The 120158-nt window shown below is 44.7% G+C and overlaps 2 protein-coding genes across 2 annotated transcripts; one reads left to right on the plus strand and one right to left on the minus strand.

Moving 5' to 3' along the window:
• The first annotated feature begins 2776 nt into the window (after positions 1-2776).
• On the plus strand, positions 2777-6320 carry cd180 (CD180 molecule). Its single transcript, XM_042058653.1, has 3 exons — positions 2777-2928; positions 3119-3279; positions 3577-6320. Exons 1-3 carry the CDS (start codon positions 2842-2844, stop codon positions 5324-5326), a joined length of 1998 nt encoding a protein of 665 aa, XP_041914587.1. The 5' UTR covers positions 2777-2841; the 3' UTR covers positions 5327-6320.
• A 165-nt stretch (positions 6321-6485) lies between these two features.
• Positions 6486-118651, minus strand: mast4 (microtubule associated serine/threonine kinase family member 4). The gene is given in 31 exon segments (XM_042058652.1): positions 6486-13829; positions 14236-14420; positions 14891-15027; positions 15554-15676; positions 16095-16321; positions 18258-18476; positions 18926-19143; positions 19797-19960; positions 21155-21225; positions 21228-21263; positions 22497-22619; positions 24819-24920; positions 26648-26813; positions 27157-27289; positions 27978-28116; positions 28334-28542; positions 28876-28967; positions 29393-29454; positions 30577-30709; positions 31442-31543; positions 32306-32515; positions 32863-32938; positions 33382-33539; positions 34803-34881; positions 36316-36385; positions 39974-40062; positions 56704-56784; positions 64645-64676; positions 92224-92348; positions 98402-98555; positions 118127-118651. Coding segments are annotated over 31 exon segments (8133 nt in total). The 5' UTR covers positions 118418-118651; the 3' UTR covers positions 6486-9702.
• Between the last annotated feature and the right edge of the window lie 1507 nt (positions 118652-120158).

Here is a 120158-nt window from a genome sequence, read left to right on the forward strand (position 1 = left end):
TTTTTTTTGCTTAGTAATACCAGGGAGTGCCAGGCATGATCGCATCTGCACTATCACGACCGGACTGTAATTAGATGGAAGCTGCTGATGTGGGCGAGGATAAGCACAGGTAGCGGTAATCAGCGTGCTCCTTTTGTCACGACAGGCAACCAACACACAATGGCCCCTGTACATGCCGCCCACTGCTAAGCTCAAGCAAGGTGAATGCAGTTTGGGGTATTTATAATCAAGAGGCAAATAAATACAGGACATTATGAGTAAAACAGCAGTGAAGAGTTTTTCTCTAAAACGAGGTGACTAAATAAAAAGCCTATACATTTGCCTTGCTAAGCGCTGATAAAAAGCTAGCTAGCATGCTAACTGATGTGTTTTGGTGAAATATAGAAACCTTGTGCCTTTGTGAGTTCCCATTCTTATATTCTGGGTTGTTTGATTGGTGTATTTGTGACTAGTACCATTTGTCCTTCTTCACATGATCATATAAGTATATCATCCAAATAAATTTGAGGATGATGCAAAAAAACTAGTTGCCTAAAAAAAAACATGCATCAAAAGGCAGTAAATCTTCCACACAGTCAACCTTCATGAGGTCATATTTTATTGTGATCCAAAGTAGGGTTTTATGTAGTGTGAGAGGCAACCTCATAAAGGGACTTTGTATACATTAAGGATAGCTTATGAAGAGCCGTGTAATAAGGATAGCTAATGGACATTCTGTATTCTCTGATTACAAATGCCCGCGGGGGGGGGTTGGGGGGGTATTCCAAGTATGTGGTTTAGCGACAAACCTAGGTAACTCAGGGTAAGTGGTAAACCTCCTACAACAAGAGCCCTATAGCATTGTTTTGTTAGGAGAATGAAGCCATATAGCTCTTTTATTAGAAGGTTTACCCCTTACTCAGAGTTAACTTTCCCAGGTTTGTCACTAAACCACATACTTGGAATACCCCCCCTGGAAGTACACATGATGTGTACTTCACACGCTCACAGTGAGAGCATTTCTTTTCCTATCCTTACAATGTGCCTTCAGTATTATGTGGTTTTCAAGATATAAAAATGGTGTCATGAGAAGCTACAAATTCATATCTCATTTTCACTTTTCAAATCCTCTTTTTTTTTCAATAAAGTATCATGAAATAGTAATGAAGTCCAAATTAACAAAGTAATTAAGAAATTGAACTATTTTTAGTCAAGTTTATTGCGGTGAGCTAACAGTTTGCCAAAACTGTTACTGCTGTCTTGTACAACCGTCTTCTACTACTGTATGTATTGATGGAGTAATTTAGTATAGAGCTCCTTATCTTTACAACAGCTATACTCCTGTGGCCTTGAGTGCAAAAGCCTTTATTGTGCAATCTAGAACATATTGATGCAATAAATATGGAGGTCCTCAGAGACATGTTAGCTGCTTCCTCCCTGATCTTGCCCAGCAAACTGTATTAACATCCATTGAAGCGGAGTGAAGGGGAATATATTTCTAGCATTCTTTTCCCCTTTATTTGATGTTGCAAGAAGCACTGGGGATTGAAGTAGATGTTCATGAATTGCTTAGTTTGAAACATACTCAATAATGATTTTTAGAAAAGATCTTGTTGCCTAATCATGTCAGGGCATATGAAGAGTGTTCTGTTTACAAATGAGTAAACACAAATTGTTTACACAAATAACAAAACATAGAACACACACACACACACACACACATACACACACACAAAGCTGTTCTTTGTGGTGCAATTTATCTGAGAACAAAGGCAGAGGGAATGCTTTGTTTCTATTGAATCCTTGTTCAGCTGTTTCATGTGATGTCCAAGAGGACGTCTACACACACCGCTGCTTTCACTGTACACCACACCAGAGTAATGAATAAATAGATTACTAGGGAAAGGACATACATTTTATATGAAGAGCTTTGTCAGCGTGATGGATTTTTTTTACATAAAAAGCCACTAAATCCATTGGTGCTATGTACTGTTATACACAAAGACATTAAATCCCATCTTGTATCATGCTCTGTGTATTAACATTTGGATTTGAATATGTACTAATCTCCCAGTCGCACACTGACCACGCCAAAGGGGCCTGCTCAATAAGCTGTTCTGATCTCACAACCATTCATTTCTGTTCAATCTTTTTTTTTTCTAGAGCACAGACCAAGTCATTCTTTGTCTCCCAACTGGCTAAAGAGGTTGAGTCATGGCTAACCATCTGTAGCAAAAATGTTGCATTGACTGAAGATTTTATAGCATGATAAGGTGTAGGAGTGCCCCCTGTAGGCCAGAGAGGGCATAACAAGTCAATGCTGTGGTATTGACACATGCTGCGTTGTTTTAATGGAGAGAACCTTTTGGAGCATTAAGTCATTTTAAAGAATACATTTGAATTGTAAAAAAATTGTGGCTCAACTGTTATTTTTAGCTTTGGATAAAGTGTCTGCTACATGAATAAATGTAAATGTAAAATAGAAACTTCATATTATACCACATCACATTAGGTGTTCTTTGTGACAAAAGGGGCTTACAACGCTAAGTAGTTGACCGATTATGGACGATTTCTCCTAGGCCTAGTTGCATGTGTGTGTTGTCCAAGAGTGTAACTATGGAGAGTCCATGCTGTGGGCAGAGCTGGAACATAGTGTGGTCTCATTGAGGAACAGATACTGTCCCGTTCTTGCAAAAACAAAACCCATATTCAGGGATGCCATGCAGTGGCCTTTGTTTCACATTTCCTCTATTTGTATGTGAAATAAAATCTGAGTGGAAGTTTAAAGACATTTACCCTTTTGGTTTGGCCTTGTTTGTGTGATTTGGATGGTGCTTCATCTGGCTGTAGGCTAAACTCAGAATGGGGAGAAAACTAATTGTGTGTGTGCTGATGTCTCAGTTGGTGATCTGTGGACTAATTCCTCCTGCAAAGTACAAATGTCGTCAGGTAAGATAATGAAATAACAAAACAAAATAAAAAATCTTATTTAAAATTAGTCAGATTTATGAATCAGTTCTTTGGAAGGAATTTTGGAAGAATTTCTTTCTCATTGAAAGTATGGTTTGGCACTGAACAGTTAAGATAACTACATGTAATATCTTAAATGTATACATTTCCCCCTCACTATTATCCTTAGATTGTTAACGGTTATGACTGCAGTGGCCGAAACTTGGAGAGTGTACCAGATGTTGTTTCCAATACAACTCAGAACCTGGACTTTAGCTTCAACTACTTGCCAAACCTTTACAAAAGCACTTTCAGCAGGCTGAGTGAGCTTCTGTCACTGGACTTGACAAGGTGAGGGACTCAACATCAGCAGGTGTCAAATTATACTGATACAGCATTGATGGTATTATGAATTCAGTATCTTCTTTATTTCTTTATCTCCATTTTATTATAAGTTATTGATTGTGGCATTCAGTCTAAATTGAAGATCTTGAGGGGAATGGTAATGTATGTATTGTTCTTATTCAACATTAACCTGTGTGGTGGTGGTGTAGTGATTAGGGATCTGGGCTTCCAAACATTCTTCTGAATCCTCAGCTAAATGGCAAATAATGTAAATATAAAACAAACCTAATGTCATCCTTATAGGTGCCGTATTGATCTCATGTTTGAGGACGTCTTTGTGGCTCAGGCTAAGATGCAAACACTCATCCTGACAGGGAATCCTCTCATATTCATTTCTGTGGAAGCTTTCACTGGCCTAGAGTCTCTGGCGCACCTCATCATGCCCCAGACAGCCGTGAGGGACCTGGAGCATCTCCCCATCTCTAAGCTGCTGCTGGAGACACTGGACGTCTCGAGCTGTAGCCTCCACACACTGGAGGGTCTCGCTGCCATTTGCATGACAAAGATGAAGTCGCTCAATCTGGCCAGGAATCACATCCCGAGCATAAGTGCGTCTGACCTGACGGTATTCAAGGACGCCAGGGAGGACTTGGAGGTCAGCTTTCAGAGCAACGACATCTTGAGTATGGAGCCTGGAGCTTTCAGGTCTCTACGCTTCAGGAGCCTGGACTTCACCGACTGTTTTGCGAGAGTCGATGTCTCAGTGGTGCTGACGGGCCTCGAAGGTGTGACAACAGAGACGCTCAAATTAGGAGCCTTTGAGGGCGAACGTAGATGGGACATCACAACAGTGAGCCTCCGCTCCCTGTGCAATATGACCGTGACCCATTTGAACCTTCAGAAGCACCGCTGGGCGGACCTCTCAAATGCCACGTTCGAGTGCATGGGAGGGCTGAAGGTTCTCGAGATGACAGAGATGCACATTAACAGTTTACCAGACAAGATAACGACCATGAGCAAACTGTCAAAGCTGACTCTTGACCGGAATGCCTTTAATAATGTGTGCAACATCAATGCCCACAACTTCCCCTCGCTGAAGTCGCTGTTTATGCGTGGCATGGGGGTGTACGTGACACTACTCATCTTTCGCGACAACTGTCTGCAGAGTCTGTCCCACCTGGAATATCTAGACCTCAGCCACAGTGAAATGAAAGTGGAGGGGCCGTGTTGCGAGAAGCAGCTTCAAGGCCTGGGTCATCTTCGTCTCCTGAACCTGAGCTACAACTTTGAAATGCAGTGGGACACTTTGCCTTTCAACACCACACCAGAACTCAGGCACTTGGACTGCGCCCACGTTCATGTTAACCTGAGCACCAGCGCTCCGTTTTTGAACCTGGTGCAGCTCAAAACCCTGAATCTATCCAGGACGTCAGTCAGTGTAACGCATCCCCGTCTGCTAGAAGGCCTGAAAAGCCTTGTTCGTCTAGAGCTAAGCGGAAACCCTGTCCCAGGAGGAGTGGTGTCGGACCCAAAGACATTCAAGCACATTCCTCTCCTAGAAAGCCTAGTTTTGGCACAGTGTCACCTCACAGCTATTAAAGGGGACCTCTTCCGTACCCTAACGAAGCTTACCTATGTAGACTTCAGCGCTAACTACTTGACTAAGCTTAGTACTTTCTTCTCACCAGCAGCAGCTATTCATCTTAACTTTGCACATAATCGAATTGAGCTGGTGGACATTGATTCCATCAAGGGTCTAGGGCCCAGTTCAGTCGACCTCAGCTACAACCCTCTGGTCTGTAACTGCTCTAATATTGAATTTATCGACTGGGTGAAGGCCAATGCTGATAAACTGATGCATTTTGTCGAGACTCTTTGCAATGCCACAAATGGACGGGTGAAGCCATCAGAAGTGGCCTTGAACTGCAACAATTTTGCTGGATTGGAAGCATTTTGTATAGTTATTCTGATCATTGCAGTGGTGACTGCTGTTGCTGTAATAGTGAGAAAAAAGTATAAAAGCCAAAGGTATGAACGGTACACACAGTTATAAAAAGCCTACAAACACACAACACAGCTGATCTATAATCACTTAAAGAAACATGGCAACTTTTTTGGTAGATTAGCTTATTTGCCCTCTACCCCAGAGCTTGGTAACAGGATACAGACCCTACTCTTCTCTGTACACCCAGTCTGAAACCGGTAGCCTAGATTAGCATAATTCACTGGATTTCCTTTCCATGTGAAGTGCTTTGAGTGTTGAGAAAAGCACTATATAAATGTAACGTGTTGTTGTTGTTAGCTCATAGCTTCTTTTTAGTAATAGGCTAACAGTTATAGCAGGGGTCTCCAACCTTTTTTCCTCTGAGAGCTAGGCCTACTTTGACAAAATGGACATGGCCGAGAGCCTTTTTTTCTCCGAGAGCTACTTTGACAAAATGGACATGGCCGAGAGCCTTTTTTCCCTCCAAGAGTTGCTTTGACAAAATGGACATGGCCGAGAGCCTTTTTTCCTCCAAGAGTTGCTTTGACAAAATGGACATGGCCGAGAGCTTTTAGGTTATAGTAGCATGCCATGTACTCACATAGCTGCTCTACACCCAAAACTGCTGAATAAGATTTGTATGCTTTTTAAAAGGTTCCTTTCAACTCATTTACTTTCTCTTTGTAGACTGTGAATTTGATTTCATGATTGATTTGATCTTGAGCTACTTAGAAACAGGTGGGGAGCTACTGGTCGGGAGTTACCTGTTGGAGACCCTCGCGTTACAGGGATGGGCAACTTTGATGATGGAGAGGGCCACAAATATTTCACTGTCAGAGTGCCAGATGTGACCGTGCACTTCCACTAGGATATAGAATTAAAGCTATTTTAGAGAAGAACAAAATATGTGTAGGTGACAGTGTGTCTGAAATGTTTATTAAACCAACATGTATTCATTTAATATTGTCTATACTCAAATGGGTTTTTAATATTGCTTCTATTCATTAATGAACTGTATACATAAAATATTACACATTTAAACAATAAACATTTTTCCCCTTTTTGTTTAGCCGCTAATAGGTCTAACCCACTTCTAGTGAATTACTAAAACTGTGTGTGACAAATTTTAAATTCATGCTACACTGAGCAGGCTAGTTTTTTGTTTTTGTGTCAGGAATAGACACGGAGTAATCCTAGTACATGAAACATCAAAGAGCAAGAACAAGCATTCATTCATGCCATTTTATTTTTAGTATTGTACAACTTTAGAAGTATAAATATTTTTATAGTATACAACATCTATGACATCCATAGAGCTTTCATTGGGTGAAATACAAAACTCATAACACATTTTATTGCACAGATCCTAAAAGACCAATCATGAGAAGCAGTCATCTAACACTAAGTTTACACACATTGAGAAAATAAAGTAACCCCCCCCCCCCCCTTCAAAAAATAAACAAAAACAAAAAAAATGCAGGACCATTTAGAACCAGACAGATGTTTTGACATATAAGGTCTGCACTAACGCAGACTAACAAAGAGTCTTATACAGCTTGGTTTGACTGAGATAAGCAGTCACAGACACTACAATCACCACAAGTTTTTCTGTGACATTGCACACAGATTTTGGCAAATTAATAACACAATATACAAAATATACATCCATGAAGTATTGTAAACAAACATTTAATGTGCTTTTTAAAGAGATTTTAAACATCAAATGTCAGCGGAAAAAAGGCATAGGGACAAACAAGACTCCATTAATTTTAATGAGCTTTTATGTGATTCCTTTATGACGACAACTGTTATCATGTAAAAATCGCTCGAGTAGACATTCACATTTCAGCATGATCTATATACTTTTTTTTTTCTTTCTTCTCAAGATAGTCTTATTAAATCTGTTTGTTGCATATCCAACAATAAGGTGCATTTTTATCTCCCAGAAACAGCTTACTCTATGAACATTAAAAGTTCAGAATCTTACAACGTATTTTATTTTAAAAATCTCTAGGTCATTAATTATGCTTTATGTGTGGCATTCCCTAATGGCTCTCGAACATACAGTATGTGTCCTGCTATATATAGATAGATGCATTTACCATTAGCCCCTTTAAAATACCATTAAGTGTCTAGCATTGTAATATAGCCTACAGATATTGTAACATTGTAACTAAGTTGGTATGTGCTCGGCTGGTTCCATTAACATCTAAGTGGAAGGGTTGTAAAAGCATTGGCTTGATTCATTGCTGCACCACTTCTAACATTTGCGGTTAGTTTGAAGAGAGCAATGGACAATATATTTTTATTGAGAAAAACTATGCAGGATGTGATTGTTCTTTTAGATGTATTCATCACTATTGACTATTGAAATGTTATAAAAGCAACACAAAAATCAAAGGGTTTGAGGTTGCACAAACATCAGAGACAAAAGTCTATGAAACAAAATGCATCGCCATTTTTTAAAACCATTTCACAATCTTATGTTAGGTAATGGAAAAGTGTTTTTCACCTGCACTGTGCGGTGACTGTTATTGTCTACATGTAATCCCCCGTCAGCTGAAATACAGAGATGAAAGGGCACTCGGCCAAAGATCAGTTCTGCATAGTGTTCTGGAAAAGGACTACATTATGCCGGATATTATGCGAACAAATGGGGACAGGGTGAGTATGAGCTTATGAGAGGATGTTGGATGCTGTTGGATGCTGAACCTCTTCAACTCTGGCACCCGACTGTGTAAAGAGGTGGAAATCCAAACCTCTAGTCCTACATCCGCCTTTTCTATTGAGCCAAATTCTTTATTGTTTAAACAGCCACACAAATACAAGCCAGACAACAGCCTTCACACCTCGAAACTGCTATAAGAAATGTAACTGAGTATAAGGTATATTGTCTTCCAAATTGAGGCTATTGGTTTTCCATTTTAGTTTTAAAGTTACATCCATATTCTGAGCATTGGTGCAAATTTAAAGTGAGACACCCATGTGAGTCCATTGTGGGTCATTACGGCAAAAAACAAAAAAAAAACAAATCAAAGACATTCTTATTCTCAGATCTACTACAGGCACCTCAGTTTTACTTTCACAGAGACACATTACTGAAAAGTGTCCAGTCTCTCATTTTAAGCTTGTGTTGCTTCAAGTACAATTCATTACACAATCTGAGAGAGATTATGCCTTTTCCTATTGGTAGCTACTTCCAGAAGTCCAGAATTATCAAGATAACAATGACAGAACTAACACCAAACGTTGAGCATGGTATACAAATGTATGAGATAGCAAAATATATACATATAAAACATACAACACACATATTTGATTGAGCCCATGTAGCCCCCATTTTGTACAGTTCACTTAGTCCTATTTACAGTATATTGCATAAAAATCAATTTTCTTTTTAGAAATGTAGAGATGTTATGTGAAAGGAATGTGAATTTTATCATAACCTGCTAAGAACAGCAAGCCGAATTCCCCATGAACCCAAAAGGCCCCTTCCACTAGATATGATTCCAGAACCGTAAGATGATTCCATAGTAAATAGTTCTAGGTGAGAAGCACAGGACATAGTGCATTGGCTCTGTGCACCACTACCCAAAACAAAACTGCACACTTCATCTCTAAAAGGGTAAAACAACCAGAACAGAGTAACAAACAAAAAGAAAAACCCAAACAAAACTAATCAAACAAAAAATTGGTGAGATCACACGTTTTGCATGACAACTGCATGCTACTTCTTCAGCACCATTGCTACACTTTTGTTTTGTATTTATTTTTTTGATAAGTTGATGGTTTAAATCATGTGCAAAGACCATGGCGGGTTTCAGCAGAATTTTTCGATCGGGAGGAAAAGACCTGGCCATCATTTAGTCTCAGCACAGGCCCAGTACGATGTGTCTACGGACAGGGGCTTTGTGTTTAGTACGGAGTCTGGCATGCACGGCCGTGGCAGTTGGCACACCACTGAAGGGACTTCACCCTGCCTCTGCTAGTTTACAGGTTGCACAAACCTCTGCTTTACTAATTATTCCACAACACAAAACATATTTAGACACAGAATTACTTTTTTTCTCCTCGCTCCCTACTCACTGCAGATAATTAAAAAGGGACCACAAATCAGCAGCAAAAGAAATTATGTCTTACATTCAAATTCATTTTTCAACACATAGTAGTATTGTCTCACTCTCTCTCTCTCTCTCTCTCTCTCTCTCTCTCTCTCTCTCACACACACACACACCCTTCACCAAGCTAATCTGCTTACTCAAGTGTTTCTTACTTGGTACGCACACTGAAGTAACAGCTTCACCGGTCCTCAAAAAAGGAAGGCATAATGATAGGACATACAGAAAGAAAAAAGAAACAGCCTCTTAAAACATTCCTAAAAGATTGGATAGAAATGGTGGCTGCAAACAGAAGTCCATCCCCCGCCATCTGCCCCAGTCTGTGCATCACTTCTTGTTTGAGCCGCGAGGAGATTCCTTTGATTGTTTCGGACGGACGGACTCTTTCTCTGCCGCTGTTGCCTCTTTGGCGGGCGCAGATGTTCTAGACGCATCTTTGCCGGCGTGTTTTTGCGTGGATGACTGCTCCTGGCCAGCCTCTCGTTTCTTCTTCTCGGCCATCTCCTTTCGATTTGAAGAGGAAGAGGAGACTCCAGCCTTGGCCTCGGCAGAAGTTGATTTGAGATCACTGGTAGTCCCCACCACTTCCCCTGGTCCCTGGTTCCTCTGAGACTGCAGCTTGGGGCCCTCACCTTGCGCCCTGGCCGCTTCCTCCTTGGTGGACTTTGCTGTGGATTCAGCTGTGCTGGGCGTGCCCTTACCCACCACTGCCCCACTGGGTGTGTGGATCTCTACCCTGACAGCGGGCACGGGGAGCACGGGCACGGAGGCCAGACTGGCACTGCCACGGCTCACAGTCTCCCTCTGGGTTTGGGCAGCGAGGACTGTTGTCTCTCTCTGCTCTTTTGGCTTTGCTTGTTGGGTGTCTTTAGCTGCAGCCGAAGCTGCTGAATGGCTCTCTGTTTTCCCTTTGTTCTCCGTTGCTTTGACACCTGATTGGGACACCAGGGGGGACTCTACTCTCGGCTTATTTCTGGAGCTCACAGTGGCCTGTTTTCCACTAACGGACATTGAAGGTGAAGTTTGGGGTGGCTTTGTTGACCGTGAGGGACTGGTTTCTTTGACAGCTCTGTCAGCCGAGGCCTTGGCCGAGTGCAGGCTTTCGGACACTGGAGAGCCCTTCACTCGTGGCTTGTCTTCTGCCTTGGCTAAGCTGGTGTCTGTCTGTCCATCCGTGGCTTTGCCCTGATTGCTTAGCATCTTCTGCGGAGCTACGGCCACGTTCTTAATTGAGGTGCTACTTTCTGCTGCTGCTTTACCGGTGGCTACATCCTCTCTCTTCAGCTCACCCTTCTTTGTGATTTCAGCTTTCGAAGCAGCGGTGCTGGTGTTGCCTTTCGCCACGCAGCCTTTCAGCTCCCCTTCAGAGGAAGGTGTCTCCTGGGCCTCGGCCGTTTTGTTAGGGAAACACGTTGTGGTTTTGAGGGCCTTGCCAGTTTGCAAAGTGGACGTCGTCCCGCTGGCAGGCGCTGAAAGGGCCCTCTCTGTCTGGACCTTGTCGGCGGTGGCATGCGGGGTTCTGTCCGAGCGCTGCTGCTGCTGCTGCTGCTGAGACTGTGGAACCGAGCCACAAGACCTCTTTACATCCTCCGATGGAGCAACAGCTGAAGTCAGCAAGGATTTCGGCCCCGTGTTGACTTTCGGTGGGCTGCCTGATTTCTTCTGCTTGGCCTGCGGGGAAGCGGCTTCAGAAATGGCCGTACCTTTGGGGCCGGGGCTTTCTTGTGAAGCTGAGGCCAAGCTCAGTGTGCTGACCTGTTTGTCCTTGGCAGCAGCGGAGCTCGGAGGATGACTGGGATGTGGATCTGAAGGTCCGCTCTGTGTTTGTGTTTTCGCTGGCGCGTCTTTGACAGCGGTCTGCGAATGAGAACGTTCTGAAACCGGAGTTATGCTGCTGGATGGAATTTCTTTACCGGTACTTTTTGCCAGCACAGGACCAGAACTTACGGATGTAATTAAATTCTGTGTGGGGGCGGCTGGTTTTTCTTTGACAGCGCTTACTGGAGAAGTTGAGTTTTGTGTAGGAGCTGGTTTGTCTTTGACAGGGTTCTGTTGGAATTCAGGTGTCTTCGCATCAACAGCTTTATCCTTGGCTGCGCTCGTTTGAGCACTGTGCTCGGGGGGAGAAAGCAGCACACTCTGTGAAGGTGCTGAGCCATGTTGTGAGGCACCGTGCCCTGAAGCTTTGCCTGAAACTGGACTACTTGGTTTCTGCTCTTCGTCACTGTTCTGTGCACCAGCCAGCTCTGACGGGGAGTCTACTCTCTGCTTAGGAGACAGAGTAGTTTGGAGGCTGCGGATCACTTTTGCAGGCTCAGATTTGGATTTGTCAACCAAGTTTATTTCTACAAGTTTGGACTTAGATGCGTGAGGTACTGTTTTAGGGGATTCTGACTGAGAGGCATGTGATTCTGCCTTAGATTCTGATTTAGAGTTTTGTGATTCTTGTGTCATTACAGGCTTGGGATCGTCTTGTTTCTGATTGGTTGTGGCCATGGTGGCCTCTTCAGGTAGCTCTAAGTCATCATCCTGGTCCTCGTTGCTGACCTCTTTGATTGAAGGAGTCTTCCCGTATGAGAAATGAGAACTGTGACGAGTGACCCTCATCTCGTGGGCCAGGGACGAGGCGGCGGCTTTCACGCTTGATCTAATCTCCGGTTTTCCACTGGAGTCAGCAATGTCCAGTTTAACGACCGGTAAGTGGGTTGGCTCGACGTGACTGGGCTGAGTTCTATTGCTGCTGCAGCCTTTGATGAGAGCGGTGGCGATGGCCGCGGTGGCAGTGGTGGTAGTGTCGGGTTTCGCTGCAGGCCACTCTGCAAGCGAGTTCAAAGAGCTCAGGGACTCTACGGCTCCCTGAGCTGGCGCGGAGTCTGTTGATGTTGCCTTCGGCTTGTCAGAGGGCTTCGGCAGCTGAAACGACAGCTGCTTCTCGCTCTGGCTCTGACCTAGCGTGACTTCCCCTGGGCCGTCCACCATTTTGGACAGGCAGGTGTCGGTCTTGGAAACGCGCGGTCCCGAGAGCAAGCCGATGTCCAGTGTACCTTCCAGGGGTTTCAGCGAGGAAACAAGACGCCCCTCGAGCTTGTACTCGGAGGATGTCTTCCGGATGGATCCCTCCGAGGAGGAGATCATCTGGAGCTTCTCCACCGCGCTCTCCCCCCGGCCGGTAAACAGCTTCGGGGACAGAGAGTCTCCGGTGATCACTGGCGAGTTGTGGATGCCGCACAACCCGCCTTTCATGTGGTCCAGGACCATGGCGGAGTCCAGCTGGAGGCTCTTGGAGCGGGTCGTGCTAAAGTGATGGCTCTCGTGCATGCTGGGGGATAATCGGCACACGCAGTCATCTCGCTCGTCGAAAGACGGACGTTTCCTGACAAACTCCATGCTGGAGGCTTTAAAGTCTAGCCTGTCCGGCTTACCGCCCTCCTTCAAAGGTCGCGCGAGCTGTCGCTCGGCCTTCTGGGGGCTCCATTCTTGCAACCCGGGGCACGTGTGCGACCTGACACCCTCACACAGTGACACGGACACACAGTCCCCACCGCCACTCATTGACTCAGCGATGCTCTCACACACTCTGGTGTTCAGTTTCTTGTACAATACGTCTTTGAGCGTGGAGTTGGCGCTGGCGCCCTTGTTGTCCAGGGGACCAGACTCCGGATTGCCCTGAGGTCTGGAGCTGGGCCTACCCAGAACGCTCCTGTCCTTGTCGTCAGCGGTCAAGGAGCAGGTGGCCGCCTCACTGTCCTGCATGGCGTCCTGCTTCTGCAGAGACTCGCGCCTCTCCGTCCAGTCCTGCCGCTTCACCACAACTTTAGCCTTCAGCTTCTCCTTGTCCAGATCCTCCATGGACTCCTGTCGTCCGACTTTGCGCGTGACTGGCCGCTTGAGGCAGCCCTGCTCGGCCGGCCGCACCCGCGTGACCGCCAACGTCTCGCAAGAGGTCTCCTCCACGCTCTGCAGAGTGGCCTCGCACTGGGCGCCCTCCCCTTGCGCCCCCTCCTCCTGGGTCACCTCCAGGCTGTGCTTGCGGGTGCACAGGTGCTTCTTGTCCCCCGTGTAGGACGGCGAGAGCTTCTCCTCCGACTGCACCCGCTTGAGGAGCGGAGACCTGGGCGGCTCGGCGCTCTTGGGCCGCACCATGTGCCGCACGATCGTGGGGGGCGAGTGCATCTTGGGAGGGAACGCCTGAGTGGTCTTGGAGCTTCCCACCGTGTGGCCCAGCAAGGGGGAGGGCGAGCGTTGGGGGGAGGTAGGCTGCGGCGTCGGGGAGGGCGTCCGAGCCAGGGGCGAGAGTGGGATACTGCCGGCCGACTTGCGCCGGCCCTGGCGCAGCCGCTGGCCGGGGAGCTTGGGCCCCAAGCCGTGCAGGGTGCTGGGCCGGATGTGGCCCGAACCAGCGGGGGAGTTTGGGGCGCTGGAGCTCGGGGAACTGCTCTGAGAGGATGTGCCACCTAGGAACCAAAAGAAACAATAAAAAGAGGAAGAGGAACTTGAGTCAAAAGTGGCACAATGTTCACACAGGCAAAAAAGCTTTCACAGTTTTCAATGAGACTTGATTGCTTGCACTTTATTAATCCCCAAGGGGGAAATTCTTATATATATATATATATATATATATATATATATATATATATATATATATATATATATGAATAATATTAAATGCTGTTTTCTGTACACAGAATTTAATATTATTCATCATTAACACAGTATCCTTCATTACTATCATATTCATAGTGACACGCTGTAAACATACTGAACTGTGTGGAGCATGGGGGTTAAGTACTCATACTAACTTGACCATGTGAAATCCTACTGTAGACTGAGTGACATACTAGCTGGGTGCTTCATACTAACCTGACTGTGTGAAGTCTGGAGCGGGCCGGAAGGCAGTGGTGGGGGAGCGAGGGGACAGGCTGTGTGTGGGGGAGCCGGGGAGGCTCTCGCCTGAGGACAGCGAGCGGTTGAGGGAGCTGAAGCTGCGACTGGTGTGCAGCAGGGGCGAGGGCTGCATGGCAAAGCGCCTGAACACAGACCTGCGCCTGCCGTGGCAAGGAAGAGGGGGCCAGAAAATAGGAGGGAAAAAAAAAAACACACAAAACAAAGCAAAGCAAAGCAATTACTATTTAAGGTTTAGATATTTCACAAATGTTCTTCAAAGCAACATAAAATAAAATCATATAATAATTTGCCAAAACTGCATGCACATAATAGCCTTATTCTCCAGTCAACCAATCAGAGACAGAAATGTAATGAGATGGATTGCTGCCAGATTTCTAAATCCACCATCCAGAGCATTTAATATTTGGCCAAGGCTGTGCAGGGATAATGCCTTTGACATGGCCAGGAGTCAAGTTAAGAGCAACAGTTACACCTAGTGGTGATGTTAGAGTATGACAATCAGAAACATATGTGCACATGTATACCGGTATGCATTATGTGCTTCCACTGCCTTCAATACCAATACTATAATAAGACCATGACAAAAATATTGCTGAGAATGCAAGCCCACCTCTCTTGTGTCTTTTCTTTCTTGGGTTTCTTCGTTCTGCGGATCATTTTGCTTCTGTAACTGTTCCTTCTGGCGGGACCAGTCTTGATAGACGTGTTTTCAAAAGGGGTGGTAGATATAGCTACTTTACTGCCACTCTGTGAGAAGAGAAGAGAATAAAATCAATTTTTGGATACCATAATGCTACACACGGTCACAACAGATGCACATTGTTAAGGATTACACACAATATTCAGCTATGACCATCTAAACAGGTGTTAGGGCCATTCTGTAAGAGATTTAACACCTGTTCATGAAATTTGCCAAATGTGTGTTTTTCTCTCTGTACTGCTACTTGTGTGTGTGTGCATTGACTGTAGTGTATCGGAACAGACTCTGAACTAAGAGTGTAAGAGCATGTAAGCACCGTCAAGCTCCAAGAGTTCGCCTCTTCACTGCACTAATAACAGTGTACATGGATGCTACTTAATGTATTGTTTATGTGTGTGACTGATGTATACAGAATAAAGAGAGATCAAAAGGGAGCAACAGAGAGAATTCAGGTTGCTGTGGGAGCAAAGTCCTGTCCTATCCTATACTGGAAAAGGTGCTATCTAAGATGAAGTCCCACAGTGGCTATGACGGATACTACTGCTGGACAGGGGACAGGGGACAGAGACTCACTTTGAGTAGCAGCTCCACCACCTCAGTGTGGACCAGGCCATGGACTGGTTCTCCGTTGACGTGGGTGATGAGATCTCCAGCTTTCAGCCCAGCTTTATTGGCCGGTCCCCCATCCTCCACATTCTGCGTTAGGAACAGAAACGCAACATTGCTGGTTATTAGTCTAGAATTACAGGTATCCACCCTAAGCCGAGCTGAAAAAGCTACCACCTCTCTACAAAGAACAACAAGGGCTACAAATGCAATCCCTAGTGTTCCAAAATCTATTCAAGCATTTGCCATTGTATGGACATTCTATACACAGTAAGTGGTGTGTATACATAATGCATGGCTTATAGTCTGAGAGGTTATGATGGTTATAGTCTGAGAATGATCTTAACAGCCAGCTTTCGTAAGCACATACCAGGAATACTGCTAATTATTCATTTAAGACGCAAATCCAAAGAGGGTACAGGAACTGTTCACACATTACTTCCACGCTGTAAGCTTGCAGTACATGTAGATATCTGTGAGCAGGAGGGAAGGCTTCACGTGTGCTTACCCAGACCATATGATAGACGGTGTAGACGTCACCGTCGCAAGCGTACACGCGGATGGCGCGCAGTGTGAAGCCAAATTTCTTGCCGGAGCTGTGGATGATGATTGGCTGACGGGGGCTGACCGCACAGAGGGAGGAGTCTCGGCTGGGGGAGGAGTCTCGTGAGGACGGATCTGATGACAGTGAATACGGGGACATGGGACTCGCCAGCGGGGACACCCCAACAACATCTACAATAAGGAGGAAAACATTGACTATTCAGAAATGCAACAATTATATGCCAATAAATTAATTATTACTATTAGTGCATTAGAATGCACTGCATCTACTGCATCAACGCAGTATACTACTATTAGTGCATTAGAATGCACTGAATCTACTGCATCATACTATTATCGCTGCACTATACTATTATCGTTACTTCTATTGCTACTAGTACATTATAATTCACTGTATAATCCATATTAGTGCATTACAGCATATATCATCATGATGAATTTTAAAAGGAGTCATTCTCGACATCTGTTAAGGTGGCGCAATGACATTGGGTGGCATTGAGCTCTGGCAGAGCAGGGCTGTGCTCGAGGCTATGTTTGTCTGCCAGTCCAAGTGGAGCGGGCCTGAATGCGCGCTGGAATCCCAATAACAGGGGATGTAGGGGACTTAGCGTGTCAGAGCAGTTCCAGCTCTGGACTCCCCTGCTGGGAGTGAGGCCGATGAGATTTTCCCCCCTCACAGCGGCGGCCCTCCTCTCTCTTTTCCACCCTCTCATGAATTTGTGCACACACACACACATGCACACACAGAAAAACATACAGAGAAAATGTGTGTGTGTGTGTGTGTGTGTGTGTGTGTGTGTGTGTGTGTGTGTGTGTGTGTGGGAAATGCACCATTGGCAAACTTCTAGCACACAAAAAGTTTCACTCATCACTCACACACACACACACTATGTCAACCTGTATTTCCCTGTCATGCACACAGTCTCATACACAACCTTTCTCTCCCCTTCTCCATTACTCTCTCCCTTTTCATCACCCTTTCTATTCTTCACCCTGCCTCTCTCTGTCCGTCTTTCACACCCTCCTATCTCTGCCCTCTTTCCCTTCTTCCTGCCCCCCTTCTCTCTCTGTCTTTCTCTGTCGCTCTCTCTCTGTCGCTCTCTCTCTCTGTCTCTCTCTCTCTCTGTCTCTCTCTCTCTCTGTCTCTCTCTCTCTCTGTCTCTCTCTCTCTGTCTGACTCTCTCTCTCTCTCTGTCTCTCTCTGTCTCTCTCTCTCTCTCTCTCTCTCTCTCTCTCTCTCTCCTCTCTCTCTCTCTCTCTCTGTCTCTGTCTCTGTCTCTGTCTCTCTCTCTCTCTCTCTGTCTGTCTCTCTCTCTCTCTCTCTCTCTCTGTCTCTCTCTCTCTCTCTCTCTCTCTGTCTGTCTCTCTCTCTCTCTCTCTCTCTCTGTCTGTCTCTCTCTCTCTCTCTCTCTGTCTGTCTCTCTCTCTCTCTCTCTCTCTCTCTCTGTCTCTCTCTCTCTGCGGCAGAGAGAGGAGGGGAAGTGGGGCAGCAGCAGTGCCAGCTCTGTGCCTCTCCATCTCTCCGGAAAGTGGAGCAGCGCTCGCAGCATGGGCCTGCCGGCTACGATTTCACACGGCTCCCTGTGTCCCTTTCATCTCTTTCACACTCCTTCTCTTGATCCGTCCTTCTAATGCGCTCTCTAATCCTCTCTTCCTCTCTCTCTGGTGCTCCCTCTCTTCCCTCTCTCCCCTTCTATCTCTCTCTCTCTCTCTCTCCCCCCCAATGTTTCATTTAGCTTCTCCTCTCTTTCTCTGTTCATTTTTTTTATCTGCCTCATTCTTTCTCTTTTTCTTCCTCTTTCACTCGTTCCCTCCATCTCCTACCCCAATTCTCTCCTTCTCTGCCCTTCTGTGTCATACCGTGTAGCAAATGTAGCAGTGTCTGATCACCAGTTTGCACTCTTAAAAGTTGAAAAAGGGATTGCCCACCCAGGCACAACCTCATGCTGGGTGCTGGACAGAAAACGAGACTGCATAAATAGCACTTTGGTCAACTGCCGTTGTTTATAAAAGTGCTATGTAAATAAAATGACACTGACATATAAAACTTCTGCTCTCAAACTCATTTTACCACCACTGGACTGACTGACCGAACAAACCCACTCACCTCCAGGGATCATTAGAGAGAGGGCGCTGGCTGAGACAGACTTCGGCACTTTGCCACCGGTGGCGGTAGTGCCGGGTGTCTTGTCCGGGATGTCTGAGCGTGGCAGGCCGAGGGTGGCGCCCAGCTCGACGGAGGTCTTGGAGGCGGAGGTGGTGTCGGGGCTGACCACCCCCTCACCCCGGGAGGAGGGCAGCTGGTCCACGTGTTCAGAGAAGTCGCCTATTGGGCCGAGGAGAGAGCAGTGGATTAGGGGTGGGGGGCAACAGCCAAACAAGAGCAAATCAGACCAAAAGCAAACCAAACGCACTGGCATGCAGCACGGCACTGCAGCAACAGCAGCAGCATCAAACACTCCAAACAAAAACTCCAAACAAAACACAGTTACAGGACACATCACAGGGTATTGTCTTCTCCTATAAAGAATCAGTGGACCAATACAGAATCCTCTGCTACACTCCATCTGTACACCTCTCAAAGTAACACTGAGGCAAAAAAGTATCGTTCTAGTTATTATGAATGACAACGCCCACACATAATCTATAACAATAAAGACATGAGGTACAATATTGTCGGGTCACTTTGTCGGGTCACTTTCATCGTAATAGTTATTGTTCTTGGTAGAAACGTCCGTTAACGCAGAGGATCACTGCCTCCAATTCCTTCCTCACCAGACAGAGTGGAGCCGCTGAGGGTGCTGCCGGGCGTGGTGGCGTCAGGCTCGTCCTGGGGCAGCTCCCCGATGGTGAAGTTCACCTTGCTGGGGTCCTCCAGGGCCACGGAGCCGTCCCCGTCCTCCGACTCGGCTGAGATGGCAAACTTGGGGAGCAGGCCAGACCGGAGTCCTGCACTAGCGCTTTCGGCGTCAGAAGAGTGGGAGAGTGATGGCCTAGAAAAAACACAGAGACGCTACAATATCAACCCAGTTCTGATAACAAAGAGCTATCTAAATTCAATTCAGTAACTGTGCCAGCTTTTTTTTTTTCTATTAAAAGCAAAATTACTTCCTGAAAACTTCTCCACAATTAAATGACGGGGGTCCACCATTTCCCATCAAAATAGAATAATGTAACAATCTAATATGGAAATTTGTCTGTTGCCAAATTTGCCACTGTTAATATGCTTTTATGAATGCCCTTATTTTGAAGGAAGTAGATTTATCAGCAGTGGAGAAGTGGTAACCTGCCTTTGCGAGTCTGTGTCACTTTGGATAAAAGCTTCTGCTAAATATCAGTCAGGTGGAAATTTCTGTAGATAATTCAGCTCTGTTAGATGTGTTAGACGTCACTTCCTAACCACTGGAAACCCCACTAGTACCTTGAACCCTCTAAAAGCAGGAGTTCAAATTACACCCAATTAAGTTGCCGCTTAAGTTACGCTTAAGAGCCCGCTCAGCGGGGGTGGGAAGAGACGTCATTTGGTGACGAACAAGCCCGGTGAGTAATGCCTGACGGCTGTGGCGGCCGTGGCAGAGGTGGCACCGGTAACGGCAGCGGCGTTTTAATGTGACAGATGGACTGAGAGGCTCGGCTGATGACTCACATCTCGGTGAAGTCGGGCGTCCAGCTGAGGGAGTCCATGGTCAGCGGGCTGAAGTCGGGCGTCCAGCTGAGGGAGTCCATGGTCAGCGGGCTCTCGCTCTTCTTCTCTTCTTGCTCCCCTTTCTCCTCCAGCTGGCCGCGAGACAGGTCCAGACTGCTGTACACCTACACACACACACACACACACCACACACAGACAACAAGGTCAGACAACAGAAAGTAATGGTTAACAAAGTGAGGTATACAAACAAGTGAGGCTCATAACGGTGTTGAAGAACTTTTTTGATTAGCTTATAATATCCAGTACAAAAATAGACTCCTTCTAAAATCTGCTCAGCTTACCCAAGGTTGAGTGCAGTCTGCATTGCACCAAAACAGATGTGTGTTTTTCTATGTATGTATGTATGTATGTATGTATGTATGTATGTATGTATGTATGTATGTATGTGTGGTGTGTGTGTGGTGTGTGTGTGTGTGTGTGTGTGTATATGTATGTATGTGTGTGTGTATCTATATATGTGTGTGTGTTGTGTGTGTGTGTGGGTGTGTGTGTGTGTGTGTGTGTGTGTGTCTTTGTTCTACATGCAACTGAAATAGATCTTGCTCATGAGAGATAATGCATAATCTGAAGGCCTGCAAAACGGTGCCAAATGCCAAAGGGGGAAGTATGGAAAAATGCTTGTGTGTGTGTGTGTGTGTGTGTGTGTGTGTGTGGATGGGTATGAATGTATTTTTTATGACTGTGTACTTCTGTATATATCTGTATCTTTCAATAGTACAACATACACCATTTTTGGATGGTAGTTATATGTATGCATGTTACTGACATGACATCTAATGTGAGTGTGTGTGTGCGAAGTTGTGTGCCTGTCTGACTCAGTGCCTGTGTGGTATATAATCGCTTGTGAGGAAGTTGTGAGTGTTTTCCCTCCAGCAGCTTTCTCCTGCTTTGCTCCCAGTAAACGCTGCAGGGCCTGGGCCTGGGAGGAGAAGCCTGATCCCTAACACCTAATGAGTCTCAGCTGCAGATGAGGAGGAGGAAATCCACAGCTTTACGCACTCTCAGAGGATAGGCATGGGACGCTCATCACTTTAGCGGCTTCTTCTTCCCACTCATCCCTGTGTGTGTGTGTGTGTGTGTGTGTGTGTGTGCAAGATGATTGAGTGAGTGAGTGAGTGTGTTGATAAGAGAGTAAGCTGAGTTTATATTAGTGTCAGAGTGATGAGTGTAAGTGTGTGCAGTGTCTTTAGTATGATTGTGTAAGTGAGTGTGATTGTGTAAGTGCCGTGTGTGTGTGTACGCTCACAGGCTGGAGAAAAAAAGTGTAGGGAAGGAAGATGGAGGAGTAGGAATCTTACCTTTGAGAAGCGGTGTGAACAGGAAGAGAACTGCCTAAGCTCTGCATTAAAGTCTTCATCATTCGTGTCCTCTCCTCAGTCTCCAGGTGATGGTACCTTTCAGACCGAGCTGGAGACAAAAAGATCACAGGTTCTGTTGGTACTTGTGCTTGTGAAAGCAATATAATGTGCTCAACAGGCAAAGTCACCTTGATGAATCTTAAAATGTCTTCTAAATGAAATTCTGTGAAGTGAATAGAATACTACATGTGCATACTACATACTAAAATACTGCAGGAGCTTCTTTTTGCCTTCTGTAACTATGCAGTTCAGTGAACATCAGTGTGGAGTTTATGTTCATCATTTTCAGCTAACTACCATTCAACACTAACACCTAATAACAGGTTATGGTCAAAGAGAACAACTTGGACGCTTAAAGACCAAAACTAGACAGAGTAGCTCCAAGTCTTGTCTTTAGGCTGAGGCCCATCTGTTCTAAAAGGACCAAATGGTCATAAAATATTCCTATTCAACGCAGCTCCATGCTGAACAGGACTTTTTTTCAACAAAAAAAAAAAAAAAAGAGCTACATAGTAAATTGTTTTCTGGGTTTCTTTGTGGCAGTTTTATTTTAAGAGAGTGTCTGTCTTTAGCTCGCTTTATGCGACAATAAATTCATTTTCTCTTTCATTGTGTCTCCCAACTGCTTTTGTGTCACGCTGACGAGGCTGGCGCACAGGCGACATTAGCCACATAGCGCTAGGTCCTTTTCAGCGCCGAGTCTCTCCCCCTCCCCTCGTCCTTCCCGTCAACTAGCTTTTTGATTTGTGGACGTGTTTGGAGGACACCCCGGGCTGCCAAAGCCATTTCTGTAGAGTCTGGAGACAACTATGGTGGAATGTGGACAATAAGAGGGTGTAAGCAATCACAGCATAAACGACATTTGGAAACGACTACCTTTAGGATTGAATTTCTTTGGCTAAAATAAAGGAAAATGTTGAATTTAGGGGGTGTGGGAGGAAATGGTAGGGGGTAAGCTCGTAAGCATTTGTTTTTCGAATGGTCTTTTAGTCCACAATTGCAGGGAGTTGTTTTCAGACTGTGAGTCTTGTAAGCAATCAAGGCATAAATTACATTGGAAATAACTAAATTTAGGAATGAATTTCTTTGACTAAAATGAAGGGAGTGCAGAAGTTAGGGGTGTGGAAGTAAATAGTAGGGGGTAGGTTTGTTAGCATTTGTTTTTCCGAACGGTCTTCTGGTCTACAATTGCAGGGAGTCGTCTCCAGACTGTGAGGTCTTGCCACGTAGCACTAAAGTAAGAATGCCCCCACCCCCCCCTCCCGGTTGTTCAGACACTCACTGTCGAAGTAGCTGGTGTCGTCCTCTGACTCTAGCTGAGGGATGAACTCGGCCTTCTGCCGCAGCAAGCTGTTCCAGTCCAAGTTGTAAAAGAACTGGTGCTGCTTCACCTCGTGGGCCCCACCTGTAGACAGAGGACACAGCACGCACACAGACAGACAGACAGACAGACAGAGAGAGAGAGAGAGAGAGAGGAAGAGAGAGAGAGAGAGAGAGAGAGAGAGAGAGAGAGAGAGAGGTTAAGTCTGGCCATATCAGCAGGAGCAGCGGGGACTAAATCTAAAGTGCTTACTGTAAAGGTGAGAGTGTTTAGGAGGTGATTTTATGGTATTAGAATAACCACTGTCTACCTGCACACAACATTGATTGAATGTCTTGCTCTGTATGGGCAAGGTGTGTGTGTGTGTGTGTGTGTGTGTGTGTATGAACTGAGCCAGAGAGTGGAGGAGAAATGCCGAGTCAAAGCTTTTTTTTTTTAATTTCCCCCCACCTCTCTCTCTCTCTACCCTACCTCCCTTCTCTCTCCTCCAGTGGCTGGCTGGCACCCAACTATGATTTCATGGCCATAAATTATGCAGCGCAATATCCTGCGAGTGACCTTTGAGGAAGACAGGAGTTTCCGCTGAATGGGAGAGCGAAGCTGGAAGTGCTGGAGTGAGGGTGAGTAGGGAGGGGAGGGGAGGGCAGTTAGAGGGGGTGCTGATTCCGATGATTAAGCCCTGCTGGCCTGCTTTGACTAAATCTCCTCCGCGGGGTCGAAACAAGCCATGGTTTGGTTTTCGGCTCGAGGGGGGTCAGCAGTTGTGGCCCCTGGCGGCGCCTGATACACGCGGTCACCTTGCGCAGGGTGACATTCACGAGGTCTGGACTTATGTTATTGCAATAGATCAAGGTAGCAGGGAGGCCTGGGAGCATGTACAGTAGTTGGGGGGGAGGGGGGGGGGATAGGTGGCGTGACCCATGCTACACCTCCAGATGACCCCATTTCCTTCTCTACACTGGCCTTTCATCATCAGGGCTCAGCTGAGGTGGCACAATCTGCCAGGCCAGGAATCAGGGAGGGCATCAAAGCGACACGGCTGCCCAGTAGCACCGGCACCTAACAATTTAGAAAGCGCTGTTTAAACAATTTAGAAGCCACTGCTCCACAACCCTCAAGGTGACTCAACGGATTTCAATAGCAACTGTGCCTTTGACATCCAAGGGTAGAAATGAAGGAAATCATTTATATCCTTTCAGTGCCATTTCAACACTTATGCCTTTAAGAACAATGGTTAATACCGCATAATATTGATCGTCCGTCATGAGAATAGTCATTAGTTAAGAAGCAGAAAGAATGGACCTGCCAAACAATCTCTGCTAGCAAATTGACTCCAGAGGACAGCAGGAGAAGAGCAGTAAAGAAAGGAGAACAGAACAACCTTGGGCAGTCTGGACTCCAACCGCAGTGCCAGTGACTAGAATTTTCCATGTGTGCTGGTTGGCTAAAGGTCTGGTAAAAGGTCTGTTTGGCTAAAATCCTTAGACGAAGAGAAATAACATGCCTAATACAACTAGAGGTGTAGCCAAAAGCAAACACCTGACACCTGAACAACACCAACTTTATTACACAAAACAGGACACATGTTGAACAGAACACCTTGGGTTTTTTTTTACCTTTAAGCAAAATCCCATTTACAAAGCCAGGACTGTGAAGAATATGTGCATGTGTTTTTTTTGAGAGCCCTCACTGGTCAGACAGCTAAAAGAACATGAGCTCCAGACAGTTTTCTGTACATCGATTACGTCTACTCCCATTATTATAGACTAAAAGCTTTTTTAAAATAGAGGTTTTCATTTTATTGTACTGTTAACTATAGATAGGCTTAATCCATGTACGGGAAACCATCTAGAGGAGACTGAATTTAAAAAAAATAAGGGATTATAATCAAGGACCTCATGTTGAACGGAAAGAGGGCTTGGTGTATTTTTGGAGGCGCCAGTGCTAAGGCCAAGGCCCTCACCTGTTCCCATTACGTTCTAGAGGGTTCTGACAGAGAATTCTGGCAGGGAGGCTACGCAGGGCACACAACTGAAGCGTTCCTTTCACAGAGCATGTGCTGCAACAATTAGCTTTGACTGTAATCAATGAAGTGGCTATACAGCTGATGTGACAGTGGCACGTACGTTCCAAAAAAAAACAAAAACAAAAAATAGACCAGTAACTATTTTTACGCTCCGCAAATGGAGCACTTCACTTGTGGGCCTACGGTAAGGCTGAGGCCCTTATCTGTTCCCATGTGTTCTAGAGGGTTCTACCTGAGCAGTAGAGTGATGATCTCACCTGTTCCCATGCGTTCTAGAGGGTTCTGCCTGAGCAGCAGAGTGATGAGCTCCTGGGAGTCACCAGGTGGAGCATCTTCCCCCTCAGGCCAGTTGATCTCATCTGAGAGACAAAACAGATAAACAAACACATAAACAAACAGGGGGAAAAAAAAGGCTTTGACCTAATGAACTGCTAAATTTCAGACACAACAAAAACATATCTAGCAGTTCATCATCAAAACATGAGACCCTAGCAGTCTCCCACTCAAGCTTTGATTAGTTGGGAAACGAGAGAAGTAGAAAAAAAGACAGGCCCCCCCAGTTCTGTTAAATGATGAAAGTTAGGCCACCCTTAACCTCCTAAATTACATGGCAATGGCAAAACTCTGCTGTCCTTCCCAGCGACAACATCAGTGCCCTAAGCACCATTGTCTACTGAACATCCATAATTCACATGGCTGTTGGGGTGTACAGAGACCACAGAAGAGAAAGGAGGGGGGGAGAACGAGCGAGCGAGCGAGCAAGGGAAAGAGAGAGAGCAAGGGAAAGAGAGAGAGAGAGAGAGAGAGAGAGAAGAGAGAGAGAGAGAGGGAGAGAGAGAGAGAGAGAGAGAGAGAGAGAGAGAGGGCACAGTGATTGTGCAAATATGTGCACAATTAAAAGGGCCGCAGGATTAAACAATTGAAGTGCAAGAAAAATAAGATGAGTGCTCATTTGGTGACTGCCTTGGCGCCGACGGTGGCGGTAGTGGCAGCGCCAGCCTTGTGCTGCACATCTTAATGAAACCTGGGAGCCAGCATGAATATGCATCTGAGGACCCTGAGGCCATGGCGGCTTCCGGAAGACTCGCCTGGGCCCTTTAATTAACGCCGGGTCCCACCGGCTTTTCCCATGATTGAGAGCACACAAAATGGATGCTGTCGCGTCATTAATTTCCATGGCGTTAATAACTGATCTGAGCACAGTGGTGCCGACTGAGAGTCCACTCCCTCAAAGTCGACATTAGCATTTAGAGGAGAGGGCACGTTCAAGGCCATCTGTGGCACACACACACTCAGTCACGCTGAGGGTAGATAAGACAGACAGCTTAATGCTTAACCGGGAGTTGGAGCTTTTCTGGAAAACATCCCCCAAAAACAGGACTTTTAAAGGAACACAAATCGAATACCCTTCTATTCTCTGAGTGTGCAATAACCCAGTCTGACACCGTTAGCCTAATTCACTGGAAATGGGTAAGACCAGTTATACCTAGCGTATATTTAAAAGAGATCTACTGTATAGGCTAACTTGTGTAATGGCTTTCAATCATACGTCACCCTCAAAATTAATTTAGGCAGATCTATGTAAAGACCTGAATACAGGCTAGTATCAGAACTTTTATTCTTTTAGTTTCTTAGGTCTGTAATTTCAACCTAGGAGAGCTCACATTTTTGTGATTGCATTAGGGAACATTATCCTAATGAACTATAATTACATAATGTAGAACAATGGATTAGAAAAGGAAATTCAAAATTCTGCAGAGAAAATTCAAAGCATTTGATCAATGTACTATCTACATTACATTACATAAAAAAGGAACATCTAAAGGCACCATTTGAGAAATGGGTATCACTGGGTATTATTAGAACTCTGCAAACAGAAATTGAGCATTCTGATCTTTGATTATGATTGATGATTTTACGACGGCTATTGCAGTCTTGGGCACTCTGCTTTGCGTCATGCCTAAAAACGCCCCTTAGCAGTTCTAAAATCACTGTCAAGTGTCCGCTATGGCCTCAAGATGCTTATTGCTTAATTACAGGACATACAGTATAAGGTACATGACAACATAAGATGGAGATCACTGACCGCTGATGACCTGGCCGAAGAGCTCCTCAGGAGTGTCTCCAAAGAAGGGGACGCAGCCCACCAGGAACTCGTACAGGATGATCCCCATGGCCCACCAGTCCACAGGCTTCCCATAGCCCTGCCGCAGGATCACCTCAGGGGCAATATACTCAGGGGTCCCACACACCTGCAAGACATAACAGTAAGCTCACTAAAGATTACAGATTCAATTAGTTTCACTGTACCCTGTACAGGGATAATAGTCATATTCTGTACCGTAAAATATTAATTAAAGTAAACTTCAATAAAAATACAAATACATGAACATTCAATGCCTATACATGGCCTTAGTTCATATTATACTCTTTCACATTTCTATATTCATACTAAATGCAACCATTGTTGTTGCACAACATTGCTGTGGTAAGCAATAATATCCGATGGCATCTGAGTAAGTGTTAGTCAGATCCACTACTAGACGTAACAGTACGGGATACCAGGGTGAGAGGCATAAAAGAGGATGTTCAAACCTGTTTGTCTGAGAACTCTCTGGCATCCTTCTCAATGTGGTCCTCGTAAAGGTTCGTGGTCATGTTCATTAGTCCCACCTTGGACAAGCCAAAGTCAGTGAGCTTGATGTGCCCCATGGAGGTGACCAGCAAACTGTCAAAAGAGGGGAAACGATACATACACAAATCAAGAAATGCCTATATGCATCATACTGTACCTTACACACAAGTATTAAGTGTCTGAGAAATCTTTAACACTGCATATTTGATCTATAATCTATAGCACAACCATTTGTTCAGGATATCTACTGCCATTTGAAAAAGAGCCGTGTTTGTAGTATTTAGTATTTAGTTAATGTTCAAAAATGTTCAAACTCTCAGCACAGTGTGTATCTGATCTCTTCCCATCTCTGTGGAGATGAAGAAGCAAACCCTGAAGGGCCATTCACACCAGGAACGATAACTATAACAATAACTATAACCATAACAATAAAAGCGTCCATACTGACCAACGATAAACAAAGTCTCTTCTTGTGTTAATGAATGTGATGGCTAAAATAAAATGGGGTCTGATTGGCTGTTAGCTTTTTATCGTTCTCAAAATCGCTCTGAAAGTGATCCCCAATGATATCGTTCTGCATGTCGTTATCATTATAGTTAATGTGTGAACGTGCAAATGTGTAATGAGAACAATATTTTATTTTATAGTTATAGATAGATATTTTATAGATATTTAATTTATCGTTATAGTTATCATTCTTGGTGCGAACGCCCCTTTACCCTGGACACTGGGGCACTGGGCACTCCCTGCTCTACCAGTTAGTTCAGCATGACAGACTTACTTGTCTGGTTTGAGATCCCTGTGCACGATGCCATAGTTGTGGAGGTACTCCAGGGCCAGCACGGTCTCGGCGAAGTACATTCTGGCCATGTCAACAGGCAGGGGGCCCATGTTCTTCAGCAGGGTGGCACAGTCCCCTCCTAACACAGGAAGAGCAGATATGTGATGTCCAAGTTTTTGTGTTAGGACTGAACGACTACGTCAAAAGAACTGATGCACAATAATATCCCTGATCTGATCACAAAGTAAAAGGTTCCATTTTCACTGGTTAATACAGATACTGTTTCAGTGTTTCTTGGTTTCGAACGGGAACATACATTCTATGGTGAAACTGTTCCGCTTTCCTGCCAAACCTACCTTCGACATATTCCATGACCATGCAGAGGTGTCTCCGCGTCTCGAAGGAGCAGTACATGCTGACGACGAAGGGGTTTTCGGCGAACGTCAGGATGTCCCTCTCCACGAATGCCTGTTGGATTTGGTTCCTCAGGATGAGGTTCTGCTTGTTGATCTTCTTCATGGCAAAACGCTGCTTGGTCTCCCGGTGCCGCACCAAGTACACAGCCCTGTTTGAGCAAGCGAGCAGAGAGAGAGAGAGAGAGAGAGAGAGAGAGAGAGAGAGAGAGAGAGAGAGAGAGAGAGAGAGAGAGAGAGAGAGAGAGAGAGAGAGAGAGAGAGAGAGAGAGAGAGAGAGCATTCATTAAACTATTAAGAACTTACTTCCAGCATTGCACAGCACTTCAGGGTGACGAGAGGTATGGAGGTTGAGAGAGAAAGTGCACTTTCAGAGAGGCTAATTAAAAACAAAAACTACTTGAGCTGACATGAAAATAACCCACAGTGGGGGGGACTGGGTAAGTAATGAGTGCCCACTGAACACTCAAGTGGAAGTGCTTTACCCGTAGGCGCCGTTGCTGATCAGCTTGATCATCTCAAAGTCGTTTTCACAGGGTTTGCGGCGGGATCGGAGTGCAGCACTCAAGCTCTGGGACTAAAGAAAGAAAAACAGCTCATTCTCAATTCATTTTGAAATAAATCACATCTCATTACAGGATATAGTGTATAATTACAGTCTGTATGTCTGCATATATCAGTCTATTCATTTTACTCATTATGACAGGATATGCCCATGTGAATACATGCATGGGTCTCAAATCTCTATACACTGTCTGTCAAAGTAGGAATCCATTGCTGTGGAAAGTTCAATCTGAAACCTCAGCAACAGCTCTACATTTACCTCTCCTTGAACTTTGCGACCGCAATAAAAATGTCGAGCCTAAATTAGGTTGAACTAGCCCCACTCAGAAGTGGCACATCACGTCCCATAAGGCCACAGCACAAGGATAGGGGAAACGGGTGAATGGTCTGCTTTTAATGACACAGGCAGAGAAGCCTATAAAGCCTTCTAATACTTACAGAGTCATCCGTCTCTGGCGTCTCTGCTATGCCACTGTCGTAGCTGGTCAGCTGGGCTATTTCTATGGACCAAAAATACAGACAATGATGAGATGTATGAATAAGTAATAACCATCTGCGTGCCAGGCCCGTATGGCTGGAGTTGGCCACCTCGTACCGGTTCATCAAAAGTGAAATGGAGAACTACAGTGTGAGCTTTGAATATCTGTGTATGCGTGTGTGTGTGTGTGTGTGTGTGTGTGTGTGTGTGTGATGGACATATTCCTTGTTTAGCCAGCATTTCCTTCACCACCAGACGGTAGTGGGAATCAGATTTTCCACTTAATCACTTGCACCAAGCTGACTCTGGGAAACAGCAAAATGAGTGAAATGGGCCGGAAACCGAGACGAGGGCCTCGAACACATGTCAGGCATTTTCCCTCCAAAAAAAACTGCAACTCCAGAACAAATCCCATCCCAACATCCTACCACCCCCCCACCCTACCCATCCTGCACCCCTTTCTAAGCGAGCGTAAAGAACGATCATCGCTTTTCTTCATCCAGTTGAAACATGCGAGACATAAGAGAGGTAATGAGCCGCGGGTTCTGCTTTAATGTCCCGCCGGAGACCCAGGATGCTGCTGAAGCTGAGCCGAGCCCAAACAGCTGCCCTGCGTCCGTCTCCTGGCCCGCGGCGCTTTGGCAGACGGGAACGCGAATGTGTCCCCCCAGGAACTGGACCACCGGTACGAGGTGGCCAACTCCAGCCATACGGGCCTGGCACGCAGAGATGAAGACATCTTGGCCAGTCCCAGAGGCAGGGAGGACGCTCATTTCCTAATTAGCCATAATGAAAGCCAGATCCCCAAATTACGGTGGAGTGGGACTGATCGCTCTAATGTGACTGGGTGTTTGGTTCGCAGATGGAGAGTGTTATTTCAATTAGGTGTTTCATTACCAAAATGCAAAACAACTGAACCATCCTGCGAATTCTTTGAAGTATTGTAACTTCTTTTTCAGTTCATTTAAAACACGATGAAGCAATCTAATTTTCAAAGTTGGATTAAAACTTGTTTTTAAACAACAGAGTTTGGGCAACTTGTGCAAACCAGGAATAAAAAGAATCACTTGTTTGCAGTCGTAAATGGTTTTGCCTTTGAGACTGTAGTAACGGCAGTGCTGAATACCGCTAAAGACGTCTTTACCTTCGAGAGGGTCTCGGGTAAGGCCCAGCTGGCTGATGATGTAGCGGGGGATGTCCGTCTTGATGCCCTGGCCCTCTTTGGCGTGGCCCTCAGCAGCCTCGAGAAGGTGGTAGAACTCTTCCGGGTCAAACTCCTGCAGAAAAAAAAAAGAAAAAACACCCAGTCACCAACTAAGTCTGGTAGATAGTCTGAGACCTACAGTACACTCAAATGGTTATTTCCAAATTAAATTAATTTGAGTTAATTTTTTTTTAAACAGGACACTACTTCCTTAGCGACTGCCCTAAAAAGGAACTCGGTGAAAACAATATGGTGGCCATTAGGCCAGATCTTCATACCCCTGCCTGTCCTTGTTTCCTAGCCCAAAAAAAGAGAACAGAGGTTCTAGGCCTGCCAACCCAGAAAAGTTTTTGAGTACTACCGCAAGCCAGGAAAATGTATCTGCACACTTTGGCCTACATGCATCATCAAACAAAACATACAAGATACATTTTGGATGAAAGACTCACTTATTAATGTCAGACATCTACAGTAAATTTGAGCCAAATATGTTCCTTTTAAATATGAACTGAATCATTTACAGAGGCTCAATATAAACTCTGGCCATCTCAGAGCTGAATCCTGATCAATGAAAATACTGTAACTAATGCTGATATATTCTCCACTTTCTTATATTTGGTCTGACTACTAATTTACCTGCAAAATATAGACTGTTAAAGTCAAGCAGGTAAGTAGCATGACTGACAAGGTCATGGCCTAAATGCTTAGTGAGAAGAATATAAAATGTATTTGTAAACCACACGTCAAAAGGAATGAAAGTATTCTCTAAATGACAATAACACATGAGCTGTGAAAGAGAACCAACCAGGCATTCCAGGAGTCGAGCTGGCCTGGCAATGACGATGAGGATTTTCTTGACAAGCTCCTTGATGAAGGTCACCTCCCCACTCTCAGAGCGCTCTGTAGACTACATGCACACACACACGCACACAAACAAACAAAAAGATAAGCCTAGCGCACCATTAAACAAGGTCTCGTTTCCCATAACAAGTACAAAGAAAGGATTTCAGCCCAGCAACAAACCCAACATTATCCATGCCATGAGTCAGGGGGATTCTGATTAATTCTCCCAGCCATTTCCTGAATGCCTTTTCACAAACAATAGCCACTCCAGCGGGCTTCTCCGCAATGACATGTGCAGTCATGCAACCATTGTTTGGACACAAAGGCCATGCAAGCATGTGGAAATAATAAATAAATAAATAAATAAATAAATAAATAAATAAATAGCCTGATAATTTTCACCTTCTTTAAGCACAAGCTGTAGGGTATGCTTTTAGCACTGCTAAACTGATGGATTCATTTCCCCCATTACATGTACTGGAAAGTGCCTGGGGCATAAACAAGACTGATTGACCTTACTGGAGATAATCTTTGGCCCTGCCCTGCTTTTAGTAGCTCAATAAAGAAAAGTGCAGGAGCTGGCAATTCAACGGGTCACAACTTCAATTCTAGGAAGGTCAAATAGTCATTACCGCACAGCACTCCGAAAAGACTCTAACCTTTCAGAAAGAAAAAAAATTGTCCACCTTGGAGAACAATATCTGAGAATAAGCACACCTGCTGCAAGAGTTTCACCAGTTTGAAGGACAATATTCTAAGGATAAATGCACTTCCTGTTAGACTTTCTCCAGTTTGGAGGACAATCTCTGAGTGCAGAAATGCATACCTCTTGGAAGAGCTTCTCCAGTTTGTCAGTGAGCTCGCAGAAGTAGCGGGAGGTGATGAGACCGCAGCGGGACTTCTCCAGGCAGTCGCGCGCCAGCTCGATGATCTGGTGGTGGGCGAAGCTGAGGACGCCGTCGGCCAGTGGCAGCACGCTCTCCGGGGAGCTGGAGCGGATGATCTCCTGGATCCGCTCCTCCATCTGGGCCGTGGCCTGGGCGAGATAAAAGAGAGAAAGAGAGAGAGAGGGAGAAAGAGAGAGAGAGAGAGCGAGAGAGAGAGAGAGAGAGAGAGAGAGAGAGAGAAAAGAGGGAGGAGAAGTGTCAAAAAGATCCAAAGATCCTGGTGGGGGAGACAGCCCTGAGGATACAATCTAAACAGCTGCCTTTCAAATATCACTTCTAAAGATTGTTTTTTTCACATGCATTATGCAACAAGACACTACACAGTTATATCACTGATCAAAGATGAAGGGAAAATCTACAATCTGTTCGGAGTACTGTTGAACTGGTATGAAATAGACTTGGTATGAAGTGATTGATTTCATGGGAAGGTTCTCACCTTAGGAAATCGTTCCTTGTAGACATGATTCATCATAATGATCTCATGATCACAGCATGCTGGAGACCTTCCAGGACTGAAAATGTAAACATTACAGACATTACATACATCAACATATACCATCCATTACAACCCCCTTTACAGGTAAATGTAATGTTTACATTACAAAATGTTTACATTACTTTCCAGTCTCCCAATATGTCAGTGGCTAACATCAGACCTAGCTTTACAGAGAGTGAATTGTGTTGTCTCTATATTTCAAATTGGGAAGCTAAGCTAAGCTAAGGACAGCACTAATGGTTTGTGTAGTCCTACAATAGAGAACAAATGGCACTGCCTAGGCACCTGGGGGCCCAGAACTGCTAACCCTGTTCCTGTAGGCAAAGGGCCCTCAGAGGACAACCACATTCGGCCTGGACACTCAGGTGCTATTCCTATAACCCTGTGGGACAAACAGCAGCAAGCAAGGTGACCCCTCCCTATGCTCCTGACCCTTGACCATGGCGCACGGGTCCCTACCTGAGGCTGCGGGATCGGGGCCGCATAGGTGTGGCCCTGCGGCGTTGGTCGTCGGCGGAGATGCTTTCGGTGCAGAAGTGCTTGGAGAGGAAGTGCAGCTCATCGGGGGTGGGCTGAAAGGGGAGCTGGTGCAGCTTCTCCTGTGATGAACAGGACGACTGGAAATGAAATGAGAATACAGTGAAAGAAAAGAAAAGGAAAAGCAAAAAGAGCAAAACAAAAAAAGAAAATGATGCTTAGCAGGCTTCAACTGTTTGTTTATTTGTTTGTTTGTTTTTGAGCTTCTAAATTCATCATGGTAACATGCAGATGGGGGAAAAAAAGCTTGATGAGGAACTTATGCCTTTGAGTGTGTCAGGACTGCTAATCCACTGATGTTGACTCAAAATGGTTCCGATAAGATGACTGGGATGAATCTTTTTACAAATAAAGCAATTTAAAAAATATATTTAAATCATACAATGACACAAAAAAAGATTGCTATAAAAAATCAAACAAATTACTTTCTGAAAACAATAAGCTCTCAGCCACAAAACTGATGCACACATGGATAACTTTACAGTTAAGTCAGCAATAAGCTTAAAAGCAATGAATAACAATCACATTCATTTATGACAACAGTGAGTGTGTCTAATCACAACTTTGTCAAAACTAACTGTACTCAGCTTTAATCCAAAACTCCCTTGGGAGACAAAAGCAGCCATTTTGACATTTATAACTAAAAAGAATTGTTTCTCTTGCTTAAAACTGCATTATTCTTAAGTGGTTCTCACTGTACACTGTTTAACATTTGTTTATCAGTCCCTACTCTCTACTTCTCTCATTGCTATTCTTTGAATATTTTCAATATTTTTATTCTTTCAAAAACATGCACAGAACCACCAGCTGAGAACTGCTCTCACACCTCTAATTTTCTGTACACATGCATGTGTGTGTGTGTGTGTGTGTGTGTGTGTGTGTGTGTGTGTGTGTGTGTGTGTGTGTGTGTGTGTGTGTGTGTGTACACCCACTGGCAGTGAATCAGACGCATGTGTTTACCAGCAAACAAATCTGCTGCCCTTCATATTGGGCATTAGCCCGACAGACAGTCGCACATGAGCATCTGTTCGCCATGGCACACCAAGGCTGGCGCCAAGCACAATGCCAGGCCTGGCACCCACAGAGGCGTGCCCAAAATGAACACAGCTCTTCCTTAGGCTGTGTATGCTCACGTGCTATACATATTCGGAGGTGCTTTCATTCCCATGTATTTAACAGATTTTTTTGTCATCGGGAATAGCAGCAATGATTATCCTTTTGCCAATATTCACTTGAGAGGTACAAAAAGTTACACTTGTGATATCTGACAACATACAGTAGGATAGGTATGGTGCATCTATCATAGTGGTTATATACAGTATGTAGACGTGTTTAATTCGTACCGAGACTGTGGAACTGGGGGTGTTGGTTCCATAGCCAGATGAGGGGAGAGAGGCCAAAGACCACCTGCGTCCATCGGTCCTGCAGGCAAACAGGGACAGAGTTGTTAGCATGGACTCCACACACACACACACTCACACACACACAATTCATCTGAGCCACAGCAGTGCACAGATCTCAAAAGAAGGCCTCATCAATTCACAGGCGGGCTGGCAGGTGTCCAACCATAATGCAAACGTTCACAGATACATGTTTATCTTTATGCACAAAGTAGCGCTCTTCTTTTGAAATGGAGATAGGGGTTGGTACAGACGCGGCCTGTGAGGTAAAATGAATGAGATGAAATGAGATGAAAGCCTGAAACACTTACCAACGAACGACCAAACAAACACACATTCAAACGAACGAAACAAACACCAAAATGAACCAATGGCCAATGAACTGTGCAATCCCAGGCCCATGCCTTCTGCGGCTAGGATTTTCTGATGAATCTCCTGTGGGTATTTTTTGCCAGTAAATTAACTCTGCAGGCTTAATGGTGGGTTTTTTTTTTTGTGTTTTTTTTTCCAAAGAACACACAAATGTTCAGAGGACATTTCTGGTTGGGTGGGCAGCAGGAGGAATGATCCAAATCATTCATGGAAAGAAAAAAAAAAAACTGAGCACCGAAGACTCAAAAATTGTCCACAATAGCCTAGACCTGCAGATTCAGATTACTGTTCAACCAAGCCATGGATACTGGGGGAGAGGGATTGGTATCCAATCAACATTCAGTAACACACAGAGGGAGACAGACAGCAGGTGGGGGGTTTACCTGTCTACTCTGTGTCCATGACTGGGGAGATAGTGCGGAGATAATTGTTACATTTACATATTCAGTGGGGGGGGGGATAAACCCATGATCATAAACACTAAAAAAATAAAACATTTTCATCAAACTAGCACAGCGCTTTCACAGCCAATGTTGATTTCGACAGATATGGGACGCAGTGGTATGCTGTGACAGGCTCGACGCTGAACTGCTGAACCTCATTCGATGCTGTTGTGAATATCAAAACACAGTGGATCTGTCAGCAGGGGCAGGTATGTATTACACCTGAGCGTTTTTAAAAAGCCCCTGACAGCTCGTGCACCACGGCTTCCTCTGTGGCAGTGTGAATTGAGCGCTTCAAAGGGACTGCCTTTTTTCCACACATGCATTGTTCAGGCATTGTGATGACCGTTTATTTTGGAAGGGGGTGGTGCAGAGGGTGATGAGTAGAGCCATTCTGGATTGATTTTGGAGAATACATCTGTCAAGAGAGTGCTGTCAACTGTGACGACTTGAAAATGGAGAACTATGCCAGGAAAAGCATCGTTAAGGTGATTGAGTGCAGCTGCGACAATGTGTGCCTTATGTGTTTTAGCATTTAGTCATCTGGAGAGGAAATGTGTCTCATATCGCCCGTCTTGATGTCCGTACACTATAACTCTAAGTAACGACATATACACACGCACACACACACACACATTTACCTGCGAGCGAAGGAGAAGTGTGCAGAGGCACTGGGGGAGAAGTTTCTAGGGCTGTCTTGGGGGCTCGTTCCTGTTGAGAGAAAATGAGAAATAGCAGCATTGGTGAAAATACTTCATATCAAAAACCCTTCTAGCTACATTTTAATACGAGTGGCAACATAAAAAATGCTAATTTAGTCAATTGAGGGGTTCTGTTGACAGTAATTAGATGCTTAACTAAGTATATACGCCAGCCTCCTTCACAAATATAAATCAAATCAAGCCCATTTTCCAAAGGGAAGGTCTAATTTTGTATAAGCCTCTCTATTTAAACAAATCATTCAAAGAAATATATATTCACTGTCCTTTATACAAGCTAATGCATTTATACATATCTCAATGAACATTCTCTGCCCATAGCTCAAATAATTCAGAAAGTCGTGACCGAACAAGACATGGCGCCTGAACATTGACATATTTTAGCACGTACAGTATAAGGCACAGCTCCAAGAGATCTATGTGTGTATCGCAGAGTTTCTATCAAAGGTAATACCTCGTTCCAGAGAAATAATTAATTATTCAACTCTTTTTTTTCCCCCTTGGTGACCAGCTTTGACAGAGAACCCATCAGTTTTTCAGTCCCTTGGAAGAGGAGACGAAGAGCTCTCATGGGACAAAGCGGAGGAGGAGTATGTATTTTTTTCTTTAAAGATAGTTTATCATTTTTTCTTCCAACTGAAGTGAGACATGAAACTGGCTTCTCATTTACAGCTAAACAAGAATAAAATGAACATGAGATGGGGTGGAAATCCCTCCAGCATGTTGAAGCGACAGTACGACGCAAAATTGGTAGCACAAAGGCCAAGTCATGTCTCTCTGTCTCAAACTTATCACAGGTGGCCTGTGAAAAACTAGACCTGTAGGCTACAGTATGCCAGTTACAGCTCATTGTCTAAATATGCTGGCGTGCTGATTTTTCTTTTCAAAAATTCCCACTGTAATAAGAATACTCTCACAGAAAACACAGCAACAAACAGGCCGTCATAGACAAAGGAGCTGTTAGTGAAACCAGTAGACAACAAAGCGAACAGAGAGGAGAGAGCAATGTAGCCAAAAGCTATCAGAGACCCACTCTCATGTGGATACAACCCATGTGAGCCAAGACTGGAGCCTGGAGCACACACACTGACAAACACACACACACACACACACACACACACACACACACACACACACACAGACAAACACACACACAAACAACTATTCTCACACAGATGCATAGCATACACACAACCAGAACCTGCCCCGCCCCCCCGCCCCCAAATCTCCATTTCCACGGTCCATATGCGCACCAGAGCTGCTGCACTTCCAGCCGTGGCTCTGGGCCTCTGAGCACGTCCGACGCTGGGTATTTCCCAAACGGCAGCGATTAACACTGCTGCTCCCTGACTGATAACAGAGGTGATGGCAGCCAGTGGAGGGGAAGGGGAACGGAGGAAGGGAGTGGGGCAAAGAAAACATCTCAGAGTCCAACATTAATTATAGATAATTACCTTGATTGGAAAGCGTTGGGGGCAAATACTTAATTAAACAAAGGACACAGTGGCACCCCCTGAAGCGCTAAAGAGGCGGCTCTGGATTTGGATATAGAGGGCCCCGATGAGGACGAGGTGCTTATTAGATTTGATTAATTTCTGCAACCCCCTCTGCCCTCCCTTTTTGACACGGTGCAGTGGTTTAGAGAGAGAGAGAGAGAGAGAGAGAGAGAGAGAGAGAGAGAGAGAGAGAGAGAGAGAGAAGCAGAAGGAACTGGGGGGTTTTGGGGTGGTTCACGTCACAGAAATCAGAGAGCATGTGAAGTGCCGTTGGGCACCTGAGCAGCGAGCACCTGAGAAGGCAAACGTAATCCAATTTAGCTCAGGTGAGAGTGCCAAGACACGGGCCCGCTTATACATCCTACCATTGCGTTCCGTTAATCTCAGATTACATCCTTACGTAAAACAAATAAACTGTTATCCGACTGTGGGTTTCGAGGACTATTCTAGCACCTACAAAACAAAATAATTGGAAGCGACAGTTTCTTGATTCAGTCTACTTTAGGATTATATTCACCTCCTGTATGCTTTCTTGAAAGTTTCCTACCATGCTGTTGTTACAAGAAAGTTAGTTTTGGAATTAACTGTCACAATTTATCCATACTATATTAGAGTCCACTATGTTAGTTGTTGTATTCCTTATTCACAAGCATAAGCCTTGTTAGATCAAACAAAAAATCCTACTATACAAATTTACCAAATCATCAGGAAAAAAAACAAAAGCATTATCTCTTGAGACGTGAGCTGCAGCCTTCTTCAAAGAAAACTCATAAACATTAAGACTTCTGTGTTACGTGCAGCTGGAAATGTCAGGAGGAGAAGCATCCTCTTGAGAACTTCCTTCCTGTGGGCCTGTGCCCCGACTCACAGAATCTTCTGGTACAATAACAAACGACAGTCCGCAGCTGGTGCCCACGTGAAACTCGAGCACTTCTGTGATGAAGTTGATGAGTAGCAGGAGGACACTGAGCCACAACATTCATCACCAGGCACAGAGCCAAAATGGCTCCTTACAAGGATACGTTCTAACTAGTGGCAAATAAAGCACATGCACTGCTATGGTAATTCACTAGGCCTACATGTCTTTATCAAAGTGGTTACCAAATATATTTGTGTGAATATGTATAAATTCATACCTAGCATAAGTCATACATAATTCCTACAGATAATGAGGAAAATTTTGTCTGTAAATGTAAATATCTGTCAATGTTAATGTAGAGTTACTTGATCCCTCTCTGGAAGGATTGACACTAAGAACTCTTGGCCCACTGATGCATAGCAAGCTGACACGTGCTGAACTCCACACATTTCCCTGACAATCCAAGTGAGGAAAAAAGTGCTTCACAACTCCCCTCCGGGGCAGATCGTCTTTTCCATATTGACTTAACAGCAGTCCGAGTGGGGAGCGGCGCGGTGTACTAGCGCTCGCCATCCTCGTCCTCCTCCCACTCACCGTTTCCATCTGAAAAAACACGGGCACGCTTGCGATCGCGATGCCAGTCTGCCCGACCCTCCACTGAAGTGGCTCATTAGACAGCAACAGTGTGGTCGCACCCTAACCGCTCGTCTGGAGAAGCAGACACTAAAGGGGGAGAACGGACAGTAGTGTGTGTGTGTGTGTGTGTGTGTGTGTGGCTAATGATTCACTGGCAGATCCCACTTCAGATGCCAGGCTTTTCCAGGCGGCTTCTTCTTCACTCGTTAGACGGCAGACAATTGGCTCCATTCAGTGCGGACGGAGAAGGCTGTGGCTGTGGCTGTGGTGTGGGGGAGCTCCCGGCAGTGGCGTGCGGGAACAATGATCGCAAAAAAAAACCCTCACCCGCCTGTCTGCTCGCCCGCACCCGCTCATGAGCAATTTCACAGACATCAAAACAATGTCAGGGAGTGGGACACAACAAACACGCGCGCACACACACACACAGAATGCAAACACACTAAGAGAGACAAAACACAGTCAAACATGTACACGCACACTGTACATATGTAAATACACTCAGAGAAACAGGACACAGGACACAGACACACACACACACACACACACACACACACGCTCACTCACACAGACCCACACACACAATTACCTGTGTGAGATGAAAGGGGCGAGTGGGGTCGGGGAAGTGCTGAAGACTGACCACTTCCTATGAGGCTCTTTCTGTTGCTCGTCCTGCAGCTAGAAAAACAAAGAGACTAGTTAAAACCGGTGCAGCACAATGACACACCTTCAGGATCACTGGGACACATGAGCTGATCTGCTGCAGTCCAGTGTTCAGGACCACATACACACACACACAAACACACACACACACACACACACATATACACACACATTGTTCATCAGTACACTCTGTTAAAGGTCAAGGATAGATTCTCTGAACCATCACACTGCTTGATCAACTGTAAAAGACATGACTGCTTAATAACCACAGATGGTCTATGGAAATAACACAGGGTGGAAGACATGGTTGAGTTCAATCGTTTCTTCACAGTTCGTTTCACTTGCCGGTTGCACTAAAAGATTCACATAACTGTTGATGGGGCCTTTTAAAAGATAAAAAGAGAAGGCCTGAGTTTTTGCCTTGGTCTTGGACAATCATTGAACAGACAAGACTTTACTGCATCCGTTCCTTGCCCTCTTGTCAATTCCAACCTATCATCAAGCCGATGGATCCAAGAGATCACTGCAGCCTCTAGTGGAGGAGCGAGAGCGAGAGAGAGAGAAAGAGAGAGAGAGGAAGAGAGAGGGAGCGAGGGATACTCCATTCCCCTGACATTAGTCAGTTATTAATAATGATAATGGTCCTCATTAGAGCCTCTGTTGCCCAGGAGATTAAGCTTTTCTGTGGATTATTAAACAAGCCAGCATCCTCCCTCTCGCACTCATCCACTCACTCGCTCGCTCGCTCACTCACTCACAGGCTCACACGGCCGCTAACACACAGACAGTGGTGTCATGCAGGGTCAGGACTCTGGACTAATGGCAGACGTGGTGTGGACATGCCACTGAAAAGAACACAGGGTGGCTGCGTCTGATGCAGGCAGGAAGGAAAAGGCTGTTGATTACTCAGAGGTAAACACAAGCGTGGCTCACATGAAAAGGATGACGGGAACGAGGGGGGGGGGGGGGGGGGGGGGGGGGGGGGGGTGAGGCTTGAAGTAACTCAAGCCATTAAAGGCAAAGATTAGAAGTGAATCGGTCTCTGACGCGTATGACATAGATAGATTAATCAAGAATAATCAAGTACACTGTTTACCAGCATACTTCCCCACAATACGTCATATCAGCAAACCAGATAAGACTGCCTTCACCAGTTATTTTCATCAATCTTTATTATGATTAAGTTAAGTGAGACAACATCAGACATGATTGAAGAGAACACAGTCACATGTCCACAGTTTACCGATCATACACAACATTTTATGGTTATAAACGCGTCATAAAAATGTTCCCTGTGAGCCCTGTCCGAGACCGACTACAATCTCAAGTCAAACTTCTGCGTCCTACCACACCGACGCACTGAGGCATCAGGAAAAAGAAAAGACAAGGTCATCTTTAAAGCTGCGAGTGGTGCAGCCTCCCTGCCTCTGCAGAAAGCTCTAATGCTAACGTACCGTCTGGCTGTCCTCTTCCACGGCTTGTACCACTTATGGCTGCCCAGGTACTGCATCAAACTCACTACGTACACGTCCTCAAAGGATGGCCACATTCGCCCGGATGCTCACACGCTCTCTCCCATGCTCTGCGAAACGCTGCGGATGCCTCCAGAATGCTCTCCCCCACGAAATACGTAGAGAAGAAGAAGGAGGCGGGGGGGTTTGGGGATGACGGTGTACTCCAAAACGTGTCCCTGCACGCCTCTTCTCTCTCTCTCTCTCTCTCTCTCTCTCTCTCCCTCCCTCCCTCCCTCCCTCCCTCCCTCCCTCCCTCCCTCCCTGCAGGTACAACCTCAGCTGCGATTGAAGGACAGCTATTGCGTGGCTGTGTAATGATATGCTTACCGCTTACAAAACAGATCCTATTAGCCGGGAGGCTTAATAGGGACACCCGAGTATCCTCCACCAGAGTCCAAACAACACTAAGTAAGCGTGTGTGTGTGTGTGTGTGTGTGTGTGTGTGTGTGTGTGTGTGTGTGTGTGTGTGTGTGTGTGCACACATTTAAATGAGTGCATGAATGAGCTTTTTTCTAAAATCTGCTGTGGGCAAGTGCATTACACAGTGCACATAATTATGAGGAACGGACGCTAAGCCTGGAATAATAGTGGCACAAGAGCAAGACACAGAGAGGTTCATTTTTGTATTTGTATTTGTGTTTTTGTCCAAACTGCACAGAGCTCATGCAACCCGCCGTTTGTTTGTTTTTGGGTCCTCCAGCCGCAGAAAAGCACAAAAGCAAAACATGCGGAGACCCAGGCAAGGCAAGGTGCAGCAGTGGCGGCGACGGCTAACGTGATCAAACGACCCAGCAGCACCACTGGAGCGGCAGTTCATAGATCTACAGCACAACATTATCACATTAGCTGTGGTCAGGATGGGGAGAGGGAGAGAGAAATAGGGAGAGAGGCAGAGAGAAAGAGAGAAAGAGAGAGAGGCAGAGAGAAAGAGAGAAAGAGAGAGAGAGAGAGAGAGAGAGAGAGAGAGAGAGAGGAGAGAGAGAGAGAGAGAGAGAGAGAGAGAGAGAGAGAAAAAGTAAGGATAGAGAAAGTGAAAAGAGGGAAAAATGCAAAAGAACAGACAGAAATATAAACCCTAAAAAACTCGGCAAGAGTGGTAGAGAAGGAGAAAGCGCAATTCCTTTAGTTTCAGACAGGCAAGGAGAAGATGAAACGAGGAGACAGAAGGAGAGAGGTAGAGAGTAGGAAGGAAGAGGAGAGAGGGAGATGAGGGATAGAGAGAGGGAGAAAGATGGTCCTGAATGAAAATGGGCACTGCATCAGCTGAGGACAGGGACAGCCAACAGTCAGTGAACGAGGGAGAGAGAGAGAGAGAGAGGCAGTGGGAGAGCGAGAGAGAGCACAGTCAGAGCTCAGGCTACATCACCCAACCTCAACAGCGCTGCAGAATCAGGGCTTTTTCACAGCCATTGATCAGACAGCACTGAATGGCATCGAGTGTGTGCATGTGAGTGTGTGTGTGTGTGTGTGTGTGTCAGGGGAGACTACGGATGGCATTGCAGAGCCCTTGTGAGTCTCTTCTCCTCTTAATGCTGGCTTTGCTGGAGACCATCTCTCACAACTGTCCAGTGAGGACTTGTCAATTTTAATTAGACTCGTTATTATTACCATTACTGCTGTAATCATCATCATCTTCAAGGGAGAAAAATCTCTAAGCGTGACCTAATGATTACATCATTAATTAGTGTGAATGATGATATCATTTAGCAATACATGAAAAAAAGAAATCACTAAAATTCATATATGATGCCTGTTATGTAGAGATTTTTACATGACTACGTCAACAGGCCTTCTGCAGTACAGGAGCAGGATCGTCCTCCTGAACAAAAATATTACTGCACATAAAATGCCTGCCCCAAGACCTGTGCTCAATGCAGCACTCTCACATCCCTTACCGTACAACACAAACACTGGGATTGATCGATCTCTCTCTCTCTCTCTCTCTCTCGCTCTCTCTCTCTCTCTCTCTCTCGACTTGAAGGTCTTTCATTGCTTTTCACCCTGTCTGTCTCCATCTCCCTCTCCGTCCCTCTCTCTGTCGCTCCCCATATCGCTCCTGGTCGGTCTCTCTCTCCTTTCATTCCTAGTGCTAGTGTTGTCTCTCGTCTCTCAGGAGTGCCTACAACCTTTCATTGCTCTCCCGCTCTCTCATTAGTGCACCTACTGTCTGGCCCTCTCTGCCTCCATGTCTATCCATCTCTGTCTCCTCTTGCCCAGCTGGAGCTGAGTAAACATATTCATAATGGATGCCAAAGCCCCAGCTCAAACTGAAGCCGAAGCCCAGCACTCAGGCGTCCGTTCGGGGCCCTGTGCAGAAGCAGCGGCGGCAGCAGCAGTAGCAGCAACCCGGGCATCAGAGGTAGCGGCCACTGATCTGATAGAAAGATTAATCTCCCGCTCTCTCTCGGCTTTAAAGGTTACAGGGCTGCTTAACGAGAAGAGCGAGGCAGACCGTCCTGAGCAGGGCTTGGCTGTCTGCGCAATAATCACAGATGGAGACGGGAGATCGGTTGATTATGAAACACTTGATATATGAAAATGGGATGCAGCTCCATAGATCACTGACCACAGCAAGGGCAATTTATTTATTTTTTTAGCTATTTTTCCATTTTGTTCTGATCAGAGTGGGCCAGGATTACCGAGTCAAGTAAGGAAAGGCAAGCCATAACGATAGAGAGCTAACTTGCTATGGGGCAAAATCATTTAATGTTGTTAGCTGTCTGGATTCTATTAGCTAAAGTTTGGTCATTGCAGACTGAAACTAAAAGCAGAGACCAGTACGGTCAAACACAACAGACAGGGAGGGTACAGCAACAGGTGTGCTTGTGTGTTAATTGCTCCACTTTGAAGATAATCATGTGGCAAAGTTTCTGTCTGATAACTGTCTGTTTATCTGTTAATGTCTACACTTGGCCTACCTTAATTGTAATTTACAGGAAACTCAAACAGATAAAGTCTACACGCCGTTATAACTGATCCTGATGCCTGGGCGACATGCAAAATCCGAAACATGTCGCAGTCAATGTATGTGGATTGCATGTTTGTCTGAGAGAGTGACTAGTTTAATGGTCCACCTTGGACATACAGTACCTGCATCAGTTAATCTTGACATGGATTCCATCTCATGAGATTTTAATGGGGGTAAATGAATAAGTCATGTGAGTGCGCTGTTGATGCCAGGGCCATCAAACTGCATCCTATGCATTTTCACACCAACACCACAAAGCGATAGCTCATAACAACAGCAATGTTCAAGAACATCCAGCACATGTCTTCCATAAAGGCTGACAAACAGCCCCAGTAAACAAAAGCCACCATGAAAACAACAATAACCAATAACCTACTGCAAATTTCAGTGGAAAGTTGACAACAGTTCTGTTCAAGATGATAGTGACAAACAGAAACAAAAATGCATTACATGACAGAGTCAAATTTGTAAACTTCCCTGTTTGTAAAAAGAGTTGTCAGTGCTACTAAGAATTACAACCACACTTTCACATTTCTTCCACAGAAATTCCTTATGAATTACTTAACTGACCACCATCTAATTACTTTTACAATGACATTATAATATGCAGTACCTAATTCAGCTGAATACTACAGCCGCGGCCTACCTGAAAAAAAAAACTAATGCAGATTTTCTAGAAAAAATATCAGAAGGCTCTTTCCTTAATCCAGCCGAGGTCGATTTGTTAACTGATATTGTGATGAACTCATTACGCTCAACCCTTGATTCAGTAGCACCACTCAAAAAGAGAATAAGAAAACAAGTACAGTAAGGCACAGACAAAAACCCTCAAACAAACAGCGCGTAAACTTGAACAAAAATGGTGTACCACTAAATTGGAAGTTTTTCGCCAAGCATGGAAAGATAGCCTTATCACCTACAAAAAAGCACTCAACGAGGCTAAGTCATCCTACTATTCCTCGCTGATCGAAGAAAATGATTTCCCGCCTGACGAAGAGCCACACCGAAGTAACCGAGTCTATCCCGATATGCCTAAACAGTAATGACTTCATGAACTTTTTCAATGACAAAATTGAAACAATTAGAGATAAGATTAATAACCAATTAGTCTCACCAAATATTCATACTCCATAGCTGAACGGTAGCGAAAACACAGATAAAAAGAACAACGTTGAATTCATTTACACCTATCGACATATTAGACCTCACTTCCACAATTTCTTCATCAAAATCTGCAACTAGTCTACTAGATCCTATTCCTACCCATCTTCTAAAGACTGCTCTCCCTTTTTTGGATAATGCTTTGCTCCAGATTATAAATAACTCACTCCTATCAGGGCATGTACCACAGTCGTTTAAGTTATCTGTTATTAAGCCATCCCTCAAAAAACCTACCCTTGACCCTAACAACCTGGCCAACTATAGGCCTATATCTAATCTCCCTTTTTTGTCAAAAATACTAGAAAAAATAGTGTCCAAACAAATTGGTGCCTTCTTGCATATGAATAAAATCCAAGAATTATATCAGTCTGGTTTCAGAGCTCACCACAGTACTGAATCAGCCTTAGTTAAAGTTTTTAATGACCTCCTCATCGCTGCCGATAATGGACATATATCAATATTGGTCCTCCTGGACCTCAGTGCTGCCTTTGACACCATAGACCATGACATACTACTCCACAGGCTTAAAACATTTGATAGGCATTAAAGACTCAGCACTCGCTTGGTTTAGATCATACCTTTCTAACCGCAGACAATTTGTACAGGTTCACAATAAACCGTCTACCCAGACTATGGTAAAATATGGGGTGCCTCAAGGCTCAGTACTAGGGCCCCTGTTATTTTCTCTCTATATGCTTCCCCTAGGCTCTGAAATTAGGAAACATGGCATTAAATTTCATTCTTATGCAGACGATACACAACTATACCTTTCCATAAAACCTGACGAATTAACTCCGTTAGCCAAACTTGACACATGTACAGTATAAGAGACATAAAGACATGGATGACAAATAATTTCATGTCATGGTTTTAGGTCCTAAAAAGATGAGGGATATCCTATCCTCATCACAGGCTACATTTACTGATCTTCGACTATCTTCATCCACAAGTGTTAAAAATCTAGGAGTTACAATTGACCAAGACCCATCACTAAATAATCACATAAATCAGATTACCAAAACTTAATTTTATCATTTAAGGAACATTTCAAAGATAAGGAAGTCTTTATCTTTACCAGACGCTGAGAAATTAATCCATGCTTTTGTCACCTCAAGAATTGATTATTGCAATATACGCTGGCTGCAATAACACCTGTCTAAAGAGCTTACAGCTTATACAAAATGCAGCTGCTCGCACACTCACTAGAACTAAAAAATATGAACATATTTCCCCATCCCACTTAGACCGCTACGATCACAGAATACACAGAATACTGAATATCTCAAAAACTACAGTAGGAGGCAGAGCTTTCAGCTATCGCACACCCCTCCTCTGGAATAATCTCCCTTCCTCAATTCGACTAGCAGACACCCTCCCTATTTAAGTCTAGACTTAAAACATACCTCTTTACTGCCTCCCATAGTTAGGTATGGTACGGTGTGGAACTTCACCCACCTCAGGGATTTTTGGAATGGACCACCCTGTTGAGTCCTCGTGTGACTGGCACCTCAGTCACGTGTGCGATGGTGGTCACTGACCATACCTGCACTGGTGTCGAATACCCCTCACCATGCCTTAGTTATGCTGCTATAGCATAGTGCTGTCATGGACTTTTCATGTGCCACGCCTATTCTCACTATGGTATACTGTAACAATATATAGTACCACTGATTACTTATTGACATTAAACATTTTGATTTTCAGTAATACTAACCCACTCTACATCTCTTTCTCTTCCCCCTTACTGTGCCTCACTTGTGAGGTATATCACCAGTCATCAGCCATCCGTGTGCTTGGCCCTCCTCTCACCCATCTCACCTGAAGTCCCATCCTTGACTGCTTATTACTGTCCCCCTATCTGGATTCCTGGCCCGTACAGCCTAGCGACCAATCACCTGCCTATGACAACTCTGCCCAGATTCCTGGCCTGTCTGCCGACCCACCACATGCCCCTTGACAACTCCTTTCCCCTGGACAATTCCAACGCTGGACTATTTGAACTTTCTGTCACTAAATCAGGATTAATGCATTATCATACCGGATGCGTATTCATCCCACCTCTTGTAACTTTCACCTCAGGTGCTTTAAACACCATGTCCTATTCTCTACACCTGACTATCATTTGCATTTGTTATGTATACAGACCTTACTGTCCTGTATTAGACCCTAGGCAGATGGGTCAGGCCCTTGAGTCGTGGCTCTGCTTGAGGTTTCTTCCTATATGTAGCTCTAATTCTAGGGAGTTTTTCCTCGCCCCTGTTACCCATGGGCCTTCTTTTCTTTTTTTCCCTTTTTCTTTTTTTTTTTCTCTGATTGTCTACACTCTGTAAAGTGCCATGATACATGTGTAATGTTTTGGCGCTCTATAAGCACAATAAATTGAAATTGAATAATGAATTACTTAAACTGATCTCCAAGTCTAGCACCAAAACAGCTGCTATGTTAGGAACATCGACTCACTCACTATATAGTCTACTATTTAGTGAATCACTATGTATGTAGTGGTCATTCATTATATATAGTGGAGTCTATGGTGGGTGAGTGCATGGTCCAAATACAGCCAGTGACACCCAAGACACCCAGAGAGAACAGACACCTTGGGAACAGGTCCATGCCATATCTGGGTCACAACCGGGCCACCTCTGCCTCCCACTCTCAGCTGCTCTCTCTGAGATGGTCCAGCTTGAATAAATCAGCGCTTTGATGTCAGTCTGAGAACTGCCATCCTCTCAAGGCCGTTAAACACTGCAGCAAAGTGAATAATATCCAGTTCACAGGTGCCCAGTGACAAGAGAGAGAGATAGAGAAAGAGAAAGAGAGCAGGGATCAGGTTTAACTGTCTATTTATACACGTCCTCACCAATTACACACACGTAAACACAGTGTGCGCTTCGACTTAAGATGGCTTTGCTATTTGCTCTTTCATCACACCATAAAAATCTCAAATGTTCGAGATGACTTTCACACACACATTGTTCTGTTGTCATTTCCCCCCCTATGTTCTCATCTATTGAGGTCGCACTCCAGAAATAATAGTCCAATACTGCGGAGGAACACTTGAACTCAAGCCTTCCTCTGTCGGCTTAACTCTACACTGCAAGTGTGAATTTTTGATCAGGATAAAACCGCAATTGTGTTTAAATGGTGTAAAAATGGTGTTTAAAAGCAAGCCACGACAAAGGAAGGCGCCTTTGGCAATGGCGTTGGGGAGAAGTAGGCCAGCATTCTATCTATACAGCCGCTCGGCAGTGCAGACGCATGTGAGGATCCAAGACGTCCACGCTGGATCTGCACAAATCTACGATGCAGAGCGCGAGAGAGAGAGCAATAGAGGAAGAGGAAGAGATAAGGAGAGAGAGAGAAAAATTATTCTTTTGGCTCAGTGTTTGTCTCTATTTCCTGCACACAAAAACAAAACAAAAACAAAAAAATCACTGGCACAGCACTGACACAGCACTGACATCCAATAACTGAGCCATAATCATGTCATAATAAAAAGAGCAATGAATTCTAATGAAGACAAAGAAGCGGAAAACAAAAACATACACAGACACACACACAGGCACAGATACACACACACACACACACTATACCCCTATTCACACCGCTAACATCAGAAGCTGAGTAGGCACAACAATCTTTCCCTACTATTCATCCCACAGAAATGAAAGCACCGGGGCTGCTTAGAGAAGAAAAAGAGCTTGATTTGTTTTGGGGGCATATTTACATGAGGCTTTCAATAGCCGTCTCGCTTTGTAAACGCTTCCACTTTGGCAGAGAGACCTTACACAGGTCTTCTCTTATCTCCTCATGTGAAAAAGGAAGGAGGGAAAAAGAAAAAAATCAGGACGGCTGATTGTTGTTGTTTTTTTTTCTTCTGTGGACAAGACTTCAGAGCTCTGCAAAGTCAGGTGAACTGACGTCAGCAACTTTTACATACACCAGCAATAACCACACAAACACACACACACACGCATTCAAACTGACAGGCAGGGAGTTTGAGATGAAAGAGAGGAGACACACACACACACACACACACACACAGAGGAAGAGAAACAGGGCACTAAGATGAAGGCAGCCAGAGATTATTCCCAGTGCTACAGCTCTCATTATCCAGACCGCAGCTCTGCTTGCTGCATTGTGGGATACGCGTTTCCTTCTATTAAGGTCAAATCATAGCAAATCACAGTATTGGCAAACTTCTGCGATGATGCAAGGGATTACGCAACCAATATCAACTCATATTGTGCTGATTATCCACGGACGACTGGGCACACACAGTGGTTCGCGCAGAGTTCGTGGAGGTCAAGTCATTCACAAAAGCTTGACTCGGCGAACTGGTGAGAAAGCTTGCTGGAGGACACAGAATCTGTAGCGTACGTCTGAATCTGACAGGAAAAGAATCTAACGCCTACAGTACTTTAACATTCGCTGCAGATGAAATAATCCCTAATAATCTTCAAAAGATAATCTGGCTAATACAGGCTCACTGACAGGGAGTCATTCCACCCCTTTCAGTGAAAAAGTGTCCATTCGCAACCCCAACTCCACATCAGATCAGATCCGACGGCCAATACAGTGATGAGCACAGGCTGTACTGTACAGTAATGTATTGAACATGCTGTGGAAGAGATGAAGCAAATCCATGGGGGCTTTAAGCTTCTCCCTCGCTGCTATAAAATAGGTCATGGCAGGGATTTAAAAATATGAATATGGTCGAGGACAATAGGCAATGAAGTTAGCACATGCAACTCGCTGACTTGGTGAAGGAGCGAGAAGCCGCAAAACTGTTCGGTTGGCATCTTTGACCCGGCTCGCACACCGGTGTCATAAAGGCAGAGACAGGACCTTCCTTGGAAGGTCAGTGACCCCAATTTGAAGGGTTAAGTGAAGTTAAGTTAAAACATTCATCATTCTGACCATTTGGACACACAAACCAACAATTAGGACAAAGCTATCTCAGTAGTTAATGTTTAAAGCGCCTGGTCACTACGGACAACTGTCCTAGTTGAAGGATAGGGAAATAAAGAACTTCACAATGGCCTGCTGATCACACTGGCACGCCTTTTGTCCCTGGAAACGAGGCGAGGTAATTAAAAACCCTGTTTGTAAACATCCTCTCAACGCGGCGCATGGGCCAACCGATAATGCCACGATAAGGATCACCCATTCATTCCTCACGGAGACCTCACAATGGAGGAAAAGAAAATCACACACACAATGGGTCAAGCAACACCCAACGTATTGTTTGAGTAAGCGACCAACTTCTCACACAGCTTTGGTTCTCTTTAAAAACATTTAGCTTCCCATGTCACCTGAGACAAGAGGGCGAGGAGTTAGACAACACGGACACCCTGAACTTAAACGCCGTGGCAGAGTGATGAGGATGGAAGACTCTGGTTACCTCTTGGAGCGTCGAAGGCGAGCACCACTAAGGAAGTGTGGCATGGAAAAGTTGGAGAGCATCGTCCACAAGCTGGCGTCCGACATGGCGTCCAGGTCATGCCAGCACGGCGCGCTGGGGTGCCTCAGGAAGCCGGGGGAGGAGAAGCGCCTGGCGTCGCTGGGCAGGGACGCCGCGCGTCCGCCCGAGCAAAAAGTGTCCCGGTGGCTCGTCCTCGCCGCGGCACAACCGTCCAAGCCCAACTTGACGTGTGCCGACACATCTGCAAACAGCTGCGGCATGCAGAGGCAGGAGGGTGGAAGCGGGACAGCCTGTCCCCCCTCTTCTGCTGTCCTCCCGGGGGGTGTCCTCAATCACAAAAGCCTCCACGTCCAGTGGGCGCTGATTGTGGTCATAATCCCCTTTCCTCTTTCCTTACTTCCCTTTTCCTATCCTTCTCTCTCTCAGTCACAATAACATCCGTTTCTGGGCTGAGATGAAAAATATCCTTAGTCAAGAGACTTGTGTTTGTGCGCGTGAGTGTGTGTCTTCCTCTCTCTCTCTCTCTCTTTCTCTCTCTTCCTGGCTTGGTCTCTCTCACTCACTCCTTCCCTCTCTCTTGGTCTCTATCTATCCTATGCACGGCTCAGCCACTTCTCTCAGTCAGCTAAAACATGCTCCATATCATGTAACAGGCACCTACCACTTCCCACCCCGAGCAGGGGGGAGGAGGAGTCTAGTGAGTCAGATCAGGCACTGCATCATCAGGGTGCCACACGGAAGCACGACGCATTCAGCTCCACTCTGCGCACTTGCCCAACCTGGCAACTCTCCAGATGATCCCTGTAGGGGCTGGCTTTCCTATAGCTGGCCCGTTTGATGTGGAAATTCAGTGCTTTTCAGCGGCCCGTCCTCCCTCTCTCTCTCTCTCTGCTTTCTGAAACGGAGCAAGGGGGTGGTTTTTTTCTCTCTTCCCCTCCCTCCTCACTCTCTCTGCTCGGCTCATTGCAGACGGACGTGCATGCTGTCCGGCCCGGGTGCAGAGTGATGTGGTACGTTCCCGCACTTTTGATCTCTCGCACGCCTGTCCGCCAATCTGGCCTCTTGGCAGATCATACGAACAAAAGAAAGAACAGAGCATGGGCAGGCTAACCCTCCCCAATATCCCCCCTCCCCTTTCTGTACATCTCCCTCTGTCCAAAGTGCCCTCTATCTCTTTGTCTCTCAGTTTCTCTCTATTTTTGTGCTCTCTCTCTTTCTTTCTCCCTCTTTCCCTCCCTCTCTCTTCTCCTTGTCAGCTGACAGACGAGGCCAGGCGGTACACCACACCCCCCCACACATACACCTTAACTACCGCTGACCCCCCCCCCCCCCCCAAACAAACACTTCCCACCGACCTCTAGCACCACCACTGGTCTTGACAATTAGCTGTTGAATGTGCTCCCATCCCCCACCTCCCGAGCCCTCGGCTCGCGCATGAGTGGACGGAAGGGGCCGAGGAGAGAGGGGAAGAGGGCAGAACCTACAGTAGCCTGATATGGTGGCGTGTAGCTACAAGCCCAGGAGCATATGACTGAGCTGTGTGTGTGTTTGTACTGTATGTGTGTGTTAAGTATGTGTGTGGGGGTGTGTGCGTATGTGTATGTGTATGTATGGTGTTTTGTTTGGACATGATCCTATTGCATATCTATGAGGTTACCTGTAGTCTTGATTCAGAGAAACACTCAAACATTAACTGGGGCAATGAGGGAGGGGGTGGTGGTATTCAGAGTGTTTAGGAGATGAGACCAATTATAAAAAAAGCGCTGAGATAACAGGCTTGTTAACAACAAACAAACAAACAAACAAACAAACACCGCAAAGCACACATACACACACACAGTGTCTAAAGTTCCCTGATGTGGAGAGGAGTCTCATGACTCCATTGGTCTTATCTCTTATGCTGAGCCAATGACTTGTAAGCACTCTAGACCACAACCTGACACACACACACACACACACACACACACACACACACACACACACACACACAGGGTAACTCTGCGGAGTGGTGTGACGGCACCACATTCTAAATACGGGTATGCGGTGTGGCGCTCTGATTCCGTGCCCCAATTAAAGCGAGGGTGATTCAAAGGCACACGGCCGCTAGAACTGATTCACACGGGTGTGTACCTGACTAAAGGTGACTGACACCTCAGAGTGTGTTTCCCTGACCTCATCTGATGACCCGTTTCCTTAAACATGTTGCTGATCGAAAAGGAAAAACATGCTTGGCAATGACAGCCCAACACCATAGCACAACCATTCCACTATTCCTCAATGTCCTCAGCTTTCTTTTAACCAGAGCCAACAATGAAAAAGCCAGAAAATAAATATATAAAAATCACCACCATCAGAACACATGCCATTTTTGCTAGCAACCACTATGAAATGCAAACACTCTCGGTGACTCAGAAAATTAATCACCCCCCTGAAAATGAGGGAGAAGATACAACCACCCTATTATCCCGAGACACTAACGATATTTATGCATGAATGCTTTTATTAGTAACTTTGACACTTCGCCTGTGCTCCTCTAGATGAGATTATTAGCAGTGTAATTACATCTGGGGGGATTGAGGCAGTGTCTTACTTAAAGGGCACCCTCGGTATCAGCAATAGGCGTCAACACAGTGGAAGCTTGGGGTTAAGAGGCAAGAGGTTTCTTCAGCAGATTGTATCAGTATTAAAGAGACTCACGAGAGTCTTAGATATGCGTCATTCTCTGTACTATAAGATTATGATAAGTAGGAACGAAGATCACAAATTAATTTAGGAAAATGAAGAAGAGGACAACAGGCCATATGCATTTAGCAATAAGCTGTGGTGATACGGGGATAATTTTACCGTTCAGAGTAGATAATAATATTAAATAAATGTTAGTTAAATAGATGAAAATAAAGTTAAATAAGAAGAACTAAATTATTTGAGCAATTGGCATTAAAAACCATAAAATGAACAGTCTGCCTAGTTAGGCCTAGGGAAAGTGGATTCAGATGTGGATGTGGATTCAGATGTGGATATCTGTGAAGGATCCTACTGTGCATTCTGGGCCTGTGCCTGTGCTCAGCATCTCTACTCCCATCCCTTCAGAACCTTCCATCACTGCTGCTCCGTTTACGGTCATTCCAACACTGTGTTTGGGCCTTTCTGTCATCTGGTTGTTTGTGTTGTTTTTCTGCATGACGAGCTGGCAGCCGATGTTTTTATGAGAGACTTGGACTGGATTGGATTAGTTGCTCTAGTTGATTTTTATCCCTGTCTGTACACTCCCATTTAAAAGAGAGAGAAAACGTGAGAACCAGAGAACAGAGAGAGACAAACAGGCATATTTTGCTTTTCCCTATTCTCCATTTATCCCCATTTATTTTGCTGTTTTTTTCCACTGTCCCTGCCATTTACTGTTCTGTTGGGCTTCATTTTTACGATGCAAATATTGGTTGTGTTTATGACTGTCAGTTTCCTCTCCGGGAGCTGCTGTTGTTGTCTTGTTGTGGAACACTAGGCTCAGGCTGGAGAGGGGGGGCGGGAGGTGTGTGTGTGTGTGTGTGGGGGGGGGGGGGGGGGGGGGAGAATCACCGGCCATCTCTTCTTCAAGCTCTCTTTTTTCCAGTAAACGAACAGACAGGATGAGTAAAACAAACAGAGGAGAGTTTACACATGTCGCTGCTGGGTTGCTTCTCGGGGGCACTTAACGTGGATCTGCCCAGCACCACTTAGCCATTTAGCAACTACTAACTTCTGGGGGGCTGGGGGGGGGTGGAGGTAGCCAAGGCCTCTGAAAACACAGCAATGGAATAAATACAGCAATGGTGTAATGTTGCAACAGTGTTATCTGGCTTTAAACGCACCGTCAAACTACCAAGAAAACATTTCAAAACAATTACCTTCCAGCAGGCATTTACTGCTGCTGAAAACATTTTCAAGATGGCTACAGAGAGCGTTAGGGCATTTTTAAGTACCCGGGAGGCTCTATGTCGGTTCCGATTGCAAGTGACTATAATGAGGCTAATATGAGTACAGCTCAGGACTGTACTTGGCTCATTCTACAAAAATTGAATGGAGGAGGTTTGGGTCTCGCATAGGTGAAGAAAGTGGGTGTCAAATCAATGTTCCATGTTGGAAAAGTCTCCTGCCAAGATCTCGCATCGCAGTAAATAACAAATCACACAATTGCTCTTTTTTTTCCTGCTCTCTCCTGGTATATTTGCGAAACCATATCCAGGTTGAACCCATCAATTAAGTGAGCAGCACTAAAATTACCGGCAATTGCGATCCATTAGTTCCATGTACCCAATGAACCAGACAGCTATACACTCTGTTCAATATGAAACATGAGAGTTTGCACACTAGTGCAATGCTATAATACAATGCTACCATGCAGTCAGTGGTATCAGGTTGTCACATCTGGCAATCAATATCATTTCACAAATCATCTCATTAAAGATTCACTATTTACAATACAAAGCAAAGATGCTTTTTAATAGAGATGTATGCACACCACACAAAGAGACTCACTGCATTACGGTTTCATTGTCAAGTACAAGATGAAAAGGTCTACTGTGTGTTGGCTGTGGGCTCTCACCATCCATGAGACTTCAGAGAGGAGACACAGGGGGCATCAACTCTGTTGACCTTCTATTCCCACAACTTCAAAAAGCCCAGAGCCACGCAACAAGCTATTGCATAAACACCGGCCAATCAAAACCGCAAAACCACAAAAGAGTCCAGGCTCGATGACCCAGTTCATTTGCGAACCCAAAGATACGTATTTCTGGAACAAAAGGACGATTCACAGGCCTTCTCCAAAGCAAAAAGCTCCAGGCAAGCATCATTAGAGAGTGAGGAGAGGATTCTGGGATTGACAAGAAGAACGTCAGTGTCAAGACACACAGTCACAAACCCATTCAAGGTGTTTTTGAGCCATACAAAAAAAATTCACCATGTACTGTAAAAACCAAGCCATCACAGACACATAACAATCTTATTAAGCTTGCTGTTCACGGAGCCCGTGATTAATTCTCTCTCTCGTCCATCTTTCCGTCTCCATTTTTATGTTTATTAAAATATGCTCAAGTGTATCATGCAAATAATTGAGAAAACGGACACAGTTTTGCATTTTCGTGCATAAGAGTTTCATTTAGACCATCATAAATTTCCAGCTCAACCACCAGTTCTGGAAACAATGATCCTTGGCTGTTCTTTTCAGCTCAAGAGTTCAATTGTGAATTCTATAAATCCTACTTTGCACTTAAAAGAGTGGGCAAAAAAGCAGATCACACAGAAAGAGAGAGAAAGAGGGGGGGGGGGGTTCACTGAGAATATTACATAAGCCGTGACCCTGTTTCACTAAACCCCTACTCAAAAGCCGCAAAATCAAATGCACAACGAGTAAACAAAGGTAACAAGAGAGAGTTATTGTTTTTTTTTTTTGGTCTTGTCAAAAATATGTTTCATTTTATGACCCTTGCACAAACCTCAATCAACATGGCTCCTTTGCCCATCCATTCAATCCGCCAAAAGAAGGACAAAAACAAAAAAAAGACAAGAAAACGAATCAAGATGGCCATATTGAAACAGCTCGCTCTTACCTCCAAAAATGAAAGGCGTGCAGCGGGCTGCAAGGACTGCAGGGGCTCGTGGGAGTTGGGCTCAGACTTCTGGGAGTGAGGCTGGAAGAAGTTAAATTGAGTTTCGTAAATGGTCATTTCTTCAGCATGAACGCCTGGATGGCATGGTGGGGTACAGTGGTGGGGTGGTGGTGACTGAGGGTTCAGACAACGGCACGCTCATATGCAGAGACATACTCTACTTGGCAAACATTAACCACAATGCAGCATCACACAGCAGCAGAGCACGTTATTTATCAAAACACTGACTAACTGACTGTATGTATGACCACCTTGATGGTGTTTTGGGAACATGTAACCACAGCTATCCTCAGGTTCTTCTGAGAGGTTGGCGGGGCAGTGAGGGGCTAGTCATGCACATCCACATAGGTGGACCATTAAAACGAAGCCAGAGGGGGCGAAAGGCAGGGAGAGCTCCTTTAAGGGGAGCCAGAAACACTACGCAGTTTCTGCAACAGTGCCCCCCCCCACCCATTTTAAACAGCAGAAATCAACCCAAAACCTGAATAGAAATAACTCGATTAAACCTAAATCACACACTGATTGACTACAAAGAGTAAAAAGTAAAAACAAAAACACACTGTCAAGGGAAGTGGGGAGCGTTGTTTGAAAATTGAGATAAGGCAACAGCCATTGTGGGTAAACAATGACCTAGACGCTCCGTCTCTGCTCAGACGCATCCAACATGCGAGTTCCAGCTTGACAACGTCAGCATGTGATGGAGGCTGTACTCGGCTGAGCTGCCCAGTAAACGCATATCAGGCGAGGGTTGGGGAAAGGGAGGGGGGGGGCAGACGCCTGTGTCGTTATTGACGACCCACATCAATCCAATCAAGCAGACCTGAAAATGCTGAGCTAGCCCCCACTAACCTACCCCCAACCCCCACTTCTGCATCCACTGAGCAGAGTTCTCGGTCTCCATAGTGATCTGCGTACTGATGCAAGTGCAAGGTAAACATGTGTCTTTGTGACCTTAGAGATCCTGAAAAGGACACACGCTGCGACTAATCCCCTTTAGTTAGCAGCGATCCCTCACGGCTGCATATGGCTCACATGTGCAGCCCAGACTGGTTAAACTGTTTGGGTGTCGTTGCCCTGATGCTGCAGCGACTGTTGCCGTTGTTGTGTTGTGATGGTGGTGGCGGCTATGGCTGTGACTGCGGTTGCAGCTGTGTCACTGGGCAGTGGTCAGGCCCTTTCCACAAGGGCACTTCACTGCTGCCTAACAACGCTATTGATCACAGTGCTTGGGGGAGGGGGGGGGGGGGTCTGACCAGCTGATCAACACACGATCAGGGTGATAAGGCGAGGTGTGGTAAACAGTACGTGTGCATCAATGCTAAAGACTGTGCGTGTGCGATTGTGACTGTGTGAGTGTACGTGTGTGTGTGTGTGTGTGTGTGTGTGTGTGTGTGTGTGTGTGTGTGTGTGTGTGTGTGTGTGTGTGTGTGTGTGTGTGAGAGTGTGCCCATGTGTGTCACCATAACCAGGCAGCCAAGATAAACAGCTGCAGCAATCCCAGGGCTTGGGGTTGACAGACGAGCAACAGAGACACACAGAGACACAGACACACACAAACACACACACGAGCGCTGTTGCTAGCTAACTGCAGAGTATATTCTGATCGCACTTGCTGCTGTTGCTGCGGATGCTGCCAGTGTGTCAATGCTGCTGCTACCTTCACACACACACACACACGCATAGTGACACACGCAGAGAAGGCTAAACCCCAACATGCTGTCGCTAGCTGGCAGAAAGAAAACACACAGACTGCAGGCAGATGACCAGACGTCTGCCGCCAAGATAAACGCAACATAAGCGCATGAAGAGACAGCAACACGAGAGACACAGAGCGAGAGCAAGAGAGAGAGACAGAGGAGGGGGAATACGTGTATATACTCACTCCAGCGTCAGCCCCGGAATCCTCAACCTCTCCCGCTGGGCTTTCATGGCTCCAAAGCAGCGCTGGCTGTCTCTATTGTGCGCATGATACGGTCAGCCCTTCCTGCACCCCCATTTCCACTGACAAAGAGCCAGAGCCAGAGTCAGAGTGTGAGCGTAAGCGTAAGCTACCGCGCAGGAGAGAGGGGAACTGGTGAGTGCACTCGAGAAAAAAAAAGAGGGAAGGAAAAGAAGGAGGAGAAGAAGGAGGGGTGAAACCCTCTTGTGGGTGTTTTTTTTCCCTCTCTGTCTCCCCCCCCTCTTGCTGGTTCAACTTCCACCCCGAGCTGTCAGATGAGCGTGTTGGACGCCTGTGGAGGGGCTATGGAGGCTGGACAATACACCCCCCTCCCTCTCCCTTTGCTGTGTCTCTCGCTCGCTAGCCTGCTCTCTCACTCTTTCTCCACCTCCTCCCCCCCTCTCTGTCTTTTTTTTCCCCCTCCCCTAAGACACGCCCCCTTCTGCCTCTCTCTCTCTCTCTCTCAGAGACTTAAACACACAAGAAACACACACTCAATCACACACACACACACACGTTTGGTTGTGCTTCAGCCCAGCCTCCTGCACACACACACACACACAGAGTCTTGCATCATCATCCCGGTAAACACACTCCCTCACACAACATGGGCTCCACAGGCAAGGTGAGCGCCACATGCAGGGAGTTTTTCCGTGCCGCTTCACAAAAACAGACGGCCTGCAGCCAGGCTCATTTCTGCTTGGTCATGAGTGTACAGCAGAGTTTAGTCAGAGACCCCAGATGGGGAAAATGCCGTATATGCACAGTATGTATGCATCATATGTACCATATGATCATGCTGAGGGAACCCGCCATATGTATTGTATTGTGAAAGGTACATGTGTTTATGCAGCATATCTTAATGTATGGCTATGCTGTAACTGATTCAAGGCAGACAATACTTGGATGTGATTTTGTGTTAAAAAGTGGGTGTTTTGAGATAACTGTTAAATCATACAAGGTCAGCTTACAGCAAGATGTGAAACTGATCTTCCTCAAACATATCCTCCTAAGAAGATCCATCTAACATGTGCAGCCTTCTAGAAGATTCTGCAGTGTGTGCTGAATTAGACTCATTGAGGACAAAAGGTGCTTAGAGATTGCAGCTCTAATGAGCTTGCGAATCGCAAAGCGGAAAAGCCACGAGTTTCTGGTAAAGACTTGATAATGGGATTCAGCGGAGTAGGAAAACAGAGCTTAACTCTCAAGTAGGTAGTTAAAATGTCTCATTTAACTGAACAACAACTGACGAGTTGCAACCTTAAGAACCCCCCCCCCCCCCCCCACACACACACACACCTCTGGCCATTATACAGTAGGCATGTACAGACACTCAAGTCCAGCAGACGCACGGTACTCCCCTCTACCCCTGTAGCCCATGTCCAGAGGGAGCCGAGGGCCTCCGCCTCTCTTCGCTCTGACACTTAACTTCTGCCGCATCTCCGCACCACATGAATTGTTGATGCTGGTGCCCGGCGTGTTCGAGGAAATGCGTGTTTGTGGCTGACAGCTTACATTGCATCACCGCGGCATGATGGTGTCAGCCTGCTGAAGAAGCAGCAGCAGCAGCAGCAGAATCAGCTGCAGCAGCAACCAGCAGCCAGCAAACTAACTGGGGCATGAGAGATGGTAGAGAGAGAGAGAGAGAGAGAGAGAGAGAGAGAGAGAGAGAGAGAGAGAGAGAGAGAGAGAGAGAGAGAGAGAGGAACGAGGGAGAGAGAGAGAGAGAAAAACCAGGGAACAGGAGTAAGCACCTAGACAAGTGCTGCTGGGGCGGCAAACATGGTAGGCCAAGTCTCCAACCAGCCAGCTAATGCACTCAATCATTCATCCATTCGCACTGGGTAGACTCCACTAGGAGACGAGGTAGTCCCTTTCCAAGTTCTCCCTTTTCAGAGAACTCGACTGGTTAACTATGCATCAGCAGCAACAGGGTGAAGCACACAATTATGTTAAGGGAGGATTATGGTTGGAACATAATAACAGTGTTACGACACTTATTGATCATATAATATAATAAGAGGGAAGAGTTTGAATCAAGTTTTACTGTGCACGGTACAAAGGGTTATTATTTGCCAATGCTAACTAAAAAGAGTCCTTTTTAGAGGATCTGGAAATGTTTAGCAAGAGGAGGTCAGCATTTACCATAAATAGATCTGCACTAGCTACCATGTTTCTTGAAGCCTGGCCCCTGAACTGACCTAGGCTTAGCTCTCCGATTCAGTATTGCTACATAGCCCACTTACTCCTGACCTGGAATACAGTAGCTTGTTTCACTTCAACCACATGTGCCGCCTTGTGCAATGCCTTCAAAGCAGGAATGAGAATTAGTGTGATTTCCCTCAACCACCCCTTACAAAACAAACAAGAGCCAGGCCTGCCCTCTCCCCTGGCACAAAACGTTGTTAACCAAAGCCAACCCAAATTCTAGCATCTGCATTCTGAGCCAAAACAGCATGATCATGTAGGAGGATTAACATATGGTGAGCCTATGTCTAGTATACAAATTTTGAGTAACTTGGACTAGTGTTTTTGGAGTTATGTGAGAGAACACACACATAGACAGATTAGACCGATTACCATACCCTCTTCCCTCCTCCTGGGGGCGAGGAAAATTAAGAAATGAATTTTGAAAAAGTGTTTAAAGGATACATACATAAAATATTTATGTAAAACAGTAATATATATATATATATATATACACACTACATACAATACCATTAGTTAAAGAGTCTGACCACCTGTTCCAGATTCCACATCAATGACACTAAATACACAGTAGCCAGCCATCAGTGTATCTGTTTGGTTTGTGTGTGTGTACTGTATGTGTGTGCGAGTGTGTGTGTCCTCATTGCACCCATCCTGCACTATGTCAGACAAACAATCAAATTGGCGCTGCTCTGTCAACAGTGTGCGGTTGGCACTCCACCACTCGCTACCTCGCTGCACCTCAGCCCCGGCAACCATCTTCAGGGTCCCTCGGCAACAGTCAACAAACCGCTGGCCATCTTCACGAGCACATCCATCATCTGGAGCGGCCGTTTGTCACGCCGGGCCGCTTCATAAATCACCGGCACAAATGCCAAAGATTCACTGACACGCCGTCTCTCTACCCAGTTTCTCTGGCTGGGTTTGAATTAGACTAGAGGACCAGGGAGAGGACTACTATTGACTACACCCGAGCATAAAACGACAACATTTCACTGTCAGGAGAGTTTCTCCTGTGCTCCACTTTCCCTCCATTGTTCCCAGTGTGAATAGGTGGTATTCTCTTGTGTCTACAGCAGAGAGAAGGGCGAGAGCAGGATGTGCTATTCTTTCGCTGAAATAGAACGGGAGGCAGCAACAAAGCGTATGAAGGCAGAACTTCAATACAACACTGGGAGGGGAGAGGAAAAGTAATTGACGAAACAAGAGGGAGTTGTTCTACAGTAGTTTTAGGAGTCTCCTCTCCCCAAGGAATAGACAACACAATACAATACAGTACAATACAATACAACACTCCTGTACCAAGAGTCCAGTATGTCCAAATGATCTTCAACGAACATGCTACTGTTGAACAACTAGTGTGTATAGGAGAAATAGTACAACCAGTAGGGGGAGCTCTTTATCCTAGTCCAGTTCCAAATGAGTTACTGGGGCTTGGTCAGGGTGCATGGCGGAGATTCACAGGGAACAGATGTCTCCATTCCCATGGCCAGGCCAAATGCCAAGCTCTGATGGGGAAAATATTTCACCTGTGTGGACAAGAACGGACTCATCGCTCTCTTTGTCTCTTTCCATCTCTCTCCCTATCTGTCTGTCTGTCTCCTCAGTGAAGAGCCTGCATACTGCTAATCTGGACCTCAAACATTGCACTTTATTTAACAGCAGTTCATGCTAGACGAGATGGAAAACTACATGTTTAATATAAGAGCTGATAAATCAACCTCTCCATATATCTTTCAGGTGATTAGCTCAGGAGCTTTGGCGCGAGAATGGGATGTTGAACTTCTGATGCCCTCCTAGCTTGCCTAGATAGGTTGCATGTAATACATCTGACTTATGCGACCATGGCAGGCACAGGACTCAAAGTCGTTAAGGTCGCTACAAAAACAGCAACAACAGGTTATTTTTAGACCCTATGAAAATCAAACCTGTGACCTATATCGGACCAACAATTTCAGGCAGGGCAGCTGTTAAGTGAGTGTTTACCAACCCACAAAAAAAAAACGAAACCAATAAAATGTCTGGGTGATTATCTTGGCGATGACTAGTGTGACCCCTACAACAATAACAGTAATCAATAACACAGATTCTGTTTAGGTATAACAGTCAGGTGGTGACAGAATGATATCTTACACAATGCTTGAGTGCACAAAGGCAGCATGTACAAAAGTCCTCCCTCTCTCATGCACACAGTAGTGGAGCTTGTCTGTGTATGATCGGTGCTTAAAAGCACAGAGAGCAAAAAAACTGATAGAGAAACATGAAGCAACAGTGCGATTTCCATGGCAACTTCATTGGCTCTTCATCCGAAAGAGAGAGACAGGGTGTAGCAGTTTCTCTCCTCCAGCAGCTGGTCTCCTGGCTGTCATTAGTGGGTCGTCTGCGTCTGTATGCGCTGAGGGAGCAGGTGTGGAATGAAACACGCCGTGCCGAATTCTTACCCCCCCACCACCACCACACACACGCACACACACATACACACGTGCACACACACACACTTAGAACAACGCATACAATTTGGGGAGGGTTTCACGTGGCAAGCCACAGCTTTAAAAGGCCTGGAAAAACCTCGATACCGATACCACCTGCCCACGTGACCACAGGAAGAGATGGATCTAAAAGCCGTTGAGCTATACTCCAAGACACCCAAACTTCCAGACTCTTTTCAGTCCTTTAACATTTTTGTATTTGTGAAGGCATACCCAACACAGACGGGTAACAAGGATTAACTGCTGGTCTCAACTCCCCATGGCTGGAATCTCCCACAACACTCATTAGTTAGCAAGCCTCAGTTCATTCATCCTGTATTCAAACTACATCCTTATTCCACTCAGCCACTCTCTTGATTCAGACTACATGCCTTTCCTAGGCCAGTCAGTATCCACACGTATAGAGAATCAATCCATCCGGGGGCCTGAGGCATATAAATGCCTTGTGTAAATAGGCTCTTAGATCCCAGGCCATAATATGTGGACCATAAATATGATTCAGAGGTACAGCTCCCCGGGGAAGCTGGAGTGTTATATTATCCTTCAGGTCACCAGTAATAAGGCTGGGCAGTGACTCCTCGGGTCCGGGGCTGGAATCTAATTTGTGCCTGAGAATTAAATAGCCAGACGCTGCCAAAATTCAAGGATAGGTGTCACCGAGGAGAACTGACACTCAGGATGGATAGTCTGTCTTTAGCTTCATGGGTTGTTGTTAAAGGTGTGCACAGAGTAGAAAACCATATTATCAAATGGGTTTACCAGGGTTATATAAGACAAGCTTTAAATAATATGATACACACTGTGTATCATTAAATTCTTAACATACCCACCAACAGTGCAGTAGTAATTTAGTGTACTTTCCATTGGGAACAGACAAAATGAAACAATCTCTCCAATACCACTTCGACTAAAGCTTGTATTTCTGTAGCACTGATAAGAAGACAGGAATCCATGACGTGGAATGCCGTGATCCAAGCATGTCATTATAGAGGCTTTCTCTGGGTTTATTAAGCAGTCATGTCTTTTCTCTAGCAGTGTGGCTCATTCAAATAAAATGAAAGCTCAGCAATGACAGATTTCATTCCAATGTTGTTCTTTTCCAAGCGACTGTTACATTTTTTGACCAGAAATGCTCCATGGGCCGTTTTCTGATGCTTCAAAGTTACTGCTGACCACAGAGTGAACAAAAACACAAAAAACAGACAGACACACAACATGATCCCAAATTAGCTGTGTTTTACTTACAAACTCCCTCTTCTGGGTAGACTGAGCTCCTTCTGTGGGCAAAAGAACAAAAAAAAGTGTGTTAGATTTTGTGAACGTGTGATCTCTCAAATTAGCACCCCCCAGAAATAACACAATATGTGGAAGCAGAGTAAGCATGGGGGTGTCAAGTGATAACAGGCCAAAAGCATGTAGCTAAACTGACCAAGTTTAGGCTGAGGCTTATCTGCTGGTTATCTGTACAGAGCACTACCCTATTTAGACACATATATAGACAGGAAAACAACTGGTGCAATTCTGGGCAATGCAAAATCACACTTCCAATAAATGAATACTCAACAGTGCAACTGTAGTATAATTTTTTATATATGTTTCTCATTTACTAAAATGTTTAGTTTAACCATGCATATGTGCGTTGTGAAAATGGTTGCCTTCATCCAAAGTCTCCATCTGTGGAAATTTCCAGAGAGTGAGAAGACTGTTGTGTGCTGTTGGGTGTCTGATTGTATTCAGCCCAAGGACACAAACATAGCCTAGGCTATTGGAAGGTTTTGTAACATCCTTATCTCTGTTCATACTAACTGGATGGATCATTGTTGGGGGGGAAGTTTTCTGTGATTTTCCATGTGTGTTAAGGGTATAAGAACTGGTTTCACCCACAGATAGGTGGGCTTGTTACTTTGACATATCATGTGGGTAACATGCTCCCGGTATCCTGATTAAAGTTGCAGTCTCACACCAGTTGTCTTGGAGTAATTTTGACCACATAAAAACACCAGTTCATGAATAAAGGGAGATGAGGGAGGAAGCAATCTGGGGATTTCCTCAACAACGTGTGACCTCAGACCCAAATTCTGGCCCAAAAACAATCGTCAAGGCACCTCACTGTCCCAGGCACTGAGTCACAGGCGCAGACCCATATGCTGCGTCTCCCAAGTGCCCGCGTGCCCGTCTGGCTGAGGTGCCAGCTCCACAGTCCTGCTGTGACCTCCCTCTCTCCCGGCGCTGAAGGAACGACCCAGTTTCTCACAAACAGCATCCAAACACTGAGTCACACTCGTGATGAATAATTAACCGCTATGCCATCGCCTCCTCCCCAGCCTGATATGCAATGCATGTCTACGCTAATTACTGCAGTCAACATATCCGATGAAGATGGAGGAGGGAATTATCTCAGGTGAGGAGCACGTATGTATGTATGCCATGGGAGGCACACTTGCATAATGTTTGTTTAGGTCTGGTAAAGGTTATTGCAACCTATATATTCATTTGTCAAACAAAAGGGAAAACCAACACAATGTTGGCAGTAACCAAGGAAGTGAATTACCACTATTGACAGAGAGAAGCCCTCCTTAATTATCTTAATTCTGCTGTTTGAAAGGAAAGGACTAACAGCTATTCTTGAAAAAAATGGGCAAAATAAGTAAAAACGATCTTTACTTAATGTTTATTTAAAATGGTTTAAAATGCTGCTATTTTCCACTATACATCACCTAAATACGAAGTGGCCAGGACAATGTTTTGTTTTTACAAAACAAATGCACACATACAGTAATTAGAAGGATGCAGTGCATACAGTTGGCCTTCACCACTACATAATAAGAATAGCAATGATACAGAGACGCCACCAGAGGGGAGCATTTGCAATAGATAAATGACTGGCCACTTGGGACTCCGTGCTCGCACACAGGTGACTTGAACTGGTAATGCTAATCTGGTGTAAAGTGTGAAAGTGATTTCATATGTTGAAAATAACACACTGGAAAAATGAAACGGCAAATCACAAAGGCGAGCCTGTATGGCCAAGGGCTTTCAGTGAAGCACTGAACTGAATTAAAATGAAATGTAAAAAAAAAAAAAAAAAAAAAAAAAACTGTTTTGAAAGATTAAAAAATCCTGCAATGGTCTCTGGGGAGGAATTGTGTTTATCCAGCCCTAGTGTTCAATTTTCACCTCAGGAGAAATGTGAACGGAAAGCGGAAAATTACATAAATTTGAAGAATCCACCAACAACACCCATAACTACTGCCATAGTGAACACATACTCAAGCAGGCATCAAAACACAAAAAAAGACCCCTTTTGCTAAACTCTGGCTAATAACACCCAACGTGTGAAAACTGCACAATCCACTAAAAACATAATAAATGCCCTTTTGTCTCAAACAAACCATTAATTCAAATTCCACTTTGAAAAACATTTTAAAAGGGATGGGGGGGGGGGGAGTGACTAATAAGGCAGGCGCTGTGAGGCGACTGTAGTCCCTCTGGTCATCCATCAGGACTAAGTGTGCGGCAGCCCCCACCTGCTGCTCCCGGTGGGTGGACGGGTCAGCGTGACATTGGGAAGCTGGAGCTCCAACTCCCGTTAGCATGGCAAATTGCGTAGCCCCGGTGATTTAGGCGGGGGGGGGGGGGGGGGGGGGGGGGGGGCAATGTCAGCAGCAGGTTGGAAGGGGGGGGGGGGGGGGGGGGGGGGAGAGAGAGAGCACAAGCACATCTACCCAGGCAAAAGCGAGAACTGGGCAAAGACCAGTGCAATTAAACAGCATGAATAAACCCTAGGTTATCCACAATATAGCACTTGGCTGCACATTGGCTGCACATTAGCTACAGCAGTATGAAAGGGCTGTACACAATTCTTCAGAAGAAGGAAAAAAAATGTACATCCGTGTGTGGTCATAAAAAGAGATCCCTCAACGCCTACTGTAAAAAGTGGGGGAAGCAACCCCAGACTTGTGCCCAATTATTTCCCTAAATGAGCTTCTTCTCGATCAAGGCCCACTAAATCGTCTCCAGTGCAATCAACTGGCTAGCTCCCCATCTGTTCCCGTGCCTTTAACACAGCCTGTGAAAGGTGATTGTACTGGCACACAATGAGTGTGAAAGACTGCCATAATGACTCACATCATCCAGGTGGATGCCACTTAGTAGCGGTGATGACAAATTTCAACCTTCAATGAGTACGATGTGCTTTGGTAGGCAAGAAAAGCGACATAAAAGAGTGCGAGAGTAACCACTGCTTCATTTATCTGTTCCCTCATCGATACTGTACCTTTTAAAAATGCTCATGAATATGAATCTTGGTGGAAAGGTGGTATATTTAGGAAGTCTTCTGTTCCGGCGTTCTCGTGAGGCTTTGGTACCGATTCTTTTGAAATGAAAGTTGCTGCGGCGCTACAGAGTGATAATGAGTGGGAGCAGACAAAGGGGAACGCAGCAGGTTCTGCCGAAGCGATCACGTGTCTGAGGCCTTATCCTCCATCTGGGTTTGACATGCATCTTAACTACGCTAACTTCCCTCTCCCCCTACTGGGTAAATGACATTAAAAAAAGAGAGAGAGAGAGAGAAGGGGGGGGGGGGGGGAATGAAGTTTTTTTTCTCAAGTCTCCTCACTACATCAAACAGGAGGCACTGTGCGCTCTGCTTGGTCCTCCCTAATGACAGTTCTCCAGGTGTGTATGACAGTGTGCCAGTGTCAATGAGTGTGTGTGTGTGTGTGTATGTGTGTGTGTGTGTGTGTGTGTGTGTGCGCGCATATATATGCGCCTGTGTTTGTGTGAAAAAATATTGCAGTTTGTGACTCTGCCGCAACTGTCATCTCATGGGCCCTCCTCACACTACGAGCTATCAGAAGATGACTCTTCGAGATGAGAGAGACCGATGCGCTCGCGCTCTGATTGGTTCCCCTCCTGTGGAGCTGGACGGCTCTGTGGCGATGACCCCAGTGATGTACGTTGGGTCGGGCGCGCTCAGAGAGGGGTCGGCCATGGAGATCAGAGGCACGCAGCGTTCAATCTATCCGCCACCCACAGAGAAGCGCGAGGTTGCATGAGAGAGCAGAGGAGGTCAGACCTGACAACCACTGACAAAACGCTGACAACAAAGAACCCTCTAATGAAGTATTAAGCCCTACAAGAAGGGCAGTTTTGAACCCTTAATAATAATCCCTTCCTTAACAATGCACAGTTCAAAAAATGGCATGTTCATTTTTTTAGAGATCCAGATATTCTTTAGAACAGGGGTCTCCAACAGGTAGCTCGCAAGCTACCAGTAGCTCCCCACTTGTTTCTATAGCCCTCCAAAAGGTTTGAGGAAGATGTTCATACATCTGATAACCCAGTAACTTGGGAAATATGATAAAACTCCTATGAAATCAAATTCACAGTCTACAAAGAGAGCAGGTAAATGAGTTGAAAGGAACCTTTAAAAAGCATACACATCTTATTTAGCGGTTTTGGGTGGAGATCAGCTATATGAATACATGGCATGCTACTACTAATATAAAAGCTCTCAGCCATGTCCATTTTGTCAAAGTAGCTCTCATGAGGAAAAAAGGTTGGAGACCCTGCTTTAGAATGTTCATTCTGCAAGACGCTGAATAGTTCTGTCACAAGTCCTGATTAGTTCCCAATCAGCCCTACAAGATGGGGCTCCGAGATGGGATGGGGTGAAATGAGTGTCAGTGAAAGAGAGGAAGCACCGGAGAGAAAGAGAGAGCAAGAGAAAGAATGAGAAAGAGAGAGATGGAGAGAGAGAGAGAGAGAGAGAGATAAGCCTATACTCCTACACTCATTGAACCAGACATGACTGACGCAATTTGACTGCCGTCTGCTTCTGAGATCGAGGGGAGCTCTGGGTTCACAACGGTTCTCAGATAAAAACCAGATTACTCCCACCCGTTAGTGAAGGACTGTTGACAGCTTCCAGACAGGGCTTGGTGAAAAACAGCAGAACATGTCAATCCACTATAAAATCACAAAAATGATTTAATCGGAAAGCAGAATTTTGTTCATGTCACTTTCAATCCACTTAAGTCCTACATCCAAATCGCTAAAAATGTAGTCACTGGTCTGCCAATACATTTGATTTAATTGTAGTTAATATGAATCATCTGGTTTTAATATCACTGGTCTGAGTGAACTGTACATTTCTTCATACTGTAGACTATAAATCTCTTCATACTTTAGACTACAGTACAGTACAGAAGGGAACCATACACTCCAGGGAAAATGGATGCAAAGCACATTTTCACACACAGCTAATGTGTTTTGGGGTGAGAAGAGCCTGATCATTTAGTCACAGCAGATAGAACAGTAGACTGCAGAAGCTGGATGGCTGAAGGTAAGCCGGTGCGTTTCTCAGGTAAAAATACTTTTAATGAACTCTCAAGGGATTCTCCAGATTAGGAGATTGATTTCACACTTTCATTATCTTTTCATTTAATACTCTTTCTGTATAGAAGAGGTCATGTCATGAAATGACTTTCAGAGCAAAGAAGAATCTCACAGAATGGAAAAAAATGGCTGTAAAATCTTCAGGAAACATGTTTTGATGTACAATTTCCTTACATCTGTATCGCAAAAGTATCAGATGGGGAACTGAGAACAACGTGTTTACCGCTTCAGCTGAAGCTAGATCAGATTCTGCAGCTGACACAAATTGCTGGCAGACAACGTGAGAATGGTTTCAGTTTGTCTGTTTTTCACTCCACCGCCCTGCTTTCTGCCTCAGTGGTGAAGTGAAATCTTAAAGCTGGTTGTGAAGACTCAAGAGCTATACTCCTTAGAGGCACAGGCCGGGGTTGTTTTTCTGTTTATAGAAAGATCACTGCAGACAACGCTGATTAGCGCCATTCCAAATTAACAGCCATCTGCGCACCTGTCAAAATTCATCAACAAGCGGATATCCAAATGTTCCAGCATGGCACGGTTCCTAAAAGTAGCATCAGAGATGGTGAGCGTCAGGTCGGGCCATCATGTTTCTCATGCATAGGGAAGCATGCATAATATGGATACGAGGAGAAGTGCCAATGTTATTAGATTAGTTGCCAGAAATTCCTCAATGAGAATTCTCTACAATCAAATTGGAAATTTAGACTTAGGTCTTACATTTGAAATTTAGATTTTGTATTTGAGTAACCCACCAAGGACAAACTGGGAACAGTACACTGAAGGAACTGTTAGAACAAGTTTTGTTCTGATTTCTGATTCACATACCGTTTTACGTGATAAAAGCAATACACAACTCCATTCTGGTAAATTTTTAATCAGAACTTTTGACATTATTCTCTAGAACCAGTACTGACAAAAACCATCAAAGAGTACAGCTTCTTCTGCTTTTGTCCACATCTATTTGCAATGGGTTGATTTCCACCAACTGCCTGCACTTTTGGGTGCAAGAGGATTGGAAAGACTTAAAATCTTCGAACCTGCGCTGAAGTGAAAGCTGGTTTGATCGAAGAGACTGGAAGGTTCTCTTGTGCGAGGAATTATAAGATATTGATAGAGGACTTCAAAAAGACCTGGAGGCGTTTGAAGGAGCAATTTCAAACCTTCACTAAATTGATCAGATTTTCAAAGAGCCCTCGCCTATCGTTCCCAAAACTTGCTAAAGCTACAGTAAAGGAAGATCTCTGCAAACAAACCGAACACAAAGGAAGAAACTGTAGCAACTCTGATATCGAGCTGAGCGATACAAAACGTAGGAGTTACAAAGTCACAAGGGTGCACTATTAAAACGAATTTGCATTGTTTTAACACATCTCTGTAAACACAAGTTTGTTAAGTTTTTTTATTTGTTACACAAAATGTGTTGAAAATAACACAACTTGCATTGAAAACAACTCAACTTGTGTTGTTTGTTTAACACATCAACACATCTCTGTGTCCAGATACAGTACTAGGGACAACACATTCATTTTAAGGGTGTGGGTTTCTCCCATTTGTGATAGTAGTTCTGATAGGCAAGTAATACCTATACGCACCAGCCGATTCCAGGGGGCCAGGGTCTTTGGATGACCGCTACTGAAACCTCCTCAAGGCCTCCGTAGTGGCATCAAAGCAGAGGCAACGCTTCTTTAAAGAGCCTCTCGTGCTGCTCTATTAATAATTCCCTTTGAGCTGGCTTGAGTTGGTTTCTTACCAATCAAGATCAAAAGTGCACGTACTTGCACTAGAGTTAAAACGCTGACTTGCATGAAATTGGAGGGTTGCATGTGTGTGTGCATGTTTATTTGAGTGTCTGTGTGTGTGTGTGTGTGTGTGTGTGTGTGTGTTTTCCTCTTCAAACCCTTAGCAGCCCGCAGCATGTGTTTCAGGTGGATGACATGTTGAGCTGACAAAAACAAACCCAGTGACATGATTTGTAGTCTGTTACCGTAGTCCCATACCCCTCGAAAAAATTCCATCCAGATAGAGCTGACATGAACTCCTTTTGAGAAATCACACTGCCTGATGAAGAGGAGTAAAAAAGGGGAAAACATGCCGTACTGTAGCTCAGTAAGGGAGAGTGGAAAAACAAAAACATGCGCACAAAAAAAATAGAGCTTGGAGCATTACGGATGCCTAAACAAGACACAGGAAATGTGCATGGATATGTGTGTTGTTCATCCACAAGCCTATATCAATAGGAGACGGTCTTCAGTCGATATTCAGGGTTCAAAACAAAAGTGCACAATGCATATGTCGCAGCATTTCATGGGAGAGTAAGAGAAAATAGAATGCATTTCTGGGGTACAGGCTGACAGCAGACATGAAACAGGAGCGCTCAACCAGCACTGAGGACAAAGCTCTTTGTTTGTGCACAAGTGTGTGTCTCTGACTGTGTGTGTGTGTGCATTTTTGTGTGTGTGTTCTTATGCATGGCTGCAAGCTTTTCATTTTTACTTTTTAAACCATTTTCAAACTCTGTGTGATCGTGTTCTTATATGTGTGTGTGTGTGTGTGTGTGTGTCACATTAGGGCTTTGGATGACAGATGCGGTACAAGTTTACATCCTCTCCCACACAATTAAAAACGAACACAGACATTTACTTTCAAGACTTTTAGTCTGACAGCCCATAGAACCTGAAGTCTGATTGATGAGTGTTCTCCTATGACAGAGTCAAAGGTTGTCTTTGCTTAGCACAACAAAAAGCTGAAGTACAATACCTAATGAGACATCAAGAGGAAAAGGGAGGTTATATTGCACACACCACACTCCAGTTCTGAGTATGACTACAAACCAGATTCCATAATGGATAAGCATCTTTTGATCAGAACAGAAAAGGTGTGCTGGTGTGTTTTAGAATCACATTTGCAATTAGGTTGAGATAAGTAGAGACTGTATGTGAGGAATGAGATAGCCTTGCAGGTGATTGGTGTTTCAAAAAGAGAGTCTTTTCACACACAAAATCATTTCGAGTCAGGTATTTTTCTTCTTTAGTTGTAACGTGTCCTCGCTGTGTTTTTTCCACTCACGTTGTGTATACACATGGGATTTTAAAAAGTGAGCAAGGACGGTTAAGTCGCCCACTGTCGACAGATGGGGAGCAGTGGAGAAGGAGAAAAAACAAAGGTAACTCAAGGTTCTTCTATGAGCATGGAGCAATTTGTCCCTGAGTGGCTGAAATTACCAGCCTCTTTTTTCACTAAACACACACACACACACACACACACACACACAGAGAGCAGTAGCAGCAAACAACTAGTCTGGGGTCCGATTCAATCTTCAAGGGTGGAGTGCTGAGTGTAGGCGCCCAGGTATCTTGGGTTTATCTCCATATTGGAGAGGGTCGTGTAGATCAATAAAACCACATAATGTGATCATGACATCTGAGAGGGGGGTCGGGATCACACCCGGGCCTCGGGAGCAGTGCTGTTGTTGGGCTTTCCAGGTGTGACTGACATCCTACAGTAACGCAATCAGTAGCAGGGCTGGAGCTAAGCCCTAAAAGCTTGCAGGCAGTATATCAAAGATAAATGGTGGGGGAAAAACGAAGCATCTGTGGAGACAGCGTTTCTTATTGGCTTTCTGTAAGGTTAGCCCAGACACTTGTAGAATACAACATAGAATACAGCTCACCTTCATGCCCTTGGCATGCTGAATTCAGCCTCAGCAGGATCCGATATGCTATCGACTGTGTTACTCTAAAAGACTCCACTCTTTGACACAAGACGCTCACGTAGTGAAACATTTTACACTCTTATTCCAACACACTGATAACCATTTTTCTGGCATTGATTGTGATTGTGTTGTTCCCTTTGGAAGGCGGTTGGGGGGTGGGGGGGTTGTTTGTTGGCGTTTCTGGCCAAGTTAGCGTATGTCCACTGATCGATGCCCTGACATCTAAAGGGCTCTTCGCGTTGAGAGATGGAAAGCTACAAATGTGCTAATTCTCCTTCCCGATGAGTCACACAGACAAAAGCCATTTCTCATTGCCGGGCATGTCGTGGCTCTCAAGCCAAAGCAATAGCACACAACTCTGTTCATGTGCACCTCTTCGGAAAACACACACAATGCATTGCAGACCTTGGGTGCCAAATCTAAAAGAGCGCAGTGCAAATGAAAGGAAAGCCTTCAATTTATGTGGAGAAACATTCTCTACAATTAGTGTCTCACTAAAAACTAAAAACTGATTAATATGTTGTTCTTGATGGCTTCTCTGGATGCCCACTAGGGTTACTAGAGCCAACAGCAAAGGGGAAGAAAGATATACAAACAAAGAGAAATCGTGCCTGCCAAGCATATGACTCATCAGCAATAATATGAACACGTACAGTACAAAAAGAAATGACAGACTGTCCTAACATAACTAAAAAAATTGTCCTTGAGAAAAAAGGGAAAAGAAAATCTCAAAGGGCACAGTTCTACCTCAACAAGTTCTTCTCTACCTCTAGGTCCTTTAACGCCTTGGAGGAGAGACGTGACTGTACCTGTGACTTTGGTAGATGACAGTTCACAGGAACGCTCAATGGAAGCTAGCACACAGGTGCTGAAGGCAGGCAGGTGGGTATTAAAGGTATAAAAAAAAAAAAAAACTGGAGTACCAATTTAAAAAATGTCCATTTATGTTTGCTGCTTTGGTTCTTTGACAGGCTCCATACCTAGCAGTCAAACTTTGCTTTAAAACAGCTCTGACAACTCTGACATGAAGGCATTCATCTTCGACTTTGTTTCCTGGGCTATTTCAAATGCTGGCGTGAACTGACGAAGTGCTATGCAACACCCCACCCCCCCTCCTCTTTTTCAGTGTGGCTTTCAGTTGGAAGCTTAAGAGATCTAGCTTCTAGAAGGCTGCTGTCACTGACCATGTATGGAGCTCGAGCTCCCAAACGGCCGCATTATCTGTGCCCCTATATGTGTGTGTGTGTGTGTGTGTGTGTTTGTTGCCTGTGAGCAAATGCCATGCGGTGAATATAAATAGCCGGACACGATCAGATAACTATCAGAGACGATCCACACATCGGGATGGACGGTGGCCTGTCATAAAGCGGGAACAAACAGAGATGTGATATCCACCCCCCACCCCCCCCAAAAACCTCTCTTTTCTTCACTTTCAAAGCTGGTGGGGAAGCAGAACCTGTGTAGGTGTGTAGATAAACAGTGCCGTGGAAAAAAGAGCAAACACAAGCTAATCGGAGACCCTAAGCAACATGCAAACCAGGCCCCACGCTGGAGAGTCGTGCTGACAGCGAATATCAATATGAAAAGGTCACATCCCAGATCTGCACAACGGGAGAGGGTGTACTTTAAATTTTGATGAGTGTTTGGTGATCGTATCACTGAGGCTTCAGGTGTTTTTTAGCCAGTGCCACAGGAGCAATGCCATCAGAGAGAGAAAGACAGAGGCAAAATGCAAAATGAACCGCTAAGAGTCATTCATTTTCATATCTGACATTGGAATTTGGTATTAATATTGATGTTGAACGTTATGTAGTTGTCAAAAATAGACTAATTTATGAATTTAACATTTAAAAAACATATTTTTGGTGAGTATGTGTGAATACTGTAGATGTGGCATATCTTTTTAACTATTTATGTAGTGTGATGGTTATGTTCATTGTTTTAAATATGAGCATCACAGAAAAAGAAAAAAAAAAATATTTTTTATAAGCATGACTACCTCTACAAGTTTGCAGCAAATACAATTTGAGGAAAGGGCTCTTCCGGACTTTAGACATACAATCTGCGGCCGGATAAGACCAGAACACCTGTTCTTAACTTAGTGCCAGCCCTGTTGTAAAGGCATCACTGACATTTGTTTTTTCTCAACCAGCCCTCCTATTTTTCTGAGCGTGAAAAACTTTCTATAGTGTTCCCAGCTGTGATACAAATTACACAAGCATCTCTAAGCCCAACTATACACACATAACATATTCACAAGGTTTACTGCGGAGTAATTATCTCCGTGGAAAAAGGCAATTACAAGGGCACATCTCATTAAACAGTAGAACCATGCTTGGGTCTTGGCGTATGTGAAATTGTGGTAAATTCAACAAACAAACGCAACAATCCCCCTTGGGATTGGTGGCACGTTCCCCACCGAAACTGTAATTACAAAGCTAATACAGGCTCGGAATTGTCTATTCATTCTAATTACATCGCCTGTATGCACTTGGTCCATTCCGATATGCTGAACTAATCCTATATGGCCAAACCCAACCCCTGCTCATGACGACAGGAATGGCTTAAAAAAGCAACAATTAATCATCTGGTTATATACTGCACAGCATAACAATCTATTTTAATCAGTCCAAAATCTTGATCAACCACAACTCAACAAGCAATTCTGGGGAGGGCACACTTTCCTTTCTTCCTGCTAAATATAGAACCAGAATTCTCAGCTATGTGTCATAAAATCTGTCAATGCAAACACCCGCACGTAAAGGCCACCAGTTCAGACTGGTACAATGTATTCCCTTGTTTCCTAGCTGTTGTCTTGCTGTGGACCCTTGGTGGGGGCATTCCCACCGTGACCTGAGTGCAGGACTTTCCCCGGGGGACTTGGGTGAATGGGAGTCTATGGGAAAATGACCTTGGCCAGGAGTCAAATCCTGGGCGGCACAGTATGTCTACGTCTCACTTCCTGGACTATTCCCACAAACGTTAGTCAGAACCTAACAAAATACACATTTCTGAAAAGACCCTCCTCTTCAAGCCCCTCTATGACATTAAACAATCAACAAACACTGTTGTTAGTTACTCAGAATATACTGGCATAGCATGACCCCCCTATTTTCTGGAAAGGAAGCAAATAGGACAAATATCCTCTAACATTTGATGGGCCCAGATAAGCCTCTGAAATGTAAGAGCCTAGATAAGGCATCCGTTTCCCTATAGAGCACGCCTGTGTATGAAATCTAACCAGAGGAAACAGAGGCTAGTCTCATCTTTGAGGAAGTCACAAACTCGGCCCTACTTTGAATATTTTCCACCATGTGTGGCTGGCAGAGTTCTGACTTAAAGCTCAAATAAAATTGGACTCAACACCTTTTAGGGTCTCTGCCAAAAAACTAGGGTGTTAGGCTGTGAAGACTTGCCAAGTTGTGACATCTGATTTGATCTGGAGTGGTGACGACGCCACCTGAGGTCTGCTTCTGAGAGACTTGAGAGAATACTCAGTTCTGAGAACTGTGAGTCATTTGCCTGACAAATTAAGTTCTTCATTTGGCGGAACCAGACAACTGTCTACCAGCCTCCTCCACTGTCTCCATTATACACAAAGGGTTCTGTCGATTGTTTCTGGTCATGACCATCATCCATCGGAAACATTAAAAGATGTTGGGGGGGGGGGGGGGGTTGTCTTCCCATTAGAACTTTTAAAGGTAACGCTTCTAAGTCACCCAGAAAGAGTGTGTCAAGCATAGGGTTTTGTAGAAATAAGAACAAAAAGGAGAGGTAGCCTCCGTCTGGCTAAAGTTAATTTCACCAACAAAGAGCAGCGAGATTAATGGTCATGGCGGAGAAAATGACTCCCTTTTGCAAGCCCCTGATAAACACACTTTGCAATTATGCTAAATGTTAACGGCCAGCTGAGTGAAATGTTACGCAGATGCAACGTCTCCTAAATTAATTAGAGGCGCACAGGAATGGGAGGGGATGTGACTGTAATTCGTAAGCTACAGGAGGTCGAGTCGAAGCTTTGTTGATGAAAACTGTTAAATCCAGGAGGGGGGGATTGTGATACAACGGCAAATTGCCTCACTCTTGTTGACGTGGGTGATTGGCATTTGCACATGAAAGCTTTTCTCTTTACCTCTTATTAATGCACTCCATTGAAATTGAGTTCATTAAGTCTTAACAAAACCGGCAGAAACACATTTCTTAGCTATTTCAATTCAGAAACACTCCCTCAAAGAAACGCATTAAAAACCCTGACAGAAGTCATCATTTGACTTTTACCCATTTTTTTGAAAGGTGTAGCAGTATCAGCGATGCACTGAATTGCCATAAATAAATAATATCTGGGCCACTGAAGCACAATAGTACATTTTCCAGGAACAATGTCATCCAGAGCAACACTTTGAAACACATGGTGCATGACAGCGGCATTTTGGGTAAGTGCCTCTGCCCCGCATCTCATTCCATTGAAATATGTCCTCTATCTGAGCTCAGCTATTCAATAAACATCACAGGGTCTATCTCTTGAAATGACAGTAGCAGTTGCTCTCGCACATATTCAATACTTTCAATATCAACAATTCCGACTTGGGAGCACGAATTCAATATCTGTTCTATTATCATAAAACAAAAATCAATAATGCATAACATGCCAACGCACAGCAGCACAAACATTGCAATCAATGTCTCCGCGAGAGACGCGCAGATACATATTTACACTGAGGGACCGACAACCGGTAGGGACACCGTGGTTCACAGTCAGTCATTCATTTCATTCATTCATTACAGAGTTTTTGTTAGAGAGCAGGCAGCTTTGAAAAGTTGAGAAGTTCAGAACTGAACAGTAGAATGAGAGATGAGCTGCTAGTAGTTGAGGGGACGAGTCTGCATGCATGCATGCGTGCATCTGTGCGTGCATGTGTGTGTGTGTGTGTGTGTGTGTGTGTCCTCACTTAAAAAATGATTGTGACTACTGCAGTGAGAGGGAAAAGAGGGAGAAACACAGACACACACATCTCTCACTGACTGGGTGCACACACCCACTCACACTCACTCACTCAGAGCATGAATATTGTTATTCACCTCATATGCCCAGGCATTTACACACACAGAGAAATGTGCACACATACAGTACATTCACACACGCCAAAAAAATCTGTCAAACTCCCAACGGAGCTCTGCTGAGTGTGAAACAAGGAGACACACCTCACCAAACACACACACACACACACGCACACTGAGATCCCTGCACAGCAGTCAGAGTCCCATCTAACCCTACCTGTAGCCCGCGTCTCCTCAGAATACTTGACTCGTCCATGCTCCTGCTTGTCCACTTCTCCGGTGCCTCTCACACACACACACACAGAGAGGCAGACTCCCTGACACACGCAGGCTGTGTCTCGCTCTTTAGCGCTCACACACACACACACGCACGCGTGAGCTACTGCTCCTCCGCGGCTGTCTGCCGGTGCATAGCCACGCTTGCTGCACTGCCTTCCAGCCCCCCTCGGCTCTGGCACGCTCGATTCTGATCTTAGCAGCTGCTAAACACTTACATCAGAACTTATCTGATTGGAGGGGGCCAGTCAGCTGACGCCCTCCCCCACCACCGCCTCCGACTGCCTTCACGTTCCTCTCTCCACCCCCTCCCCCCTCCTCCAACACCACCTCTGCTGGCACCCCCGTAACTTCAGAGACAGTGAGTGAATGAGGGTGGGTTGTGTCTATGTGTGTGTGAATGTGAATGTGAATGTGAATGTGAATGTGAGAGAGACGAGAGCGAGAGAGAGAGAGAGGTGCAACAGAACAGCAGGAGGGGAAAGGAAGAGAGAGAGTTAGAGAGAGATAGAGAGAGAGAATGTGTGTAAGAGAGAGAGGGAAAAAAGAGATAGCAACACTAAGTCAGCGTAGCAACCAAAGGGGGGGGGGGGGGGTCGATTCATTTCCCTTCAGTGGCCACGCTCTTTTGCACCCTAGGTGACCGTGGAGAAAAGGGGGACGCGGGGGGGACGAGGGGGGGGGGGGTGAGTGGATGGAGGTGGAGGAGGGAGGTGAAAAGGACGAGGATATCCTGCTGTGGATGTTGTGCCACTGCTAAACAATGCTGCGGGTATCCTGTCAGCTCGTCCACCTTTCGGAATGGCTGCAGCACGAGACGGTGTGGCGGGACAAGGGGGAACAATATTCCCAGTGTTCCTGCACAACATCTGTCATAACTTGTGTCTGTCTCTGTCTCTCTGTCTCTCTGTCTCTCGCGCTCTCTCTCTGTCTCACTCGCGCTCTCTCTCTGTCTCACTCGCGCTCTCTCTCTGTCTCACTCGCGCTCTCTCTCTGTCTCACTCGCGCTCTCTCTCTGTCTCACTCGCGCTCTCTCTCGGTCTCACTCGCGCTCTCTCTCGGTCTCACTCATGCTCTCTCTCGGTCTCACTCATGCTCTCTCTCGGTCTCACTCATGCTCTCTCTCTGTCTCACTCTCTGTCTCTCTGGGTGCAGATAAGCAATCCGTTGAGGATGGGTTTGGGTTTATGGAGCTAGCTGGGAAAACCGGTCAAAGCCCAAATGGATGGAGAGCACAGCTGGGGGTCAGACAAAGATAGGGAGAGAGGAAAAAAAGAGATGAGGAGTGAGGGAGGAGTGAAAGAGATGTGAGAAAGGCTTGAGTGATTGACCAGGAAAGAGTGAAAGAGTGACTGTGAAAGAGAGAAAATGGAGGATTGTGTGAGAGACAGTGAGAGTGCGTGAGTGAGTCAGAGAGAGAGACATGGGGTGAGAGAGGGTGAGAGAGTGTGTGTGTGTGTGTGTGTGTGTGTGAGAGAATGAGTGAATGAGTGAGTGAGTGAGTGAAAGAGAGAGAGAGAGTGAGAGTGAGAAGGTGAGATTGAGTGAGTGAGATAGAGAAGTAAAGAGCAACAGAGAGAGAGGGAAGTGGGCACATAGTCACAGTGGCACTTGGCACCAGGAAGCCTGGAGGAGGGAAACCTCTGTTCTGACCCTGGCCACCTGCAGTGAAGAGGCGACTGTGTGTGTGTGTGTGGGGGGGCTCTCCTCTGCCTCCAGTTAATCAACAAGTTAGACCACTTCATACCGCATCCCCAACACCAACGGCAAAGCCCCCAAAGTCAATTTGGAGTGATTTCATGCACTGTTTTGCCCGGACTCTTGCCGGCGCGCGCCGTTCGGCTGAAACTTATCTCCCCGACCCCCCGGGGCCAAGTGCCAGCCACCTGCCGAGAAAACCACCGCATTGTCACTGTGCACCTCCCTGCTACGATCAGTGTGGTGTATCGAGCCCCCCCCCCCCCATCCCCACACACACACACACACACACACACACACACACACACACACACACACACACCCTTGTGCTGAAATGATTAGCATTAAGAGAAATAACTTTCTCCTCCGATTGCCATCGTCGCCAATTCCATCCGGCAATTTCACAGTCTGTTTCAGCTAGTGTTTTTCTCCATACCAACCCTCCTTCCCTCCCTCTCTCTCTCTCTCTCTTTCACACTTGCCCTCTCTCACACTCGCGCTCACTCATTTCAATTCGCACCGACTGCCCTGTGAATATTAAGTGGATACCCCCTTCGATTCGCTCCTTGTCTCGCCAGCCAGGCACCGGTGATCCCTTATCACGCCGAGACTGGTCGGCCAACTATATCAGACTGGGAGAAAAAAACCCTATCCCCTGTAAAGGTCAGACAAATGACCACATAACATTCTGGTGTATCTACAATGTACTCAGTCTGAAAGTCTATGGCCAGACACCCATTAATTTGTAGAGCACCGATAAGGGGCTGAGAGAGAGTGATTGAGAAAGAGTGATCGAGTGAGAGAGAGAAAGAGAAAGAGAAAGAGAGAGGGAGAGAGTGAAAAAATCCAAAAGGGCAACAGTGCGTAATCTTAATGTAACTGTATTCATTTTAAAACCTTTCAACCTTTTCATAAAGGGTGGGTTCGCGCGCAAAAAAAATAAAGACCTGACCTCGCACAGTAGGAACAATTTGGCCAGATTATCCCACCGGGAATGAAAACATCCCGCCCGGCTCGGCTGACTGGGCCCCTGATTCGCTCGTCACACTCCGTGGCTCCTCAAAAGAACAATTAGGGAGTTCCATTTTTGGAGGAGAAAAATAAAGAAAGACACTCTCACATACACAAAAGCGATAAAGGGAAGTCAGCAGTCTACCTTTTGCGAGGTTTGAGTAATCAGATTGACTGTAATACAGTAAATCGTATTTAGTGCATTCCCACATTGACCAGTGAGATGTAAATATTACATACTTTACGTACTCTGCATGTCTGAGTGTACTCAGGGGAAATAATCTGAACAATGCTCCCGCCATCAACTCCACACACAAACAGGATTTCAGAATGTAATAGCCTGGAAATGACTTCATTAACAGAGTTAAGAGAGAGAGAGAGAGAGAGAGAGAGAGAGAGAGAGAGAGAGAGAGAGAGAGAGAGAGAGAGAGAGAGAGAGAGAGAGAGAGAGAGAGAAAGAGAAAGAGAAAGAGAAAGAGAGAGAGGGGGAGAGTGAGAGTGAGAAAGAGAGAAAAATAGGACTTGGATAGCAAGCGCTTATTTCCTGCCGCTTCGCAGAGGAAGGTAGCAGTGAGCAGCGGGCGAAGCACTTGACTCGACCTTTTACATGCATCCGGTTTTTGGAGAAGCAGGACAATCCCCTGTTTACCAGTCAGCCGAGGGCCTCAAAGGCTCAAGGCTGGAGGGCTAAGGGGGGTGTGGGGCGGCTGGGGGAACAAGGAGGAGGCCCCCTGGGACACAGGCCTGTGCCACAGCCTGATTGTCATTGCCTCTGGATTGGGAGGAGGGTGGGGGGGTGGCTGAATGGAGGGTTCTTTTGGCAAAGGACTGACTTGGGAGGAAGCTTGAAGGCTAGGGGTGGTGGTGGGGGGCTCAGGAATGGGAGATGGGGTAAACTAGGGAGGGAGGGGTGGAAGTGGGTTTGGGGGGGGTGGGGGGTTAAGGCCAGGGCTATTCGTTTCCTCCGCAGTAGGAGGGCAGCTGGAATCACTTCCTTCCAGAAATAATATGTGTGTGAGGACAGTTGGGGTGGGTGGGTGGGGAGGGGGTGGTTGAAGAGTGGTGGACCAGGGAAGAGATATGAAGGATGGGGGCAGAGGAGTGGGGTAGAGGACGAGGGGGGGGGGGGGGGGCTGGTGCTTCAAAGGTAGACGGACAGACGCGAGGGCGTGCAGAGAGGGCTGATTGAGTGACCTGCCTGGCCGCTCTCTCTCCTGCCCTGCCTGGGGCAGCTTCACAGGGTCTGGGGGGGATCTGACGCGGCCTGGAGGTCTGAAGAGCGCAGAGCCCCGCAGAGAGAGAGACGCACCCCCCCAACCTGCGACCTCAATCTCGCCACTCCTTTCCAGCGAGGGCCACATCTGAGGCAGGATGACGCATGTGACCCCTTTGCTGCCACATCAAACCTCAAGGACAAAAGTGATCCAGGCACAAACTGACCTCTACATAGAGAAAAAATATAAAATACTTCAAACGCCACTGTGGACAGACCATCCTTACCCATTTCACTTATATTTTCCATTATATGTAGTGATAGAAATATAGTGCCTAACCAAACACTGACTGAACACCTACGGAATATATTCCTACTTTATTCGGCCATTGAGGCTTACACGTTTCAAAACTTGTCAAATCATAACACAATCTAACATGTTTCCATTTATGCTCCAACACATTATAATTTACTGCAATTACATTACATTTGGCAACTAGCAATAGGAGACCCTAGTCCACCAACTGTGTGATAGATGAATTACCTTTTACCTTAGGTTTGTTTCTCTCTGCTCCACAGGGAAATATATGACAATGTCACAGTCTGATAATATAATAATGCACCAAGAAATGCTCTATTTCACGAACCACCCAGCAGTTTGTCAAAGCCCCAACACCTCTGCTGTCTCCACTACATCAAAGTGACAGGCCGCCCCCCCCCATTTACATCCTGGCCCAGTGTGCCCCCAGAACAAAGTGGTGTGTTGATATATTTCACCCACAAATACTGTATTTTCTGTTCGCAGCTGTGACACAGAAAGGTGACTTATCAAGGTCAGCGGAGAATGTTATCACTGAACAAAGTAGATTGTCAAATGTACTAAATTTTTCAGTGGGGGAGGGTCGATTAAAACCCGTTTTCTGGATCTAATTGGAGGGGAGTAAAAAGAACGTTCATCAAATTCAGCAACGATACACTTGATTTTCTTTGAAGGTGCGACAAAAGCAACAAAAGTTTTATCCTCAGCGATACTCCTTTGGGACTGCTTAAAAAAAAAAAATTCTGGTAGACATTTTAATGTCACACAACACCAAATTCATCACCATTTCATAGTCGACTATGATGGATGGGTGCGCCAAGACAGCTGTCACAAACAACAGACCACCAGTCGGCTCACGGAATCAGACTACGGAGTATGAGATGACATCACTGCTGAGATAGGCCAAGGTGACGGTGGAGGAGAGGAGAGACTCGGGGGTATCTAGAAAGGACATCTCTGAGTGCTATAATGAAAGGGTCTTCCAAAGCCCACAAAGCCACAACATTGGGATTATGACTTATCTTATCTCCATATCAGAACTGGGCAGCCTATTGATTTTCTGTCACACCCAATCATGGTCAAGAGAGATGTGCCAACGCAAGTAAGGCGCATACAGACACACACACTTACTTTTATACAGTCACACACACACACACTTTGTTGGACACACACACACACACACACACAACACTCTATCCAGGGGCATGACATCATGCCAAGAGGAAAGAAGAGACAAAAAGCAATAACAAGAGGAGCCTGAGGCGATTGAGATCTTGTGCAAAGAGAAATAGTCTCTGCCAGACTTGAAGCTCCAGGCACTTTGCCAATACAGAACCACAGACCAAATATCTGATGCCCTGATAACAGTGAATGGGGAAAAAGAATGAGCTACAGTACTAGGCTTCGACATCATGGATCTGTTATATACAGTGGAGGCAGGCGGTAATTGAAATCTGTGAATTGAAATGGTGGAGAACTGTGCCTCCCCACTGCCTGTGAACCTAGTTTTGGGGAATTGCTTTTGATAAAAACAGTTTTGTAGGTCTTATTGGCTGACTATCATTCCATGTCTCTGAGGACAAAAAAAAAAATCCAAAAGGCATTCACCCTCAAAGCACAGCTGTCAATGTCAACACTGCGAACCTTATAAAAAAAATGGCATGTTCTGGTCCATTTGCTATCTAAAAGCCATTGCAAGCCCTTAAAGGACGCGATATGTAAACTTATTCCACTGCTTGGCTGAATTTCCCATTGTCCTACGTAATTTAGAACGACCATTAACCATATGTTATTTGCACACCTATGAAGTAGATCCATTTTTTTGGCCGTATCACACTTGTATATTAATGCGCCGAACTTAACCGTCACGTTGCATCCGAGCTGTAAAATGCAGACGTTCAGAACATAGTAACATTGTAGCATATGACGGAGGTGGCTTTTAGCTAGATGGATGACAGCAGGCTAGGTAAAATAGCGATGTTTCAAAGCTAAAGTTCATCAGAATCTTGGGATACGCCCGCTTGACAACGGGAGAGATAGAACTAACGACTGGCCTTTGGCTGTAGCAACCATCCATTTAAAACTAGAAACGGCAGTTTGTCCTGCAAGTTGAGAAATCAGTTGATATGTGTCTGAAGAAAGTAGTTCTACAAACAAGAGTTTTAGCGATTAAAACGTTTAAATTGTAACAGGAAATGAACACAACGCAAGTGGCAACAGTGGAAAAGCGGGATAATGGACTCCACGGTTGTCTGTTCACAGAAGTTAATGCACTTACAGTACAAGGTTTAAAAGGCCCTCCGCTTCGCGTCAGGGCCGTTTTACAACCTCGACCATGCATTAACTTCTATGAACAGACCACCGTGTCGTCCATTATCCCTTACATATGTGTTTATAGAACAGAACTCTGAGAAATATCCGGTGGTTTCAAAAACAGAGCCAGCTCTACCAGCCCATAGTTGCCTTGCCAACACAAAGTGCAAAGCCTGTACAAACAATAAGAACACTGAGCATAGCTATAAACATGCACGGCTTGCAAGAACCCATAGACACCAAGTTCACTCTCGAAAGTAGCAAGATGCCATGGCTTATTTTGGTGCACATGGTATAGTGCATGCAAAGAATTTGGAATGTACTACATGAAGTCTAAAGTTGGGAATTTTTTCTCTCTCAGAGTTTGTGTTCAACATTTATTTTTTAGTGCAATTTTTGAAAATATTAAACTTGGTCCAGAGTGTTCCATAATGTGGAATTATGGGGTTTCTTAATTGCAATATACCGGTTTGAAATTGGCTTAGGACATAAAGTCGCTAAGAATTAGAATCTCTTCATTGGCACCATTAAGGACATGAAAGCTCAATGAGTCACCAAGGCAGTGAGGAGGGTGTGAGGGCAGTCGTTAGGACAAGGGACGGTTTTTGGAGGGAGTAAGGATGGGGGGGGGGGGCATTCAATAATAAAAGGCAGCAGTGAGCTCTTTATGCCAGAACTTCAACTGGAATGACCCATCACGCACCAGCAGCGTGTCATAATGAATAAATAATTCTAATAGATTGCTCATTTGTATTCCAGTCAGCACGAACGCTTTTCCAGGGGAAGTGAGGTACCTGTCGATATGGAGAAACAAAGAGAAAGATCTTACATGGCCAAGCTAGAGAGGGGATTGGGGGTGTGGTGGGGGGTTGGGGTGGCGTGGGGGGTTTGGGGTGTCATGGGGGGGGGGGGGGGGGGGTGTCAGTGATAGAGAGATTATCTCTCATTCATAAACTGCTTGGTATAAATGCACAGACTCCGTATCACAACATGGCAGATGAATTTCCTTTCTGTTTGTAATGCAACTTGCCCATATACGCTGAGGGCCACTGATACCGCGGCCCATCTGAAAGGGTAATAACCTGGCCCGCGATGGGCTCTGTCCATAAGCTCCTTTCTGGACGAGCGTGGGCACTATTCTATCTAAATCCCAGCGTGAACACCGAGGAGTCAAGCAGGGAGCTTCGGCTATGGCTGCCACTGCGGTTGCGGTTGCGGCTGTGCCTTCAGCTGCGATGCACAAGCCTTGTATTAAAAGTGAATCCTGGTCTGATAACATGATAACAGTTTGAGGGAAAGAGCAATTTGGTTAATGAGGCCCGTGTTGTGAGGTGCTGCGGTGACAGAGCGCTGGTGCTCGGCACAACCGGCAAGAACCACCCCCCCCCCCCCCCCCCCCGCTCTCTCATCTCCGCAGTAGGCTGACAAATACCGGGCAGTTCTAATCAATCTTCCCCCACACTGCATTTAAATTCATCTCCGATCTTGCAGTGATAACAGTCATCCACTTTAAATCATCTCAACAGTTCAAATGAGATTTCTTAATCTTTTCTTCCTATTGAATGCAAGCATGCTTCATTTTTTTTAAATAAAGACCATGAGGAAATCGTAGGCTTGTATTCATGTTGGCCTGTTCAACGTAGGCCCTGTTGTGTGTGTGTGTGTGTTTGTTTGTGTGTGTTTGTGTGTACTGGCAGGGCCAGATGGTTCACAGTCCCCTTTCATCTACACCAGCTTTCATAAAGCTTCACAAAGTGGTCTGCAGTCCCCAGTTTTTACCAACCCACAGAACATAGGAAGACACCAACGCAGTGGAACCCAATGGGACTACCGTGCCATTGGCTGTTCATTCTGTCTTTGTTTGTATGCATATGTGTGTGCACGGTTTTGTGTCCGTTTTGCTTTTTCACTCAATCTCTTCCCCAAAAAGTGCCATTGACAGTCCACAGACACGCTAGCCCCTGCTGATATCAGTGCGCTGCATTCAAAGGTAGGAGATAGCGGCAGGATGAAGGTTGCTGCATTAAAAATTCAACGTGGGGCGTGCACGTAGCGGGGGCATCCTCTGTTGGTCGGCATTGATTTTCCATTGAGGCCCGCTTAGACGCACAGGCATGTAAACGCACTGATAACGATAATGCAATAGGCGTCTTTTTTCCCCTTCCGCTGGCGTCCAGATGCAGACGTGACCCCAGGACACAAAAGGAAAGGGAATGAGGAAGGTCTGTGTGAGCGAGGATGGAGAGAGAGATGGAGAGAGAGAGAGAGAGAGAGAGAGAGAGGGGGAGTAAGGCAGATAGGTAGGAGGGATGAGTTGAAAAAGGAAGGTCCTCAAGTCACCCAGCCAAAGAAGGGTGGGCCAGGCAGGCCAAACTGATCGGGCCCTGTCGTAATGACATTCTGTTTGTGCCGCGGCAATCGTTAATTTCAATCAGTCTCTCACGGCAGGGGTTCTGGGCCCTTTCCCACACACACACACACACACACACACACACACACACACCACCCCGGGGTCTAAGGTGAATTGAATGAGATACGGGGAGGGCGCCTGGGGAGCCCTTCACCGCCTCGCTGTGCTCTCCTCAGGCTGGGGGGGAGGGGGGTAAGGGGTGATGAGGGGGGATGTGTGTGTGTGTTGGGGGGGGGGGGGGAGGGGGCATGACATTAAGGTGAAATCTGTGAAGGCTTTTTAAAATCAGCTCCATAACCGTGACCTCCCAATACTCAGTTATCATACCATCAGAATTCATACACCGTAGCACAGCAGGATTGCCCGGTGTGTGTGCGTGTGTGTGCGTGTGTGTGTGTGTGTGTGTGTGTGTGTGTGTGTGTGTGCGTGTGTAGAGTGGGGTTGAGGACACAGAGAGGGGGACTTGTTTCTAAAGAGAACTGTCATATCGCTGATGGTCCCGTTTCTAAGTGATGGATCGACAGGTTTGGAAGGAGCTGCCTTCGTTCCTGCTCATTACGGCTCACCATTTCCAGTTTCCCCGGGGAACCCTTATGTCAGTTCATCAAAACCAAAGACAAGTCAATATACTGACACAACACAAGGCAAAGGCACAGAAAAAAAGGGGGGAAAAATCCCCCTACACATGGGGGGGAAAAAAGAAACTGTCACTTTTGCGCCCGCTCTGGGAAGCTCCTTCTTCATGCAGACAAGTGCCACATCAGGCAGGTGACTGAATCAACGATTCAACGGATCCCACTGCAGCACACAACAAGGCTGTGCTGTTTATCTAATGGGCTCTGGTGTATACTGCAGACAATGAAGGCTCTGTGGATTACGCACAGCAATGATGTCATGCTCAACACATTACACTGGAAGGAAGAGCAGAGCGGGAACCACAGAAAAATAACACAGACATACACAGAGACACAGAGACATAGAGACATGGAGACACACACACACCGACACACACAGAGACAGAGACAGACATACACAGAGACAGACATACACAGAGACAGACATACACACACACACACACAGAGACACACACAGAGACACACACACAGACACACACACAGAGACACACACAGAGACACACACAGAGACACACACACACAGACACACACACACAGACACACACACACAGACACATATCACTTCCTTATTAACTCAATTTAAAGGAGTCAAATGCAAAGCATTTCACCTGAAACATACTGAAGTTCACTGAAGACACCCTTTAGGTAAAACACAAAGACTGTTTCATAGACGGTCACTGAAAGGTAAAGGTATTTTACATGGCATGCAAATCTCCTTTATTCTGAGTGTTGCCCAGCTAATTTGTTGCCATTTTAGTCATTAGTCATAGGCTTTCCAATAAATGGTCATCTACACAGATGCTGGTTCTGCTGGGACTGACTGATGGTGTTTATCCCACAAATGTGACAGATATGTTAAAATAATGGCCAGAGAACTCATGGGAGAGCAGACTAGCAGCATCAAATGAAGAATCATAAAGGGAAATCTACACACACTCATCTCATTTAGATGAGAAAATCAGAGGGCTTCACACAGACTGCCCACAGACTATCTGCCTTTATCTTCCGATGCATGAAAGTGCTAATGGGAAATGTGAGAGATACAAATCTCGGCCACATTTGGATGTGCTCTGGCTGGCTAACTATGTTTTCAGGAGACATTAAAAAAACTGATTTGTTTGTGATGGAGAACGTATCAGACTGATCCAGAACCGATGGAAAGCTACAATCTAACCTTGGTCTTTAGATCCCTTAACTAACATAAACATTCAGTAAAACATAATTCCATGTTGCTTCTCATAAATGGTTAAATCGCTCCTCTTCAACTCAAAGGCAAGGATAGACAGATGTCCTGATGCATGAACAGTTCTCCTCAGGTTGTGTTTATAGTGGCTGAACGCCACACCAAATGCCTTAACAACTGACCAATGTAAAAGCAACAAAAAAAGCAACACTGCCCCCTAGCGGTCATCTGTAGAAAACACCTCATGAGTTCTATCCATATAACTGTATAATGTTTGACTACAGTTTTATACATGAAGCAGGGAGTATCATTTCAAGGTGTTTCACAGACACTGAGACCTACACCCTCTCAGATCAAACACAAAAGGACTGTGTTTGAAAAAGACTTTTGACAAGAGAAATCTTGAGCAGTTGTCATGTTTTGTGTCATGTTCATAAAAGTGCACTTCACAGTTCATCATGTACCCTATCAGCAGGGTGAAATGTATCAGAGAAAGAGGTTAGATAAACCAAATTAGACTAAATAAATTGTTTAATGCTAATAAAAAGACAAATGCACTCCCTTCTGTCTTCACACCCAAACTGGCGTAAAAAAATGTGCTGGCTTTGTCTTTGTTTATAATTCATCTTTGAAAGCCTGCTGTAAAAGACTGAGCATACATCACAGTAAACAAAAACGAGCTGCTCTCCCTCTAGAGTGATTTCCCACTGAAGCTCCTCAGACAGGACATTCCTCTGTGTAATTGCCATGGAGACCAAACATGACATGACATCAGCCCCTCACAGGGAACACCGTGCGCTGGAGGAGCTGCGTGGAGAGACGTCTTCCTCACTAGTCCTTATTTGTCTCTGACTCCACAGTCCTCCATGGCCACGTCCAGATGGCCTTGGTGTACTCTAGGCGGACGGGTTAGGCTGGGCTATGTTGGTCAGGGCGGGAGGGTGACTTGAGAGTGTCGGTTTACGGGCCACGGCAGGTTTGATTCATGTGCATGTCAGGACACTCATTAGGGCAGCCTCTCTGGCCTGGTGACAGGCTCTAAACACAGGGGCAGTGCCAGCAGCAGCAGCAGCAAGCTCAATCTGTTTACAGCCTCATCACTCTGTCTCAGCTTCACAGTAGGGGCCAAGACGCAGGCCAAGGGGACTCACACGCCCACTGACATGCACCAAGATACAGACACTTATTAATCGTGCGCAAACACACGTACGCTCGCACACACATACACTTTGGCAAGAAACATGGGCAAGCTGAAAACTCACACACAAATGCACACTTGCACTGCAACCCAACATAAAGTCCAAACATATAGATGTTTGCGCACACACACACACACACGGTTAAGCCCCCTCCTGCTCGCAGCTTGCAGGGCAGAACATTGAACGAGGACTTAGCCTATAATTACCCTTTACTCTTGCTGATGCGTGAGCGACTTGATCTGATTAAAAAAGCAAACAGGACAGCAGTCGCTCAGGCTTCTCAGTAAACAAGATGGAGATGCACTGTCAGGAGAAAATTTCAAATCTCATCACCAGCTGACAGGAACACTGAGAGGCTAGAGGCACTTAATGAAAAAATTTAATATGTTTATCATTATCTTCTTTATACCCAGATATAAATTCCATTCCTTTTTTTTTTAGATTTTTTAAATTTGTGTAGTGACCTTGTGATGGGTTTCTCAGTGCTGGTTAATAAATGATATTCTCCCCTGGTGTGCCAACAGAAAAGATCATCCACACCCACACAGTGGGCTAAACTGATTGGCTGCAGTCAAGCTCAATGCAAAGCACAATGCAGAGCAGACCAGAATCTTTATGAGCTGCAACTCACAAATTATTTGGATTCAGTCCTCTCCTGGCTTTGCTCGTCGGTACATAAGCAGTGTTCTTTAGTAGAAAAAGCAACACATCCTCAACACCTGTCTGTAGGAATGCTGAAATGTGGGGACTCCATGTGAAGAGCCATCGTCACCCGATAACTAACACTTTTTTGTGTCTTAGCCCAGGGGTTCCCAAACTTTTCCACGACAAGGCCCCGCAAATACCACTAGGTTCTGGCCAAGGACCCCCGTGATGTGTTATTAAACCCATCAACAATACTACTGCAAATGTAAAAATACATCAAGCTAATCCTAATAATTATTTTGGCCACAAGCACTTCGCGATGGAGCATACAGTGTGTAAAAATTGCATTTGGGGCTTTCTGCTATACTGCAGTCATTATCATGAAAAATATAATGTTCAGATATGCGAAAAATTATTATAATGGCATTGTATAACAACCCTCATAGTAATAGGTATATTTTAACATTTTCAAATGTATTTATTTGTTGCTTTTATTTTTCCTTCTGACTTGCTGAGGCCCGCCTGGCACCCCCTTGCGACCCCACTTTGAAAACCACTGTCTTAGCCAACAGCATTCCAATTTTCAAACCAACCTTAAACGCAACCAAATCAACAATGACAGTGGACCACACAACTGCTTCCAGTGGACTTTTCCACTAAATTCACCAACACTACAGCATGACCGTGACTATCGCAGGTAGCAGGTAGGTACAGTTGAGTCTGAGAGCATGAACGAAGGTACAAGAGTGGACTTACCAGGTTTGCAGTGAGGGAGGGGGCCGACTTGCCCATAGTCTGAGATCGCATGCGCACCAGGTTGGAGGTCTCTGATGCAGGCTGCCATGCTGGTTGGCTCGACACATAGGGCAGCAGATACTTTCCTGTGGAGCAGAGTGACAGAGAGAGAGAGAGAGAGAGAGAGAGAGTTTGTTTGTTTAATTTAAAGGCCATTTCCGCAACTAAGGCTATTTAATGGCCAGAGCATTGTGTGTTATAGAAACTTAAATGTTTTTTTTAATCTATGCTAGTAAGATATTCTAAAACCTTCAAAAGGTGGGACTTTACTAAAAACATCACAGAGAGAGAGAGGAAGAAAGAAAGAAAAGTAAAAATGGAAACAGGGAAAGAGTGAGAAGGAGAGAGTGCCAGAAAAAGGATGACACATAAATGAGTAAGAAAGTGTAGTTGCAATCAAGATACAGGGTGCAGCAATGTGGAGGATTGCAGGTGTGGGAAATCTCCACCCAAGACATCACTGTCTGAATATCTAAAAGTCATAAACCCAGAGTGTGGCAACAGCGGACCAGTGGATGAATGTCTGAACGCACTCAATGTTTTTAATTTGCTAAGTGACCTTTTTTCAGAAACATTGTCAATACAGACATTTGTACCGCCTTTTTTCTCAGAACATTCTGATGATGAACATCCATTCTCCCATTAAATTAAAATATCATTAGGGGGATTAAAATGTACTGTTCATCAATTCTTGTTGATAGGCAGATACACCAAAAGAGGCGGCCTCATAATTTTATTACTCTAAAATAAAAGCTAAATAGAAAGCTTTCAATTAATAGTTAATGAGCGATTCTCAGACAGTGTTTTTCTAGCAGTTACTCTAAATCACAACGACAGCCCTATCCGTCAGCCCTATCAGTCGATGTGAAAGACTGTTGGGACAACACAGACTTAAAGAGTTAATCGGGTCACCGTGGCGTGGACACAGGCCCCTTACATCACTGCAGCAGGTTACACAAGAGTCACACTTCTGAACATGAGCTGAAATCAACATCAATTGCCCAACGATAGCCTGGTGTCACAAAGAGAAGCAAACTGCACTATACATACTATTCATCTGGACTTCTGCTTTTTCTCAAAGGCAAAAAGACATTGAGAAACATATGCAACATACTGGTATTCCCAGAAAAATATCTGCATCAACAAATAAACATGCCTGCTGCCCTTGGGTGAAAAGCAATTCAGTGCTTTCATAAGAGCATATAATCAAATTAAAAAAAAACTAGGGTGAATTTTCAATTAAATTTAATAGGTTTTGGAAAGTCATAAAGATTAAACTGTTTTATTTCTGTGAATCATACAAATGATTCAGATCAGCTCTAAAGAGGGAGAGCTACAGGCTGCTAAAGCTAGGTGGCAGCAGGCAGACAGCCAAGACCGCAAGTCAACAACAACTCAAACCAATTTCATCGAAAACGGGCCCTCTCCTTCCGCCAGACTTTAGACCTAAACAAACGATACTTTCACTGGAGGGAAGCCTATATAAGATCCACTGGGGAGACATAGTGGATTAACTAGGAGTAGCATGGATTAATGACACACGTGGCTTGGGAGTATGTTGCGTCTGTCTTGATTTGAATCTTAAACCAGGGATAGCCATTTCTCCTACAGTGTTTAAATACCACCCTCCTCCTCCCTCATTAACATTTACTGATCTTAAGGGGATATGACTCAAGACTTTGGTTACCCAAATAAGCTAAGGATAGTTTAATTAAAAGTGTAGCTAAAGTCTGAACACCCCCAGAGCCAGTGGAAAATACAGCACAGTGTGGATATTTGCAGGCCTACTACTCCTTGCTATTAATCCCTCCTCATAGCTAGCAGAACTGCTGGGATTTCAGTTCCCAGAAGAGGAGTGTTTTTCTTTTCTTTTTTTCCTACAGGGAACTAATGGACACTATGGACAGAGAAAGATTTATTTCCCCCTCTACATGAACTTCAAACCACAAAACCATTTCTCATGGAGTCCTAGCCGCCATATACTGGTCCTTTGTGCACCCCGAGCCCTGAATCATGCTTGTGTTTTTGTCAGTGAAACAGTCCTACTGCAATGTCTATAGAGAGTTAAGATGTGGGAAGGATTGAGCTCAAACAATGATCTAAGTCTGGCAGTGGAATCTGTGAGAAGTCTTTCACATTTGGTCTCCATCACTGCTAAGAGACCGCCCCTGACATGACACACTTTCCTAGTGCAGCAGCGTGTATACTGTGATGTCAACTGCCTGACAAGCAGCTCTCTGGCGAGGCTTCTGAGGGGGTTGTCGCCTGGCAACAAACTTTCACCTGTCCCTTCCAAGGAGTATGATTCTTACAAGCATGACCTTCAGTTGGAGCCTCAAGGGGGTACAGCCTGTCCTTTCTCGGGGCGTCACACCAGATTAGGTTATGGCAGCTTGAGTGGGCCATTTCACCTGAGGTGACCCAATCATGGCACTAGCTAAAGGTTGCCTTCTCTATGCGCGGCTGAGAGGGGGAAGATTGAAAACAATATTAGCCTGTATATTTGATGCGGTCAGGGTTCAGAATGTGATTTAGTTGGGTGCATTGAGAAGTCAGAGCAAATTAACTTCGGCCGGCCAAGAATCACACCCCAGCACTGGCACTAACAAGATACAATTTAGCGCAGCGCTAGATTCTGCAAAATTGGAAGGAGATGGGGAGTTAGGCTACTGCACCATGCTCCTTATTATTTTGGTTCAGTTTGAGGCCCATCTAATATTCACCTCAGTAACACAGCACACCTCATTATGCTAATACAGAACACTATTATTTTTCGATTGGCTTTACTGCTGAATTTGGAACCAGGAAACCTACATTCAGGAAGAGAGACGGCAGATATTTATTTATATTAAAAACCCAAGTGGCGTCTCTCAATATCTCCATATTTACCAACGTCTTTCAAACTTTCAAATTTAAATTTGCGTGATCCGATCCATTTCTTAGAACAATGCATAATGCAGCTCCAGCAGGATCTAGTCTGTTCTGATGTACCCATGTCTGCTTAGTGTGCTCCAGCATATCGTCTTCTTCAACATCACCATCATCATTCTTATCTCAATCTTCAGCATCCTCCTTTTCATCAGCATCCGCATCATCCTCCTCATAGTCATTCCTCGCCATCTTTCCCCCCCCCATCAACTGCATGTTCCATCATCATCTTCCTCACGCCATTTCTCAGCCACGGGTCACGTTCCATGTCTCCCCTTAGCCCTCCACTCCAACCAGCCCTCCTCAGTAGCAAACTCTGCAGCCTGATTGCAGAGAGGCCCATGAGAGCTGCCAAGTGTGTGTGCAAATCACCTCAGTCGCGAGGTCATCACAACACTCAGCAGCACTCCACTTGTGTCTCCAATAGCACGCTCGTCCAACAAAGACCGTAACACAGACGTGTATTTTTTGAAAAGCATTTGAGGACCAGGGGAGAGAACATGCATTGCATTCTGTTTGTCTGTATTCTGTAGTTTGACCCTAGACATCTCAGACAATACAGGGAGGACATCCTGAGCCTCACTACACACAACAAAAGCCTGACTTTATCAGCAGCGCTCCATTCTCTCCCCGTACACCCCGGGAGAGACGGCTTGCAAATTCATTTTTATTCATCACGCCGCCTTTCATCAACAAAGATGTTTGAAATTCATCTCCGTTCCTGTGCCTGTGAAGTCTTTGATGAGGAGAGAAGGCAGAGGAGGGAGAGTGTGCGTGTGCATACAGTATGTGGGATTTTCACATACATAGACACAGCCCTTACTGTCTCAGTATATTATCTGCTTCAAGACCACCCTTTGCATATTCTTTGTACTTATTTATGTGATGCTAAGCAATTTATAGTCCAGGTAAGATACATATTTTATCAGTGCATGCTCCAGTCCATGGGAATCAAACTTCATATGGTTTTGTGTAAGTTTTGCTTACTGCACATTTTGGTCTGGGCTCAAACCTGCAGTGCTAGTATGAGAGGCAGGCGTGCTAGCAAGAAGGCTAAAACCCAACATTTTGCTGGCATGTCTCCACTGAACTCCACTGTCTGGCTCCCCTGTTACTCATGGTCTACCTGACGTGCATTAGGGTCTAAGGTGAGGGTTAGACCAGGTGTGTCTTGCTCTACCTGACGTACATTAGGGTCTAAGGCTAGGGTTAAACCAGGTGCGCATTTGCGGAGTGTAATTAAGCAATATAGCACGAGTGAGAGTGGGATTGGTAATGGATACTCCCACGGGTGTTGCTCGGCCGTAGCCAGGAGGCCGGAGGCCAATCCCACTCTCACTCGTGCTATATTGCTTTTATACAACAATTCTACCACAAACGAAATAATCTGACACCCCATTATTGTTTAGAAAATGTTTATTCCAACTTCGTTTTTATGCATCAAAAAATAGTTCCATGGCATTGTGCCCAGATCGGATTTGGCGATGGTTTTCAAATTAATGTCTCTCTACGTTTAAGATAACCAGGTGTTAAAACGGGCCATGTCGTTTGCTTAACGGTGTTGCTTTCGTGCCAGCTCTTTTCAGTACAGTCCAATTCGTCTAAGCTGATGGAGACACACCTGGATGGAGACGCACCTGGATGAAGATGCACTCCTCCCGCTTGACTGTCTGTTCCTCCTCATCATCCGTCATTTCATATATTAACTCAATTTATTTTAGGGAAATCGATCTCTTTTTTCTCCAATTGCCAAGGCTACTCGCTTTTATAAATTATGAGAACTTCAATTAAATTTAAATTTAACGTTATTGCTACATTGTGTCAAGCATTATAGAATCTTCGCATTGTATCGTGCAGTGATTTATTATAAGCTGTGCAAAGTCTGAGTTGAAATGTCCAGGGATATTCCAACTCATGGAACATCTCTCTGCCAAACAGAAACAAATAAATAGTTCCATAGAACCCAATTGTTGTATAAAAATAGTTTTAGTTGAATGTACGCACTGCTTTCACATTTGGTGTAGCCAGTTACATTGATTCTGGTGGAAGCAAATTGTAATAGCATTCGCTCCGCAAAAAGAATGTTTTAATTACGTGTCTGGTGTAGCCTGCCTGTAAGAACGGCGTGCCTTCCTCCTGTAGTAGACCACAGGACACATAGTCCAACACTTTGCAAGGAGTAACTCTACTGTACATAAAGCAGGATGGACCACCTTTACCCGGCAACCATTTCACTTTTTGTTTTTCTCCATCCTTCCTTCTGCGTCTTTCATTCTCTCTCCCTTCTGTGACAGGAGGGCCTGCAGTTGCATCCTGTACAGTACAGCCACCAAAGAGCGGCTCGGTGCAGTGAGAGGCAAAACAGGATATGCGGTTGGAAAATGGTGATTCTCTCACTTCGCGAGATGATTTCCTCCCAGTCATCCTCTGCAATGGCCGGGAAGTGCCTACTTATCACCACGCAAATTAAAATATTACTGTCCTCTGAGGAGAATTGGACCGAATTTCTGAAATGTTTGAGATTCAACGCGAACGCACCATGTGCCATTTAAAATGAGAGTTTAAAAACAAAAGTACGCAAGTGTGTTAGGATCCCAAAATACATTTGAGGAACTTGAGAGCACATCCTGCGAGACAAAGTCTATATCTTGCATGCACAGCATGTGTGTGTGTGTGTGTGTACGTGCGTGTTCCTTTCATTCTATCTGTCTCCAAGTTTCTTTATCAGTAGTTTGGTTGAGTACCTGTATACGCATGTCTGTCTGTGTGTGTCTGCTGGAAAATGGCAAAACATCAGTCTGACATTCTGCCTTTCCATTCATGTCCATCTGTGTTTTTCTATCCGTCTGTCTGTGAGCAGTCTGTCAGCCTCTCTCTCCCTCTCTCTCTAAGCAGCCTATCTGTCAATCATTCTCTCTTTCTCTGCAAGTAACCGGTTTGTTTGTTTGTTTGTCTGTCTGTCTGTCTCCCTGCAAGCAACTTGTCTGTCTGTCGCATTCTCTCTCCCTCTCTGTCTGTACCTCTCGGTTTGACTGTGAATGGCTGCTAACTCTCTCTGTAAATCTTACAAACCCTGTCTGTCTGCTTGCCTAGCTGTTTCTGAGCAGCATCTGTCTGTCTGTCTGTCTGCTTGCCTAGCTGTCTGTGAGCAGTGTCTGTCTGCTTGTCTGTGTGTGAGCAGCGTGTGTCTGTCTGTCTGTCTGTCACCCACCTGTGAGCGCTCCCCCAAGGCTCCCTCTGCGGAGCTGTTTGCCGTCCTCGCTCAGCTGCCGCTTGAACTTGAGGGCCATGCCCGAGCCATGCGACACCTCCGGGTTGCTGCACTTCCGGAGGGGCATGGAAGGGGGGTACAGGATGTTATCCAGCTGCAGAAGAGGGAGGAAGAGCGGACACAAACACAGGAGTTCATCAGGGATCGCCACTCAACAGCCCTCTGATCATATCACACCTAACCAGAAACCACATGACCATGACATAATGAAGGATTCCTGCCATCAGTGAACGGGACAATGCAATACCGTATGCAGTTGCTCCAGACAACACAGAGTGAACTCACATTGATATACAGCTCAACAGAAGTTGTATGTCAACTTGCTATTACTGTATACAATACATTCTTATAGGAACATGCTTGACATTTCATAACAAGTGATTATTGTATGTGTGTAGATGTGTGTATACATATGAAATGCATTATTTTATATTTGGCTGTGTATTGGTGCTGATTGATTGATTGATTTTATTTGACCCTTTTTGTTAGAAAAATGATACAGCTTTACACCATACATTAAAAAAAAACAAAAAGTCAGGATAACACAATAAAGACCTGGGGCTTATTTCCATTGCGGTCCCTTGAGGGGGGGGGGGGCAGAGGAGATGGCAACAGACCAAACATCAATCAAACATCCATACATATATTAAAGTGCCATATTTTCAGTGCCAGCTTAAAACCTCCTAAACTTCTGACCATCTTTATATTTCCCTGGCAACCTGTTCCACAGGCTTGTTGCTACATACAAAAAGGACACTTTACCTAAGCTGACTACTTGTTGTGAACCAAATAAGCACTTGGCAGTATAATCTAATTTTACACAAGCCCCCTTACAAACTGGACATACATTTCTGTCTTATTGCGGTCACATTAGCAATTATAACTAGGATTCTCTATATGTTCCCTTTCTCACCCATCTCATTATATACTGTAAAACACAGAGGTTGTTGTGAGTTAGCTGACAGTGAAAGCCATGCACGTATTGGCAGAATCAATTTGGAGAAGAAGTGAGAGCAAACTGGGGATGGCGGCGGCACTTCCTTATAACCTTTCAAAATGTTTACTCCTTACATAAGCACTGATTTTCTCTCATTAAGGCTTTCTGCGAAGATCTGAGCATCCCCAAATCTCTCTCTCTCTCACACACACACACACACACACACACACACACACACAAACAATCCTTTTCCATGCACATCAGTGATTCTTAATCTTTGGCACGTAAATATATTTGTCATTATAATGGCAAATTGAGTGCATTGGGGGAAAAGGGAACATTAAAAAAGTTTCAATTTGATTTGTTATGCTTCTGAGCTTTTGAGTGGGATATTCGCTTGGGAGATCTTTGGGCAAAACAGTCACCACCTTTATCAATTCAAGCAGAACGACATGGTCATGTTACAATATGACATTATTGTTGAAGTTTAATCAAACCATAAAGTAAAGCTTAACACAGCATGACACCCTGCAGTTACATAATATAATTGTGTATTATAAAGCAGTTGCTTGTCTATTACAAGTACAAACCATTTCATTGCAAGTGAGTACTAAGTAGCATAGTTTTATGACCGATTTGACCGTCACCCAAAATGAAAATGTTTAGTAGCCCTGCATGTCTACGTGCAAAATGTTCTTGGCTTGCAGCATAGGTTTTTCAATTGTTATCAAACGCAAAGCATGCACAAAATCTTAACGAGTCAAATCAGTATAAAATATTGTAACACATTTAACGTCCATTCCCCTATTATGTGTCTATGGGTCCGGGTACCTTAATTTGATCGGAGAAAAGGCTTTGGGATAAACCTCGCCACAAAGTGTACACCTCAAGATGAACTCTAGCAGGGCATCCTGCTGGTCGTACCACAGTATATAATATGACCGCAACACAGTGCTACATACACATACATAATCAGAAGAAAACACATTTTGTTTGTTTGTGTGTGTGTGTGTGTGTGTGTGTGTGTTTCAGGGGGTGGTCCCCAGGGACCAAAAGCTTCTAGGCTATTCCTTATCAGCCTAGTGGGGCTGCATGCCCACCAACTTTCATGTGCCCTGGTGTTTGAGCGTCCTGGGAATGACCAACCAAAAATCAATGAAAAAACACATGGAAAAGAAAAACAACAACCAAAAAAAACATTGACAAAACCTATAGGACCTATATAATTAGGACTTATATGATAAGCAAAGTACTGGAGTAAAATTAACATAATGGCAGTGCTTAAACTGCATTCAACTCCACCCATTTTGCAAGCTGCACTGTTTGAATGGATAATTCAGGCTACACCATTGACACACAATGGATACTCTGAGGAAAAATAAAAGATCAGGGTATTACCATCACATATCCAAAGTTTTTTTTTTTGTCTATGGCAGCCTGACTTACAGGTTTCATGCCACACCACTCCTAAAACCAATATAGGAAATGGAAGGAAAGACTGAGTTACATAACATCAAGGTCAATGTCATAGGCTTCCGGAAGCCTCCAGGTGGTATTGGATCATGTTACTAGGAAGGGGGCTGATGTGTCCTCACTGTGCTGTTGTCCAGCACAACAATGAGTGCCATGTCAGAATACGGCCGAGTTTGTAAGCAGGGACGCTGCGCGGCAACCAGGAGGGACGGTGTTCCAGCTCGAAACACCTCTACGGTCAGAACAATAGCGGCGCAGAGGAAACGGTCCTCCCAGTGAACACAAACATGAGCTGGCCCCTGAGCGCGCTTATGACAAGTCGTACGGAGGAAATGCCCACCCGCTCAAGAGAGACTGATTCATCATCCCGCTTGTTTGCAGTGCAGACACACATAAACACGCACAAATGGAGGCAAACGCTACCACAGAGATTGAATTGAATTGATGTGTCAGCGCACGCACACACACACACACACACTTACAAAAAAGGAACTACTGCTTAGAGACATAAAAATTCCAATGGATGACAGCACAGAAGGGTTCCTCTGCAGACCATGTTCCTGTTTCACTAAACTTCTGAACCACAACTTCATTCTACAGCTATGCCAATTGTTCACGTGGAGAGAGAACACACAGGGTACAGAATGCCCAGAACCACATTGGTCAGGACAATTGGCTCCATAGAGCCTCTGGGATTTTTCACATTCCCTTAAGGGTTTTCCGCACGACTGAGGGAAGTGGAAAGCCCAGTTTTTACAAAAGACTGTCTTTTCCCGCCGAAGCTGGTCTGCCCTGCGGGGCTCTGGAGGGACCAGTCATGAGACGTTTCCTCCCATTCAAAAAGGGGCACCATCCCAGTGATGAGCCACCCAGCCAGTGACTGGCTCTCGCCACCACTTACTCACTGCTGACTGGCTGTGAAAAAACAAAGACGGCATTGTTAAGACACGCACAGTGCCATGAAAGATGAAAAAGCCATAGAGCCCGAATGGAGGCGGCGTTCATCCTCCCCACATCTGGCTGCTCACTGGGAACTCGTCGAGCCGTAAAAGTTCGCCCCGGGACAAAAGGGAAGACGAGGCGAAGGTGTGTTCCTGTCAGTCTCAGGGAAACAGAGGAAATAATCCAACCTGCGGTGCCAACTTTCCACTGGTGCAACACCCAGAATAAAAAATGCCACGCTTGCAGCTCATGCTACATCAAAGGAAGTCAGGTCTAAAGCAAGAGGTACCTCACCAGACTTTTTCAGCTGACATATCAGTTATTGTAGAGCTGATATGACCTAAGCATTAGTACAGACTGGAGATAGGAACGATTATATCAGACAAGCAACAGATACAGCAATGCCCTGCTATCAGGGTTTAAAGGGGTGAATAAAAGGCTGTTGTATACTTAAAGCTAGAATAAGTTAGCCAAGTATAAAAAAAGGGAGCACTCACTGCATCAAAACACAAACTCTGTATTTACATGTATTGAAAGGATACAAAACAAAGACATCTAAAAGAAGAAAATAAATAATAATGTAATAAAAAAGATCAGTGATTGATGGCCCCAGAATCCACCCGATAGAGACAAACTGAATAAAAATCAGTGGCGCTACAAAAAACGATTTAATTTTATCGGTGCAGATATCACAACGCTGTGCTTTATTATATAACCGTCCATCTGGTTGGAAGCGGCTAGAGTATCGTCAGGCTCCCAGTCTGTGCAAAGCTGCTCAAATTGGCTGCCAGGATTTAAGAGCTCTATAACAACAGCACTGGTGGTGGAACGGTAGTCATTGTCTCTTAATTGCACTTCAGCTCTCGCTAATGTCTTTGCTGTGGCGGGGCCCAAAGAGAGGTTTTTCCAGGTCAGCGGTGTTCTTCCTTCTGGCCCAAACTAGGGTAGGCCAATAGCACAGTTCAAAAGATAGCTTACGTGTGTGTGTGTGTGTGTGTGTGTGTGTGTGTGTGTGTGTGTGTGTGTGTTTTCCCTCAGAAACACATAGGACTAACACATTGAGAGCTGCAGAAAGCTTTAATGTGAATTTCTATGACTATCGCAGTCAGTAACAGATAGACAGACAAACAGTCCAGCACAACATGTTTTGCATCTGCATTACAGAATGTACCCTTGAATAAAATAAATCCAAGGTATTCATACACATAAACATGCATACATGAAGTGGAATGTGACATTCTACTGGGAGCCACAAAAAGTGTCACAAACATATTGCCTTTGACTATCCAGTTTTCCATAATCTACAGTGAATCATTGTGCCACAGACATCATTGTGGCAGACTTCATTAACATATTTTTCTCCATTTAGTTTCTAACCAAATTTCAAACTGTTTCAAAACCAAACCAGCCTAGAGGGCACACATCGGACGACTGACCTTTGAAAAGAAGCCTTTATTCTACTACACCTAAAAACAATGAGCTCATCTCCTGGCCCCCTGCCAGTAGCTAGTAAATATCTCGCTGTGTTCGCTCAATAAATACAGATGGGGAGTCGTAAAAATCCCATCATGCACTGGGAGCCAGCGGCACGGCTCGTGTGCTGACTAAACGCCGTCTTGTGTTTACACACAAACAGCTCCGATCCGGGCCAAAGATGAAGGCCAGCGATGATTAATGGCCTCTGGGAGGAAGAACATTTCTCTTCTCCTGAACACACAGGTGTGGCCGTCGCTCTCTGAACATTCATCATCAATCGCAATCGGGTTTCAATGACGTCACCTAATATCAGATTGGATGGCGTGCATTTTTGATAAATCGTCAAAGCCATTGAGCTGTGGGCGCCCCCACGAGTAATGACTTTTCAAGAGCTATTTTTTGATTACCCATTCAGGATGACAAACGAGGGAGTTCCATCATTGGAAAAGTAAACAAATGCGGTGAAAATTAAGTTAAATGTAAATATCATGCCACTGTTCTTAGGCAATATATCAACACTGAGCACTATTATTACCACCATCCAACCATGTGATTAATAATGAGCCTCCAAAAACACTAAACAAAAAACACATCAACATGGCACAGCAACATACACACCAAGGGCATAAAACCTGCTTTAAATAGAAAGTTCCCCTGTCGCCACTGATGATGACTGTTTTGGTAACCCCCTGCACCATGCCTGAAATATGATGCTTTGTTTTTAGTGATAATCGTTGTTGTGACAATGGTGTGGTGCCCCATCGGAATACAGGAGCAGAACACCTTTTGACTACCCCTCATGTACCTGTCTTATTACCATCAGCAACACCCCCACCCCCCCCTTTTCTCTCTCTGGAGACTAATCCAGTTATCAAGGAAAGATTAGTGCGGTAGTGGCTCCTGCAGAGCTTCTCCGAAGAACGATCCCAAACACACTTATGTAACTTCGTCTGAAAACAGCCGGAACAGGATCGCTGAATGATGACCTATGGTAAGCAGCTTAATTGGTAGGTGCTAAGAACAGTCTAAGGATATCAGTCTTGTCACAGGAGCTGCCCCCAGACCGTTCAAATGCTTGTTTGAGTGCGGAGAATGTCCAAATGGCACACCGGTGTGGACCCGTGAGTACTTCACAAGCAGACCCTACCAAATGGCCAGAAGTGGAGAGCGAAGAGCAGAGTTTCGGAGACTGAAACTCATGTCCAGTTAGTACTGGATAAGGAACACAACCCTGAGCTGAAGGTCATGGGTCAAATTTGCTCAACCGGTCGAGCAAGAGGCTAATCCCACCCAGGTCAGAGGTTCAATCCCAGGGAGCTGTAACACTAATGAAATGCATACCTGATCTTATTTTGGGAGAAAGTGCCTGCTAAAGAAATGAACATACAAATATGCAAGTCTGCTGGTTCTGCATCATAACCCAAAATACCTAGGTTACCTATTTACCCCTTCAAAGGCATAATTCTGACAGGGTTAATATCTATTTACAGAATCTTCACTAGCACGTAACAGGCTCAGTCAATGGACAGATTACCTGGTGATGACCTCTTAAGTCTACTATAAAAAGGCAGCCTGACACTGGATGCCATCACAACAACAACAACAACATTTTTTATAGCTCTTTATCAAGGCACTCAAATCCAGACATCAATGCTCTCAGTAAAATCCACCACAGCAACTGGCTTCAAAAATTGCCCCAGTAACCTGCACTCAAATGTGTGTGAGTGGGGCTTAGAACTCAGAACTACATTACTAAGGGGTTGCTGGGTTACAGGTAGGCAGGCAAGTCACACCACTCCCTCTGGCATTTTTTTTTTTATTTCGTAATTTTGTTCTATTTATTTATATAATTGTCTAGTATATATAATACATATAACAAAATAGTAAATACAGTATATACATAAACACTTTACTACTCAGAACTGATGCGCTACATGTGGAGTTCTTTCTGAAGAGAACAATGGGGGGGGGGGGGGAATGAATTACAGCTTTCTGAGATTTAATTACTGCATGCATTCCATCACCTCATTCTGCTCCTCAATGCAAACTTCAGCCAGAGCTCTCATACCTGATGTGATCAAAGTCAGTGAACAAGAAGACAGGTACAGGTTTGAGATGTGTTCATTCACAGGCAAAGACAGACAGAAAGAGAGGGAAAGTGCCTAAGGCTACTGAAGGCTGCCTGATAAGCCTGACACTGCAGAGAGAAAAGGCTTTTTTCCCCTCTCCAATTTCAATTGAACCCAAATCCCTCCAGAACTACATGCTGCACAAACTGAGAAGAAAAAAAAAACTAAAACACAAAACACAAAGTCAGTGCAATTTTCTGTTTGGTGCCAATCCCACACTTCACAGCTCCTGGGGTTGGAGACGCGGCTTTGACACTTCTTCATGCTCACAACAGTAGTGGGTGTTGGTGACATTCAATCTTTGTCATTCCTGCTGTCCAGAGCAATGCCAAGCCTCCAAAGCAGGAGATGGGGGGTGGGGTTGGCAGGTTTGCAGGGGGGATAGATGGCAGCTCCTCTCTTCAGCTTCGCCAACAACCTTCCGTGTAAGGTGAAGGCATGGCATGTTTTTATGGTAAATCGCCCACGCCCACACCAAGCTCATATCCAAAACATGGTGACTCCCTCTTTTGGCTCAGAGTGGCCACAAAAATAAATGTGTGTGTGTGTGTGTGTGTGTGTGTGTGTGTGTTGGGGAGGGGGTCCACAGTACACAGACTACTTGGTCCATAACAAGCTCCTTGGTCCATTCCAGCTTTTCCCGTGATGTCACTTGCCTAACGCCAAAGGCATGTTTCGAGAAGCAGAGCTTGCTGTTTGATAAGCCTTGTTCAAACCTTGGAGTTGGACAAAGTCAACACCTTCCAAGGCTTAGTGCAGCATGGAGGCAATGTCACTCAGAGCCTTATCTTATTTTCACACACAGAAAACAAAGGCTTGATTCCTTTCAAACAAGCATAAAGCAGACCTCCAATCAAGCATTCTCTGTGATAAATTCAGGTGAGTAATGTAGTGAATAAAAACAGTACTGAGTAGAGTGGTAAAAACATACCGGTCCGAGGCCGAGCACTATATAAACCTATTTGAAATGCACTATGAAAGCTTCTGTGTGGCTCAGAGTGTCCGTAAGACGTCACATCACAAGAACTGTGAGTGATCACAGAGCAAGCTGTGAGAAGTACCTTTTATTCTCAGAAGAAACAAGAGTGATCACTGAGACAAAAAGACTGACGTACTCTCTCGCTGGGGGAGGGGGGGGGGGGGGGGGGGGCGGGCAATGAAGACTTTAAAAAACCTGTCAGGTTCAAAGACAGAAAAGATGCCAGAAGGAGCCGAGGCGAGTTGAGGGAAAATAAAAGATAAAGGGATGTGAGAAAGAGACAAGAAAGAAAGGCAGAGGAAAAAGGCAGACACAAAATTTAAAGAGAGAGAGAGAGAGAGGAGAGAGAGAGAGAGAGAGAGAGAGAGAGAGAGAGAGAGAGAGAGAGAGAGAGAGAGAGAGAGAGAGAGAGAGAGAGAGAGAGAGAGAGAGAGAGAGACTCATTTTCTGGAAATAGCTTTCACACCCATCAGCACCACACAGAGAGCAGAACAAACCCTCAGTGGTCCCTACAGTTGGGGTTCGGAGTGGCTGTTCAGCCTGTGGGGAGTCTTACCCAACCACCCAGGCACACAGCCAAGCAGCACAGGCTGCTCCAATCATCAACAACCACCCTGCCACAGGAGCCAGCCTACTCATCCCCATCTCCATGAAATTATCACACCATCAAATGGTACCGTGATCAGTATCATCATAACAATCACCCCATCCTACTCCACATTTCTTCAAAGAAAAAAAAAATGACCTCAGACAGGATGTCTATCAGAACAAAAATAAATAAAAATAAACAAAATTTTCCCCGGAACACCCAAGGGGGTAACATTCCTCCCATCACACGTGTCTTCAAAACAAAATAAATAAATAAATAAATAAATAAATAAAATCACTTGTGGCCAATATTCTAGAGAGAAATTGGAGTATTTATAAAAATCTAACCACATTATTACTCAACTCTCTCTTGTTGTTGTTGCTGCTGCAGCTGCTGTTGTTGTGGCTGTCGTTGGCATAATCAGAGCTCACCTGACCCCTGGAGATACCTTTTCATTTCATGTTAATATCCCCCGCCACGAAGGGCCACCAAGAGGAGGCAAACATAATGGATGTATTAACACCATGTAAATACACATGTTCGCCACGCCAGGGACGCACTCTATTTATCTCAAGTGGCCAGTTTTTGTTGTTGCTGATTATTTTATAATCATTATAAACAGGATGAAAAATGTGATGGTGGTCTTTATGAAGATGATAATGATAAAGGATTCAGCCCCATCAAATTCACCCACCTAAGCATATTGTGTAAGCCTATGATCGCTTACATTAATTGAGTGTTTGTCTCTTCTGCCCTAACAAACGCTGACGAAAGCAATGCAACACATTAAGGATTAGACAGCGCCTGTGGGCAGAAATCTCTCGACACCGAACCAAACGACCTCTGACTTAAACGTGCTCCCTGGCTTTTGCATTTATGACTGGTCCAGGCAAAATGAAAATGCAATGTGTTGCATAACTGTTATAAACTGATAATCTCCTGATCAACAGTCTACACACAAATGAGAGCCACCGTATCAACTTCATACCATTAAATGATCTACCTTCAAGGGATTTGACATGAAGCTGTTTGGCTCAGATAGACAAAACATCATTTCTATGTTTACATAAAGCTTTAGTAGGAAATTATATACCACACAGTTACGGTCACAGAGCTGAAAAAAAGAAATCCCTTGAAGCATTGAAATAGCCTTAAGGTCTGTATGTTGACTGAGCGTGCAAAGAAAGTATTCTCTGTGATTTAAAAAACAACAAAAAAACAACAGTATACACAGAAAAATAGCCCATGACCGTTACAACTACACTAATTAATACACTGAGATTTTGAACCCATTTCAAAACGATCTTCTACAACTACTGTTGCAATTGTTATTTGAAGATGAAAACATAGCAAATAGCATTCAAACCTTGAACAACTGACTTTTTCTTAGCATTACGTCCATGTCGTCAATCTGTTGATGCATTTATGCATTTAATTTCATGCCTTACTTACAGTCGAAAGATGTAATAACCAGGTTGTATTCTCGACTTGCAGATTCATCAACAACATTAAAAGTTGAAACATTTCATTACTTCATTGAGATTCATCATACAGACACATAAGCCGATTGATTTAGTGGTCCATTCTAATGAAAACTAGCATCAATCTCCTCTAATGTTGTGTAATATACTTCACTTATTGGTCACTGAAGTTCAGGATTAGTGGTCAGTGTCCTAATAATCTGAATTTATTAACATCATAATAACTGTAATAAATCTCCTGATGCGAAATGAATCTGTTCCTGCTAGGAAACCCATGGCTATGCTACAGAATGACAGTGACATCTTAGATGGTAGGGACACTGCTTGAAATTAGGTCTCATCATCAAACATAGGCAAGGCAGCAATATCTTACGGTGTCCAGGTGCATGAACAATGCATGCATATTCTCAAATCTTTCAACAAAATTTAAACTTAATACTATGTGTACTTAATACATGTGTCTTTAAGTCCCCCCCCCCCCCATTTCACATTAACCACTGTAACTGTAAAACAACCGTAAAACTCCCGTTTGATTGATCTGGTTGTACTACGGTTTCCTTATTAAGGTGCAAAGTCCTTGGACCATAAATTCAAACACAGATAAGATTGTCCCCTTTCATGAGAAAACAAGGGATAATTACTCTCTGAAATGATGACAGGAATCTTTTCTGAGTTGAGAAACAAGGGAACACTCATCTATATGATCAGCCACTTCTTTTTATGGTTGGGAGAGGGGTAAAGTACATCAGAGAAAGAAAGGCCTTCGATTTCTGAATACTCTGAATCTGTATCCATTAAAAAAAAAAACACACATCTTTGGAACAGTGAAAAGGATTCTTAACCAGATTTGCACTCACTCACATGGCCACCAAAACAACATATTAAGACCCAAATCACCTTAATCATACTGTATTGAGGAGACTCCCAAATCATATTTTGCAATGCCAACATTTGTTTTTCCACTTCACCAGCTAGGCTTACAAAACAGACATCCTTCATATCCATGCTGATGGCAAGTAACCCTTTAGACCTGAAATGTAAATGGCTAGCCCTCAGCTCATCCTTAAGCCATCAGGTTCATTTCACCAGAGGAAGTGAGCAAAGACTGTCAAACAAATTACCACAGGGGAAGACCTTGAGAGAGTTATTTTCCGTAACATGAGACATAGTTGAGTTGCTGCTGCTGCTGTACTATTTCCTCCCCCTCTCATCACAAATCAGTGACCTGACACACGAGCACCTAGGACACGTGCTTATCCCCTAGCGAGGGTGAACCCCAAGTTAAGCCTTCTGACACTCTATTGACACTGCCCTGCTCGATCACTCCCCCTGTAGATCTCCCTCCATTTCTCCCTCTCTCTCCCCCCCTCTCTCTCTCTCTCAACCCAGAATAGTCCAGGGCTGCAAGCAGAGGAGTAACGTGAGAGAAGGAACCCGCAGTTCAATGCCGGCAGCCCTTAAAGACTAACCACGAGGATGGGCAAGATGTTCCAGAATGAAAACCCAGAACACGGAACTCAAGAGGGTTTGACTGGAGAGGTCTGGAGGGGGCAAAGGATCAGGGTTTTAATATCACTTTTCTACAGACTGAAGGGAGACAGAAACCTGGCAACTCCTGTGTTTTTCCATTAAGCTATTACCACCATTATAGCATAATATTCATATTGAATTCCCTCTCTGCACAGTGTCTGGCACTTTAGACAGGAGAGAAGACATTTGGCAGGCTTTCTCCATTCAGCCATAACTTCCATTATGTCCACAATCATATCTGTTAAAGGCCGGATCTTGTGAGCCCGTGGTGTTTAACCTGACACAAATGGGTGTGATGGCTATGCTCTCGCTGCTGAACAGCTGAGTAAGAAAACACCCATCAGCTGTTATCTTCTCTGCCGTGCCTTCCCAGAAGATTGGTCTTCCAACTCATAGAAAAATGAAACAGCAGGGAAGGATGAGGAATGGACGAAGGCCTTGTTTGCAAAGCCTCAGGTGCTTTCCAATGGAGGACACTCTTTGAACAAACTCAAACAGCACTTCTACAGTGATTATTCCTCTGCCGGTTCAATAACCACCCGATTTCTTCTCGCTCTGCTGATATGGGCGAACGATAATTGCGAGACAATGCTACGCATGTTTATGTGCAATCAAACATGATGAACACGAATCGAAGCAATTGGGCGAAACTAGATTTCCCTCCAGTTTACAAGGTTTTTAAAAAAAAAAAACCTGTATTTTTTTTCATCTCGATTCACGTCACACATCATGTCACACATTTGCGTGCAAAGCAGGCTAGCACAGAACAATGTGTAGAAGGTTCCCTGCACTTGTGTGATTGCGGAGGCTGGCCTCACCGAGTTGGATGTAGATTGAGTGTGGGTAGATCTGAGTAAACACTCAGACAATGGCGATTCAAATGGCGATAATTCCACCAAGAGATCCTCCATCCTCATAGCCTGTGCTCAAATCCATGGAAACGGGTGACTCTCAGCAGTGGCGCTGCCTGCTGGAGCCACAGGCCACATTCTTTGTGAGGTTTTGGAAGAATTATGGCGGCCAAATAACAGCCTGCCTCCCTGGTGCATGCTCCTAGAGGCTGGCTTGTTGTCAGTGTAGTAACTGAGAAGCCCTTAAAGAATCTGCCCCCGAAAGGCACCAAGACGACAGATACCAATAGTCTAGCTTGAGGAAACAATTGTGAGGTAAGGCCTTCAGCAAACACCATATTCCACCGCATTTGCATTAGGATGCATTCACAATTAAGAAAAATCAGCATGGAAAGATCTGGGTTACAGTGGCACAACATGTGGTGGTCATAAGTCAGAGCTCTGACCAGTGGTTGAGGGTAAATAGAAGGGTGAGGATTTGATGATCTACATCCAGCCAAAAGGGTTATAAGATCTCATTGTTCCCTTGGGACGTTACAGCACCCATCCCCTCTACAGAACTTTCTCAGAGGTTCTCGGCCTCCGGAGCGCCATTTTGCTCGATGACCTCACAGGCCTCACATCTGCCTGGCCTCAACTCTCACCCCATTCCAGTCCCAAAGTCCCAATCACCCATGGCTAGAGAAGAGGTCAAAGTGTGTTTATGCTCCGCAGCCAAACAGCGAGCAGAGCCTGGCTCATGGGCAACATTGCCTTGAGAGGTAGAGGAGAAAGCTTGTCGGGTGGTCCTGCTCTGCTCTCACGGTCCCACAGCTTTCTCCGAGATCGCCTCCCACCTCCCCTGTAATATCTTTGGCAGGCTTTGAACCCGGCACCCTTCAAAAACCCTCTCTGTGGGGATTGAAGCTTCCTGTGTTGACACAAGTCTGCTGCTGGATAAACGCAACCAAAACAGCATTTTCTGAGGGTGTAAAGAGAGCCTGTGGCTATTCCCAACGAGGGAAGAGTGAAAATTAGGAGGGACTTAAACCAAGGTTTCAAAGCCTAATGAATGACTGGATCATAACTTTACAAAGAGAAAACTGCCGCCAACGTCAGTGCTCATCACTGTTTTATGAATGCAGCCAAAATAAGGGCTCACCATGCGAACTTGAAACACCCGTCATGAGATAGGAACCTAGATACTTGGTCTACTTCCCAAGTAGGTCCCCTTCTATAATTGGTAATTAGGTGAGATCTTGATCTCAGAAAACAGTGCTTGTAATAGCTAAGCATAATATAATACAAGCCCATCTGAATGTATAACAGATAGGTCTAGCTACATCTCATGGTCTGTGTATGACTTTTTGTGTGACTGTGCATGATTTGTTTTCAGAAACAAGATGGTGTTAAAAATCACAAAAACACTATACAACTTCAAAGTCATGTCAAGTGAAGCGATCTAGTAAAAGCAAACACCCAAAGACGTAGACCAAAGAGTAAAGAGTGAGGTCACACATCCTCTAGTATACAATGGAAATAAAATAGGCAAAAGACTTAAAATAAATGCATGAATGCATAATGGACATCCAATGGATACTTCATATGTACTATGACAAAGTCCAATAAGTCAAAAAAGACAAAGACAAAAGTTGGGTCTTAAAAAATGTTATGGGCCTGTTAAAAAGGAGTAAACTTTTCCACTGCATAAGAGCAACAACAGAGGAGGAAAAAAACAGCAAATCAGTCTAAAATGTCTGACTCAAGTGACTTGGTGCGTACAATTTCACCAAAATGTCAATCCACCAGAACGGCAAGACTCACCACAAAAAGTCAGACACCTCCAGTCCTCCTACAACAGAGAAATGTACTTTACTCCTTAACCCAACCTACATCTCTGCAGACCAATCAACAAAAAGAGACCAAAGGTCAATAGCAAAAATGTGAACACATACAGTACTTTCCCAAACAAGTATCGCCTGAGACATTACAGAGGGACTTCAACTGACAACCCCGCAAAACATTTCTCTGCAGTGCCGACACATCCACTTTCTCAGGCTCTATGTTAAGGTCCATTAGGACCAACTCTGGGACCGATTCTCAATTCCCGTGACCATTCCTTCCCCCAGATACACTGGTTGTGGCCACCTGGCCCCAAAGGATGCTCTGTCCATATATGTTTGCTCCCACGGATATTTTTAAGCTTACATTTATGTGTTTTTATGTCATTTACTGACACAGAGGGCAGGAGTAAGTAATTGTTCTCCTTATTCTTATTTATGGGGGGGGGGGGGGGGGGGTGGTAGTGGGTTTCCCTAAACATTTCAGGAAAGTTGTTTGTTTGTCCAGCAAGGTCATCCACTAGTTCCTCATGCCTGCATGGAAGTGAGTCACAAGATCACAAGATTCTAAGTCCCACAGAATTCACCTCCAACCCAACATCATCTTCAATCTAATCACATTAACAGAATCACTCCTCTACACAGACAGGTCTGACATTAGAAAGTGTGAAATGTTAGCCAAGGATGTACTGATGCAATTTATTTCACATCGGCCTTGGTGAGAAAAGTGGCCAATTACGAAAGACTAAAGATTTCTTCCTGCACATACACATTTGTCAGCCTTTCAAGAAAAACTCAAACAAAAACTACAGATACTTCTGCATGGCATCCATGTTTGCATAACAAAGACTTCTATGAATAGAACCTATTAGCTTTTGTGATTGGCAGCTACTTGAATGTCTTTATTTTGACAGCATCTATGTCACTTCAGAAGCCTCAGGCTTTGTTTGGTATTAAACATTCTCTGTGTCTCACTGACCTTATTTAAAATAATGCAATTCATGGCACCAACAATTAAAATAATTTCTTGAGGACATTTTCAATAGGGCTTTGTTAAACCACAACAGTAAACTTCATTATTGTTTGTGATGAAGCATTTACAGTTTAAACAAAGGCTTTGAAGAAGTGGTTTGGAATCTTAACACAAATCACTGTTTATACTTCATCCGTATGCCCAAAAAATAACTATACTATCAATTTCATATTTATCTTGAAAAAGAGATCACAAACAAAGACTAAATGAATGCATCCAACGGACCTGGTACCCTATGTCATTCACAAAATATTTCAAGTTAATCAAAGGTGCTCAATGGTCTTTCTGTGCATGAGTGTTACCCCATGAAAGTACAGGCTAAAAAGTCTCTTACCTTGCATCTATCCGAAGACTCACACCCACCCACTGTAAGATGTCCACGACGCGCCATTTGTTTCAATGATTCAATTCGATACCAACATTGGCAATACTTAACAAAAACTCACACTATCTTCCCTTCATTGTCCACTCTCTCTCACAACCAATATGAATGAATGAACCAAGAGCGAAAAATCGAAGCCACTTCCTGTGATGACATCGACGGCCACCATAGATGGAAGACAAGCCTTAAACAGATTAAAGCTGAATCCTCTTACTCACTAAGCCATTCATTGACACTGAACATCTCCTTTTGGAAGCCTATAACCTTGTGAAAATAGATGTTCTGCTTATTTATAACCTTTAGGTTGCACCTTTGATGTTTTGCTGTGGAGAATCACTAGAGAGCATTATGGCTTATTGGTGTTTTCTGTGTGGCCGTATATTAGTGCAGGTTATGTATGACAGACAAACACAAACACTTCAAATGTCCCTTATCATTTAAGGCTAGTGAGGACCATGACCAAGTAACCACTGTAAGTTGGCCATATTGGTGAATAATTATATAATAACTAGATGTACCGCAGAGTGGTACAAAATATGACCACCGTCCAGTCCAGCACATTTTTTCCACAAAAATAAATCACGCTGAAAGGCCTATATGATTCTAACTGTCTTATGCATTATCCACACTCAATTCTCATTGGTATCTGCTAGACAACAAGTACCAAAACATGATTAGTTCATAGATTTCACATGTAAAATTCATTTTATACAACCCCACCCCCATCTTGCCTGTTCATAATTCTGAGAAATTCTTGAATTGTGTGCATGTGTGCGTGTACACGTTAATGTTTATGTGTGTGTGTGTGTGTGCGTGCGTGCTTGTGTGTTTGCCTGCGTATGTGTGTTTGTGCATGTGCATGCATGCGTACATATGTCTACTGTGTGAATATGTGTCATACGTATGATTACTGTGAATGTATGTGTGTGCGTGTGTATCAGTTTATGCACATGTGTGCACATGGAATGGGTTAACATGACCTCTGGAGGCAAACATACGGGAAAAATTGGTCATCCTAGGCCCTACGGTTCTCAAGATATTCACAGAAAACTGTGTCTGCCCTACCCTCCTTTCGGGGGTCTAGTACTAGCTACAGATCAAAACAAAAAACGATGGTTCCATGCTATCCATGTGGGGTTACATGCCCACCAAGTTTCGTGTACCCCGGTCTTTCAGTGTCCCGGGAATCCTTGTTGGTGTACGGTCACTAAATGTACACATAAATTATTTTATTGTAAGGCCCCCCATAAACGATGAATTGGGGAAATGAAGTCCACAAAACTTGGCACGCATTCGGAGGGTGTCAATGATCCTACACTTTCAATTTCGTGCAGTTTTGTTTACACCTAATTTTTTGCTTTTTAATTTAACTAGGTGGCCCTATACATGAAATAAGTGGTAATGGGATGGGTTGACATGCCCCCTTAAGACCAACATACAAAAAAAAGGTGGACCTCCTAGGCCCTACGGTTCTCGAGATATTCACAGAAAACTGTCTCCGGCCACCTACAGGCCAGTTGGTGTATAGTAACATAAATTAATTTATTGTGTGGCCCCCCATTAACGGAATTCCACGAAACTTGGCGTGCATTCAGAGAGTGTCATAATGATCCTACACTTCCAATTTCGTGCAGTTTTGACTATGTTAGGTCACAGATACATGCGATTACAACACCTCATTTTTACTTTTTTGTGTTTAACTAGGTGGCGCTATACATGAAATGAGTGGGTATGGAATGGGTTGACATGGCCCCTTGAGATCAACATACAAAAAAATGGTCCTCCTAAACCTTACGGTTCTCGAGATATTCACAGAAAACTGTGTCTGCCCTACCCTCCTTTCGGGGGGTGCAGTCCAGCGGGGGGGGCTACAGATCAAAACGAAAAACGATGGTTCCATGCTATCCATATGGGGTTACATGCCCACCAAGTTTCGTCTACCCCGGTCTTTCAGTGTCCCGCGAATCCTTGACGGAAATTTGGACATGCGAAAAAGAAAAAGAAAAAAAAAAATCTGACTAAACCTATATGCTTCGCTTCGCTGCGCGGCGGTCATAATAATAATAATAATAATAATAATAATAATAGTTGATGAACAAAATGTCCACACACAGTCTGCAATGTGGTTAAAGTTGGTAGTGAATTTTACGGCTTTACACCATGTACGCATCATTTTTCAACGCTGCAGTGATCCACAGCTCATCTTACAAAGTGACAGGATAAATTTGGTCAGACAAGTTATTTGAGGATAGATCATAATTCAACCTCATAATTTAACTCAAAAGTAGCGTGGCAGAAAGTGGAGGCCAAGAAAGAGGCCTGGCAGCTCTACTTCTGGCAATGTTCTTTTCTCACCCCTTATAATCACAGGCAGTAGGCCTAATCAGCCTCACTGTTATGAAAAAAATACAGTCACTAGATTGCTAGAGGAACATTCACTTTTTCACATTATCTTCAAATGGGCATAACACGCAGGCCTATGTGTGCATCATAGACCTGAGGGCACATAATAGATGACTATGACAATTGTCTGGCCAATAAAATCTCAGGATATGGTAAACATCAGCACCCTGGCCCCGTCCCCAATTCTCATGATTCCAATATATAAACATAAATAGCAGAGGTGGTTTCATCGGTGGCTATTCTGGCTATGTGCCAGAGTAACAGGTATGTTTCTCCCAAACAAATTCAGTTTAATCTTAATAAAGTCCTTTTTGCTAGAGCCAAACACATCAGCGCTGACTGACCCTCATTTGTTGGTTAAACACAAGTTCCATCGACTTGAATCTGGCTACATGGTTTACATCATGCGAGTATAAACTTACGGTGTCCAGTTTGTGTACCTTTGGTATGCAGCTGAAGCAACAACGTCTTGTAAACAATTGGGGGGGGAGGGGAGATCCTGAGGATAAAGCCACCTTCCACATTCAAGCTGTCCGGAGTTTATGGCAGGCTGATAACTGCCTGACATGAGGTTGAGGTCCTGTCACAGCCTGCTACTTGCAGATGAGCCAAGACCTGCTCCTTGCCACACATGCAGCCAGAGAGCTTGATTAACTGACGCTGCTTGGCCTGGCCTAGACATCACCTACAAGACACTTCAGCCTCAGGACAGGAGGTTTGAGGACCATGGACCACAGGACATGTAACAGCCCCATAGATCAGTTTGTCATCTTTCACTTGCACTCCAGGAGAGCTGAATGTACTTTGAAGAGAGATGGAGCTCTATGAAGTAGGTGAAACCAGTCCAAACCTGGCTGGCAACTCACCAAGTTAGTTTACCGGTAGCTGTGTCATGACTTGCACTCCTGTCTAGAATAATTCTTTTTTTTTTCAGTGACACAATCATGCAGCAATGGCAAAGCAATGCAGATTTACTGCATGAATGCATGTTGCAGTACACTGAACTATCATAAAAGTGTCTAGGCAGTTTCACGAGTAATTAAGAGCTAACATGCTCTGTGAGATATTCATTTGGAAATAGGCCTACCTGTTCAGATTAAAACTCTCAAACAACCATGTAGCCATCAAACAGAGAAACTCTCTTTATAACTGGCCAGAAGGCCAAAATGATTGTGTTTGTCATCTTATGTCCATTTCGATGAGAAAATAAATAAGATTGTGCAAGAATAAGATTGTGCCTTTTAAAACTAAACAGAAAAAGAAAAGCAACCCAATGCAGCTTGACTTTATGATTTAATGTTCTAACCCTATGCGTTACTCACTAGAAGGAGTGTTGAAATTTCCTAACAAGATATGGCATGGTTGGTGATTATTGTTGAAACTGTGATTGAAACGTGCCCATGCAGGTAGTCTCAAGAGTAACATTAATGGACTTGGGACGTGAGAGTTAAATGACTGAGTAGCCTAATTATTTGAAGAATCTGAAACCAAGCAGCTCACTTTCACCCAGAACTTTCTCAAGCGTTGTTGACCAAACAAACACAGACAGCCCGACAGAAAACACACCTGTCGCTGGCTAATCCATTGAAAGGACCGCAGTGAATGAAGACATCTTGTTGTCCGAAAAAACTGCAACTCACCATTTCTTGTTCATCTTCATCTTCGTCTTCTTCTGGCTCGTCTTCTTTTATAACCTCTATTAGCTGAAGAGAACGCTCGTAGTAGTCGCACTTCGCCTCCTCGCTTGTTACATCTTCCTTCCCCTTTCCCAGATGGATTTCGTCTATTGAATCTTTCCGTTGAAACTCGCCAAAATTGACAGTTTCGCATTCAATATCCTCTGGTGTTATCTCGTTGTCAGATATAGTGTCGGAGCTCAGTGAAGATCTCCTTTCACCAATGCCATATGTGTCGAAATGTTCCTCCTCCATTGCGTTTTAATTAGCCTTGCCGACAACTTGAATACTGAGGTGCACTTATTTAACTTCTATGCCCTCTAATCCTTGGAAAAACATCATTAAGGCTGAACGTTGAATTCATCTTTAAGCTAGAGCTGTCTAGCGAACGCACAACGAGCTCCCATTGAAAAGAAGCGAGGTGGCGTGAGTACGTCTCATCCCTGCTCTTTCCAACTTTGATAGTAACGCTGAAGCAGCGTCTGCCGGGTGCCTGTTGCTTCAGCGTGAGGAGAACTCCTCCCACCTTGACCCGATTGCCTGCGCCAATCACCGTAAATAGGCTATACCAGGGGTTCCCAAACTTTTCCACGACAAGGCCCCCCAAATACCACTAGGTTCTGGCCAAGGACCCCCGTGATGTGTTATTAAACCCATCGAGAATACTACGGCAAATGTAAAAATACATTAAGCTAATCCTAATAATTATTTTAGCCACAAACACTTCGCGATGGAGCAGTGGAGCATTTACAGTGTGTAAAAATTGTATTTGGGGCTCTGTTCTATATGAGAGCTATCACTTTACTATTATTCCCAGTCATTATCATGGAAAATATAATGTTCAGATATGCGACACATTATTATAATGGCATTGTATAACAACCCTCATAGTAATAGGTATATTTTAAAATTTTCAAATGTATTTATTTGTTGCTTTTATTTTTCCTTCCAACTTGCTGAGGCCCCCCTGGCCCCAAGGGGCCCCGGCCCCCACTTTGAAAACCACTGGGCTATACCACTGACCTTTGCACGAACGAGGTCATGGAAGCGAGTATGTCACAGTATTGAAGAGTTTAGTGCTGTAAACGTTTAGTGCTGTCTGTCACCACTGTAGCTGAGCATAGGCATACAACATCTAACACTATAAGCTACTCCATTCTGAAGGAGACTTACCCTATGGCATTTAGGTCTAGGCCTACTGTAGCCTATGTTGCATGATGTCACTTGTATGGGTATGTCACCTGCATAAGGGTAAACTAAATGCCATGTTGTTAACTGAATAATAACATTATATTAAAGAGCAGATAACTGTAGTTTTGGCAGAATTAACATTCAAGAGAGAAATATTCTCATAATTTACAGAATTAATCATTTGAATCATGTAGGCTCTAATGAATATATTATTCTGCCATATTCTATCCTAAACTATTAAAAACAATACTACAAGGTTAAATAACAAAATTAAGTTTGACCTGTATTTTATTTTAAAACTTGTGGTAGTACTTCTGTTTCAACAACATCACACATTTGTTTCATTCAGGTCCTGACCAGTTTCTTGGTTAAACTCTTATGGCTGTTTTCAGGTCTGCAATTACAAGAGTAATATATCAGTATGTGAACAGCTACACCTGGAGGAAGCTGTGTTGTGCAACAACTGCTGGTGTGAATGGTCAGATAAGTTACAGCATCCATGAAGCTATTATACCAGTGCACTAGGAAGCAGGAAAATGCTCGAAATGCATTGCCTTCCATTGTTTTCAGTTTAGACAACTGATATAATCAGCAACACATGTATGTTCAGAGAAATTGCTTTTCTTTTATCATTTTCTGACTTAACAATTCTATTAATACTGTGCATTCAGGCTACCTATACTGAATGGGTGTGTGTATTTCCATATATGCTTGGGTATATTTCCATATTTGATTGTGTGTATACTGTATGTGTGTGTGTGTGTGTGTGTGTGTGTGTGTGTGTGTGTGTGTGTGTGTGTGTGTG

The sequence above is a fragment of the Alosa sapidissima genome, chromosome 13, assembly GCF_018492685.1.
Source record: "Alosa sapidissima isolate fAloSap1 chromosome 13, fAloSap1.pri, whole genome shotgun sequence".
NCBI classification, from domain to species: Eukaryota; Metazoa; Chordata; class Actinopteri; order Clupeiformes; family Clupeidae; genus Alosa; species Alosa sapidissima.

Bases quoted from the DNA above. Each gene is read 5' to 3' on its own strand.
- cd180 (XM_042058653.1), top strand. From the start codon at position 2,842: ATGGGGAGAAAACTAATTGTGTGTGTGCTGATGTCTCAGTTGGTGATC. The intron at 2,929-3,118 runs GTAAGATAATGA...TATTATCCTTAG, and splicing joins CAAAGTACAAATGTCGTCAG to ATTGTTAACGGTTATGACTG. The intron at 3,280-3,576 runs GTGAGGGACTCA...TCATCCTTATAG, and splicing joins CTGTCACTGGACTTGACAAG to GTGCCGTATTGATCTCATGT.